The following is a 144179-nucleotide window of genomic DNA, read 5'->3' on the forward strand; positions in this document are numbered from 1 at the left end:
ACCCAACTCTTAGGTTGGATCATCTTCCCTTTTAAATATCCGGGTTCTGACTCAGACTCTTCACTTTTTCAAAAAATCCAACTGCCAGGTTGGACTTTCTTCCAAAATCCAGCCTTCTGGCTGATCCCTTCCAAATTTCAAGTTTCAGGGTTATTCTCTTCAAAATTCCTTCTTTCCCCTTCAGGTTAAGGGATAAACTTGAGTTTCCTGTTCAGGATAAGGGATAATCCTAAAACCATTCATAGAGGCAGCGCAGTCTTCTATAATGGTTCTTCCAAATCCAGTTTAACACTGGTCCTTCATCAAATCCAATTCTCACATTGGTCCTTCCAAACCCAGTCTAACACTGGTCCTCCATCAAAATCTTTCACCAAATCCAATTCTCACATTGGTCCTTCTAAATCCAGTCTAACACTGGTCTTCCATCAAAATCCTTCATCAAATCCAATTCTCACATTGGTCCTTTCAAATCCAGTTTAACAATAGTCTTTCATTAAAAATCCAATTTTCTCACAAATTGGTCCTTCGAAATTCCAGTTTTACACTGGTCCTTCAAAAATTCCAATTGGTCCTTCATCAAAATTCCAATGTTTTCATTGGTCCTTCAAAATTCCAGTTTTACACTGGTCCTTCAAAATTCCAATGTTTATATTAGGTCCTTCAAATTCCAATTGATCCTTCAAAAATTCCAATGTTTATATTGGTCCTTCCAAATTCGAATTTCTCAAATTGGTCCCTCAAATTCCAGTTTTTACACTGGTCCTTCAAAATTCCAATGTTTTCATTGGTCCTTCAAAATTCCAATGTTTTCATTGGTCCTTCAAATTCCAATTGGTCCATCAAATTCCAATGTTTTAATTGGTCCTTCATCAAATTCCAATGTTTTCATTGGTCCTTCCAAATTCCAATTTTTCTCAAGTTGGTCCTTCAAAATTCTAGTTTTACATTGGTCCTTCAAAATTCCAATTGGTCCTTCATCAAATTTCAATGCTTTCATTGGTCCTTGCAAATTCCAATTCCTCAAATTGGTCCTTCAAAATTCCAGTCTTACACTGGTCCTTCAAATTCCAATTGGTCCTTCATCAAATTCCAATGTTTTCATTGGTCCTTCCAAATTCCAATTTTTCTCAAGTTGGTCCTTCAAAATTCTAGTTTTACGCTGGTCCTTTAAATTTCAATTGGTCCTTCATCAAAATTCCAATATTTTCATCGGTCCTTCCAAATTCTCAAGTCAGACTTTCAAAATTCCAATGTATGCATTGGTCCTTCAAAATTCCAAATTTCTCAATTGGTCCTTCAAATTTCAAATTTCTCAATTGGTCCTTCAGAAGATTTGGATCATCTCCGAGATGAAGGAGTTTGTGACGGATCCTTCCAAGGAACGTTCAGATCACCGTCAAGATGAAGGCGACTGCGCTGAACCTCCCGACAAACCTTAAAAGATATTTGATTGCTGCTATCATCGAGAGATTTTTGATCAATGAGCCAATATCACCAGTACAATTCCTGAGAAAAAGGATCGAAGCATCTCCAAGATGAAGGAGCTTGTGACGTACCCTTCCTCGAAAAAAAAAAAGAAAAGTCAGGACATCTCCAAAATAAAGGATGATGTAATAAACTTCTACCCGAAACCCAAGAAAGCTCCATGTCTCAAAAAGAGTGCCAGAAAGATCATTATGGGAAAAACCCCAGGATATCAAACTGCCAAAATTGTCAGAAATCATCTTTTCTTATGCGAAATCCTTTCATCAATGTCTTTTCACTACTCACTTTTATGAAATTAAGAGTATTTCTTCTTTGTTCATATCAAGGAAATGGATAGCTTCCTTGAAGAAACTCAACAGCTTTAAAATTTGAATCTGACTCTGGAATCCGGGGAGTTAACCTCATTTTGGAGGAAATACTCTAGGTGAAAAGAGGGAATATCTTTCGCACATACGTGCACACTTTCAAGCATTTGAATCAACTACAATTTTATCTTATTGGCAAAATTTTTTGGTTATCCAAAAATGAAATAAATGCTCAATGTCCCATCGTGGTTTTTCAAATATCTTCGTCCCATCCAGGATAAGGGTTAAGCCTGTGTCTTTTCAAAATTTCTTATATTTGTCTCCTCTATAAAACTTCTTTTCCACCATGTTAGGATAGTCATCCCAAAGTCCCATCACGATTTTCTCATTTTCTTCTATCCAAATTATTTTCATTTTCGAGGATTTCGTTTCTTCCCAAAACCTTTCAGGATAAGGTGTCAAACCTGAGAATAATGTAGCTCAAAAACAAATTCTTTCACACCCAGTTCAGACTTTCTGACTGGGGCATTTTTTTAGAAAATTTGTCGTGTCTTCTTTGCCGCTAAGTTCGGCTTACAACCGGCTTAGAAGCAAAGAGGGGCATCTGTGAACACCCCAAATTTTCCAAAAATAAAAAAAATCCCTTTTTGCCCCTGGGCTCCATTTTCTGAATAAATTGAGTCAGTTTCGAACTTAAATTCCAGTTATTTCTTGGATTCTCTGGAATCCAAATCTATTTTATGTATCTGACTCTATTTTGGATCTGTATACTGTGCCAAAATCTAAATCTGAGCCTCGTTATCCAAATTTCAAATTGAAATTTACAAAAATGCCAAAAATAATTTCTGAAAGGCTCAAACAGTCCATCAGGTGTCCATTTGGATACATTGCTCTGTACTTCTCGATTCGAGGTTAAAAACTCAAATATTTTCTCAAAACCTGGATCCAAACCTGTTTTCTAAAGAAATTTCCAAAAAAAATCAAACCCAAATTCTTTCTTTTGTAAATATTTTTTGAATTTTACAAAATTAGTTTAAATCCTGTAGTTTTCAGAGTTTTATTTCAAAAACACCAAAAAAGGAAATTACGAAGAAAAGAACAAAAAAAATACATATTTCATCGAGAAAAATGGCTTTAAATACACTCTTTATAGATTAAAACTCCTTTTGAAAAAAATCTTGCAAAAGGACCCCCTCTTTATAAAATCTTAAAAATAAAAGGGACCCAATCTGTGAAGGGCCTAACGGCCTCTCGTCGCGAAGGAGAAACCGCAGAGGCGAAGGGCATGGTGCCTTCCCCCTTTCTCCTCCGTTCATCTCCAACGACCCCCCCCCCCATTCCTGAAGCTTCTTCCCCCTATAAAAAAAGAGGAACGAGGGAAGGGATCGATCATCTGTTTTCACCTCACCATTTTCACGCTTCCTCTTCTCTTCACGCATCTCTTATTTCTTCTTCCCCTGATCTCTTCCCCTCCTCTTCTTCTATCAACAGTAAACTTCCATGGTAGAACGGAGGAGGAGCTCCCTCCTTCAGGATTCCAAGCAAACCAGGTAAGTAAACCCCCCTCCTCTCCCTTTCTTGTTGCTTATCGTATTTGTCCCTGAGTTTCATAAGTTTTCCTTCCTTTTCTTTTATTTTGATTTTCTATAGGAATTTCGTATTATCACCTTTTTCTGTTTCGAATTTTTTTTTCAAATCAAGGTACCAAGGATGGGATCGACCTGCATATAGCAAGATCGACCCCTTCCCCATTACTACAGCAAACGGAATTACACATTCCAATATATTCTTTTCATTTATTCATTTATTCATTTATTTTAATTTTTTTTTCATTTATCTGTTGATCTTAATCTTTATTAGTATTATCGATTTCCTCTTTCTCTGATTGCTCCAATTTTCTAAATTTTTTTTTTCTGCAGCCGTCATAGTGTCAATCTGCATATTGCAAAATCGACTTACACGTATGCTATATCAAAGGGAATAGATACATCCCAACATCCTTTTGTCTCTTCATAATGCACTTTAAATTTCTGTAACAATTTGATATTAGTTCGCTATTTACATCTATGTTTCCTCCATAGCAATTCGCCTGATATTCTCTGAATCCTTGCATTTTCATTTTCTTTTCTCTTCTTTTTTTTAGCATCTCGTTGATATTCCGTTTCAATTTTTTTCATTTCCATTTTGATTTTCCTGTGGATTTTCGACTTCTTATCTACATTTTAATCTCCTGTTTGCATGTGGTCTTCATCTGATCATTGATTTGTGTTCGATCTTATGTTTGGATGATAGTTGGTCATGCCTCTGAAGAATTCTCTTTATATATATGCTCACTGTACTTTGTTTGTTTCAATTACATTTTATTGCGCTGAATTTAAATCATCTACGACATCGTCTCATTCACATTGCATAATGCATCTCTGTTGTTACTTCATAAATAAGTTTTGACATTCATATTTACAGCGTCGGCTCTATGCATAGAATCACATTCGTTTCTCCATTGTAAATACTGCATTACATTCCATCAACATCATTCTCCTTATAGTATTAGTGTTTCATTCATTAGTTGTCTTTTTTGCTTTTTTCTCTTTTTTTTTTCTTTTCTCATCGATTGATGATATATATGAGCTTCTGGTCTGCCGTAGTAGTAGAACCACTGAGAAAGTAGACACAATAGCCAAATTTGCTCAGCTACAACATCAGATTTGTTCTATCGTCTGGAAAACAGGGACCATATGCTGGTTTGATTTGCTACAAGAATCAGTTTGAATGGCAGGAGGCCCATTTGCAGACTAATTTGAGGGTGCCACATATCGTTGATTCATAAATGGATTTGTAGCACCATGATATTCATCTGTTAGGTCATTGCTACATCCATTTCATAAAATCCCATTTCATCCCTTGTGTATCACTAAGCTCCCATGCCATCTGCTTCAAAGTCCAGATCAGAGCTGGAGTAACGTCCAACATATGATCTCGATTCCTCGTGGAGGTGAACCCTGTGTTGAACCAAGCTATGATCTAGCTAAGTGGATTTGCTGGATACAAAAAAAAAAAACCGATTCCCTGTGAGTCTGAGTAGCAAAAATCAATCCATTATTATGAATTTCTAGAATTTGATATTTGGGGCTAATCTGCTAGTTGATTTTAATACATTGAATCTGAAGGATCGATGGAATTGAGGTTTCCATCACTTTGGGGATCTACTGTATCATTAAGGATGTTGTCAATCTTTGCAATATATTACCCACAACGTGGGTGATATCCTTTCACCCTAAGCACCTGCAATACAACATGTCTTGTAAGTTGCTGTAATCCATTATTCCTTTCAAGATCCTCCAATTTCACCTGAGGATCTTTGACAGTTCTCCACAGAGATATTCAACCTGACATGCGGACATTCTATGTGATGGAATGATTCTGGCCATCCTTGGAGTAATCGGAAGAAAGCAAGGTACATCATCAAAGGGGTCTCTCATCCGATCTGCTGAGTCATATTCATGCAAGAGGCGCCTATTAGAATTCTTTGTTTTGTTGAGACATGAGCATTCAGAATCTGGAAGTGCGACCACCAGAGGGCAAAAAGTTGCCTTCTAAAGTTCTGTTTTAACATATTCAATATAATCATCGATAATACTTTGCCTGGGGCTGGACAGAGGTACCATTCATTCATCATGATGGCTATTATGTTTAAAAAGTTGGGTACCTTCTGCAGATGCGTGCCTTCACTCACTCACCATCACAGCTGTATATAGCTATTCACTGATGTATTCACCATCTCACATCCCCTAGCAGCACATGACATTGTATTGTATACACCCCCCCCCCCCCCTTTTTATATATGTTATCTTCATCACTACAATTTCACAGATATATTGGCAACACATACCAACATTTACTGCTTTCCTCACCTTTGCGCCAACATGTATCCCTCAGCAACACAGCAGCACCTGTTGTTCACTAGTTCAGTCTCAAGCACTCCCTCATTCACTACTATCTTCTCACATCCTAACTATATAACCCTACGTGTTGTATACATTCACCTCTACCCCCACATTTCAGCACATCCATTCCATTTATACCATTGTCATCCAGCCCTTTTTCCTTTCCCATTTGCTGTAATCAGCATCTCTTGCCTATGCTATAAACACCATGTCATAACCTTTCAGTACACTGAGCATCCACTACCCTTCCATCTCCTGCAACATATTATCTTCTGCCCACACCTTCACTGCACCTTATCTCCACCTAGATCCATAGTGATCTGAATTTTCTCTGCAAAGGCCACTATTCACTATCCACCACATAGCCAACCATGTTGCTGTTATCATTCTCCAGCACCTCACGCAACCTCTGTGCACATATTCCATCTCATATATTTCTGCATATGCAACCATTCAGCCCACAGTAATATGCAGCTCTTCGCTGTTGTGGTGCCCATGGCATGCACCCATGACTCCACTTTGCCATCGCATTCCATTTCCCATTTGTGAGCTTCCACACTATGCACCTCGACACCTTTCCATTTACATTGGCACTCTCAATCACACAGCCCCTTTCATTTAATCATCTCACTAAGGCTTCTGCAACTACATTTATGTGCTTATCTATAGCACTAATACCACTATCACCTAAGTCCCTGCACTAAAACTACTTCATTGCCACCTCTTGTATGCAAACCCTTCCCTGTTAGGAACGATCATAGTAGCTCATTGTTGTTGTACATTTCATACTTCAGCACCTCTCTCACAGTAACATTTCAACTGCCTCATTGCCTTGACTGACCTCTTCCTGGGCTGAACCCTGTCATCTTTACATTTTCACTTTCTCCATGGTTGCACTTACACACTGTCATCTGGGCACAACCCTTTGTACACTTCCCACTTCATCACATACCTACAACCTCCTTTGCACTCCAATTACACTTCACCTGCAAACAATGTAATTCATACCTCTACACGTCTCCACTACAATATCCATTGGCGGTGTTTACCTTACCACACCTACAGCTATACCCACCTGTATATTGTCCCAACCTCACATCACAGCTACCTAACCCACCGCATAGTACTTATACCTCCACTTCACTCTTACACACTACCACCTCATGTACACCAATGCATCGTCACTGCACATCACATACCACATGTATACCCTAGGCTGTCACTACACTTCCCATTTCCCATATCCACTGCCGAACTCTCATTTGTAGCACATGATCACCATCATGCATTCATTGTTGCAACATCAAGCTGCAATCTGTGTGCTCCCTGTTGTACATATCAACAACACTTCATTCATCCCCTTTGCATAGTGGCCACTAATATACACCATCCATTGGGTATAAATTCCTCTGTTAGCTCAGGTGCATCATTTAAGCGTTACACTAACATTTAAAGGATATATATATGTATTCTAACTAACTTAGTATATCATTCAAAACAAGCTTACTTTAGGTTCATCCTTACATTAGGATATTTAGGATGTTACATGTATATTCTAATACTCATTCCAGTATTAAATTTGTCGTTTACACTGCATTTTTCATTAGTGTAAAATATATGCATGAATATTTCATCAATTGCCTCTTAAGTTCAATATTATATCTTTCTGAATTGGTTTCTATATGTCTCCTTCATCTTGTACTTAGATTTTGCAGGGATTAGATAGAAGATGTTAGTTTCCTTAGTTTAGAAATTTTAAATGTCCAAACCATTTAAAGTTGTTAATGAAAATTTTACTTTCTAGTATTATATTAGATTGTATGAGCATACATATCTTAGAAATTGCTTGTTTTCATATCATTTTCGTCTCTTATTTTGAAAATTCATAAATGGGAACACGAATAGCTCGTGCACCATTCTAATAAAAGGTGATTAAATCCTAAGTTGATGATTTGCATCTATGGCCATAGTCAAGGTGTGAACAAAACTTAGAATTTTCATCTTTTATGGAATAACATTGGATCCACACTGGATCTTTTTTCAAAAATCATCATATTTCTAAATATTTTTCTCCTTTATCAGAGTTTAACTTAAAATTAATTCAAAATATATATCAATGGCCATAGTCAGGATATATTGAGGGTTAATTTCATTTTAAACTCCGTAAAGACACCAAAAATATGTTTTATTCTTCATTCAAATTTAAATACGATTATTATATGATACATTTTATGACCATAGTCAAAGATGTATTGTATTTTCAATCTTATTTCAATTCATTTAAAGAATGAAATACGATTTTCAAATATTCAAATTTTCAAAATTCTTTAATTCATTCATCATTTAGGATAGAATTACATCATTCTTTTTCAAAATCCAAGTAATTTTAAGATAATTGTTCAAATATATTCTCCAATTCTTATTCATAAAATTCAAATTCATCTTCATAATCTCAATTCTATTTTTACTTCAAAAATTCAAAATTCAATATCTCAATTTCAAAGTTCAACTTAACTTTGAAATTTCAAATTCAAAAGTTCAATTTCCAACTCAAATCAAATTTCAGAGTTCAATTCAACTTTGAAATTCCAAATTCATTTCCATTTTCAGGATTCGATTTTTAAATTCAATTCAATATTCAAAATCAAATTTTAAAGTTCGAATTCAACTTTGAAATTTCCAGATTCATCTCCTGATTTCAAATTTCAAGTTTGAAAATCAAGTTTCATTCTCTATCCTTCTTCCCAAATTTTGAAAATTGATCTAGGATTTCTCAAATCCCATTTCAAGTTCTATCTGGGTTCCCAAAAACCAAATCCCATCTATATTTTTAAAGCCTAGACCCATCTTTGATTTCCAAATTTCCAGATCCATCTTCAAATCTCATCTAGATTTCCGAAATCCAGATCCATCCTCTAATTCCATTTAGGATTCCAGACTTCGGATCCAACTCCATCTTGGATTCCAGACTTTGGATCCAACTCCATTCAGGATTCCAGATTCTGGATTCAACTCCATCTTGGATTCCAGACTTCGGATCCAATTCCATTTAGGATTCCAGATTCCAGATTCAACTCCATCTTGGATTCCAGACTTCGGATCCAATGCTATTTAGGATTCCAGATTTTGGATTCAAATCCAGATCTAAAATCCAATTCTGTTTTCAAATTCCACCTAGACCCAAGATACATTCTGATTTCAAAATCTAGAAATTCCACTCTATTTTCAAATTCCATCTTCATTCTCAATTCTAGATCCATTTTTGAAGTCCATATTTGGCTTTCAACTCTTATTTTCTAAACTCCCTTCTTTAAATTCAGGTTCATCTCAATCTTTGATTATTTCAAAACTCAAGATCTATTCTAAATCTTAAGTTAGAAAATCTAACTTCTCCAAGTCCGTCTTTAACTTTCAAAAATCATTTCTTCATCATATTCTTCATAATTTCAAAATCACTTGAATAAAATTTCCAAAATTCTTCTCAAAAGAGCATACATCTTTTGCATTTACATAAGCATGATTCTTTGTGCATCCTTAGACTTAGAATAAAATCTTAGACAATATTTAGGCAAAGCAAAAGGCATAAGTTTGATCCTTGGTTCGATTACCCCTGTAAAGGCGCCAGGAACGGTCGAACCTCGTATCGACGAGCGAATCCCGTCTCCCAATTTTCCCGCGAATATTTCAAAACGGAGGCAAGTAAATCTTTTAAATCCTTTCAAAATTTAGGTCAAGTGAGACCTTCGCAAAAGAGTTCCTCTCTCTCTTCTTTTTCTTTTCTTTTCTCTTCTCTCTTCTTTTCTGTCTTTTATTTCCCCTTTAAAAAGATAAAATAGAGGTTAGAAAAAAAAGGAGAAGGAAGAGAAGGAATACAAGAGGAAAAATTTTGCGATGATCACATCTGGTAGCCTTGATGACTCCAAGTCTACAAATAGTTTTGTTGTCTTTTTGGGTTTGAATTTGGTTTCTTGGTCTTTTCGCAAGCAGTAGACGATCGCTCGATCCAACACTGAAGTTGAATACAAGTCGCTCGCTTGTGTTGCATTTAATCTTCTTTGTCTCTTCTCACTGAGCTTGGCTTCGCATCTATTTCTCCACCCATTCTTTGGTGTGATAATATTATATCCTTATATCTTGCAGCAAATCTAGTTTTTCATGCTCGTACCAAACATGTTGAAATTGATTTTCATTCTGTTTAGGATCATGTGCAAAAGGGTTATCTTTAAGTTCAATTTATTACCTCTTCTGACCAGCTGGCTGACGGTTTCACTAAACATATTCTATTTTTAAGGTTTTTTTTTATTCGTGACATGCTCAACATCGTTGACCCCACGTTGAGATCAGTGGCATGATAAGGATAAAGCATACACGTCTTTATTAGAGACCAAAAATGTAAAGGTGTTCAGGATAACTCAAATACAGCTACAAGGAATCTGGCTCAATCAAGAGTCTCATGAGACCAGTTTACCATTTTTGATATAATTATAAAAAATGATAACTCATAGGTGTTCTAGAATAATGTATTGCAAACCTTGTAAAACTCAAATTTTGTTATACTGTAAAACCCTGTTATGATTATAAATAAAGTGCTCAGGCTCTCGATGGACTAGAGAGTCAAGAATTTGAGCTTTTCATCCTCTTTAAAGTTCTTTCAAGAACAACTAATCTTTGATTGTTTTAGAGTGCCCATCACAAGGAAGGTGCCACACTTATGGAATTGAATCCCCAAAAATGATTTCCAAATTTGATAGTTGGGGTCCCAGCCCACCTACTAAATTTTGGTAGATAAAGAGAAGATCTGCATGCCCACATGGTGGACAATCATATTGGCATATGCGGGCCAGAAACGACCTATTTTTTTACACTTTCTATCTCGCACGGAGAGAGATGATAATATATTTAAGATTAATACAAAAATCATGCATTTATGTGGCTTTGATTGGTTTACATTCCATATTTATGATGTTTCAGTAATAAAGAAGCTATGGTATGAATCTTGTGAAATTCAGAGTTAAAATGAAGAAGTTATGGCTGTTTTACAGATTTGGAGCAAATCCCAAGGCAAATTGGATCTTGATCCAGTCCAAAACACATTAATTGGATCTTAGATCCAATTCTAATGTGTTCAGCAAATGCATCAATCCAAATCCACTTTGATAATTTCCATAAACCCCCTCTCAAATGGCACCAACTTGCAATTTTAATTTTCAAGTAGTTTAGGTAGCTTTTTGAATATTATAAAATTAGAGGATTTAATTTGTTAAATCATCAATTAGCCTATAAATATCTAAAAGAGCGGGGTTGAACCCTATCTTCACCATTTTTTACACAAGAGCTTCTCCTTCTTCACCTCCTCTTCTCCTTCCATGCAAACCCTAGAGAATTTCTTCTTTTTCTCCCTTTTTCTACCTTTCTTTTCTAATTTCTCAAGGATCTAAGCATGAAGATCCAATCCATAATGATTGTGTAGAGCTTCAAGAGGTGTAGATCGCTCTCTTCTCAACCAAGGCTAATCCAAATTCGCCGGATTGGAAAATCCGGTCAATTCATTCCCTTCTTTACCCCTGGACATGCATTTGCATGTTTTTTTTTCTCTTTTGCAATTTTTATTGTTTGATCTTATTGATTCTTGTTTTATATCATTAGATTAGAATTTTAATTCTGTAAATTTTAGTTTATGCACTGTTTTTGTTCTTTCTTCAATTGCATTTTCATTTTATTTAAAAAAGAAAATAGATCTCAATTGATTTTTGTTGGAATTGGCACAAATCCATTCTAATCCCTCAATTGAATCTCAAAAATAGTTTAGATTTAATTTTTGTAATTTAATTCTTGTTTTGTATTTTGATTTTTGTAGTTAGTTGATTTAGAATTTATATTTCATTCCATGAATTTTGAATTATCCATTCTTTGATCTAATTCAATAAATCAAAGTGTGAAAATCGGAATTCTCGAATTCTATTTTTTCTAATTTTCTATTCTATATTGATTTTAGCATAAATCAAGTTTCTGAAATTCAAATTGAGATCCATAATATGGATCTGTTTCATGTCTGAATCTAGCTTCTCTCTGCAAAAATTCAGCAAGATCGGATTCCAATTGATGGCCTAGCACAAATTTTTTCGATGACCTATCTAGAAATCTCATAATTTTTGTTCTGTAGTTTTTTTTGATTTTTTTGCCTTTTTTTTAATTATCTGAAGCTTCCAGAATCCAAATCAAGATTTGTAAAATGGATTGGATTCTTGAATGAGTCTAGTTTCTTTTATGATTTTTTTTAGTTTTAATCTGTTTTGCTATACTTTCAATGCCAAATACATTAAACTGTCAGATAGTTGACAGTAATTTCTTATTTTTTTTAGTTGTTGTTCATCGATTAATAACTGAAGTTTCGCAAAGAATTTTTTAATTTTGTAAATTGGATTCTCTTCCTATATATGTTTAGATCATATCTGAAATTTTTTAAAAGGATCTGAATCTAATTGACATTTATTTTTGACAAATTACAGAGACTTGTCTTAATAAAAAAATTTATAATAACCAATAGTAGAACTATAATTTCTTGTGCTAAGCCCAATTAGTGTAGATTTTGTATTTTCGTGTCTTTGTTTAGTGTTTTTGTAGGAGGGTTCCATTTTTTGATTCTATAGTGCTGAAGAGAAGTGAATTTGGATTTCAAGTGAAGAGGCTAAAGGCAAAAAAACTCTATTTTTATATTTTTTAGCATTTTCTTTTTCTAGTTAATTAGGGCCTTTTTGGCCACATTAAAGATTTGCAATTAGTTTTATTTTCAGTCGTCAGGTTATAATAAGCACTTTAATATTTCATTATTGAACATTGTAATTAGTTTTAAATTTTTTTTAAGGCAATAAATAATTTGAATTAAGTGGAATACGAAGTTTATCAACCCATTCCTCGAGTTTGACCTAGTTCTCACTACTTGTGAGAGTTGGATTTTTATTATTTGGTGACCAACGTTCATAAATACTTTTCATAAAAATATCCTTTTAAAAATACATTGCTAAAGTGCACACCAAATTTTTGGGGCTATTGTCGGTGAACGACGATTGAAAAACAAGTATTCACTTTTTTGCCTCTTTATTTGTTCATGCTTAACTAGGATTGTTAGTTTTTAATTTTTGTAAAATAATTAGGATTGTTAGTTTAATTCATTGCACTTTTAATTAGGATTATTAGTTTGTTTTTGCAATTTGGATTTGATTGACGTTGCTTGCAATCCATAGTGTCAAGTTTACTTTTCTTGCATACCCACCTAAATAGGAAACCCTTTTTTTAGGTGACGTGTGCATGATTGGTACCTTGCACTTAGTTAAATTTTTTAAAATTTAATTGTGTGTTTGTTTGTATTTATTCACTTTTTGCTTTTTAGTTTTGCAAATAACTGCTTGTTTCATGGTTTGCGTGGTTTGATCACGTGTGCACGCTAGGTTTAGGTAGAAAACCCATTTAGGTTGGTTGCCTACAACGGTCTCAATCCAGGTGTATGCATGAAAGTAGGTCTAAAGATCCCAAACTTGTACTGCCAATAGAGGACCCCGAGTTTGTAATCAAACAAGCCCATCAATCTAGCCAGATGCCAATAGAGGACCCCTTAGAGAGCATTTCATTCCAAACATTTACACTTGCCTCCTGCATCATGAGACCTGATGTAGGAGCAAATAATTTTGAAATAAAGGCCAATATTATTTAAATGCTACCATTCTTCTATGGTCTAAATAATGAAGACCCATATCGTCACCTCGACGAATTTCTTAAGATCTGTTTTACTGTGTGGACCCACAATTTTGGAGATGACGCTATGAGGTTAACTCTTTTTCTATTCTTCCTAAAGGATAAAGCTAAACACTGGCTTAAATCCTTAGATAGTTAGAATTACCAGTTGGGAACAAATACAAAAAGAATTTTTGAAAAAGTATTTTTCCATAGGTAAAATAAACCAGTTTCGAAAAGCAATAACCAGTTTCATTCAAATACAGGGAGAAAAATTTCACAAAACTTGGGATAGGTTGAAAGACCTACTCAAGAAGTGTTTCCACCACCAAGTTTTAAAATGACAACTCATGCAATATTTTTATGATGCTCTTACTAAGAAAAATCATCAAATGGTGGATGTTGCGTGCGGGGCACATTCATGCTAAAAAATAAAGATAAAGCATGGTCACTTTTCGAAACATTAAGTGACAATTCTATGCACCATGCTTCATCTTCTTGATTTGATTGGACCACCTCTGATCTTAGTGGTCCTAAAAAGGGAGGAATATTTGAAGTTGGGTCCAGTCAAAACTTGCATATCAAAGTGGACCAATTAGCTAGAAAATTAGATCAATTGCTAGCCAACCTGACTTCAAATAAAGTGAGTCAAGTGTTTGAGCTATGTTATAGCCCTACACACTATGCTTCTGATTGTCCTGCAGCACCACTCTATCTTGAATTTGTTCAGGAAAACGTGAATGTTACCTAAGGTTTCGCCAATCCTACATATGACCCATATACACCCACTTATAACCATGGTTGGCGAAGCCACCCCAACTTCTCATAGAGAAATCCACAACAATTAGGTGTGGATGATGACATTATTGAAAATTCAAAGACGGGCTACCACAGGGTGAGTCTGAGACCAGTTGGGGGTAACGTGGTTGAAAGGGAAAAAGATAAAATAATCTATCTAAGACCTCCAGATTGAGCATGACCATTTGTCCATTGATCTCATGGACGATGGAGGGAAACCAAAGATTCATCTGGCAGAAGATGTAAAACTTAGTGCTTGGTGGGAGGCAACCCACACTAGTGTTGTAAATTAGTAGTTTTGTTGTTTTACTGCTTTATTATTTTATTTCCTTTTGCTTTTGTATCGTGAGTATTAATAATAGGTCATGCATACACACCATGATGAGTACATGTATAGGACAACCTGGAGCTTCACACTACAAGGCATCATATCAAAAGAGCTCTAGCATTTTTTTGGGTCATATCTTTTCCTTTTTTTGCTTCCCTATGTCTTTTTGTGCATTCATGAATTCATATAGTTTCATTCAAGCATGGAAGAGTGTCAATGAGGATAGTGACATTCAAGCATAGGGGAAGGTATGATCTACCTAAATTTTTTTGTCCATGTTTATAATTTTTTGAAAAACTCATAAAATTGGGCATTTTAAAGCAAAAGTTTAACAATATATGATGGTTTTTGCATATCTTTGACATTTTGTGATCAATTTTAAGCTCCATGTGGAAATTTTTCCAAAATCAATTTAGATGAAAATGTTACTTATGTGGCATCTTAAGAGAATATTTGTTTATAATTGTGAAAATCTATTATGATTTACATGAATACAAATGCATTGAATTTTTCGAAAACAAGCAAATGTTAACAAAGAAAGAAAAGAAAGAGCATACAAATAGTATTGTGATACTTCTAGTTGTAGTGCATTTAAAAGCAAGGCTCAGACACAAGTTGAAGTGCTTGCACTAACGTGATTGAATTCCTAATCATTGAGCCCATATACGAGTTGAAGTGTTTGTACTCAAGAGAATAGGGCAGCTGAAATATCAAAACTTTCTATACAATTATCACATGAGGCCTCTTGGATTCAAGTAATTAAGACAGAGGAGTGTTCTGCACCTGGTGCCCTAAAGCCATCTAGTTTGGGAGCCATCAACCCAAAGCTTGCTATAAGGATCCATTAGAAAGCCCGGTTAGTAGAGACATTGCTAAAAAATAGCGAGAAAACTATATATAACTGTGAAAATTCAAAATGTAGTGACCTGAGTGATTAAGTCTGAGGGACACTCTATATCTAGTGCTTTAAGATCATCTGGTCTAGGAGTCACTGGCCTAAAGCTCGTTACATGGGTCACGAAATCTAAAAATTGACATAGTGCTCACTTGAAAAATAAAAATAAAATAAAATAACTTAAAGAAAAGAAAAACTTTGCTTGAAAAATCTTTACAAAATAGTAAAAAAGTGTTTATATAATGATAAATAGAGGATAACATGAGTAAGCAAATTTTTCTAAAAATGAAGTATAAATAATCTAGAAATATAAAAAGATAGAAAGAAATTTTTCTAAATGTGGAGGCATGAATGATTTAATAAATGAAAATAATGTGAATACCTGAAATATATTTATTAAAAATAGCTTTTACTTGCCTGATAATTTTAGAAAAGCATAAAATTATGCATGACAGAGATGTTTGTGGGTGTCATCACTGAAACCCTCATGAGACTTCACTTGTCTACTGAGGCAACCTAGGGGTTTAAAGGGTTTGTTGCGAGTTAAGCATTTTTATTTTAGTTTTTAAAAAAAAATTAAAATAAAGCTTTTATTTTTTATATAGTCTGGAGTAGTGTTTGCTCGAGGACTAGCAAATAGTAAGCTTAGGAAAATTTGATAATGCATTCATGATTAATACAAACATCATGCATTTATGTATCTTTTATTGGTTTATATTCTATGTTTATAATGTTTCAGAAATAAAGAAGCTATGGTTCGAATCTTGTGGAATTCAGAGTTAAAACGAGGAAGTTATGGCTGTTTTACAGTCTTGGAGTGAATCCCAAGGTAATTTGGATCTTGATCCAGTCCAAAACACATGAATTGGATCTTGGATCCAATGCTAATGTGTTTAGCAAATGCATCAATCCAAATCCACTTTTAAAATTTCTAAAAAAAACCCTCTTAAATGGCACCAACTTGCAATTTTAATTTTTAAGTAGTTTAGGTAGCTTTTTGAATATTGTAAAATTAGAGGATTTAATTTGTTAAATCATCAATTAGTCTATAAATATCTAAAAGAGAGGGGCTGAACCCTATCTTCACTATTTTTTACACAAGCGCTTCTCCTTCTTCACCTCCTTTTCTCCTTCTATGCAAACCTTCTAGAATTTCTTCTTTTTCTCTCTTTCTCTACCTTCCTTTTCTAATTTCTCATGGACCTGAGCATGGAGATCCAATCTAGAGTGATTGTGTAGAGCTTCATAAGGTGTAGAACACTCTCTTCTCAACCAAGGCTAGTCCAAATTCGTCGAATCGGAAAATCTGGTGAGTTCATTAACTTCTTCACCCCTTGACATGCATTTGCATGTTTCTTTTTTTTTCTCTTTTGTAATTTCTATTGTTTGATCTTATTGATTCTTGTTTTAGATAATTAAATTAGAATTTTAATTCTGTAATTTTCAGTTTATGCATTGTTTTGTTATTTTTTCAATTGCATTTTCATTTCATTTCAAAAAGGAAATAGTTCTCAATTGATTTTTGTTGGAATTGACACAACCCTCAATTGAATCTCAAAAATAGTTTAGATTTAATTTTTATAATTTGATTCTTGTTTTGTATTTTGATTTCTGTAGTTAGTTGATTTAGAATTTAGATTTCATTCCATGAATTTTGAATTATCCATTCTTTGATCAAATTCAATAAATCAAAGTGTGAAAATCAGAATTCTAGAATCACAACATAAAGAAAACACTTGACATGACTATGAACAAATAAATATCTCAAAGCACTCATTGTACTTACACTCATTTAAAGTAAAGAAGTACTTATGTACCTCAAATCATTAATTAAGATAAAGACAAAACCACAATCCAACGTTCAATGTACTATTGTAAGAAATGGACTTTTTACATAAAATATGTATTACCTAAAAATTTACAACGACTAGTGTACCCTATATTTTACTTTTATAGAAAAAGACTTTTTCAAATTTCTCTAAAGATGTTTTTGAAATGACATATCATTTCACATCTCAAGAAGGCTACGATTTCAAAATATAATGACTACTTTTTTAAAGCTATATAAACACACTCAACTAAACTATTCAAACATGGAATGAAATGGACATGTGAGCTTACAACGAGAAAAAATCCTATTCGATATTTAAAAAGAGAGCCTTGAAAAAGAAAGAGAAAAAGAAAAGAAAGAAAAGAGAAAAAGTCTAGTCCAGCTCTTTGACAAAGAGTATCCGCTGAGTGACAAACAGAACATTTTGAGAATCCTTCATTCGTGCATTCATATCATTCTGAAGGTTCTATAGGAAGTATTGTAACTCTGTTATTCACTGTTTTCCTTCTTTGTTGAAAGAAGTAGATCTCTGTGAAAGAGGGTGTTGTCCTTCTCTGTTGAGAGAAGAAGACCTCTGTGGAAGAGGGTGTGCCCCTTCTCTGTTGAGAGAAGAAGACCTCTGAGGAAGAGGGTGTTGTACTATTTATCCGGTGACTCGGATGTTATAGTGGAAAGCTCAAGTGGTTTGCTTGGGGACTGGATGTAGGTCTGGGTATTGACCGAACCAGTATAAATTCTGTGTTTTATGTGTTGTGCCTTATTGCCTGATTATTTTATTTTATCGATCTTTATCGAATTTCACTATTCACCCCCCCTCTAGTGGAATTTCATTTGGTATCAGAGCAAGTTTGCTGGTTACGACATAACAAGTCTTCCAGCACAAATGGCATCTACCTCTTATGCTCGTGATATTGAAGGTCAACACGCATCTCGTCCTCCTTTCTTCAATGGCTCCAACTATGGATACTGGAAGTGCAGAATGGCTATATTTCTCAAATCCATAGATTTTGCTGTATGAAAAATTGTTGAGCATCCATACACATCTTCATCTGCAGACTATAACTTATGGTCTGATGAAGAAAAGAAAATGGCAAACCTAAATGCAAAGGCTATGAATGCCTTATATTGTGCCATTGATCAGAACGAATTCAATAGAATATCTATATGTGAATCTGCATATGATATTTGACATTTTTTGGAGGTTATTCATGAAGGAACCAACAAAGTAAAAGAAGCCAAAATCTCATCTCTTGTCAGAAAATATGAGTTGTTCAAAATGAACAAAGATGAACCCATCACAGAGATGTTTACCAGATTCACCAACATCACCAACGATCTGAAATCTCTGGGTGTAACATATTCCCAGACAGAAAAGGTGAAGAAAATCTTGAGATCTCTCACAACTGATTGGGAGAAAAAGACTACAGCTATTGAAGAAGCTCAAGATTTATCTAAGCTTACTTTGGACGACTTAATAGGCAATCTTATGGCCTATGAAGTCCACATAAAAGAAAGAAGGGAAGAAGAACAACCAATAAAGAAAACTCTAGCTTTCCCAGCTCTATCTGAGAATGAAGACTCAGATAAAGAATCTGAAATTGCACTACTAACCAGAAAATTCCAGCGCTTCATGAGAAGGAACCGACTTCCAAACAAGCACAAGGAAAGAAAAGATCCTAAGGAAGATCCCATGTGCTATCAGTGTAATAAGCCAGGTCACTTGAGGCGTGACTGTCCCCTTCTCAAAAGAAAGTCCAAGACCGAGGAACCAAAGAAGAGGTTCTTCAAGAAAAAGGCTCTGCATGCTCAATGGGATGACTCAGAACTATCCACCAGTGAAGAGTCAAGTGATGATGAAGCCGAAACTGCAAACATGTGCTTCATGGCAAACGAAAGCTCTGTAAGTGAAATTTCTGATTTTTCCTTTGAAGAACTTCTAGATGCTTTTCAAGAACTATTTGAAGAATCTAGAAAATTAAGCTTCAAAAATAAAACTTTAAAATCTAAAAATTTAGAGCTTTCCCAAAAAAATGAAAAACTCAGTAGTGAAAACTCTGAGTTGAAAAAGAAAAATCTTCTTATTACTTCTGAAATCTTATCTACTAGCTTCAAGACTAAAAATCTGCAAGTAGAAATTTCAGAATTAAAAAGTAAAACTGAAAACCTTATGAAAACGGTTTTCAAGTTTATTAAAGGAAAAGAGAACTTGGATAAACTCCTATCTTCTCAAAAAGTCTCCTTCTACAAGAATGGTATTGACTACTCTCATTTCAATAAGCCTTCTTGTATAAATCAAAAGATCACTTTTGTGAAAAGTTCGTCTGAACCAAATAAAGAGTATTATAAAATTAATTTTTTAACTCCTCTAAGGTTGTAGACAAACCCAAATCCAAATGGATATGGGTTCCAAGGTCTAACAAAAAGGGACCCGATTGGGTACCAAAAAGAAATTTTACTTGATGATTTGCAGGCTTCAAATAAGAACAGATGGATTCTAGACAGTGGATGTTCAAAACACATGACTGGACATTCAGACCTCTTTGCTGTTCTTCATAAAAAGGAAGGAGGAACCGTCACCTTTGGAGATAACAACAAAGGTTTGATAATAGGTATTGGTAATATTGGAAATATAGATAAACCTCTTATCAAAGACGTTCTCCTGGTTAAAGGCTTAAAACATAACCTTCTAAGTATTAGTCAAATGTGTGATACAGGTTATAATGTTAGCTTTAATCATAATGCTTGTCTTATAGCAGACACCAACGAAAATATTATCTTAAAAGGTATAAGAAAAAATAATATATATGAACTATACCTAGAAAACATCACAGAACATTGCCTCATAGCTAATAATGACTCTCAACATCTATGGTACATGAGAATGGGTCATGTCAATTCTAAATACATGTCTAAATTAGCTAAAGATAAGTTAGTACATGGGTTACCCAAAATATCTTTTAAAAAGGATTATTTTTGTGATGCATGTCAATTGGGAAAACTATCCAAATCATCTTTCAAATCAAAAAATATCATTTCAAGCAAAAGACCTTTAGAGCTTCTCCACCTGGATCTTTTTGGTCCTTCTAGGGTAGCTAGTCATAATCACAATAAATACGTTTTTGTCATTGTAGATGACTACTCAAGATTTACTTGGGTGATATTTTTGAAAAACAAAAGTGATACGTTTTGTCAATTTGAAATTTTATGTAAAAAATTACAAAATGAAAAATCTTGTTCTATTGTTAAAATCTGTAGTGACCATGGAGGAGAATTTGAAAATGAATTTTTTGAAAATTTTTGTAACTTGCATGGTATTTCTCATAACTTTGCCTTTCCTAGAGCTGCACCTCAAAATGGTGTAGTAGAAAGAAAGAATAGAACCCTTCAGGAATCTGCTAGAACTATGCTCCAACACAATAATCTTGCTAAATCTTTTTGGGCAGAAGCTGTTAATACTGCATGCTACATAACAAATAGAGTTCTCATTAGACCCTTATTAAATAAAACTCCCTATGAACTGTTCTATGACAGAACTCCAAGAATAGACTATTTCAAAGTCTTTGGTTGTAAATGCTTTATCCTAAACACAAAAGACAGCCTAGATAAATTTGATGCTAAATCTATTGAAGGCATATTTTTAGGATATTCAAGTCATAGTAAAGCATACAGGGTTTTCAATAGGTGTTCTAAGTCTATTGAAGAATCTATGCATGTTAGTTTCTGTGAATCTATTGATCAATCTGTTCATAAGCAAACTAACGATGATGATGTTGAAAGTACAGATTTATTTTTAGATAACACAGCTAAGTCTAATGAAGATGATCATCAAAGAACATTTGTCGATATCAAAGATCATCCTCAAAAGCAGATTTTGGGAGAACTGACAAAGGGGGTTCAGACTAGAGCTCAGCTAGAACGGATTGCAAATATGGCATTCATTTCTCAACTTGAACCAAAGAAGATTGATGAAGCCATCATCGATGAGTTCTGGATGCTAGCCATGACTGAAGAACTGAATCAATTCCAAAGGAATGAAGTTTGGGATCTTGTACCAAGACCAAAGGATCATCCAATCATTGGGACAAGATGGATCTTCAGAAACAAGCTAGATGAAACAGGTAATGTTATAAGAAATAAGGCAAGACTAGTAGCTCAAGGATACAACCAGGAGGAAGGTATTGATTTCGATGAAACATTTGCTCCTGTTGCTAGACTTGAATCTATTAGAATGTTTTTAGCATATGCAAGCTATATGGATTTCAAATTATATCAAATGGATGTTAAAAGTGCTTTTCTAAATGGTTTTATAAATGAAGAAGTTTATGTAAAACAACCTCCAGGATTTGAAAATAAACAATATCCAGATCATGTTTTCAAACTCAAACGTGCTTTGTATGGTCTAAAACAAGCACCTCGTGCTTGGTATGATAGACTTAAAACCTTTTTGTTAAAAACTGGCTTTTCTGTAGGCAAAACAAACTCTACATTATTTGTAAAAATAGTGAATAATCATACCCTAATTGTTCAAATATATGTAGACGATATCATCTTTGGATCTTCTAACAGCACTCTTTGTGAAGAATTTTCTAAGTCCATGCAGAAAGAATTTGAAATGAGTATGATGGGAGAACTCACCTACTTTCTTGGACTGCATATTAAGCAAACCAAGGATGGAGTTTTCATCAATCAATCTAAGTATGCTCGTGAACTTCTGAAGAGCTTCAACATGAACTCAACTGCTTCAAAAACAACTCCTATGAGCACTACTACTGTTTTGGACAAAGATGAAGATGGTAAGGCTGTTGATACAAAGGTATACCGAAGTATGATAGGATCACTTCTCTATTTAACTGCTAGCCATCCAGATATCATGTTCAGTGTTTGCTTGTGTGCTAGATTTCAGTCAAATCCAAAAGAATCACATCTTAAGACTGTAAAAAGAATAATGAGATATTTAAAAGACACAGTTGATTTTGGATTATTCTATTCAAAATCCTCTACATTTGATTTAATCTCATACAGCGATGCTGACTTTGCTGGAAGTAAATCTGACAGAAAAAGCACAAGTGGAACATGTCATATGCTAGGGCACTCACTTGTATCATGGTTCAGTAAGAAACAAAACTGTGTATCCTTATCAACTACTGAAGTCGAATACATTGCTGCTAGCCTAGCCTGTACACAAGTTATCTGGATGAAACAAACCTTAAAAGATTTTGGTTTAAATTTTGAAAATACAACTATTTTCTGTGATAATACTAGTGCGATAAACTTATCTAAGAATCCTATTTTACACTCACGAACTAAGCACATTCAAATAAGACACCACTTCTTAAGAGAACAAGTCTTAAACAATATAATTAAACTGAAATTCATACCCACAAATCAACAGTTAGAAGACATTTTCACTAAACCATTGAAACATGAAGACTTTACACGAATTAGAAGAGAACTAGAAATATGCAAACTAAGTGACTTATAAATTAATCACACTTATTATAATACTTCTTAAAATCTTATTTTAAAAGTTTTTTTCTTCTTATCGATTTTTGTTAGTCAAACTAGATTTCCATATTCATGTACACTTTAAAAATCTTATAAGACACATTCTTTATGTCTTTCAACTTGTCAAGTACACATCCATTATGACTTCTTGTCCTATCTCCCTTCACTCATATCCATAAAAACTAATTATATTAAAAGCTATCATAACATGGTTCACATCACTCATCTCATAACTCCTTTATTATTTTTTGTCCTTTTGTGAAAACTTCTCTTACGAATAATTGATTCACCTTCAACATGAAAACATATTAGTTTATGAGAACTCTTGCTTTTCAAATTATTAGTTAAAATCGAATGTTTATTTTGGTTCTTTTACCTTTCTCTAAAAGATCTAGTTGCTATGTTCTCACGTAAATTTTTACTATATCATTTAATATATCATAGATTACGTACACTCTATTATATCTCACGTAAAATTTTACTATATCATCTGTTATATCATAGCCTAAAGAACTATCTATTATCATCTCTTCATGCTTTACTTCTTTTACAAAAAGTATTTGTACTCCACCCATTAGTACGTTTTGTATCACCTTCTTTTTTATCTCTCTCTCTATATATATATATTATACGAAGCTCCTTTTCATCTGTGACCATCACTCTCTCTTTTTATATCTCTCTCCAATAGAGACTCATTAAAACCTTGTCTTTTATTTTTATTCTCTTAAGTACCTTTAGTACTTTCTCTCTCTTATACAAATTGATTCTCCATTCTTGTCAAACCGAGTTTGTGACTCCTTTACTAGTTTAAAACTTAACTCTATTCTCTATGAACTTCCTCAAATCGAGTTTCTTTAAAAATATGTTTATCAAATAAACAATAATTCATGTCAATCATAACTTTATGTCTTTTATCAATCATGATTTTTTTATTACTTCTTATCCTACTCGAAAATCCATATATGTCATCTCACTTTTCTCTATGACTACTCTCACTCCTTCCACGCATATCCATAAAAATATTTCTTATATAAGCAATTATTACTCTTCACTCATGAATATCTTTTTGTCTCATCATCTCTCTCACCACTATTCATAGTCAAAGTATGTCCCTCTCATATTTACGTATACTCATAAAAATCACAAATGTGAAGACACATTAATCATGACACATTTTTTTTAAGGCATTCTTTTCTTTCCAAAATGTCATATCTTTCAAACCACATATTCGTATCACCCTTCTTTATGTCTATTCATTCTTTTTTACACATATCAAAATATATATACTTATTAAATAACAAATTATTGTCTCTCACTCACTCATCTTTGTTTGTCTTATTCCAAAATCACTCTTCACGAATTTGGAATGCTTCCACATCAAGTAATATCATGTAGAAGAAGTTGTTTGTTTTATTAGGTCATTATTTTCTTCACTCTCTTCAATATGACACTCCATACTCAATTCATGACATTTCTCACTACTCGATAAACTCTCCCATAGTATATTTGTTCAAATCTATGTCCTTCTTAACTTACATACCAATATGATACACTATCTTCCACCATTGATTTGATTTGTCATTCACAAGACCCTTAACTTATAACTCACGAATTTCCTTATTTAAACTACCATCCAAAAATCCTTCACTTCCATTGTCATTCAATTATTGTCACAATTATTTTCTCTCTTCTATTTAATCGATTGGTTCATTCCTCACCAATACCACTCCTAGCTCACTATCTTCATACATACTTTCAAACTCGTTCCTCCTCTCTCAATTCCCTTTTGCAATGGCTTCCTCTTCAAACTCTGCAATCACTGCCGCAGATCTTAGGTATCCAGATCTTTTTCACTTCTACAACTCCCTTTGTTCTCGACCCATTCATAAAGGAAAATTAGTTCACTATGAAGACTTCATGCTATTTGACCTAGACAGCTATCTCCCTGAACTCAAACATTGTAAACACCCCAAATTTTTACTCACCTCCCCAACATTTCCACCAAGCATCAACATCCAGCCTCTGAAATCGCTGGAGGGCAAAATGGTCATTTTCTGAGCCCAGACCTTGCAAAAGTCCAAATTTCATCTGAAACTCTCAAATTTTCTCTATTTTTATCTCAGATGTTCAAGATTTTACTCCTGACAGGAGACAGACATCTCCAAGTCTTGGTTCAAGATTATATTGCATAAGACATCTCATTGCATATCATTGCATGAGCATTTCAAATCACTGCACTGCACAGCATGTCATTTCGAGGTCCAGAATTCTCGATTTCAAAATCTTCAATCCAGATTAGAATTTTAACTCTTTTCAAAATTGATTTCAAAACCCTGGGTCTTCAAAATTATCAATTTTTCCCTTTTTACCCCCAGGACTCTGAATTTCAAAATATTTCCTCAGGAAAACGATCTGGATAGTTTTCAATATGGATTTCAGTCACTTCACCTCAGATTTTGCCCTTTTTGACAATTTCAAATATCTTTCTTTTACAAAATCGCCCTACAAGGGCCAACTCTTTCCAAAATTCCTGTTTTGCCCATTAGTCCAGATTTTATGAAAATTCCAAAAAGAAGTTGTTGTTTTATCCTTATTTCAATAAAGAAGCAATGTGGGACCCACACTGAGGTGGTGTCACACAAGCTTTCCTTTTGAAAAATTTGAATTTTGAAAAACCCAAAAATATAGGAGCCTTGTCCCCTGGATTGGTGCCACTTGTCCTTTCTCTCTCCTCCCATTTACATGCCATGTGTCAGCATAGGGTTCACCTAGAGTTGGTGCCACATGTCACCTTCCCTCTTCTGCCATGTGTCAGTGTGGGGATACCTTCAGAAGCTGCCACATGTCATCCCATTTATCTGCCATGTGTCACCCTATCCATCCTGCGCCATGTGTCATTTCAAAGACTACCAGGAGATGCCAAGTGTCATAGGTTGTCTTGTCTAGAAAAAGTGGAGCTTGTCTCCTCTGAGGTGGCGCCACTTGAAGTGTGTCTCCTGCAGAGGACACGTGTCAACCTCTCCCTCCTTCTAGAAAAGTAGCCTGACACATGTCTCTTCTTACTTTTCTCAAAAAAGTAGGAGACATGTGTCACTCCTAAATTCCTACAAAAAAGGTAGGCTTGTCTCCTCTGAGGTGGCGTCATCTGGAGTGTCTCCTGCAGAGGACACGTGGCAAGCTCTCATTTCCTCAGAAAAGGCAAGTGCCATGTGTCATTTCCTGCTTTCTTCAGAAAAACTAGAATTCAAAAGTTTAAAACTCCTCATAGGTGGTGCAAATCCTGAACTTCTACCTTTTTCATCTTGTCTGAGATGGCGCCACATGGCTTGGCCCACCTTCTCTCCCCTCTGCCACGTGTCATTCTCTGCTTCTTTCAGAAAAAGTAGAGGATACATGTCTTCTCCCTACCTCTTTCAGAAAAGTAGGAGACACGTGTCACTTCTGGCTTTCTTCAGAAAAAGCAAACCATTCAAAATTCAAACAAGGCACTAGGTGGCAAAAATCCTGAGCTTTGATTTTTCCAGATGGCCTATGAGAGCGCCACATGTCCCTTCCCTCTTTTTCCTCCCTCTTGCCACATGGCATTGTAGGAGCCACCCTGAGGTGGCGCCACATGTCCACCCTCCATTCCTCCAGGGCCAACCTCCATTTGAATTTCAAACTTCCCCCTGAGGTGGCGCCATCTGAAGAACCTCCTCCAGCAGGCTGACACTTGGAACCATCCTGGACTGCCACATGTCCAGATCTCCTTTCACCAGAAAAAGCAAAATTCAAATTCCTCTGAGGTGGCGCCTTCTGAGCCCACTGCTCTGTCCTTCTGACATGTGTCAAACACCTTTTTAGGTGGCACCATTCCAGGGCTCCACTTGGCTCCATTTTTATTTTTTATTTTATTTTTAATAAAGGTAGCCCACCATGAGGTGGCGCCACCTGAAGACTCCCTACAAAAAGTGAATTTGAAATTCAAACTCCAAGAGAGCACCCTCTGAGGTGGCGCCTTCTGGGAGTTCCCTGCAAAGAGAATCAAGCAAACTTTTGAAAAATTCCAAATTCCCCCTGCTGAGGTGTCTCACCCACAAAATTTCCATTTTTTTTATTTTTCTCAAAAATTAAAACACCTTTTGAGGTGGCGCCACCTGAGGGCTCCCTGCAGAAGACAAATTCGAATTTCAAACCCCTCAGATGACACCCCCTGAGATGGCGCCACATGGAGGGCTCAGATCCAGCCTGTTTGAATTTCAAAAAATTTTCAGAAAATCTATAAAAACAAGGCTCCATGTCCAGCATGGGAGATTTTTTTTTTTAGCTCTGGTGAACTTGGAAAATCCGACCTAGCCTTCCTAGAATCAGATTTTGAACTGTGGAAATCGTGCCCCCTTTGGCGCATTGAAGAAGGTGGAGTAGAGCTCGTGCTGTGGCCAATTCAATTCCAACAGAGGTCGATTTTTGTGAACCATCTGAAGCCCGGAGCGAAGAACGAAGGAAGCTCGTGATAGCTGCCCATTTCAAGAGCTCCTACGCTGCGTAACGAAACAAGGTTCACTTCTTTTCCCATTGATTGGATTCCATAATTCGAATCGGGAGTCGTTTGAAGAAAGAGCTCATCCGAGGGATCATGGATTGAGCTATTCTCATAAAACGACATACATAAAAATGTTTCATTATGCTTCCTTGATGATTTTTAACATTCATATAGTTAGCTAGGTTTAATTTGCATTTTATTTCATTCATTTAGTACATTTCATGAATTAATTAGGATTAATTTAGCCTTTATTTCAATTCTGCTTATTTTCAGTAGGTCTCTGTTTTTGTCAGTCAGTCCACACGTCATTTTATGCATTTGTTTTTTATTAAAAATCCCAAAAAAATCACGGAATGCGCCCTTAGGTGTCCCTGAAATTTTGCCAAAAATTCGGAGGTATTTGAATTTGTTTACTGTGGTAAACATTCAAAATGGAAAGTCGGGTTTTGTTACCCGGGATACCTTTTGAAAATCATTTTCCGAATTGTAAAATCGAGATATCCCTCATGGGAGATCCGATTTTCGATCCGAAAGATGTTTTGAACTCGGGAGAATGTCTAGTTTTTAATATGATTTGATAAGATTTTTTTGATTTTTTTAATGTCTGACAAAAATCCGAGATGTCGGTACACGTGTCAGAGCCTAATTTGGGCCTCTAAGATCTGGGATCGACTTAGGGCTATGGTTTCTCTTTGTGTGTTGCTACAAATCCGAAACTGTAAAAAGTGAAAGTGGTGTTCGTGATGTCCTATATTTGAATCTGAAAGCCTATAATTTTTAGAACAGTGTTGACCCCTGCTTCGGATTTTTCTTGTCAGCCCCCTGTTTTGCTACATTTGTCTGTTCTGTTAGTTTAGGCAGGAATAGTTATATTTTTATCGGTGTTTATGTTGATCAAATGCTGAAGTCATAAACATGAAAGTTGTTCATGTAGGTGTCGTGCATATCCCTGATTAATTTCATAAATTTCCATGGCCGTTTTGTATTTTTTTAGCATTTTACATCAGAATAGTGTGATTTTTACCTCTGTCTGAACTAAATCCCTGTTATTGAACTCACCATGGCTCAAATCCTGAGGCTATAAAAACCAAAAATGTTTCATTTCGGGTCTTGTAGCAGTCTGCAAAATATCAAAAGTTTCCATGGTGTAAATCTTGCATTATCATATTAGGCATTGCATTTGGTTCGGATCCATAGGCAAAATCCACCATTTTAGGACTTTCTTTGAATTTTGACATTTAAATCATATCATTTCATGATTTTTAGCATTCTAGACTGTTTATCAGAGTAAGTAGATGCTTTATACCGAATTTGGTGCAATTTGGAATCCATTTGAGGTTCGGATTATCCACAATACCAAAACAGGGTCCCGCAGGACCCAGATCCAAGTGAAAAACAAGCGAAATTCGTTATTTTGGCTAAATTTTAAAATGTTAAATTCTGATTTTACAGTCCTAATGTGTTTAGAAGCATGTCATACTGCATTTCATCATCATTGAATTCAATTTGAATTTCGAAATCCCAATTTTACTAAGTTTTCCTTCAAAAAACCCTGATTTTAAAGGTGTAACTTTAATTTTAGGGGTATTTTGGTTATTTTAACCTCAATTCCGAATTTCAAACTGTTTTCTACTGAATTTCTTGCATTTTCATCATTTCAAATATCAAGGAAGCATGAGAATAAGGTTTATATCCAATTAAATCCAATAATTTCATAATATTATTGGAAAATCTTGGGAAAACCCACATATTTGAGCTAACCCAATTTCAAGCTTGGCAGGGACATTCCAAAGAAGGAGCTGAAGTCTGCAAATTTCTTTTATTTCCTTTATTTAGTGATGTAATAATGTAAATTTTGGAATAAGAGATTTAATTTCCTGCTTAGACTAGGATGCATATCATGTAGTTTGAATATATGCAATATCATGTCTCTATGATTCATACATCTCATTTCAAAAGCACTATGGATGTTCACGAATGGCACGTGCACCAACTCTTAGGGAGTTGATGGACTCGGTGGGATCCATATTTACGACCCTAGTCGGAATATGGACGAGACCCAGATCCATCATCTTTCTACTAGTCACATTGAGCCTACACTCTTAGGCTATCTTAAAATGCACATCATATTTCCAAAGTTTTCAAAATCATGTGCATCAAATCAACTAAATTCTGAACATATTCATGGCCACAGTCAGGATATGTGAAGGATTTATCTTGACTTAATGCATATTTTTCCAACAAATCTCTTAGAAAATCTTTTCAAAGTGCATTCATTCACTTATGTCATTTGCATCATGAAATCATTGATTTTCTCAAGATTTTCTCAAGAAAACTTCATTCTCAAGAAATCGATTTCTCAAGAAATTCTAAGGATTTTTCAAAATTGGTTTTCCAAAGACAAGTTTTTCCACAGTTTTCCCAGGAAAATGATATTTTCTTAAGAGATTCAAAAGAGTTTTCCAATCTTTCTTCAAGATCCAAAATCGATTTCCGAGTATTTCAAAAAGGTAAAATTCCCAGGATTTCGATTCCCCAAGTTTTGAATTTCCTTCTCCAATGAGCTTTCCTATGAATTTCCATCATTTTCCTAAGAAAACTCTCAAAGTCCAAGTTTTCCTAAGAAGTGCTTCCCTTTTCAAAAAGTCCATCTTTTCTCAAGAATCACTTCCATTTTCCCAAGATTTTCAACTATTTCTGAAGTTTCCACATCTTTATAAGCTTTCTCATGTTTTCAAAAACCCCTTTTTTATCTGAGTTTCCTGAGAAATTGACCTTTTTCCTGAGAGATTCTTTCCAACTCCAAATGTTTTTCTAAGCATACATCATGTTTTCCAACTGGCATTTTCCAAAATCTCATAGCACATGCCTGAATTCTCTGTGCATTTAGGATAGAACATAACTTCGATAATTTAACCAAGTCAAGCATAGTTTTGGTCCTTGGTTCGATTACCCCTGTTAAAGGCGGCAGGAACGGTCGAACCTCGTACCGACAGGTCGAGCCCCATCCCATGGATTTTCCCGCAATTTTCAAAAACGGAGGTGAGTATTTCAAAACAATTTCCAAAATCCGGTCAAAGTTTGAATCGCGAAAGCGTTTCTCTCTTTTTCTCTTCCGCAAGGAAGGGAAGGCGGGGGAAAAATTTCGCGATGAAAACAGGTTTGGCGACCGTGATGGGACCTGTCCTTGTCTGACCTAAATTATGCTTGACTTAGTTTAATTATCAAAATTATGTTCACTAAATGTCAGCTCTTTACTTTCAATATCATGTGAGCCTAGGAGCCTAGATTCTGACCTAGCTGACATTGACTGCATATAGCTTAGGCATGGTTTGATAGGACCAGATTGAGGAGAAATTTTCATGGTCACATAGACTTAGGTCTAAATACAACTCTCCTCAATTTAGGATCTGAATGCAAACAATGTATGCTTCTTCAAAGTTTTCAAAATCTATCTCTCTAGGACTTAGAGCCCTCTATTTCTTGCATGTGATCATTTTTTCAAAACCTCAATTACCTATCATTACCCGGTCTTCACGTTGCTGGGCTCTCTTCCAGAACCATAGTTCGGGACAGAGCCTCACAACTGGGCCAACTATTTGGGTTAACACCCCCCTACCACGTACCGCGGGCCACAGTCCGAAGTATATCGGTAGGCGCTCAAGGATGTTGGAAAACCTTACCCTAGAACCGGAGTTGAATCTCTATGCCACGTACCTCGGATTTCGGTTCGAGTATATCGGCATAACTGCATTGGACAAAGATGATCTGAACCTAGAGTTAGGATTAAGGTCCTACAACTATTTTCAAAGTGATGCATCTAGAGTCAGCCTTTTAGGGAGTGCTGAATGTGCATAAATGTTTGTGCAGGATGTGATTGTATGTATGATTTTCTCAATTCTTTATATTTCCCGATGTTTTTCAACTCATTAGGTCTTTTTCCAAATATCCTTATTTTCCACAAGGTCTTTTTCTCAAACCCTGGATGATTTTCTCAAATATCCCATTTCTTTCAAAACTCAAGGTGATTTTCCATTCTCTCGTTCTACTGGATCTCGGATTTCCAGCCTTATTCCAATCCTGCCTGCAAAATTTTGAAATTTCAAATTTTGCTTCAAAATCTTTTCCATATCTCCCAGTATATCTTCCAAATTTTATCCAAATTTTTGACATGTCCTTCCAATTCCATCATTTGTTTTTCCCTCAAGAGTGTTGGTTTCAAAATTCTTTTTTTCCATCATGCTCAACATCCCATGTGGTTCTGCAGAGGGCATTGGCATAGTTGTGTGATCTTGACGAGATCAAAGACCGCGCTACTTCAGCACATTAGTTACAGACAGTGAGTGAGAAATGGATTCCATAAAGTCTGTCAAAGAGGGAGCTCAGACCATCAAGGAGGAGATTGATCCCGCCATATATCGGTTGTTCAAAAGAATGATGATTGAGATATTATCCGAGCAAGCTGCAGCCAATTTCGGAAAAGTTCCTGTTAAAGAAGGGGCATCGATCACCATCCCTATGAGCATCATTGGAGACCACAACAGGGCAACCGGTTCTAAACCCAGCAACAACAAAAACAGAGGTAGTCAAAGCAGCAAGTTAGAAGAGTCTAAAGATTTGAAAGGAAAGTATTCTAGAATCCAGAATAGACCTTTTCAATCCAGCCCTCAGCAAAAGGAAAAAAATCAAGGAAAACCAAAGCGCGGAAACTGGAGCGGCGATCGAGATTTCACTCCTATAGACAAGCCACTCGACGAAGTCCTTGAATACATGTTGATTAAGGGATTAGTGAAGCTCCCAAAGGCCACAAGTCCTCCCACCATCATGGGAAGGTTCAAGAATCAGTTTTGCAAGTTCCATCGGGCAGTAGGGCATGACACTGATCATTGTTTTGTCCTCAAAAATATTATACAAGACTGTATTGATAAGAACCTGTTTGTTGAAGGCAGAGAAGAAGAACATCCAGTAGCCCTAACCAAGAAAGAAGTCAAAGAAGTCAGCATTCAACAGAAATCCAACAATCCGAAGAAGATAAAGCGTGATGGTTGGAGTTATGATCGCGAGTTTACTCCTTTAGGTGAGCCAATCGAAGAAATTCTTGGATATCTGCTCGCGAAGGATATGATCAAACTTCCAAGGATTGTGGATCCTCCCGTCACCATGGGGAAATGGAAAGATTGTTTCTGCAAGTTCCATCGGGCAATGGGGCACGATACTGAACGTTGCTTCGTTCTAAAAAATATTGTACAGGACTACATCGATAAAGAGCTTTTGGTGCCGGAAGAAAGGGTGGGACGAGTTGCAGTCTTGACCAAGCCTCTCCCAGATCACTCTGAAGAATGACAATGCCAATGCCAATGCCTTCTCATTTTGTCAGGACGATATAGTCCTAGTGGTTTTCCTTTTTCAAGTCGTCATCCTTTTTAAGGCATCAATAAAATCATCAACTTTTCTCATTTAATTATGACATTCTTCTTTTGGTTGTTCTGCTTTGTTATTATTCTCTCTCCCCCATTACACTGGGGCATCTTTTTGAAAATTTGTTTTCAAGCATTCTATATGCAGGCAGGATAAACAAATTCCTCATCTCATGCACTTGTGCATTCATATGCATCAACTCATATTCATTTGCATTCAATTGCATTAATAACAATCTGGTCGGTATTGGGATTTCAACAAATAGTCCCATCACAATTCCTAATGATCCAAAGATCATCGCCAATACTGAACCAAAACCCAGCACTCGAACTGGTATTATTTCAAAATCCAGTATTCAAGCTGGCACATTTTCAACCTCTTGGAAAACCGAGTTCCGACTCGGGTTTTTATTCAAATCATTTTTCTTTGTTGATCCGGGTTCCGACTCGTGATCTCTCTACTTTATTCGAACCTTGACTCGAACTCTTCATTTTCCTTTGTTGATCCGAGTTCCGACTCGTGATCTCTCTACTTTATTCGAGCCTTGACTCGAACTCTTCATTTTCCTTTGTTGATCCGGGTTCCGACTCGTGATCTCTCTACTTTACTCGAGCCTTGACTCGAACTCTTCATTTTCCTTTGTTGATCCGGGTTCCGACTCGTGATCTCTCTACTTTACTCGAGCCTTGACTCGAACTCTTCATTTTCCTTTGTTGATCCGGGTTCCGACTCGTGATCTCTCTACTTTACTCGAGCCTTGACTCGAACAAATCATTTTCCTTTGTTGATCCGGGTTCCGACTCGTGATCTCTCTACTTTATTCGAGCCTTGACTCGAACAAATCATTTTCCTTTGTTGATTCGGGTTCCGACTCGAGATCTCTTCGAGCTTGTCATTCTCTTTTGTTGATCCGGGTTCCGACTCGTGATCTCATTACCTTACTCGAACCCTGAATCGAGTTCTTCATTTTCTTTTGTTGATCCGGGTTCCGACTCGAGATCTCCTTATCTTACCCAAGATCTAACTCAAGTCCTTCATTTTCCTTTGTTGATCCGGGTTCCGACTCGTGATCTCATTATCTTATTTGAGCTCTGATTCGTGCCTTCCATTTTCCTCTGTTGATTCGGGTTCCGACTCGTGATCTCTATATTTTATTCGAGCTCTGACTCGAACTCATCATTCTCTTTTATTGATCCAAGTCATTTCAATCATCAGGGTCTGTCAATTGCTCAAATTTGATATTTTGCTCTCTAAATTTCAATTTAAATCCTCAAATCAGGCAATTCTCCAATTTAGACCTCTGATTTCCAATTTCAATTACCAATTTCCAATTCTCGACCTGCGGGTCAACCAATTTCCAATTTCCGACCTTCGGGTCAATCAATTTCCAAATTTCGACCTCTGGTCAAATCGATTCTCAATTTCGACCTTCGGGTCACACAATTTCGACCTTTAGGTCACTCAATTCTCAATTTCGACCTTCAGGTCACACAATTTCGACCTTTCGGTCAACCAATTCTCAATTTCGACCTTTGTGGTCAAATCAATACTCAATTTCGACCATCAGGTCATCCAATTTCGACCTTCGAGTCATTCAATTTTCAGCAACCAATTTTCCAATTTTCAATTTCGACCTTCGGGTCAATCAATCTCAAATCCAATTTCAATCATTTTCTCTTGCGAGAGACCCTTTTAGGGAGAGTTCGAGGGAGCTCGTTCTTTTCGCATGCTATCCAATTTGTTCACTTAGCCCCTTTCAGGGAGAGTTTGAAGGGACTCGCGTCTTTGTGAACCGTTTGCAAAACAATTTCCAATTTCACACAAGGAACCCTTTTGATAAGGGAGAGGCTCGACGGAGACTCGCTTTTCTTGTGACCCCCCAATTTCATACTAGGCCATTTTTCGTCATGAAAGACCCTCTTTGCAGGGAGAGTGTGATGGACTTGTTCCTTTCATGACCCAATTTTCAGACCTCACTATTATCGGCCCCCTTTCCATAAGAGAAGCCTAATATTAGGGAGCTTTGACGAAAGCCCAATTTCTCTTCGAAAGTTCGTTTTGCAAACACCTCCTCTTTAGGGAAGAGAGAAGTATTTCCCATTTCCCATTCAGGTAAGGGCTAAGCCTGAGTCTCTCTTTTTGGGGAAAAAGAGAGGAGAATTTTCGTCACGGATGCGTTGAGCCGGATTTCAAATACTCACTTTCACTAAGGATTTCAAGAAAATTTTGTCAATTTGTCAAATTATTTGCTGATTTCAGAATCTTTATTGCACTAGTCAGTTTACCCTCAGCATCACTTCCAAAAGAGCGAAGCTTTTGCGAAAAGGAATTCAAAATTCAAATTCTTTCTATTGGCCAACCAAAAGGATGAAGGATAAATCCTCGATATGGCCAGAAAAGAAGATTCAAGGTTATTGAAAAGCCGTAGATGATCGATATTGATCGCAGCCAATGGCACATCGTTAAAGGCTATTCTTGTAAGGACGAGACAGTGGAAATATCCTAAGTGCTAAAAAAGAGAGAATTCACCCAAACCCTGTCTCCTCAAAATCACCTAAGCTGCAATTAAATATCCGCAAAAGGGAGCTCTCACCTGTCGTCAAGATGAAGGCGAATTAGGCGAGTAGACCCCCGGGGCCAAAGAAGATTCGAAACATCTCCAAGATGACGGAGTTTGTGACGGATCCTTCCAGGGAAAGTCCAAAGCACTGTCGAGATGAAGGCAAATGCGATGAACCTCTCGACAATCCCTAAAAGATATTTAATTTCAGCTATCATCCAAAGATCTCCAAACCCATCGTCCAAGAAGGATCGAAACATCTCCAAGATGAAGGAGTTTGTGACGTACCCTTCCAAAAGAGAGCAAGAGAGGAAAAAGAAAGAGAGAAAAAAAAAAGTCAAAATATCTCCAAAATGAAGGAGAGTGTAGCAAAAACCCAGAGAGCCAAAAGAGTGCAGAAAGATTATCAAGAGAGAAGCTCTCAGGATATCAAGCTGCCAGATTTATCAAGAATCCTCTTTAATCTTGTGAAATTCTATTATCAATACTCTTTCATCAATTGCTTTCATAACATCAAATTTTCTTTCCTACTCATATCAAGGAAATTGATAACTTCCTTGAAGAAGGTCAATTGTAAACAATTTGGGTTTTCAAGTCTCGATTCTACAAAGTGAACCTTGTGTGGAGGTAATGCTTTAGGTAGAAAAGAAGGAATATCTTTGCAACAATGTGCAACATTTTCAAAAATTTTGAACCAACAGCAGAATTTCCAACATTTTGACAATATTTTCTAGCTATCCTGACGTGAAGTGAGAGCTCGATATCCGTCTTCGATGCATCCTGACACCAATTTTAAATCCCTCCTAAGGACTTGATTCCTTCCCTTCTTTGAGAGCATGAACTCTCAGATTTGCACACTTCCCTGTGTCCCCACTGTCCCACCATAGACAGTCCCATTTCGGTTCGAGGTCGAACCACCAATCATTTCCCGCAAAAGGCAATTTCAAAAGCTGATTTTAGTCTCAGCAATGAGACGCCCAAAACCAATCCCTTTTCAAGCTTTAGGGACCCCATTTTCCTTCCTTTTGCAAAAACCCTATTGGATTTATTGTGCAAAATCCAAAAGTTCCATCATGGTCTCTTCATTCGAGGATTCCATTCATTTTCCACCCGATCAGGATAAGGGTACAAACCTGAGCCTCATCCAAAGAGGTATTTCATTTTCCGCCCGATCAGGATAAGGGTACAAACCTGAGCCTCGATCAAAGAGGTATTTCATTTTCCACCCGATCAGGATAAGGGTACAAACCTGAGCCTCGATCAAAGAGGTATTTCATTTTTCACCCGATCAGGATAAGGGTACAAACCTGAGCCTCCGTCGATGAGGTATTTCATTTTCCGCCCGATCAGGATAAGGGTACAAACCTGAGCCTCCTTTGATGAGGTATTCCATTTCAACGCCCGATCAGGATAAGGGTACAAACCTGAGCCTCCGTCGATGAGGTATTTCATTTTCCGCCCGATCAGGATAAGGGTACAAACCCGAGCCTCGATCAAAGAGGTATTCCATTTTCCGCCCGATCAGGATAAGGGTACAAACCTGAGCCTCAATCAAAGAGGTATTTCATCTTCCGCCCGATCAGGTTAAGGGTACAAACCTGAGTCTCATTTCGATGAGATATTTCATTCCCCAATCAGGTCAAGGGTTCAAACCTGAGCTTCGTTCCCTACGAGGTATTTTATCCCATCCAGGTCAAGGGCATAAACCTGAACTTTGCTCTCACAGAGCAAATCTTTCCTCTTCATTCTCCGTTTCATATCTACCATCTTCCTCGGGCTAATTTCTTCACACTCAGTCAGATCCTTCTAACTGAGGCATTTTTTTATGTATAGCCCAAATTTGGTGTGTTTTTCTTTGCCACTAAGCTCGGCCATGAGCCGGCTTAGTAGCAAAGAGGGGCATCTGTAAACACCCCAAATTTTTACTCACCTCCCCAACATTTCCACCAAGCATCAACATCCAGCCTCTGAAATCACTGGAGGGCAAAATGGTCATTTTCTGAGCCCGGACCTTGCAAAAGTCCAAATTTCATCTGAAACTCTCAAATTTTCTCTATTTTTATCTCAGATGTTCAAGATTTTACTCCTGACAGGAGACAGACATCTCCAAGTCTTGGTTCAAGATTATATTGCATAAGACATGTCATTGCATATCATTGCATGAGCATTTCAAATCACTGCACTGCACAGCATGTCATTTCGAGGTCCAGAACTCTCGATTTCAAAATCTTCAATCCAGATTAGAATTTTAACTCTTTTCAAAATTGATTTCAAAACCCTGGGTCTTCAAAATTATCAATTTTTCCCTTTTTACCCCCAGGACTCTGAATTTCAAAATATTTCCTCAGGAAAACGATCTGGATAGTTTTCAATATGGATTTCAGTCACTTCACCTCAGATTTTGCCCTTTTTGACAATTTCAAATATCTTTCTTTTACAAAATCGCCCTACAAGGGCCAACTCTTTCCAAAATTCCTGTTTTGCCCATTAGTCCAGATTTTATGAAAATTCCAAAAAGAAGTTGTTGTTTTATCCTTATTTCAATAAAGAAGCAATGTGGGACCCACACTGAGGTGGTGTCACACAAGCTTTCCTTTTGAAAAATTTGAATTTTGAAAAACCCAAAAATATAGGAGCCTTGTCTCCTGGATTGGTGCCACTTGTCCTTTCTCTCTCCTCCCATTTACATGCCATGTGTCAGCATAGGGTTCACCTAGAGTTGGTGCCACATGTCACCTTCCCTCTTCTGCCACGTGTCAGTGTGGGGCTACCTTCAGAAGCCGCCACATGTCATCCCATTTATCTGCCATGTGTCACCCTATCCATCCTGCGCCATGTGTCATTTCAAAGACTACCAGGAGATGCCAAGTGTCATAGGTTGTCTTGTCTACAAAAAGTGGAGCTTGTCTCCTCTGAGGTGGCGCCACTTGAAGTGTGTCTCCTGCAGAGGACACGTGTCAACCTCTCCCTCCTTCTAGAAAAGTAGCCTGACACATGTCTCTTCCTACTTTTCTCAAAAAAGTAGGAGACATGTGTCACTCCTAAATTCCTACAAAAAAGGTAGGCTTGTCTCCTCTGAGGTGGCGCCATCTGGAGTGTCTCCTGCAGAGGACACGTGGCAAGCTCTCATTTCCTCAGAAAAGGCAAGTGCCATGTGTCATTTCCTGCTTTCTTCAGAAAAACTAGAATTCAAAAGTTTAAAACTCCTCATAGGTGGCGCAAATCCTGAACTTCTACCTTTTTCATCTTGTCTGAGATGGCGCCACATGGCTTGGCCCACCTTCTCTCCCCTCTGCCATGTGTCATTCTCTGCTTCTTTCAGAAAAAGTAGAGGACACATGTCTTCTCCCTACCTCTTTCAGAAAAGTAGGAGACACGTGTCACTTCTGGCTTTCTTCAGAAAAAGCAAACCATTCAAAATTCAAACAAGGCACTAGGTGGCAAAAATCCTGAGCTTTGATTTTTCCAGATGGCCTATGAGAGCGCCACATGTCCCTTCCCTCTTTTTCCTCCCTCTTGCCACATGGCATTGTAGGAGCCACCCTGAGGTGGCGCCACATGTCTACCCTCCATTCCTCCAGGGCCAACCTCCATTTGAATTTCAAACTTCCCCCTGAGGTGGCGCCATCTGAAGAACCTCCTCCAGCAGGCTGACACTTGGAACCATCCTGGACTGCCACATGTCCAGATCTCCTTTCACCAGAAAAAGCAAAATTCAAATTCCTCTGAGGTGGCGCCTTCTGAGCCCACTGCTCTGTCCTTCTGACATGTGTCAAACACCTTTTTAGGTGGCACCATTCCAGGGCTCCACTTGGCTCCATTTTTATTTTTTATTTTATTTTTAATAAAGGTAGCCCACCATGAGGTGGCGCCACCTGAAGACTCCCTACAAAAAGTGAATTTGAAATTCAAACTCCAAGAGAGCACCCTCTGAGGTGGCGCCTTCTGGGAGTTCCCTGCAAAGAGAATCAAGCAAACTTTTGAAAAATTCCAAATTCCCCCTGCTGAGGTGTCTCACCCACAAAATTTCCATTTTTTTTATTTTTCTCAAAAATTAAAACACCTTTTGAGGTGGCGCCACCTGAGGGCTCCCTGCAGAAGACAAATTCGAATTTCAAACCCCTCATATGACACCCCCTGAGATGGCGCCACATGGAGGGCTCAGATCCAGCCTGTTTGAATTTCAAAAAAATTTCAGAAAATCTATAAAAACAAGGCTCCATGTCCAGCATGGGAGATTTTTTTTTTTAGCTCTGGTGAACTTGGAAAATCCGACCTAGCCTTCCTAGAATCAGATTTTGAACTGTGGAAATCGTGCCCCCTTTGGCGCATTGAAGAAGGTGGAGTAGAGCTCGTGCTGTGGCCAATTCAATTCCAACAGAGGTCGATTTTTGTGAACCATCTGAAGCCCGGAGCGAAGAACGAAGGAAGCTCGTGATAGCTGCCCATTTCAAGAGCTCCTACGCTGCGTAACGAAACAAGGTGCACTTCTTTTCCCATTGATTGGATTCCATAATTCGAATCGGGAGTCGTTTGAAGAAAGAGCTCATCCGAGGGATGGATTGAGCTATTCTCATAAAACGACATACATAAAAATGTTTTATTATGCTTCCTTGATGATTTTTAACATTCATATAGTTAGATAGGTTTAATTTGCATTTTATTTCATTTATTTAGTACATTTCATGAATTAATTAGGATTAATTTAGCCTTTATTTCAATTCTGCTTATTTTCAGTAGGTCTCTGTTTTTGTCAGTCAGTCCACACGTCATTTCATGCATTTGTTTTCTATTACAAATCCCAAAAAAATGACCGAATGCGCCCTTAGGTGTCCCTGAAATTTTGCCAAAAATTCGGAGGTATTTGAATTTGTTTACTGCGGTAAACATTCAAAATGGCAAGTCGGGTTTTGTTACCCGGGATACCTTTTGAAAATCATTTTCCGACTTGTAAAATCTAGATATCCCTCATGGGAGATCCAATTTTCGATCCGAAAGATGTTTTGAACTCGGGAGAATGTCTAGTTTTTAATATGATTTGATAAGATTTTTCTGATTTTTCTTAATGTCTGACAAAAATCCGAGATGTCGGTACACGTGTCAGAGCCTAATTTGGGCCTCTGAGATCTGGGATCGACTTAGGGCTATGGTTTCTCTTTGTGTGTTGCTCCAAATCCAAAACTGTAAAAAATGAAAGTGGTGTCCGAGATGTCCTCTATTTGAATCTGAAAGCCTATAATTTTTAGAACAGCGTTGACCCCTGCTTCGAATTTTTCTTGTCAGCCCCCTGTTTTGCTACATTTGTCTGTTCTGTTAGTTTAGGCAGGAATAGTTATATTTTTATCGGTGTTTATGTTGATCCAATGCCGAAGTCATAAACATGAAAGTTGTTCATGTAGGTGTCGTGCATATCTCTGATTAATTTCATAAATTTCCATGGCCGTTTTGTATTTGTTTAGCATTTTACATCAGAATAGTGTGATTTTTACCTCTGTCTAAACTAAATCCCTGTTATTGAACTCACCATGGCTCAAATTACGAGGATATAAAAACCAAAAATGTTCCATTTTGGGTCTTTTAGCAGTCTGCAAAATATCAAAAGTTTCCATGGTGTAAATCTTGCATTATCATATTAGGCATTGCATTTGGTTCGGATCCATAGGCAAAATCCACCATTTTAGGACTTTCTTTGAATTTTGACATTTAAATCATATCATTTCATGATTTTTAGCATTCTAGACTGTTTATCAGAGTAAGTAGATGCTTCATACCAAATTTGGTGCAATTTGGAATCCATTTGAGGTTCGAATTATCCACAATACCAAAACAGGGTCCCGCAGGACCCAGATCCAAGTGAAAAACAAGCGAAATTCGTTATTTTGGCTAAATTTCAAAATGTCAAATTCTGATTTACAGTCCTAATGTGTTTAGAAGCATGTCATACTGCATTTCATCATCATTGAATTCAATTTGAATTTCGAAATCCCAATTTTACTAAGTTTTCCTTCAAAAAACCCTGATTTTAAAGGTGTAACTTTAATTTTAGGGGTATTTTGGTTATTTTAACCTCAATTCCGAATTTCAAACTGTTTTCTACTGAATTTCTTGCATTTTCATTATTTCAAATATCAAGGAAGCATGAGAATAGGGTTTATATCCAATTAAATCCAATAATTTCATAATATTATTGGAAAATCTTGGAAAAACCCACATATTTGAGCTAACCCAATTTCAAGCTTGGCAGGGACATTCCAAAGAAGGAGCTGAAGTCTGCAAATTTCTTTTATTTCCTTTATTTAGTGATGTAATAATGTAAATTTTGGAATAAGAGATTTAATTTCCTGCTTAGACTAGGATGCATATCATGTAGTTTGAATATATGCAATATCATGTCTCTATGATTCATACATCTCATTTCAAAAGCACTATGGATGTTCACGAATGGCACGTGCACCAACTCTTAGGGAGTTGATGGACTCGGTGGGATCCATATTTACGACCCTAGTCGGAATATGGACGAGACCCAGATCCATCATCTTTCTACTAGTCACATTGAGCCTACACTCTTAGGCTATCTTAAAATGCACATCATATTTCCAAAGTTTTCAAAATCATGTGCATCAAATCAACTAAATTCTGAACATATTCATGGCCACAGTCAGGATATGTGAAGGATTTATCTTGACTTAATGCATATTTTTCCAACAAATCTCTTAGAAAATCTTTTCAAAGTGCATTCATTCACTTATGTCATTTGCATCATGAAATCATTGATTTTCTCAAGATTTTCTCAAGAAAACTTCATTCTCAAGAAATCGATTTCTCAAGAAATTCTAAGGATTTTTCAAAATTGGTTTTCCAAAGACAAGTTTTTCCACAGTTTTCCCAGGAAAATGATATTTTCTTAAGAGATTCAAAAGAGTTTTCCAATCTTTCTTCAAGATCCAAAATCGATTTCCGAGTATTTCAAAAAGGTAAAATTCCCAGGATTTCGATTCCCCAAGTTTTGAATTTCCTTCTCCAATGAGCTTTCCTATGAATTTCCATCATTTTCCTAAGAAAACTCTCAAAGTCCAAGTTTTCCTAAGAAGTGCTTCCCTTTTCAAAAAGTCCATCTTTTCTCAAGAATCACTTCCATTTTCCCAAGATTTTCAACTATTTCTGAAGTTTCCACATCTTTATAAGCTTTCTCATGTTTTCAAAAACCCCTTTTTTATCTGAGTTTCCTGAGAAATTGACCTTTTTCCTGAGAGATTCTTTCCAACTCCAAATGTTTTTCTAAGCATACATCATGTTTTCCAACTGGCATTTTCCAAAATTTCATAGCACATGCCTGAATTCTCTGTGCATTTAGGATAGAACATAACTTCGATAATTTAACCAAGTCAAGCATAGTTTTGGTCCTTGGTTCGATTACCCCTGTTAAAGGCGGCAGGAACGGTCGAACCTCGTACCGACAGGTCGAGCCCCATCCCATGGATTTTCCCGCAATTTTCAAAAACGGAGGCGAGTATTTCAAAACAATTTCCAAAATCCGGTCAAAGTTTGAATCGCGAAAGCGTTTCTCTCTTTTTCTCTTCCGCAAGGAAGGGAAGGCGGGGGAAAAATTTCGCGACGAAAACAAACATCTACTAGGATCTTCATCCCAAGCTGCCTACTATCCTGAACTAGTTCGACTATTCTATACAAATTTTTCTTCTGATCATGAACGAACCACCATCACCACCAAAGTACGCGGACATCTGATGTTCTTTCATGCCTCCTCATTAGGTCGTATTCTAAACCTACCTTTCACCACCACCGACCTCAACAACATAGTACCAATCGAACGATCGGTACTTCAAAAAATTCTCCTCTGCACCAACTGCCACCAACTTCCCTGGCACATGAGGAATCTCCAACCTCATGCTCAATTACTTGCCCAGATTCTTCTCCACAACATCTATCCCAAGCTTCCCCGCAAGGGATTAGTTCCACGAAAAAACTCTCTCCTTATCTACGCAATTTTCTCATCAACTCCGATAAACTGGTCCTCCATTCTTTTCGACCTTTTTATTCGTTATCAAAAATTCAAGCCTCTTCTTTTTGGGTGTTTTATAACTCCCATCCTAAAATACTTCAAAGTACCCCTTCACAACGAAGTTATCCTCCATCCCTCTCAGGTCCTCGATGCTACTACCTTCAATCTAAGGTCCCTGCACATGCCCGGCTCTGATGAAGAAGATCCAACATCCACCTTCAATTACTTCCCTGCTCTGATGGATGTCCAGCGTTCTCAGGATCGTATTCTTCGTCGTCAAGCCTCGTTGCAGCAAACCCTACAGACCCTCCAGTCGGATCAAGTCAACCGAACACATCAACCTACTCCACCTTCGGGATAAACTTATTTTTTTGACTGTAATATTTATTATTGGTCTGTAATAACTCTCTTACTCTGATCCCTTCCTTTTTGTATATGACAAAGGGGGAGAAAACCTGTCTCCATTATTGGAGAAATACTCTCTTTAAACATTTTTTAATATTTTATCATATTATTATTTCTATGCATAATATCTTTTTGACAGGGGGAGCATATTTTGTCATCATCAAAAAGGGGGAGAATGTTGAGAAACTCTGTTTTGATGTCACATAATATGATACACTGTCGTATTTGATTTTATATGATATGATAATATGTCCTCTTGAAAAATGTTATATTATGACTGAATATGTTTTGCCATAAATCTAACGAGTATTTGATGCAAGGATATCTCACCCAAAAAGGATGGAGACTTCCTGTTCAAGTACAACTAGTGCAATCATACTCCTTGAAGAAAAAGCTTGATGAGCCATGCATTCCTAAAGATCAACTGAAGAGATCGGCTACCTCAAGATGAAGATTTTTTTCTTCTTTAGAGTCATATGTAACAGAACCTTCAGGAACATGCATATTGCATATTACATACTCATTTATAAAAACTATATCATAAAAGTATACGATAGTTTCAAAAAGCTCCTTTTTGAAAACTAATAATTGTACCTTCTTACAACCCTTTATGAAAAAGGTATTTTGACATGATTTCAAAATGTAATAATTGCACCTTACATCATATACAAGACAACATGAAAAGAAATGTAGGAAAAAGATAAAACATGAAATCGGCTACATAAAGAAAAACAAATATAATATGTTTTTGAAAAGACTCTAGTTACCTTCTTTAAAGAAATGATTTCAAATATGGGTAAAAGGCAAAACATGAAAATCGGCTACATAAAGAAAAACAAATATAATATGTTTTTGAAAAGACTCTAGTTACCTTCTTTAAAGAAATGATTTCAAATATGGGTAAAAGACAAAACATGAAAATCGGCTACACAAAGAAAACAAATATAATAAAGTTTTTGAAAAGACTCTAGTTACCTTTTTGCAAATCCATAGAATGTCGACTTACTTGAAGTCATCATTCTCTTTGTATAGCATTAAAATACCTCCTGTAAGAAATCCTTGTTAAAATATCCTTCTCAAGAATGTCGACTTTCTTGTAGTCCTCATTCTCTCTGAAGACTTTGAAAACCACAACATAAAGAAAACACTTGACATGACTATGAACAAATAAATATCTCAAAGCACTCATTGTACTTACACTCATTTAAAGTAAAGAAGTACTTATGTACCTCAAATCATTAATTAAGATAAAGACAAAACCACAATCCAACGTTCAATGTACTATTGTAAGAAATGGACTTTTTACATAAAATATGTATTACCTAAAAATTTACAACGACTAGTGTACCCTATATTTTACTTTTATAGAAAAAGACTTTTTCGAATTTCTCTAAAGATGTTTTTGAAATGACATATCATTTCACATCTCAAGAAGGCTACGATTTCAAAATATAACGACTACTTTTTTAAAGCTATATAAACACACTCAAATAAACTATTCAAACATGGAATGAAATGGATATGTGAGCTTACAACGAGAAAAATTCCTATTCGATATTTAAAAAGAGAGCCTTGAAAAAGAAAGAGAAAAAGAAAAGAAAGAAAAGAGAAAAAGTCTAGTCCAGCTCTTTGACAAAGAGTATCCTCTGAGTGACAAACAGAACATTTTGAGAATCCTTCATTCGTGCATTCATATCATTCTGAAGGTTCTATAGGAAGTATTGTAACTCTGTTATTCACTGTTTTCCTTCTTTGTTGAAAGAAGTAGATCTCTGTGAAAGAGGGTGTTGTCCTTCTCTGTTGAGAGAAGAAGACCTATGTGGAAGAGGGTGTGCCCCTTCTCTGTTGAGAGAAGAAGACCTCTGAGGAAGAGGGTGTTGTACTATTTATCCGGTGACTCGGATGTTATAGTGGAAAGCTCAAGTGGTTTGCTTGGGGACTGGATGTAGGTCTGGGTATTGACCGAAGCAGTATAAATTTTGTGTTTTATGTGTTGTGCCTTATTGCCTGATTATTTTATTTTATCAATCTTTATCGAATTTCACTATTCACCCCCCTCTAGTGGAATTTCAATTTGTGCCATCATCAATCTATATATGGCAGTTCTGATCAATATCTTACTTTCATTCCGTTTTTGCATTTGAGTTCTTGTTTTATTAGATCTCTCGTTTCTCCCTTTTGTTCATTGTAGTTACTTTTATTAACCTTTCATTTTCACTTTCTTCTTATTAAAATCGTGTTTTCATCGGCATCACATATGTTCCTCTGATTATCCATTGCATTTATACAATGTTAGATCATCCGCCATTCACCTTTCAATCGCATTTCTTCTGATCGCCTCTTCACCTCTCCACGATCGAGTCTCTCTCTTTTTAGTTTTCCTTGCTTCTTCCCCTGGTGCTTTCCCTCTTCTTCTTCAATGGAAGAGGATTTCCACGGTAGGAAAAGAGGGAGCTCCCTCTTTCAGAATCCAAGCAAGCCACGGTAAAGATTTCCTTTCCCTTCTGATTCAAATTCCCTTTTGATTTTCTTGCTTTGTCCCTATTAATGCACACCCTGTAAATCTGATTTGCATATAGCAAATCAGACTACACTGTGCAACAACAATGGAACGTATGTGTTCCAACACTTTTTTTTTTCTTTTTCTTTCCCTTCTTTATAATTTAACTCTAGATTTTCTTGTTTTGAGCATTTGTCATATTGTCTCACGCTAAATCCAGTGATCCTCCATCATTTGCTCTTGTTTATAATGTAATACATCCTTTGATGACAGATGTTAGCATCTGTTTTTGTTTTTCATTATTTTGATTACACTTAGTTTCTAGCTTTACAATCTTATGTTCTTCCTTTTTTTTTCATAAAGGTAAGCCAAATGTGGTATCTCGTTTGAACAATCTGCTTTCTTACTTCATGAGCTCTCATTTACCGCTCTCTGTTATGCTCTTTATTTTTCTGTAAATTGCAATTTGAAATTATCAATTCATCTTAGCAATTTATATTTTCAGAGATCACATTTCGGAAAATCATGATTTAAAGTGCCAATATGTCTTAGTGATTTGCTTTTCCTAAGATTACGTTTTGCCATTTGTAATTTGAAGATGCTATTTATCCTGGCAACCTTTATCCTCTGAAATTATGTTTTTGCAACTAGCGATTGGGCGATGTCATCCATTTTGGTGATTTCATATTGCTGTAATTCATGATTTGAACATGCTATCTCTGAACTTTATCGTTCCTCCTTCCTCATATCTTCATCTTGATATGTATTTTCACCGTATTTTTTTTCCATCTAAACCAGATTCTCGTACCTGTTGGGTCGGTCCTGTAAGGGTTATCTAGCATCACTAGTTCCAGACATTTCTTTTATCATTAGTTCTCATTTGATCTTATAATACATCGATTGCTCCATTGCATCTCATGTTCTTATCACTTTTATTAGTTACTTTTATGCATCCAGTATCCCAGCATCCCATTAGCAACGTGAAAGCGAACCTCAACCATCGTACATCTCTTCTGGAACTTCAAGAGTTCTATGTGTTTTTGTTCCAAGGGGAAGATCAGTAAATAGCATTAAATTTAGTAATTAGATGTACAACAACCCTCTATTTTACTTAGAAAGGTTGATCATTTGTCTCAGTCTTCTAGGGCCAGTTATATTTATCTTTTGTGTGTCATGTTGTTATTGATCTTGCTGAATTGGGTTTGTCTATCATTGATCACACCCGAGAGGAATTTGTTTACTTATCAGCTCAGAAATCTTCTACTAACTTATTCTACTAGCATGGGTTTTAGAATCCACAGATTCAAGCCACAAATGGCTGGAATCCAAGTTAGTGATCAGATGGTCTTGATTCCAATGTTTGTCTTGTTTGAGCTTCAAGAGATCACTGATCAACTTGACTACACTTCAAAGTTATCTGTAATAGCTCAATCAGATTGCTCGTATAGATTTTGTATTTGCCCCTATATTAGTCTCCAGCATATTGTTCTCCCTTTTTAGAATCAAATTTGTAAATTTGCTAACTTAGCTTTATGTTATGTACCATCAAACAATTGCATCTAGGCACGTAGTCGAGCGTGCATATACATCCTATATCAGGTTCAATGTAGTTGATCACTGTATGATTAACATCATTAAGTTCAATAATGTAGCTGCATGATCACCTATTTTCTGATGCCTTTACATACATATGTATGCTCCTGTGCGTGACAGGGCTAGCTGTGAGTTTGAGTATTCATTCAGTACTTTTGGGTAAAAAGAGAGAGAGAGAGAGAAATAGTGCTGTAATTTCTTAGTCCCTGCCTTTGGAGGCCAAATATCAATGTTGTTGAACCTGCTAGGGGACATCGTAGAACATCATGGAAACTTTCTGTTATCAAAATTTTGCATTCCAAACTTTAGAAAAAATTTCAGAAAATCTTTGTTACAATCTGTCTTGCATTCACTTACCTACAACTATTGCACCTACCCAACTCACACCTGCTACAGCAGTACCCTGCACCTATTTGCGCTCGCAAAAACCCTTCCAGCCTCAACACCTTATTCTTGTTGTATATCACCATCCCTTCATTTCCCTCTGTGCACTCTTATCTGTCGCATTCACTCACACTCCCTATTGCACATTTCCCCTGCACTATACACCTCCAGTGTCAGCTGCCCATCTTTATCGGCTAACCCTGCTTCAAAAGGGTTTTGATACAAAGAGTATGCCCTTGTCTAAAGCCACCGATCCAGTAGTACATGGGAATCCCCAAATTTATGAACACTAGAAGCCATTTCATCAAGTAGCCAGATGGTCTTGCAGAGTGCATTGAGATAGCTAATCTTAAAGGGGATTTTGAGAGCTAACTTAACAAGTTTGATCCTAGCTTTTGTGGTTTTGCTATAGTAGAAAACCTGTTTGAAGCTTATTCTGCATATCTCTCCAGTGGAAAGGCTACAAATGCATCAGTAATGCCAAGAGAATAGATGATTGGTGATTGCCAAGATTTGTTGGAAAAAAAGCATCATCCAGAAGGGTCTAACCTAGGTCTGTTAAAGAAATTCATTTTCTTTAAGCATTATGGTTATGTTCCAGATCATCAAACATTGTATTATCCATTATATCTTCATACAAGCGCAACACCTTGTTATGAAGAGTTACAACATATCCTCTCCCTCACTGATCACTTGCACTGGCTGCATTATGCTATTTCACCATCACTCACCTGCACACATATTCGTTGTATCATCCCTTCACAGCCACCCCTGCATTTTCATTTATTCTTATGCATTTGTTTCACACCTGTATGCATTTCCTGCACCGGACTCATGCTACTACTGTCATCTAACACAGTCATACCTTCCTGCCACCACACATTCTCACAGCCCCAACCCACTTACAGTTTCCTTCATTTGCTGCCCATCATTGGCAGCATCTAGAATAATACTTCCCCACTAGATTTCCACATCACCATTAAACATTTTGTTCACCACATAATAGCAAGGCCATCACCTGCAGCTGCACATCACTTCAGCATCTCATTATAGTCTTTACATAGCGCATGCCACCACCTTCGTTCCATGTCATTTTCACTGCACTGATTGTTGCATTCAGCATCTTCACAATTGCATTTCATTTCCAACCTGCACTTCATCCAACACCCCCCCCCCCCCCCCCTTGTATATATATTTCTCCCCATTAGCATACACATATACAAGTGCATTTCCCTCATTGGCATAAGCATATGCCTCTGTATAGACACTGCCTTCATCTACATACGCATATACACATGTACATGCATATGCATATATGTTTGCATATAGATTCCCTCATTAGCTTAGAAACATCATTCTAATGTACAGTTTATCATTTGCATGGCATCTTCATTGGTGTAAAATACATACATGAGCATTTCATTAGTTGCATCCTAGGTTCAATATGAGATTTTTCAAACTCCTATATGCATCTGTCATCTTTTGCTAACTCTATTTTGCAAGAAAGATGTAAATTGTTGAATTTCTTTTTCTAGATTAGGATTTTGAATTCCAATGCAATTTCAAGGATGTAATAGCTAGATATTAATGACAACTTTATATTTCTAGTTTTTAAATTAGAATGTATGAGCATGTAAATATCATGAATTATTTGCTTTCATATCATTCTTCTTTTATTTCAAAAATCCCACAATGGTGAAACACGAATGGCACGTGCACCATTCTAATAAAAGGTAATTATGAGCAAATGATTCACATTGATGGCCATAGTCAAAATGTGAATAATGCTTAGGATTTTTATCTTGTATGGAATAACATTGGATCCACACTGGATCTCTTTTAAAAAATCATCATATTTCCTAAATTTATCTTCATTTATTAGAGTTTGACTTATAAATTAACTTAAAATATATATCGATGGCCATAGTCAGGATATATTGAAAATTAATTTCATTTCAAACCCTATAAAGGCACCAAAATATATTTTATTCTTTATCTAAATTTAAATATTGATTATTTTATAATACATTTGTGACCATAGTCATGAATGTATTATATCTTCATTCTTATTTTAATTCTCCTAAAGAATGAAATATGCTTTTCAAATTCAATTTTAAAATTGTTTTAGACTCATTCATCATTTAGGACAGAATTGCATTTTATTTTTAAAATTATTTCAAGTTATCTTCAAATTCCAAGTGATTTTGAGATAGATTTCCAAAATATATCTCTCATTTTCTCAAATCATTCTTCAATTCTTATTTATAAATTCAAATTCATCTTCCTATTCTCAACTCTATCTTATTTCAAAATTCAAACTTCAGACATTCCAATTTCAAATTCCAATTCAACTTTGAAATTTCAAGTTCATCTCTAAATTCAAAATCAATTTCCAACTCCAAACCAATTTTAAAATTCAATTCAAACTTTGAAATTCCAAATTCACCCCGAGTTGAAAGATTCAATTTCAAAATCAATTCAATATTCCAAATCAAGTTTCAAAGTTCAATTCAGCTTTGAAATCCTAGATCCATCTTCTGATTTAAAATTTAAGTTTAAAATCAGGTTTATTTGAAATTCCAAAATCTTCAAGTTCTATCTAAGATTGAGTCTTGATTCTCAATCTAATTCATTTATCTAAAATCAAGGTTTTGAGATTGATTCTGAATCTCAAAAATTTGGTTTCTCTAAATTCAAGGCAAGATTTCAGGACTAATTCAGGATTTCTCAAATCCGATTCCATCTTCCTTTCCTTCCCAAATTCAAAATCGCTTTAGGATTTTTCAAATCCACTTCCAAAATCAAATTCAATCTAGATTCCCAAATCCAACTCCATTATTTTCATCTGGATTTCTCAAATCCAACTACCTTTTCAAATTCTATTTGGATTTCTTAAATCCAAATCTATCTTCAAATCTCATCTGGATCTCTGAAGTCCAACTCTATTTTCAAATCCCATTTTGGATTTCCAAGATCCATTTTCAAGTTTCATCTGGATTTTTTCAAATCCAATTCCATCTTCAAACCCCATCTTGGTTTTTCAGATCTAATTCCATTTTCAGATTCCATCTAGATTTCTCAAATTCAATTCTATTTTCTAATTTCATTTAGATTTCTCAAATCCAATTCCATCTCCAAATCTCACTTTGATCTTAAATTCCAAATTCAAATCCAACCTTATTTTCAAAATTCACTTTTCAAATCTATTTTCCAAGTCTAAATTTAACTTCCAAATTCAATTCCTGTTTTAGGTTCTAAATTCAAAACTCAAAATCAGAATTCCTTTTCAAAATCGGTTTTCTTTTGAAAATCAATTCAAAATTCAAAGCTCATTTTAACTTTGAAACTTCATTTTTACTTCAAATTCTATCTCAGTTTCAATTCTCCTTTTCTCTTCCTTTCTTCAATTCAAGATCTATTTTTCAAATCTCTTATTATTCCAAGACTTAGAAGAACTTCAAGTCTCTTCTTCCAGATCTATTTCAAGTTCTAAGTTAGAGTCAAAATCTAACTTTTCCAAATCAACTTTCAAAACCATTTCTTCAAAATATTTCTAAACTTATTTCAAAATCACTTAGATAATCCCAAAAGTTCTAAAATCTTTCCTCTCAAAAGCATACATTTTTGCATCTGCATTGCACAAGCATGATTCTTTGTGCATCCTTAGACTTAGAATAAATTCTTAGACAATATTTAGGCAAAGCAAAAGGCATAAGTTCGACCCTTGGTTCAATTACCCCTGGTAAAGGCGCCAGTAACGGTTGGACCTCGTACCGACGAGTGAATCCCGTCTCTCCATTTTTCCTGCAAATTGTTAAAAAATGGAGGTGAGTAATTTCAAAATATTTTCAAAATTAAGGTCAAGTGAGACCTTTGCAAAAGAGTTCCTCTCTTCTTTCTATTCTTTTCTCTTCTCTCTTCTTTTCTATCTTTGATTTCTCTTCAAAAAGGGAAAAGATGCTAGAAAGAAAAAGAGAAGGAAGAGAAGGAAAAGAGGAAATTTTTTTGCAATGATCACAGGAGTGGCGACCGTGATAGGACTCGTCTTCGTCTGGTCGGATCGATGCCTTTTGCTTTGTTTTGATATTGTCTAAGTATTTATTCTTAAAATGTCGGCTTCATTTCTATGCAAACCTTAGGAGCCTAGACTCTATCCTAGCTTACATAATGCATATGAAATTTAAGTATGGTTTGATAGGACCATATTGAGGAGATCTATTCATGCTTACTTAGACTTAGGTCTGAAATACAACTCTCATCAATTCTAGGGATTGAATGCAAACAATGTATGCAAGTATATGCTTCTTTATTATTAAATTTTATCTCTTTAGGACTCTGCATTTGAGTCATCTGATTTCTTGCATGTTGAACATGTTTTCAAAAACATCCCTACCTATATTGTCCCGGTCTTCACGTTGCTGGGTTGTCTCACTGAACCATAGTTTGGGAGAGAGCCTCACAACTAGACCACTTATTTGGGTTAACACCCCTCTACCACGTACTTAAGGGCCATAGTCTGAAGTATACAAATAGGCGCTCAAGGATGTTGGGAAGCCATTACCTTAGAACCGGAGAAATATTTTTATGCCACGTACTTTGAGCTTCAGCTTAAGTATATCGGTGTATCTTGATCGGAATCAGATGATCTAAATCTTAGAGTTAGGATTAAGGTCCTACAAGCCATTTTAAATATTGTATTTAGAGTCAGCTTTAGGGAGTGTTGTTTGTGCATCCTTATTTATACAACTGTGATTCTATGATGTTTATTTATTTCTTATATTACCTTATATTTTCTAAAAACCTTGGGTATCTTATTCAAAATTTCTCCTTTACTTTCTTAAAACCTAGGTTGTGTATTTCGCTTTCTTTATTTCTTTAGAATAATTTTTGAAACCCTGGACATTCTTTTAGATTTTTCTTGTATTTCTCAAAATCTAGGTATATATTTCTCTTTCCATATTTCTTCAGAATTATTTTCTAAAAAACCTAGATATATGTTTTAAAGTCTTTTTCTATATTTCAAAAAGTCCAGGTGTATTTTTCTTTTTCTGATTTCTTCAATTCTTTTTTATTCTGCCTGCAATTTTTCAAAATTTTGAATCTTTACCATCTATTTTTCAAAGTTTTTTTCTATCTTTTCAATGTATATTCTGATTCTACTCCAAAAATTCTTTTGCCTTTTAAAATCTCTTTTTCAAGGAAATATCCTTTTCCAAAAATAACATTTTTCCTTCATATTCCAATTGTTTATTCCTCCCCATGGAGTAACAACACAATTGCCGCAAATTCTGTGATGACTCAATCCTTAGTAATGAGATATCATTTTCAAAATTATTAACCTAATTCCTTCTCTTTCTCTCAAAAATTCTTCAGTCTAAACGATCCCTTTATTCTGCAAAAAGCATTGGCATTTCATCATGGTTCAGACAAGGACTAGAAAGGAAACTGTTCCACAGCAGAGTGACAGTAAATCAGAGGAAATGAATTCCTCCAGATCACCCAGGGAGTAGAGCCGAGAAGTAGAAAGCGATGTTGACCCAGTCATATATGACCTATTTCAGAAAATGATGACAAAAATGGTGTCAAACCAAGCTGAGGCCAGCTTAAAGGAAACACCCTCTAAGAACAAGCTCAAGAAAGGGTCTGTGAAAAAGCAAGTCAGAATCGACAGAAAGAAGGTTCAGCAAAATAGTACTTCTAAGGATGTAGAGTCAGTAAAAGAAGAGTTAGAAGAAGAACAATTTGTATTCAATCAAAACCCTCCGCAGCCATTTATGAAAATAACAGGAGAACCAGAGTCAGCAAACAGACCTAGGTATGGGATTCCAGTAGAGGATCAAATGCGTGAACAAGTGAGAGAAGTAACCCACGCAGTCAAAGATATACAAGCCAAAAAGCAAAGGCAAACAAATCTATACTGGCGAGGACTTCTACGATGGCCTTGAAGGGGATGATAATCTGAAGAATCTTCCTCGAAAATTCATCAAGTTTGACAAAACTGGCAATCCCAAGGCTCACCTAGCCACCTTCTATGCAGAGTGCAGCCGTTTCAGGAAAGATAACCGAGCCTTGTTCATCTGCTTTCCCCGTAGTCTAGAAGGTACATCAGCCAGATGGTATATGGACCACATCAATCTTATCAAACTACGAGAATTCGATAAGGTGGTAAACTTGTTCATTGAACGCTTCTTGTTCAACACTGAGGCCTTGCCTACTCTCGATCATTTGTACAACCTGAATCAAAATGAGAATGAAAAGGCTGGAGAATTCATCCACAGATGGAGAAGCACCTGTAACAAGATGAAAATCCCCATTCCAGAAGAGCATGCGCTTTAAATAATTCTCAACAATTTCTCTCAACCCCTGAAAGGTCTCATATCCACCTCTCCAGTGAAGTCTTTCATCAAATTGATTGAACGAGCCAAATGGCTCAAAATGGGGTTGGAAAATGGAATATATGAGAGTCACACTCTCAAAGAGTCATCAAGGCACCGAAAAGAAGGCATCCGTCACCTTCTCCATGAATGCTGCTAGAAATAACAGTGAAGGCAAAAAGGGGACATTCACAAGCAAAATGACAAGTCTTACCAATCGAGCTCTCATCATAAATCAAAAACTCAAGAAAAATTGAAGCATGATAACTGGAGCTTTACTCACGATTTTACTCCCCTGGACCAGCCGCGCAAAGAAATCCTTGAGTACATGCTGGCCAAAGAAATGATTAAGTTTCCCAAAGTCACTGATTCTACTGTTGTCAGAGGAAGATTTAAGGATCAATTCTGCAAGTTTCATTGGGCGTTCGGGCATGATACCGAGCACTGCTTCGTTCTCAAGAATATCATTCAAGACTACATTAATAAAGATCTTCTGGTAGAGGACAAGCAAGAGAACAAACCAGTCGGCCCACCAACACCTTGAGAGCAACAATGCCAATGTTTTCTCGCTTTCTTCTTTTTTCTCCTTTCCTTGTAAGGACATAGTAGTCCTAAGTTTTCCCTGCTGAATTGGTCATCCTCTTGTAAATGCTTCAGTCATCAATGAAATCATCAATTTTCCTTATATTTGGGTGTCACTTTCGTGCAATATATCTCTTGCAAATAATTTTTGAAAAACTTTTTGCTTGCCTTTCTTCTTTTGCAAAATTCTTTTTGTATATTTTCCCGAATCCACCAAGGATGCTCATTTCCATTTCTGATTTTTCTTCTTTTTTCGGTATGTTCCCTCCCCGTTATATTGGGCCATTTTTTTTTTACAACTCATTTTTCATAAAACCTATTTGCAGGCAGGATCAAATAAACTCTTTTTCCTCAATTTTTATCATTTTTCATTAATCTTTTGTCAATCTTTATCCTTCTTTATTAATTTTATCAATTTTTCATCAATTTTTTCAATTTTTGTCAATCTTTATTCTATTCTTTTTCCCTTTTAGGTTAAGGGATAAACCTGAACCTCGACCTTTGAGGTATCTCCTTATTCCCCTTCAGGTTAAAAGATAAACTTGAACCTCATCCTTCGAGGTATTCTTTTTCCCTTTTAGGTTAAGGGATAAACCTGAACCTCATCCTTTGAGGTATTCTTTTTTCCTTTCAGGTTAAGGGATAAACCTGAACCTTGTCCTTCGAGGTATTCTTTTCCCTTTCAGGTTAAGGGATAAACTTGAACCTCATCCTTCGAGGTATTTTTTTCCCTTTCAGGTTAAGGGATAAACCTGAACTTCATCCTTCGAGGTATTCTTTTTCCTTTCAGGTTAAGGGATAAACATGAACCTTGTCCTTCGAGGTATCTCCTTCATTTTCCCTCTCAGGTTAAGGGACAAACCTGAACCTCAGCTTTCGAGGTATTTTCTTCTTTTTCTGCTCAGGTTAAGGGATAAACCTGAACCTTGGCCTTCGAGGCATTTCCATCTTTCCTTTCAAGTTAAGGGATAAACCTGAACCTCATCCTTTGAGGTATTCTTTTTTCTCCTTCAGGTTAAGGGATAAACCTGAACCTTGTCCTTCGAGGTATTCCTTTTCCCTTTCAGGTTAAGGGATAAACCTGAACCTCGGCCTTCAAGGTATTTTCTTCATCCCCGTTCAGGATAAGGGGTTAATCCTGAAAATCAAACCACATACAGCTAACTATGTTTGTCCATCTAAATCATAAATCAAGAATCTTTCATCAAGAATTTCTCTTCCAAGTTCAAACCTCATGTTATCTCTCTTCAAAATTCTTTCGTCCTCCCTCTTCAGGTTAAGGGATAAACCTGAACCTCATCCCCCGAGGTAGTTCCCTTTCAGGTTAAGGGATAAACCTGAACCTCATCCCACGAGGTCCTTCTTCCTTCAAGATAAGGGATAATTCTGAAGTCTTTCATCGTCTTTCGAGTGTCATCAATTTTCTAACAATTTTATCAATTTTCACCAAACCTTTGTCAATTCTATATCAATTTTTATTCCTCATCGATTTTTATCAATTTTTATTGATTCTTTATCAATTTTTATTCTTTGTCAATTTTTATCAATTTTATTGATTCCTTATCAACTTTTTATCAATTTTTATTTTTTGTCAATTTTTATCAATTTTATTGATTTTTCATCAACTTTTTATCAATTTTGTCAATTTTTATTCACCCCCTTTAGGTTAAGGGATAAACCTGAACCTCATTCTCCGAGATATTTCTCTTTCAGGTTAAGGGGTAAACCTAAATCATTTTCCATAATTTCCTTAATCCTCATCAATTTCTATTCAACTTTCTCTTTGGGATAAGAGATAATCCTGAAACCATCATAAATAATTCAAATTTTAGACCATCTTGGGTCAAGAATTTTGAATGAATCTCTCATCTTTGTCGTGATCGTCGGAGTCAATTTATAACTTTTGTCAATCCCTGCAAAGTCCAACTTCCGGGTTGGAATTATTTCCTTCCCATCTGAGTTTCGACTCAGTTTTTGCTTTTCATTTTCTTTTCTTTTCAAGATCTGGGTTCCGACTCGGGTCTCATTTTTTTATCTTCTACTTTTGAAGTTCCGAGTTCTGACTCGAACTTCCTTTCAGATCCGATGCTCGTATTGGACCGATCGTTACTTTGAAAATTTGAGTACTAAACTCGAGTTTTCCCTTCTTATTTTCTTTTTAAAGATCTGGGTTTCGACTCGAGACTCATTTTTTTATCTTTTACTTTTGAAGTTCCGAGTTCTGACTCGGACTTCCTTTCGGATCTGATGCTCCTGTTGGACCGATCGTTACTTTGAAAATTCGAGTACTAAACTTGGGTTTTCCCTTCTTATTTTCTTTTTAAAGATCCGGGTTCCAACTTGGGTCTCATTTTTTATCTTTTATTTTTGAAGTTTCGAGTTCTTACTCGAACTTCCTTTCAGATCCGATGCTCGTGATAGACCGATCATTATTTTGAAAATTTGATTACTAAACTCGGGTTTTCCATTCTTATTTTCTTTTTTAAAGATTCGGGTTCTGACTCGGGTCTCATTTTATCTTCTATTTTTGGAGTTTCAAGTTTCGACTCAGATTTCCTTTCGGATCCGCTGCTTATGTTGGACCGATCATTTGAAAATTCGAGTATTTAACTCGGGTTTTCCCTTCTTATTTTCTTTTTAAAGATCTGGGTTCCGACTCGGGTCTCATTTTATCTTCTATTTTTGGAGTTTCAAGTTCCGACTCGGACTTGCTTTCGAATTTGATGCTCGTGTTGGATCGATCGTTACTTTGAAAATTTGAGTACTAAACTCGTGCTTTCCATTCATATTTTCTTTTTTAGAGATTCGGATTCTGAATCGGGTCTCATTTTATCTTCTATTTTTGGAGTTTCAAGTTCTGACTCGGACTTCCTTTTGGATCCGATGCACGTGTTGGACCGATCGTTACTTTGAAAATTCAAGTGCTAAACTCGGGTTTTCCGTTTTTATTTTCTTTTTAAAGATCCGGGTTTCGACTCGGGTCTCATTTTTATCTTCTATTTTTGGAGTTTCGAGTTCCGACTCGGACTTCCTTTCAGATCCGATGCTCGTGTTAGACTGATCGTTACTTTGAAAATTCGAGTGCTAAACTCGGGTTTTCCCTTTTTATTTCCTTTTTAAAGATCTGGGTTCCGACTCGGGTCTCATTTTATCTTCTATTTTTGGAGTTTTGAGTTTCAACTCAGACTTCTTTTTGGATCTGATGCTTGTGTTGGAACGATCGTTACTTTGAAAATTCAAGTGCAAAACTCGGGTTTTCCTTTTTTATTTTATTCTTAAAGATCCGGGTTCCGACTCGGGTCTCATTTTATCTTCTATTTTTGAAGTTTTGAGTTCCGACTCAGACTTCCTTTCGGATCCGATGCTCGTGTTGGACCGATCATTACTTTGAAAATTCGAGTGCTAAACTTAGGTTTTCCCTTTTTATTTTTATTTTTAAAGATCAAGGTTCTGACTCGGGTCTCATTTTTACCTTCTATTTTTGGAGTTTCGAGTTCCGACTCGGGTTTCCTTTTGGATCCAATGTTTGTATTGGACCAATCGTTGCGTTGAAAATTCGAGTTTTCAAACTCAGATTTTCCTTTTATCTTTTATTTTGAAGATCTGGGTTCCGACTCGGGTTTTACTCTTTTATTTTTCCATTTTTGAAGTTTCGAGTTTCGACTCGGGCTTCCTTTTGGATCCAATGTTTGTATTGGACCAATCGTTGCGTTGAAAATTCAAGTTTTCAAACTTGAATTTTTTGTTTATCTTTTATTTTGAAGATTCGGGTTCTCACTCGGGTTTTCTCCTTTTTCTTCTATTTTTGAAGTTTTGAGTTTCGACTCGGACTTCCTTTTGGATCCAATGCTCGTATTGGACCAATGGTTGTGTTGAAATTCGAGTTTTCAAACTTGGATTTTCCTTTTATCTTTTATTTTGAAGATCCGGGTTCCGACTCAGGTTTTCCCCTTTTATTTTTCTATTTTTGAAGTTTTGAGTTCCGACTCGGACTTCCTTTTGGATCCAATGCTCGTATTGGACCAATCGTTCCGTTTAAATTTTGAGTTTTCAAACACGGATTTTCCTTTTATCTTTTATTTTAAAGATCCAGGTTCTGACTCAGGTTTTCCCCTTTTATTCTTCTATTTTTGAAGTTTCGAGTTCCGACTCGGGCTTCCTTTTGGATCCAATGCTCGTATTGGACCAATCTTTGCGTTGAAAATTTGAGTTTTCAAACTCGGATTTTCCTTTTATCTTTTATTTTGAAGATCCGGGTTCCGACTCAGGTTTTCCCCTTTTTCTTCTATTTTTCAAGTTTCGAGTTTCGACTCGGGCTTCCTTTTTGGATCCAATGCTCATATTTGACCAATCGTTGCATTGAAAATTCAAATTTTCAAACTCGAATTTTCCTTTTATCTTTTATTTTGAAGGTCCGGGTTCCAACTCGGCTTTTCCCTTTTTATTCTTCTATTTTTGAAGTTTCGAGTTTCAACTCGGGTTTCCTTTTGGATCCAATGCTCGTATTGCACCAATCGTTGCATTGAAAATTGGAGTTTTCAAACTCGGATTTTCCTTTTATTTTTTATTTTAAAGATCTGGGTTTCATCTCAGTTTTTTCCCTTTTGTTCTTCTACTTTTGAAGTTTCGAGTTCTGACTCAGGCTTCCTTTTGGATCTAATGCTCGTATTGGACCAATCGTTGCGTTGAAAATTTGAGTTTTCAAACTTGAATTTTCCTTTTATCTTTTATTTTAAAGATCCGGGTTCTGACTCAGGTTTTTATTCTCTTTCAGGTTAAGGGATAAACTTGAACCTCGTCCTTCGAGATATTTCTTTTCCCCTTCAGGATAAGGGATAATCCTGAAATCCCAGCAATCATTCCTGCTTCGATTTCCGAATATCTTTCAGAATGTTGGTCTCCTTTCAAAATTCAAAGTCCCAATTAGAAAACACTGGCAGCATTTTCCAAAAGTCGAGTGCTCGTACTGGTGCATTTTCCAAAAAACCAGTGCTCATACTGGTACATTTTCCAAAAAATCCAATGCTCGTACTGATATACTTTCAAAAATTCAGTGCTCGTACTAGTACACTTTTCAAAAATCTAGTGCTCGTACTGGTACATTTTCAAAATCTGGCGCTTATGCTGGTACATTTTCTAAATCCAGTTTAACATTGGCCGAACCTCCCAAATTCTGCTTTCGAGCTAGTCGAACCTCCTAAATCCAGTTTACACTGGTCGAACTTCCAAAATCCTGCTTTCGAGATGGTCGAACCTCCTAAATCCAGTTTTATACTAGTCAAACCTTCCAAAATCCTGCTTTCGAGCTGGTCGAACCTCCCAAATCCTGCTTTCGAGCTGGTCGAAGCTCGTAAATCCAGTTTACACTGGTCGAACTTCCAAAATCCTGCTTTCGAGCTGGTCGAACCTCCTAAATCCAGTTTTACACTGGCTGAACCTCCCAAATCCTGCTTTCGAGTTGGTCAAACCTCTTAAATCCAGTCTCACACTAGTCGAACCTCCCAAATTCTGCTTTCGAGCTGGTTGAACCTTCTAAATCTAGTTTTACACTGGTCGAATCTCCCAAATCCTGCTTTTGAGCTGGTCAAACCTCCTAAATCCAGTCTCACACTAGTAGAACCTCCCAAATCCTGCTTTTGAGTTGGTCGAACCTTCTAAATCTAGTTTTACATTGGTCAAACCTCCCAAATCCTGCTTTCGAGCTGGTCGAACCACCTAAATCCAGTTTACACTGGTCGAACTTCCAAAATTCTGCTTTCGAGCTGGTCGAACCTCCTAAATCCAGTTTTACACTGGTCGAACCTCCCAAATCCTGCTTTCGAGCTGGTCGAACCTCCTAAATTTAGTCTCATACTGGTCGAACCTCCCAAATTCTGCTTTCGAGCTGGCCGAACCTCCTAAATTCTATTTTACACTGGTCGAACCTCCCAAATCCTGCTTTCGAGCTGGTCGAACCTCCTAAATCTAGTCTCACACTGGTCAAACCTCCCAAATCCTACTTTCAAGCTGGTCGAACCTCCTAAATCGAGGTCACACTGGTTGAGCCTCCTAAATCCAGTTTTTATGTTGGTCGAACTTCCTATCTAAGGTTCCAGTGTTCGCTGGTCAGGCTTGCAAAATCCAGTTTCTCTTACGTGTCGAGATTTCCAAAATCAAAGTTTCAACCCAAGGTCCTATCAAAATCTATATTGAGTGATTATTTCACAAAGGATTCTCGAAAACTTTGCCAATTTGATTAAAAACATTTGTTGATTCCAATATTTTACTGCACAAAAGAATTATCTCAAATTACCTCTAGTATTCTTTCCAAAAAGGTGAAGCTTTTTGCGAAAAGGGTAAAATTCAAATCTTTTTCCCTATTGATCGACCAAAAGGATGTACGAAATATCCTTGGTATGATTAGCGAAAAAAATATTCAATGATGTTGAAAAGCCAGAAGTGAATCGATATTGATCATAGCTATGGCACATGTTTAAAGACGACTTTCTGGCAATCAGGCAGTAGAAATATCCTAAGCTATAAAAAGAATTCACTCAATCCATATCTCCTCATTCATTTAAGCTGCAATTAAATATCTGCAAAAGAGATCTCTCAATCATCGTCAAGTTGAAGACTGGTGGATGAGTTAAACCCTTGGGGCCAAAGAAGATTTGGATCATCTCCGAGATAAAGGAGTTTATGACGGATCCTTCCAGAGAAAGTTCAGATCAACGCCAAGTTGAAGAAGAATGTGATGAACCTCCCGTCATACCCTAAAAGATATTTGATTTCTGCTATCATCAATAAATTTTTGACCAATGAGCCAACATCATCAGTATAATTCCTGAGACAAAGAAGGATCGAAGCATCTCCAAGTTGAAGGAGTTTGTGACATACCCTTCCCAGAAAAAAAGAAAAGAAAAGTCAGGTCATCTCCAAAATGAAGGATGATGTAATAAACTCCTCGCCAAAATTCCAAGAAAGCTCAATGTCTCAAAAAGAGTGCAAAAAGATCATCATGGGAAAACTCCCAAGTATCAAACTGCCAAAATTGCCAGAAATCATCTTTTCTTATGCAAAATTCTTTTATCAATATCTTTTCACTACTTGTTTTTATGAAATTAAGAATATTTCTTTTCTTTTTCATATCAAGAAAATGGATAACTTCCTTGAAGAAACTCAACAAGATAAAAAATTTGAATCTGACTCTAGAATCCGGGAAGTTAACCTCATTTTGGAGGAAATACTCTAGGTAAAAGAGAGAATATCTTTTGCACATACATGCATACATTCTCAAGCATTTGAATCAACTACAATTTCATCTTATTAGCAAAATTTTCTAGTTATTCAAAAAAAGAAATAAATATTCAATATCTATTTTGATGCAACCTAGCGTTGTATACATTTTCAAAAAAGAGTTGCCTCACTCCTCGAGGTATCACCCTCTCAGGTTAAGGGTCAAACATGAACTTTCTGCGAAAGGTCATCTGTTTTAAAAGCTGATTTAGTATCAGCAATGAGACGCTCAAGATCATCCCTTATCAAAGCTTTAGGGAACCCCTTTTCTTCCTTTCGCAAACCCCTTTCGGATTTGTCTGTCCAAACTCTCAAAGTCCCATCATGGTTTCTTCGTTCGAAGATTCCGTATGGTCATCTCTTCCAGGTTAAGGGTTAAGCCTGAACCTCGCTCCTCGAGGTACCACCCGCTCAGGTTAAGGGTCAAACCTGAACTTTCTGCGAAAGGTCAATTATTTTAAAAGCTGATTTAGTCTCAGCAATGAGACACCCAAGATCATCCCTTTTCAAAGCTTTAGGGAACCCCCTTTCTTCCTTTCGCAAACCCCTTTCGGATTTGTCGTCCAAATTTTGAAGGTCCCATCATGGTTTTTTCATTCTAGGATTTCGTATGGTCGTCCCTTTCAGGTTAAGGGTTAAGCCTAAACCTCATTTTTTCATGAGGTATCGTCTCTTTCAGGTTAAGGGTTAGGTATAAACCTCATTTTGTCATGAGGTATCATCCGTTCAGGTTAGGGTTAAACCTGAATCTTGTTTTGACAAGGTAGTTCTCCCAGTTCCATCATGTTTTTTCCTCATCGTGGAATCCATGTCCTTCATATCCATCCAAGGAAGAATCATACTTGAGCTTCATTTCATGAGGCATTCTTTTAAAAAATGTCCCATCAAGGTCTTTATGCATTCCTTTCCCAGTCAGGTAAGGGTAAAACCTGAAATTCATCTTGAGATATCTTCGTCCTATCCATGTTAAGGGCTAAACCTGAGCCATTCCAAAAAGCTTATCTGTGTCTCAGCCATGAGACCTGATCAAAATTCCTATCTTCGTCATTTTAGGATCTTCATCCCAAAGTCCCATCACGATTTACTCATTTTCTGTTATCCAGTTATATTATTTTTGAGGATTTCGTCTCATCGAAGCCATTCAAGATAAGGTGTTAAGCCTGAGAATAATGTTTTCAAAGCAATTCTTCCACACCCAGTTTAGGTTTTTTGACTGAGGCATTTTTCAAAATTTGGAGTGTTTTTTTTGCCACTAAGCTCGGCTTTCAACCAGCTTAGTAGCAAAGAGGGGCATCTGTGAACACCCAAATTTTTCAAAATTTTGTAAAAATTTCCCTTGGTCCCCATTTCCTAAATAATTGAGTCAGTTTTGATTAAAATTTTACTTATTTCTTGGATTCACTGGAATCCAAATCTATTTTCTATATCTGACTCAATTTCGGATTCGGATTCAGTATCAAAATCTAATTCTAAGCCTTGTTATCCAATTTTCAAATCAAAATTATAAAAATATCAAAAATAATTTTTGAATGGATCAGACAGTTTATCCGGTATCCATTTGGATCCATTGTTCTATATTCCTCAATTTGAGATCCAAAACTCAAATATTTTCTCAAAACTTCGGATCCAAACTCATTTTCTAAAGAAATTCTCGAAGATTAACCCTGAATTCTCAGAAACCCCCTCTTTTGTAAATATTTTTAAATTTTACAAAAATAATTTAAAATCCCTTATTTTTTCCATAGTTTTAGAGTTTTTATTTCAAAAACACCAAAAAATATAGAAAACATGAAGAAAAGAAAAAAAAATAAAAATACAAAAAGAAAATACAAAAAAATAGTTTAGAAACCCCTTTCTTGAAAGTATTGTTTTGATAAAAACCTCTTTTGAGAAAACCTTTTGAAAGGAGCCCCTTTTTCAAAAAAATTCAAAAACCTTGTGGACGTCGCTTGTAAAACTCCTAATGGCTTTCTGTTATAAAACAGAGCCGTGGGGGTCCCCTATCGATCATCCATTCTCACCCCCCGCATGTTCTCCATGGCACCCCTCTGATCGCCTCCACCCCTCCATTTTCATGCTTTCTTCCTTTATCTCCTCCTCTTTCCCCTTCTCCTTTTTCTTCTCCTTCCTATTTTCCTTCTCCCTTCTCCCCTTCTGACCGATTGAAGAGGCTTCCATCACAGTAGTCGAAGCCCTCCCCTGCTTCGATTAACAATACGGTAAGCATTCCTCTGCTTTGTTTTTCTTTGATTTTCTTTTAGTTCTTCCTATTTTGCCCCCCCCCCCCCCATTAACGCACCATAGATAGTATTCAGTTGACTATAGCAATCCTAATACCTTCTTGTGCTGCAGTAATGGAATTTCATATTCCAACATATTTTCAGTTTTTTTGGGTATTTTGCTGTTTGAAACAGCTTAGATTTTGATTTCCGATTCTATGTTTTGCTTTCCTATTAGTCGTAATTATCTATATACATTTGAATCCTTACTTTGATAGTGTTGTGTTCGTTGTTTTTTTTGGTTTGTTTGTTTTTTTTTTCTTTATTTTTTTATTTCTACTGTATTTTGCTTTGATAACACCCAACAACATCTCATTCTGTGCCATCATCAATCTACATATGGTAGTTCTGATCAGTATCTTACTTTCATTCTATTTTTGAATTTGAGTTCTTGTTTTATTAGATCTCCCGTTTCTTCGTTTTGTTCATTGTAGTTACTTTTATTAACCTTTTATTCTCACTATCTTCTTATTAAAATCGTGTTTTCATCGGCATCACATATGTTCCTCTCATCATCCATTGCATTTATACAATGTTAGATCATCTGTCATTCACCTCTCCATTGCATTTCTTCTTATTGCCTCTTCACCTCTCCACGATTGAGTCTCTCTCTCTTAGTTTTCCTTGCTTCTTCCCCTGGTGCTTTCCCTCTTCTTCTTCGTCGGAAGAGGATTTCCACGATAGGAAAAGAGGGCATAATCCAAGCAAGCCACGGTAAAGATTTTTTTTCCCTCTAATTCGGATTCCCTTTTGATTTTCTTGCTTTGTTCCTATTAATGCAAACCCTATAAATCCGATTTGCATATAGCAAATCGGACTACACAGTGCAACAACAATGGAACGTATGTGTTCCAACACTCTTTTTCTTCTTTTTTCTTTCCCTTCTTTATAATTTAACTCTAGATTTTCCTGTTTTGAGCATTTGTCATACTGTCTCACGCTAAATCTAGTAATCTTCCATCATTTGCTCTTGTTTATAACGTATTCCATCCTTTGATGACAGATGTTAGCATCTGTTTTTTTTTTTCATTATTTTGTTTACACTTAGTTTATAGCTTTACAATCTTATGTTCTTCCTTTTTTTTTGTAAAGGTAAGCCAAATGTGGTATCTCGGTTGAACAATCTGCTTTCTTATTTCATGAGCTCTCATTTACCGCTATCTGTTATGCTCTTTATTTTTCTGTAAATTGCAATTTGAAATTATCAATTCGCCTTAGCAATTTATATTTCCTGAGATAACATTTCGGTAAATCGTGATTTAAAGTGAAATTCGTCTTAGAGATTTGTTTTTTCTGAGATTACGTTTTGCCATTTGTAATTTGAAGATGCTATTTATCCTGGAAACCATGTTTCAGCAACTGGTGATTGGGTGATGTCATCCATTTTGGTGATTTCATATTGCTGCAATTCACGATTTGAACATGCTATCTTTGAACTTTATCGTTCCTCCCCCCTCATCCCTATCAGATCTTCATCTTGCTCTGTATTTTCACCACATTTTTTTTTTATCTAAACCAGATTCTCGTACTTGTTGGGTTGGTCCTGTAAGTGTTATCTAGCATCACTAGTTCTAGACATTTCCTGCATCATTAGTTCTCATTTGATCTTATAATACATCGATTGCTCCATTGCATCTCACGTTCTTATCACTTTCATTAGTTACTTTTATGCATCCAGTATCCCTGCATCCCATCAGCAGCGTGAAAGCTAACCTCAACCATCGTACATGTCTTTTGGAACTTCAAGAGTTCTATGTGTTGTTGTTCCAAGGGGAAGATCAGTAAATAGTGTTAAATTTAGTAATTAGATGTACAGTAACCCTCTATTTTACTTAGAAAGGTTGATCATCTGTCTCGGTCTTCTGGGGCCAGTTATATTCATCTTTTGTGTGTCATGTTGTAATTGAGCTTGCTGAATTGGGTTTGTCTATCATTGATCATACACCAGAGAAATTTGTTTACTTATCAGCTCAGAAATCTTCTGCTAACTTATTCTACTAGCATGGGTTTTAGAATCCATAGATTCAAGCCACATATGGCTGGAATCCAAGTTAGTGATCAGATGGTCTTGATTCCAACGTCTATCTTGTTTGAGCTTCAAGAGATCAATGATCAACTTGACTACACTTCAAAGTTATCTGTAATAGCTCAATCAGATGGCTCATCTGGATTTTGTATTTGCCCCTATATTACTCTCTAGGATCCTCGAGTTCCAGTTTCAAGTGGCCTCCAAATAAGGTAACACATTCATCTACATTATACTAGAACTGCCTTCAGCATATTGTTCTCCCTTTTTAGCATCAAATTTGTGAATTTGCTAACTTAGCTTTATGTTATGTACCATCAAGCAATTGCATCTAGGCACGTAGTCGAGCGTGCATATACATCCTATATCAGGTTCAATGTAGTTGATCACTGTATGATTAACATCATTAAGTTCAATAATGCAGCTGCAGGATCACCTATTTTTTGATGCCTTTACATACATATATATGCTCCTATGCGTGACAGGGCTAGCTGTGAGTTTGAGTATTCAGTCAGTACTTTTGGGTAAAAAGAGAGAGAGAGAGAAATAGTGTTGTAATTTCTTAGTCCCTGCCTTTAGAGGCCAAATATCAATGCTGCTGAACCTGCTAGGAGACATCGTAGAACATCATGGAAACTTTCTGTTATCAAAATTTTGCATTCCAAACTTTAGAAATTTTTTTAGAAAATCTTTGTTACAATGTCTTGCATTCACTTACCTACAGCTGTTGCACCTACCCAACTCACACCTGCTACAGCAGTACCCTGCACCTATTTGCGCTCACAAAAACCCTTCCAGCCTCAGCACCTTATTTCTGTTGTATATCACCATCCCTTAATTTCCCCCAGTGCACTATAATCTGTCACATTCACTCACACTCCCTATTGCACATTTCCTCTGCACTAGACACCTCCTGTGTCAGCTGCCCATCTTTATCAGCTAATCCTGCTTCAAAAGGGTTTTGGTACAAAGGGTATGCCCTTGTCTAAAGCCACTGATCCAGGAGTACATGGGAATCCCCAAATTTATGAACATTAGAAGTCATTTCATCAAGTAGCCAGATGGTCTTACAGAGTGCATTGAGATAGCTAATCTTAAAGGGGATTTTGAGATCTAACTTAACAAGTTTGATCCTAGCTATTATGGTTTTTCTATAGCAGAAAACCTGTTTGGAGCTCATTATGTATATCTCTCCAGTGGAAAGGCTACAAATGCATCAGTAATGCCAAGAGAATAGATGATTGGTGATTGCCAAGATTTGCTAGATAAGAAGCATCATCCAGAAGGGTCTAACCTAGGCCTGTTAAAGAAATTTATTTTCTTTGAGCATTATGGTTACGTTCTAGATCATCAAACATTGTATTAACCATTATATCTTCATACAGGTGCAACACCCTGTTATGAAGAGTCACAACATATCCTCTCGCTCACTGATCACTTGCACCGGCTGCATTATGCTATTTCACCATCACTCACCTGCACACATATTCGTTGTATCATCCCTTCACAACCCCCCCTGCATTTTTATTTATTCTTATGCATTTGTTTCACACCTATATGCATTTTTTGCACTAGACTCATGCTACTACTGTCACCTAACACAGTCATACCTTACATGTCACCATACATTCTCATAGCCCCATCCCACTTACAGTTTCCTTCATTTGCTACCCATCATTGGCAACATCTAGAATAATATTTCCCACTAGATTTCCACATCACCATTACACATTTTCACCAGCTCCATAACAGTAGCCAGCTGCATGTTCACCGCATAATAACAAGGCCATCACCTGCAGTTGCACATCACTTCAGCATCGCTGCATTCAGCATCTTCACAATTGCATTTCATTTCCAACATGCACATCATCCAACAACCCCCCCCCCCCCCCCCCCCCCCGCTTATATGTATTTCCCTCCATTAGCATACACATATACAAGTGAATTTCTCTCATTGGCATAAGCATATGCCTTTGTATAGACATTGCCTTCATCAACATATGCATATACACGTGTACATGCATATGCATATATGTTTGCATATAGATTCTCTCATTAGCTTAGAAACATCATTCGAATGTACAATTTATCATTTGCATGGCATCTTCATTGGTGTAAAATACATACATGAACATTTCATTAGTTGCATCCTAGGTTCAATATGAGATTTTTCAAACTCCTATATGCATCTGTCATCTTTTGCTAACTCTATTTTGCAGAAAAGATTTAAATTGTTGAATTTTATTTTCTAGATTAGGAATTTGAATTCCAATGCAATTTCAAGGATGTAATAGCTAGATATTAATAATAACTTTACATTTCCAGTTTTTAGATTAGAATGTATGAGCATGTAAATATCATGAATTGTCTGCTTTCATATCATTCTTCTTTTATTTCAAAAATCCCATAATGGTGAAACACGAATGGCACGTGCACCATTCTAATAAAAGGTAATTAATCCTAAGCAAATTATTCACATTGATGGCCATAGTCAAAATGTGAACAATCCTTAGGATTTTTATATTTTATGGAATAACATTAGATCCACACTAGATCTCTTTTAAAAAATCATCATATTTCTTAAATTTCTCTTCCTTTATCAGAGTTTGACTTGTGAATTAACTTAAAATATATATCAATGGCCATAGTCAGGATATATTGAAAGTTAATTTCATTTCAAACCCTATAAAGGCACCAAAATGTATTTTATTCTTTATCTATATTTAAATATAGATTATTTTATAATACATTTGTGACCATAGTCATGAATGTATTATATTTTTATTCTTATTTCAATTTTCCTAAAGAATGAAATATGCTTTTCAAATTCAATTTTCAAATTCTTTAAACTCATTCATCATTTAGGACAGAATTGTATTTTATTTTTAAAATTATTTCAAGTTATCTTCAAATTCCAAGTGATTTTGAGATAGATTTCCAAAATATATCTCTCATTTTCTCAAATCAATCTTCAATTCTTATTTATAAATTCAAATTCATCTTCCTATTCTCAACTCTATCTTATTTCAAAATTCAAACTTCAGACATCCCAATTTCAAAGTCCAATTCAACTTTGAAATTTCAAGTTCATCTCTAAATTCAAAATCAATTTCCAACTCCAAACCAATTTTAAAGTTCAATTCAAACTTTGAAATTCCAAATTCACCCCTAGTTCAAAGATTCAATTTTAAAATCAATTCAATATTCTAAATCAAGTTTCAAAGTTCAATTCAACTTTGAAATCCCAGATTCATCTTCTGATTTCAAAATTTAAGTTTAAAATCAGGTTTATTTGAAATTCCAAAATCTTCAAGTTCTATCTAAGATTGAGTCTTGTTTCTCAATCCAATTCATTTATCTAAAATCAAGGTTTTGAGATTGATTATTAATCTCAAAAATTTGGTTTTTCTAAATTCAAGGCAAGATTTCAGGATTAATTCCAGATTTCTCATATCTAATTCCATCTTCCTTTCCTTTCCAAATTCAAAATCGATTTAGGATTTATCAAATCCACTTCCAAAATCAAATTCAATCTAGATTCCCAAATCCAACTCCATTGTTTTCATCTGGATTTCTCAAATCTAACTACCTTTTCAAATTCTATTTGGATTTCTTAAATCCAAATCCATCTTCAAATTCCATCTGGATCTCTGAAGTCCAACTCTATTTTCAAATCCCATTTTGGATTTCCAAGATCCATTTTTAAGTTCCATCTGGATTTCTCAAATCCAATTCCATCTTTAAATCCCATCTGGATTTTTTTGATCCAATTCCATTTTCAGATTCCATCTGAATTTCTCAAATTCAATTATATTTTCTAATTCCATTTAGATTTCTCAAATCCAATTCCATCTCCAAATCTCACCTTGATCTTCAATTCCAAATTTAAATCCCTACTCTATTTTCGAAATTCACTTTTCAAATCTATTTTCCAAGTCTAAATTTAACTTCCAAATTCAATTCTTGTTTCAGGTTATGAATTCAAAACTCAAAATTAGAATTCCTTTTCAAAATCGATTTTCTTTTGAAAATCAATTCAGAATTCAAAGTTCATTTTAACTTTGAAACTACATTTTTACTTCAAATTCTATCTCAGTTCCAATTCTCCTTTTCTCTTTCTTTCTTCAATTCAAGATCTATTTTTCAAATCTCTGATTATTCCAAGACTTAGAACTTCAAGTCTGTTCTTCCAGATCTATTTCAAGTTCTAAGTTAGAGTCAGAATCTAACTTTTCCAAATCAACTTTCAAAACCATTTCTTTAAAATATTTCCAAACTTATTTCAAAATTACTTAGATAATCTCAAAAGTTCTAAAATCTTTCCTCTCAAAGGCATACATTTTTGCATCTGCATTGCACAAGCATGATTCTTTGTGCATCCTTAGACTTAGAATAAATTCTTAAACAATATTTAGGCAAAGCAAAAGGCATAATTTCGACCCTTGGTTCAATTACCCCTAGTAAAGGCATCAGGAACGGTTGAACCTCGTACCAACGAGTGAATCCTGTCTCTCCATTTTTTCCGTAAATTTTCAAAAAATGAAGGCGAGTAATTTCAAAATATTTTTAAAAGTAGGGTCAAGTGAGACCTTTGCAAAAGAGTTCCTCTCTTCTTTCTTTTCTTTTCTTTTCTATTTTTTATTCTCCTTAAAAAAGGGAAAAGATGCTAGAAAGGAAAAGAGAAGGAAGAGAAGGAAAAGAGAATTTTTTTTTGCAATGATCACAAATGTCAAAGTCTTTGGCGTATGAGCATCCAAGCCAATGAGGGGTGGGTGCATCACCTTCCTGTGATGAGCACACAAGCAATCGAGGGTCATAAAGCAAGCTACATGTATGAATGAGCACCACAAACTTTAGAGTGAGCATTCAGTTCTTAAGAGATATCGAACGAAGGGCATATTATTTTTTGGCACCTACGAGGCCCGTAGAGCATATAATGTGCTCCACGGGGAACCCCCCATCATGATAGAGAAGGCCTTTCATCCCCTTAACCGAAGTCAGTTGCTAGTATGCCATAGTGAGACTTCCTAACTAAGAGGAATCATCGTTGCTCAACATACACTCGTCAAGCCCCTTGCAAGGGTGATAGGTTGGGCAATAAGGCAAGCGATAAGAGCGGACCCCATGCATGCCTGAGATGCCTAAGTGACAAATTCACATACTCATGAGCACTTTCGTGTTGTTTGATGTGTTACTCACAAGATATAGGGTTTGCCCACTGGACCATATGATGATGCACCAATGCAAGTCAAGAATAAGGTCCCTTATATAGGTGTTATGCGCACTGACCCCTGCAAGTAGGGAGAACCCTAAAACCACTTGGAAACGCAACACCTTTTTCCCTGATGGTGCTCCTAAATGCAGACTTCGTATATCGCCAAAATGACCACACCATGGTCTTCCTCATATATGAACGTGTTAATGAGATTTCGATCTTGGCTCGACAATTCTCAATGTGCATGGAGATACACGGCCCCAGGTACCAACACAAAATCCCCATATGAAGTTGCTCTTTTCTGTGTTCTGACTTCACAAACATATTTTTCACATATGGTTATGGAAGAGAATACTCGACTGTGGCACATGAAATTCGCATGAAAGTCCTCTGTTTGCGAACATGAAGTTGAGACGATTCATTGGTGGCGTAATACCCTCAAAGCATGGCACGTAGCTGTAGGTGGTCGGAGAGACCCTCATGGCATGGAGCATGGAGTTGAGCAAATTAACTTAAGATTTGAGATGTACATTAATGCTTGACTATTGTTGTTTATGAGCATGTTATGTTACCTCATGCCACCACCACATGTCATAGCCTAGGCATGAGCTTTCTACTTATCAAACGTATGTGTCACCAAAGGCTTCATCCCAATGCACACACATGTACGCCACTTTTGGCCGGTGATGAATGAAGTTCATCACAAGCTGCTTCTTTTGCAGCCCTCTCTCGTTAGGAAAATGGTGTTTATGGGGGAGAAGAGGAAAGAAGATTATATCAACACAATAGGTTGGCTAATATGGCATTGCATATTCAAAGCAAAAGTGTATGATGGCTACCCAACATCAAATGCTTAAAGAAAACCCAAAGAAAAGGTTTAATTTGGTTTGCTGGATCATCCAATTACCTAGCAATCCCCTCACCCGCGTGTTTTGTCTTTTTCTTATGATCGATGTGTTTCATTAATCGAACCACTAGATTCATGTTATAGTTGACATGTTAGCTAAAAGTAAAGGTCTCTGTGACGTGCCCCGATGTACCTTAATACTAGAATGACCTTTCAAGTGCATAGCAAAAATCAAGCTAAATGTCACTCGTCAAGCATGCGGGTGCAATAGCACAAGCACGCACGCACGCACACAATCACATTAAAAGAGTGAGGAGGCAAGTTAGCATAGAAGAAGGAAAAAAAATAGAGACTTCTATTAGCAAGTTAACGAGTATAAAGGGACCCCAAAATTACCTTGTACCTGAGGGTTCTTAGGCCAAAGGCCATTACATGCACAACAAGAAAAAAAAAGAGGTAACTACATCAAACAACAAAAGCAAAAGCTTGGCTATCCAGAACACTCTCTCCTGCCTAAATTGGAACTGTCTTCAGTGACAATTGTGAGTGGTACTCCTCCATAAGTTTATGGTGCTTCCACATACTGACTACTTTCTACAAAGCAACTTCACTCTCTAGTAGGTCTTTCCACTGCACCAGGTACTTCTTCACCTCGTCAAGATAATTGTTGGAGTAGTTGAGGATGACTTTTGGTTCTCTACCTGGGATGCTAGTTATTGAAGGCATGCACAGTGAAGTCAGAGTATGCTAAGATGTGCTCCAAAGTGAATCTCATTCATCTTCATGGAACGACTTCATATTGGACACATGAAAGACTGGATGCACCTGAAAGTCTGCTGGCAAATCCAACTTGTAAGCCGAGTTTCCAACGCACCTCATGATGATGAAGGGGTCATCATATTTGCGAATAAGGTCTCGGTGGTGACCCCAAAAGATAGCATTGCACTCGAGGTAGACCTTCACCAACACCTTATCTCCAATGCTGAATTTTGCAGATCGACGCTTCTCATCCGCCCATTTTTCATATATTTCGCAACCTTGTTCAGATATACCTTCGCCAACTATGCTTGGTCCTGCCAGTTTCTGACAAACTGGTATGTGTATGGCGCTTTTCCATGTCCATGTGCATCAAGATAGTGAGAAGTCTGTAGTTTCTACCCCATCGCAACTTCAAATAGACTATGGTCGGATGACTCACTCTTCTGAAGATTATAGCAGAATTGGGTGACATCAAGCAAGTCCACCTAATCTCTTTAGTTAACACTCACAAAGTGTCAAAGATACTCCTCCAGTATGCCAATAATTTGCTTTGTTTGCTTATTAGTTTGGATATGAATGTTGGTGCTAAAATACAAATTTATCCCCTACAATCAAAATACCTCATGCCAGAACTTTCCAGTGAAGGGAGCATTTCGATCATTGATAATGCTCTCTAGGATTCTCCAATATTTTACTACATTCTACATGAACAACTTTGCAGTGTTGGCAATAGAACAGGTGGCAGAGGCAAGCACGAAAATAGCATACTTTGAGAACATATCCACAACTACAAGATTTGAGTTGCAACCCTGTGCCTTTGGCACACTAACAATAAAGTCTATGGTGATGTACTCGCATAGACAATTTGGCTTAGGCAATGGCTCCAACAATTCTTCTGGTCTTTGGTTTACAGCTTTGTTCTGTTGGCAAATAAAGAAGGTCTGCACATAAGCATCTATGTTGTCCTGTATTTGCAGCCAATAATATGCATGCTCCAACAATACCAAAGTTCTCTGTTGCCCTGGGTGACGATCCCAGCGTGTGTCATGGAATTCATGCATAAAGTGCATTTGTAGAGTTCTCCACTGTGGGATATACAGACAATCCCTAGTGGTGTAGAGCAGATCATCTTCAAACCAGAATCTTTGGGTCATTCCTTCCTTTGCCAACGTGATAATTTGTTCAGCCATCAGATCATTCTTCAATCCTTCTCTAACCTGCTCGAGAAGATCACTTGTGAGTTGACTAATGGTATATTCCTCTTCGTGGAATGTTGCGAGTTTCGCCTTTAACTTAGGGTATCTGCAATGACATTGGTTTTGCCACACTTATACTTAAGGACAATGTCAACTTCCGTAAGGAATTCCTACCAACGAGCTTTCTTTAAATTCAATTTGTTCTGAGTCTAGAACTAACTTGTCACTGCATTGTCAGTACGCACAATGAACTATGACCCTAGAAGATGGTGTCTCTACACACAGAAGCAATACATGAGCATGATAGCCAACATTTCTTGCTCATGCACAGTGTAGCATCACTTGACATCCTTCAACTTGTGGTTCTTAAAGGCAATGAGATATCCTTCTTGCAATAACACCCCTCCAATCGTGAAGTCAGACACATCAATCTACACTTTGAACAACTTATGGCAGTCAGACAACTTCAGCATAGGCTCCTCAATCAACATGCACTTTAGCTTCTTAAAAGATTCTTGACAAGAATCAAACTACACCCATGGCCTATCCTTCTTTATCAAATCACTGAGTGGGGTAGCGATCAAAAAATATACCTGAATGTAAAATCGATAATAATTGGCAAGCCCCAAGAAAGAATACAATTCTGGGACTTTGGCAAGTGGCGCTCATTCTTAAATTGTCCTGACCTTCTGGTGATCCATCCTAAGCATGCCTCCTCCCACAATGTGTCCAAGAAAATGCACTTCCTTATGGCCAAATAGACACTTTTCCTGCTTCACGTACAACTCATTATCCTTTAGTCTGCAACACAATATGAAGGTATTGAACATGCTCCTCTATAGAATTGTTGTACACTACTATGTTGTTTAGGTAAACCATGATGAACTTGTCAAAGTGTAGGTAAAATATCTTATTCATCAATGCAGAGAAGGATGTAGGCATGTTCGTCAAGCTGAATGGCATAACAAGAAACTCGAACACCCCATACCATGGCTCATAGGTGGTCTTGGCTTCATCCCCTTCGGCAATTTTAACTTGCCAATATCTTGATCACATATCCAACTTTGAGAAAACATGAGCTTTACCCAACTGATCAAACAAGTCCACGATTAAAGAAAATGGATACTTGTTCTTCACAGTCAATTTATTTTATGCTTGGTAATCCACACACAAGTGCTTTGACCCATCATGCTTTGCCTAGAATAGCATAGGCACTCCAAAGGGTGCTTTGGACGGTCGAATGATCCCAACTTTCAGCAAGCCATATAACTATTTTTGCAACTCTTCTAGCTCGACAGTTGACATGTGGTACGGTGCCATAGCAGGTGGTCGATTGATCCCGACTTTCAGCAAGCCATATAACTATTTTTGCAACTCTTCTAGCTCGACACTTGACATGTGGTACGGTGCCAGAGCAGGTGGTCGTGCACCTGACACTAGTTCAATCTCATGATCTACCTCTCTCCCCGAAGGTAGCTTCCTCAACAACTCGACGGGCATAACATCACCGAACATCTTCAATACTAGCACTAAGGCCATTAGGATGTCAGCAACCCTTTCCTCTTCATCAATCTCATGGGTCGTAATGAGGAAGGTCTCATCCCCTTTCTTGATACCCTTCTTCAACTAGAGCATAGACAACAAGCGCTCATAAGGCTTCACCATAAGCAGTGCGACAATTATGCAAGCCTACTTCTCATCCTCAAAACTGATAACATTCAGATGAGGCATCGATACAACCTTGTTGCTTTGAAGGAACATCATACTTATGGTGACCCTGAAATCATCCATTGATGCTATAAAAAATGGGTCCCTTCTAGACTAGCTCAAGATTCTCACTGATGCACGCAGACAACCCCATAAATAGGCATGGCTTCGGAGTTGACTACCTTCATCTAACTCTCTTTCTTTTTCCATTGTAGCCCCAATAGCTTTGCCTCTTCAAGAGAAATGAAGTTGTGTATAGCGACCTTGCCAACCAATGCCTTGGTGAGTCACCCATTCAAAATGACTTTCAAGTACATCAGCTATTTGCTCATGGTTGGTTCGATAGCAAGTGTCACTTTTACCGCATTCATCTGCATACCCCCAATAGTCAATTGCTTTGTGGTAGCATGCTCGGCTTCAACTTGGACAATGTTCGCAGCTCTAGGCCCACTGTTATCTTTGTTCCCTAGACCACGATTCTTGTTCGAATAATGCTTTGCCTAGTGATCACCGTAGCAGATGTAACAATCCTAACAGTGATAATTTCACCCTCGATAGTTATTATTTCTTTGCTGGTTATTATGTTGTCCCTTCTATTGCCCATGATTCTGCTGATTATTACATTGTTGGTTTCCATTACGAGCATTGTTCTCTCGCTTATTCTATTATTGTTATATTCTCAAATTATTTTTTTGGGGATGTCGTATTGCGCCTATCAATCTCAGCGAGCTTCTCAGCAACAGTAAGAGTTTGAGGGTCTTGTCGTTTGAGCTCCATAGATGTTCATCCCTATAGTTCATGCATAAAGTGGAACTAGTCTACATCACCCATGTTTTCAATGTCTAGCATTAGTGAGGTGAATGCTTTGACATACTCATGAATTGATCCAGTTTGCTTCAGGGCCAACATTTTATTGCGGGCAATTCTATTATCATTCTTGGGCAAAAAGAAGTCATGCAGTTCCTTCTTAAGGTCTGCCCACAAATTTACAACAAGACGTCCACACTCAACATCGCCTTTGTGGCACCTCCACCAAAGCATAGTGTCATCCGTAAGGTACATCATTGCAGTGCGCATTGAATCTGCACCTTTCATCATACCCCCAGCCTCAAGGTATTGATCCATCAAGTAAATAAAGTTCTTGAGATCTCTCGAGTTTTGTGTGCCTTTGTACTTTGCAGGCTCAGACAACTTAATATGCGGCCTCACATGTGTCGTTGTACTAGCAGGGGTATTCCTCAACTGTCGCTCCAACTGGTCATTCTTCTTTAAGACAATATTCAATTTAGTAGTCAAGATATTGAATCTTTTCAACACATCAGTGAACTTGATCTTAAGACTCTCAATGGAGTCTTCATTATCTAGAGGCAAGATCTTTCATAAAATCTTCCACTCCCTCTAATGCAGTCTTGATCGGTTGATAAGGCACCCCGAAAGCAAAATTAGTATCATTAACCAACATTTTCACATTGGTCACAGTCTCTGTCAACTCGACGAATTATTACACAGTCATCAGCCATGAACTCATCTTAGGGAGGAACTTGACTACCCAAACAAATATCTTTATGCTTCTTTAGAGACATCTCAACAAAGAATATCGAATCTTTGTCCTAAACTTCAACAAAGCTCTAATACCAACTTGTCACGATCTAAAAGCAAAGGCCTTGTATCGTAACTCGATGTACCTCAACATCGGAATGACCTTTAAAATGTACAAAAAAATTGAGCTAAATATCACTCGTCAAACACGTGCATACACCGCACAGTCAATGAAGATAGAAGAAGGCAAGAAAGTAGAGACTTATATTAGCAAATTAATGACTACAAATAAACTTGTATCCTAAGATTCTTAAGCTAAAAGCCATTACATGTTCTTCAAGAAAACAAAAAAAATAATTACATCAATAAAAAAAATGCACAAAATAATCACACGTGGCGTGAAAATAAAGTGTAAATACACTTACGATCAAGTGGCGTGTAACGTTGAAATGCAGCTGTGGGAACAACGGACCTTCTCTCTCTCTCTCTCGAGTTAAGACGCTGAGGCCTTGGAAACTCTTTTAGCTCTCGTGGAACATTGAGGGAAACAAGTTAATGTGAAGGTGATTGATGTCCGTCACCGTCAGTCACACATCAAATTGAGGGGCTGATACATGTGTGCACTATTGCCCACCATATGGTGGGCCCCATCCCCCTACTCGAGTGATTTGTTGAAAACTGGTAAAAAGCAGAGGATCCCGTGCAAAGCTAGAGGCCACTTTGCCTTTTCTACCAGAAGAATCTTCTCACTTGCTTGTCTTAATTTGGATGGAGTCAGAAAAAAAAAACAAATAGAGAACCTCCCCTCGGATCAGTGGCGTCAACTCTCCGGCATATACGCAAGCTCATTTCATAATCTTTCTTCTTCTTCTTTTTTTTTACAAGATCTCTACCATGGTCAAGATCGGGAGCGAGTAGTTTTTTTGGTAATTTCTCATCTTCATGCAAGAACCACACAAAGCCAGCCAGGAAGCCCTTTCCATAATTAATACTCCTTCGAGAGTCAAACTTTCTTCTAAAAAAAGGCCATGCGGCTTATGGTGGTTAAAGGCAAAGTCACGAGAAAGAAGTCACCCACTCAAGCTAGGCCGTGGCAATGGACAAGAAAGGCCCTTGCCGATTAGGGGTGGGAATTACAAGCTTTCACCACACTAGGGAACCAATGGACAGAAAATAGAGGGGTAAGAGGGCGACACTAACCAATCAAATAAAACAACGACGATCAAAATAATATGACAAAAATACAGCTTAATTATAATTTCCAGTATATATCTTTGTACCTTCGTTGGATGGCTCGGGATGTCATGATATCTTTTTCCCTAAGAGAGCAAATCATATAATATCATATAAAGTTGAAAGGTGGAAAGTTAGTACTTTATTTTCTTTTATAAAACCGCAAGATGAGATTGACAACTGTGAGAATTACAGCGATATAAAGTGAAAACCATATACGAAGGAAAGATAATAATATCCATACAACTAGAAAGTTTTTTATATTAGGGTAATTAGTCATTTACTTCCTTGAAAGCAATTTTTAATTTGCAATCATAAACATAACAAACAAAATATGAGAGAAAGTGAGGGATGGGGCATGGTGGAGCTGATCAAATAATGCAATTATCAAGTGATATGTGTTTCTTTCTCCCCCGTCCTTAAGGCCTCTTATTGTTCCTAAAAGTATATATATATTTTTTATGAAGTTTATTGGCCGACGCCCAAGTCTTTATGAAACCCACCAGTAAAAGGCACCCACACACCCAATTAAAATCAAAGCTTTTATGTTCATATCATATATATGTCTTGAACATAGCTTTCAAAATGGTTTAGGTGCAGTGTGGTGTTTTATTGAGTAAAAAATGCATCGAGTATAGAAACGTACAGTGTGCATTGGCTTGATCGGTGATGTGCAGTAATAGTATGGCACATAGTAGGTAACAATATCATTGTTAGTACATCGCTTTATGGCGGCACAGACATGAAGTGTCATTTGATTAAGTAGTGCCAACAAATCAAAAGATGTTGCCTTTGAAGAGTTAGTTAAGGACATCTTAGCTTGCACGATATTCCATGCATAACGATTGGATGCATGAAGGTGCATGTGGGTTAGGACTAATTTCTCTAGGGATCATCTTTGGTGATTCCAATCGAGTATAGTAACTCGGGGCTAGACAAGTGAATGCCTAGGCACCAAGGAATGAGTCTGAGTGGTGCTTTTTGCTATGGTGTCCAATCATCAATTGATCTTCGGACGAAAGGCCGTAAGCACCACAACAAAACAGTGGATTAGCGACGACCACATTCCATCGCTATTCCGTCGTTAATCCATCGTTAACCGGCTTAGCGACGGATTAGCGACGACGAGGCGACGGTATGCTTACGTCATGAATTTTTCGACGCTAACTGGCGACGGAATAAATTTGTCGTCAGGTCCGTCGCTAATTGCGACGAAATAACGAGCGATGTATTCTGTCGCCAATCTGTCAGTACTAAACGGCGACCTCGGCTTGGCGACGAATTTACGTCTGTCGCTAGATTTATATGCATAGCGACGGATGTTTCCATCGCTAATCCGTCGCAAACACGAAAAAAATCAGAAAAATTTAATTGAAAATTAAATACCGAGAACGATACAATTTATATTTCCTGTACAATTTATATTTCTTGTAAATAAAAAACAAACTACACAAAAAAATCCATATAATAGGAATCTACAACAATTAATCGTTCCACCTTAAAATTAAGAAGTTTAATTATTTACAATTCAACAATTACAATTAGGAAACAAAAAAAAATAGAACTTCTTCAACACAGTTCTCTAATCATCGCCAAGATTTTGTGTGTCTTCTTGTTCATTGCCTTTATCTGTCCCTTCAGCTCCGCTACGCTGATTATCGCTAGCAGCCTACACAAGAAAAGAATAGTCAGTAATGATAAACAAAATATAATGAAATAAATTACACACTATATATGATTCTATCATGTGCTCATATGTGTTCTAAGGCAATAAAAAAACTTTATATGTGATTCTATCATGCTCGTATGTGCTCTAAGGCAGGCAAAAAACTCTATATGTGATTCTATCATGAATTATATGTGTTTTAAGGCATTAAAATTTTTTTATATGCGATTATATCATGCTCAGATGAGTCCTAAGGCAGCTAGAAAAACTCTATATGTGATTCTACCATGCTCATATGTGCTTTAAGGCAGGCAAAAAGCTATATATGTGATTTGATCATGCTCGTATGTGTGCTAAGGCAGTCAAAAAATTGAATATGTGATTATAGCATGCTCATATGTGTTCTAAGGCAGACAGAAAAACTCTATATGTGATTCTATCATGCTCATATGTGCTGTAAGGCAGGTAAAGCAAAAAACTTTATATGTGATTCTATCATGAATGATATATGTTCTAAGGCAGTAAAAAAACTCTATATGTGATTTTGGCATGCTCATATGTGTTTTAAGGTAGTCAAAAAACTAAATATGTGATTATAACATGCTCATATGTGTTCTCAGGCAGTCAAAAAACTGAATATGTGATTAAAGCATGCTCATATGTGTTCTAAGGCAGTAAAAAAACTTTATATGTGATTCTATCATGCTCATATGTGCTCTAAGGCAGGCAAAAAACTTTATATGTGATTATAGCATGCTCATATGTGCTCTAAGGCAGGCAAAAAACTCTATATGTGATTCTATCATGCTCATATGTGCTCTAAGGCAGGCAAAAAAGTTATATATGTGATTCGATTATGCTCATATGTGTTCTAAGGCAGACAAAAAACTGAATATGTGATTATACCTGAGAGGGACCTGCAATCGAAGATCCCCTGTTCAGCACAAGATTGTTGATCTCATCTCGGAGAAAGGGGGCGACGGTGTCATGGAAGTAGTCATTCAGTGTGTCCTTAATGATCTGGCGTACATCATCACCGGAAAGAATATGCTGCTGCTTGGAGCTTATGTTGGCAGAAGAAGTCTCTGAGTCGTAACTGAAAGAAGCAATTACTGGTGAAGTGTTCATATTACTCTCAAACCCGAACACGCGACCTTTTTTGGGTTCACCTGCTGCAGTCACCCATGCTGCAAGATCAAATGATAGATGTTGAGTAGCGTCATCGCCATATCGCTCTACCATCTATTGCTCATATGCCTCCTACAAAATAATGTTTAAAGTATGCATTAATAATTAATGATAACATTATGATAACTTGAATATTGCAATGATTATTAATAGAATAAATACATACCGTTGTCGTTCTCGCCTTCTCTGATACGAAGACAACCGTGGTCTTCCGTTTATGTGTTTCAACAAACACATCTCTATATGGTACAATGCCTCCTTTTTCTGCTTCCTGCAAAGTTAAAGGATAAAAGATTTAATTCACAAGTTTTCAACAATACTTATAAAATTAATATTATATATTGATGAGTTACCATTTTCTTCAAGTGGCTCCCAAATGCCTTAAATTCATTTGTGTGTAGATGGGCTTTGGGCATTTTTGCTTGATTTTGTGTAGCCTTTGCAGAGCGATTTTGAAATGCATCTCCCGCCCACTTATCGCACATTTCATCCCAATAATTTCTCCTGATAGTAATAGGGTCATGGCCCTTCCACTGTAGTGGATCATCTATTACGCCAGATGCTTTTTTTGCTGCAGTCTTCATATTGTGCAGCATGTCTGCAAATCGATTGACAGTCACCTTCTGCCACACCTTCCTTGCATCATTTGATTCCACCGTAGTTGCGAAGCGATTCAAAGCCTATAAATATTTTCAAAAAATTAGTAGATATTACTTAAAAAAATTAAATATGAAACACATTAACTATAAGGAACAACTGTATACCGTAAATGAGGACCATAATCTGTCTAACACCTCCTTTGGGTACTCTTTCCATTGAGCAACCGGTCCTGGTAGATGTTGAAGAAGTAAATTCCTAATCTTCCGTACTACTTCTTGTGGCTCAAACCTCGTGCTGCATATGAATTGGTACACAGTAAATATCAATATAAAATATTTATAAGATATGCAATAATTGAAAACAAAATACTTACAGTCGATTATCGATATACACTATTCGAATGAGTCTTCTTGTGCCAGACTGAGAAGACCTTGCTTCCTGTGCTGGCTCATAACTTGTGTGATCAACTGGTGTAGGTGAGTCGTGTACAGGCGAAACATCATCTGTAAAAAAATACGTTAAAATTTCTCAGAATGCGCATTTGAACTAATCAAGCATCCAATTAATTAAATGATATACCTATCACAGGAGCCCGTGAAGATGAAGGTTGGGCGTGGCTACTTCTGGATGAGCGACCATTGTAACCTCCACAAACCATATTCTAACAAATAACATATGTCATACAATACATTCAAATAATTCACATCAAGTATTACAATACATTCAAGTCATTCGCATTAAGTATTACAATAATTCAAATCATTCGCATCAAGTATTGCAATACATTCAAATGATTCGCAACAAGTATTATAATACATTCAAATCATTCATATCAGGTACTGCAATACATTCAAGTCATTCACATCAATCATTGCAATGCATTCAAATCATTCGCATCAAGTATTACAATGCATTCAAATAATTCAAATCATTCACATCAAGTATTGCAATAATTCAAATCATTTGTTGCATAAATTACAATACATTCAAATAATTCAAATCATTCACATCAAGTATTGCAATGCATTCGAATCATTCGTATCAAGTATTACAATACATTCAAATAATTCAAATCATTCACATCAAGTATTACAATGCATTCAAATAATTCATATCAAGTATTACAATACATTCAAATAAAAAATTTAATCATTCACATCAAGTATTGCAATACAACTCATTTATTCGCATCAAGTATTACAATACATTAAAATAATTCAAATCATTCACATCAAGTATTGCAATGCATTTGAATCATTCGTATCAAGTATTACAATACATTCAAATAATTCAAATTATTTACATCAAGTATTGCAATACAACTCATTCATTCGCATCAAGTATTACAATACATTCAAATAATTCAAATCATTCACATAAAGTATTATAATGCATTCGAATAATTCGTATCAAGTATTATGATACATTCAAATAAAATTTTTAATCATTCACATCAAGTATTGCAATACAACTCATTCATTCGCATCAAGTATTACAATACATTCAAATAATTCAAATAATTCACATCAAGTATTGCAATGCATTTAAATAGAGGTTTGTATTACAAGATTTTGCTCACTAGCTTGAGAATTCTTCCTCGTCACTTGTTTGACTTTTTTGTTCTTCTTGTTCTTCTTCTTCTTCTTCATTGTTTACCCATCCACTTGGTACATCATTTGGATCACATTCCTCTATGAATGTTTCATCGGCCAATGGAGATATGACATGCATATCATGCACAACATCGTGACCATAAACGAAGTCATAGACATCATCTGATTGATAGTAATCACTGTCTTCAGCTAACTCATCTTCCTGTAACTAATCATACTCAGGGTATAGTTTGGACTTCACCTTGCAAACTGCCCACCATTCATTTCTATCTGACTTTTTTATACTCAAATATGAAGTATAATAAACTTGTTGAGCTTGCGAGGCTAATATGAATGGTTCATATGTTCCAAACCTGGATTTATGATTCACCTTCACAATGCCTGAAGCTTTGTCGAGTCTTGTTGCAGTTGGATCAAACCAATGACACTTGAATAAAGTTACCCTGTTATTTATGCCTAAGTAAGTCAACTCCATTATTTTCTCTATAACACCGTAGTAATCATGTTCATTTTCACCGTAGTTGTTACCCTTGACACACACGCCACTATTCATCGTTGATTTGTTTATACCAAAATCTTTTGTATGGAATCGATAACCATTTACGATGTACTCGTTGTAGCATTGCACAACTTTGGTCGGACCATTTTCTAAATCACATATTCCTTGATCTTTAACATCACCATAGCGGACCTACGCACAGACATAAACAATGATTGTGATCACGATCAATTAAGTAACTTAGTGTTGTTTATAAGTACAAAATTTATGTTAGCTTCTTTACCAACTGTTTCAACCACTCCACAAACTTAGTTTCACGTTCTTTTTGTACTTCTGCATCAGTGAGATGTGAAACTTCTCTTTACAACTCCAGATCAAATCGTCTGCAAACCACAAATACTTATATTACCGAGTCATGTATCCACATATAGAACATAAAAGGATTTATAATTGTGTTGCGTCTACATATACTTACTCGATGTATGGGTCGATCACTGAGCAATTAAAAAGAATATAGATGTGTGTTGCGTTTTGCTCTCGATCTGTCAAGAGCCTTGATCGACAAATACCAAATGCATGCCCAAGTGGTTGAAATATCGACAGCTTGTCAGCTACAGTTACTTGTTCTCCATCATCGTTACGGGGTAGACATATGTAACGTGTTGGAATATGAGGTTCGAAGTACATAGATGAGAAATTTAAAATCTCTTCTAAAGTGTACGCCTCACAAATAGAGCCTTCTACTCTTGCTTTATTACGAACCTTGTTTTTGAGGTTGAACATGCATCTGGCAAAAATATACATTTCAAATTTTAAATATCTGTCATTAAAGAGACAAATATAAAAAAATATATACCTTTCAAATGGGTACATCCATCGATATTGCACAGGGCCACCAACCCTTAGTTCATATGGCAAATGTATGATCAAATGTTCCATAACATCGAAAAATGCTGGCGGAAATATCTTTTCTAGCAGACAAACAGTGGTGATGACAGAGTCCTCGAGATTCTTTACATCTGATACTACGACCTCCGATGCACATAATGTTCTAAAAAATCTGCTCAACTCAGACAATACCCCCCATATAGATTTGTCTAACATATCATGGAATGCTAGGGGTATCAATCGTTGCATAAAGATATGACAATCATGGCTTTTCAACCCATATAATTGTCCATCGTCAATCTTCATAGCCCGAGCAATGTTAGAGACATATCCATCTGGAAATCTCAATTGTCTCAACCATTGACATACATGTTTTATTTGATCAGGTCCGAGCACGTACTTTATCTTTGGTTTCAGTACTTTGCCATTATACTCTTTGAGTTCTAATTCTGGTCTTTTACATATTAATTTTAAATCCATACGGACCTTCAAATTATCCATCGTTTTTCCTTTAACATTTATTACTGTATTGAACACATTATCAAACACATTTTTCTCCATATGCATCACATCCAAATTATGTTGTATCAATAGGGTCGGCCAATACGGTAGTTCCCAAAAAATAGATTTTTTCGTCCAATTGTGATTATTCCCAAATCCATGGAAGGGTGTAGAACTGCGGGCATCTGTTAATACATCTGGAAAGTATCGCAATCCTCTTAGAATCTCTATGCCAGACAATCTTGAGGATGGACCTTCTGTTTCAGTTGTGCCTACTTTAAACATATTCTTTTGTCGTCGGAACGGATGGTCGCTGGGTAGAAATCGACGATGACACTCAAACCAGCAAGGCTTCCTTCCATGCCTCAATCTAAAAGCTTTGGAATCCTCCATGCAGTACGGACATGCCAACCTCCCATGTGTGCTCCAACCAGATAACATACCATATGCAGAGAAGTCACTGATTGTCACCATATGCAGGGAAGTCACTGATTGTCTATAGAACAACGACTTTCATGTTGAAATTTTGTTTTTTTTGGGCATCATACGTGGTAACACCATCATCCCACAGTACTTTTAGTTCATCAATCAATGACCTTAAATATATATCAAGATTTTGGCCAGGTGAGGTCGGACCAGGGATCAACAGAGACAAGAAAAGATTTAGATGTTTCATACACAAGCTTGGTGGAAGGTTGTATGAAGTTATAAATACTGGCCAACATGAGTATGGAGTTGATCTACCCCCAAATGGATTAAATCCATCTGTACATAGACCGAGTCTAACATTTCGCACTTCCATTGCGAAGTTATGATGAGTACGATCAAAGTGCTTCCAAGCTTTAGCGTCAACAGGATGCGTGATCTTGTTTTCATTGTGTCGAACTTTATTTGCATGCCATCTCATGTGTTTAGCTGTCCTTGAAGACATATACAATTGTTGCAATCTATGAGTGATAGGAAAGTAGCAGAGCGACTTATATGAAACTTCTTTTGATCTCGTGCTACCATTGCCTCTTGTCTTTGGCTTAAACCGAGGATGCCCACATGACGGGCATGATATGTTGTTTTCCTGCTCCTTGAAATACAACAAACAGTGATTTGGACAAACATCAATCTTTTGTAACTCATACCTAGAGCGTTGACCATAACTTTCGCACGATAGAAATTTTGTGGCAATTTCTCATCTTTGGGCAACATACTCTTCACAATCATGCACAAACGGTCAAAACATGATTGACTCAAATTATACTCAGACTTCAAATTCATTAGTTGGAGAACTGCAGACACGATAGTGTGACTCTCGCAACCATTCCAAAGTGGCTCATCAGCATCTCTAAGTAAATCATAAAATCTACTAGCTGCATCGTTTGGTGATTCTTCATCTACGACAGTTCTTACATCACTAGAACTCATAACAGAACTCAGTTTTGTTCCTGCGGCATCAAATATCAAATCTGTATATGGATTATCGTGCACCACATTCACCCATGCATCAAAATCGTTTCTAAATTCTTCTCCATGAAACATGCAGTTCTGATAATCACTCACAAAACCCTTCTTGTATAGGTGATGTCTAACGCTATGAGGTTCTACAAATCGATTATTCTTACAAATCTTGCAGAGACACCTAATCTGACCTGTGGGATCCACTATACTGACACTTGACATTGCAAATTTAATAAAACTTTCAACATCATCCATATATTCATGCGATAACTCATTATCTACTATCCTACGGTACATCTATTCATGGTTTGCAGACATTTTCTTATGATGTTACGAATAATAGCCTAACGAATTAAAAGAGAACAATCAGAATGATACGATGAAGAAAATATCAAATTTATCATGCAATATATGATGTCATACAATAACAAGAATTTTGATACATGCATTAATAACTTAATATTTTCATGTGCAAACTATTAATGACACGATACAATCATTTAAAGCATGCTTTCATTATACAATTTCACATGGAAGTCATAATCAAATTGAAAGTAACTACATACAAGCATAGATATAATTACATCAAACATTGCAATACATCGTAATCATTCATATCAAACAAATGACAAACATGTACCTGCAGCAAACACACTTCAATATCTCACTAACTACTACCATGCCTAGCATGGACTCTGTACTCCAAAAATAAGAACACTTCCATATTCATACATTAAAATCATGCTCAATATGATCTCCGAACTCCAACAAAGCAACCCTAAATATCAACAACTAAGTGAGTGTGTGAACAATAAAGTATTACATCTAATAAATTAAATAACATGTGATACACTTGCATCACTTACTCACCACGGGTATTTATCCGATTTGCATTGTTTTTGTCACTTACTTACCACAGGTGGCTGAGCACGAGCTGGTTCCATTGAAAAATCTGCACAAAAAAATGTTGTTTTAAAATGAAGTCACAAAAAAAAAACTGTTCTGGCAAGGGGTCGACTCCCCTGCTGTTCCGGCAGGGAGTCGAACCCCTTACAGAACATAGGGAGTTAACCCCCTTACAAAACATAGGGGGTTAACTGACCCCCTGTTCGGGCAGGGGGTCGACCCCCAGCCTTTCTGCCAGTGAGTCGACCCCCTGCCGGAACAGCCGGGGGTCGCCTGCCTGCCTGAGCAGACAGAGGGTCGACCCCCTGCCGGAACAGGCAGGGGGTTAACCCCCTGCCTGTTTCGGCAAGGGGTTAAGCCCCTGTCGGAAAGGCAGGAGGTTAAGCCCCTGCCGGGGTCGACCCCTAGCCTGTTCCGGCAGGGGGTTAACCCCCCCTGTGTTTCCTGCAGGGGGTCGACCCCCTGCCGGAAAACGCGGGGGGGGGGGGGGGAGTGTCGTTTACCTGTCTCCGGGCGGTGGGGCCTGCGGATGGTGGGATCGGCGAACGATGGGAGTGGGACCGACGAACGGCGGGAGCAGCGAAAGAAGAAAAGGAAAAGCTGTCTGGGATTAGGGTTATTCGAAAATTAGCGACGGCTTAGCGACAGATTAATTCCATCGCTAAGCCAACGTAAATCAAATTTACGAAACGAGCGACAGACTATATTCTGTCGCCAAGTTCGTCGCTAATTAGCGACGGAACAACTTTTGTCGCAAACGTCGTTGCCAAATGGTGCGGCCGTAACGACAAAACAATATGTCGTAAAAGCCGTCGCTAATTAGCGACGGACTATATTCCGTCGCTATTTTCGTAAGCTTCGTTCATTATAGCGACAGATGTTTTTTGCTCTTTAATTCGTCACTAAAGTTCGTTGCTAATAACGTATTTTCTTGTAGTGAAGGTCATATTCTTTTAATGGTAAAGTTTTATTGTAACATGCGCATACGGTCGCAATACGTTTCATGACATGCAAGGCTAAGATAATTTTATATCTTTTTCGAAAGTGATAGTTTGTATGGGATAACTATGTTTTAAGTGACATAAATTTGATAGAATACATGTTTGAAGATGCGCTTCATCAACTTTTGTTAGGCAGCTACACACTAAGTGGTGCACAGGACCAATAAAAATAATTTAGCACATGAAAAAATATTAATGTGTAGCTTTTGACCGTTAAGCTAGTCAGATCAAACAATTTGACGCGTTGCGAACCATTTTATACTTGTTACAAAGAGGCCCAAGTACCACGTGAGCCTATGTATATATCATTATAAACACCAAGATTTTTATACTATTTACGAAATTGTAGAGACACTTACCAAATATGTACCAACTGCCCCCACTTCAAAGTATAACTAATAGCGGGACAATGAGCAAATTGCATGTAAAAGAAATAAAAAGCGCTCCACCTCCAATCAGTGTTTATGTGAGACATTGGAATTCAGACCAGGTGCAATGTGATTGCTGCACCGGATAACCCACCATTCACTGCTAGACCCCACAGCTGACAGGCTGTTTCTCAAAAAATGGGTGGTAATCAGGTGCAGTAGCATGCTAAAAGTGTGCAATCACATTGCACCTGAACCTCCCTGGAACATATTGAGAGTAAAGCAGACCCCACTCCCGTGGAGTTGGCTCCCCCATGGTCAGAGAGAGGGGTTAAAAAAGGCGGAGCAGTTTGTACGCTAGCAAGATAAAAATGGATGACTGAGAGTAGTTGAGGGGGAGGGATACCCAAAGTATCTCCGATTCCAGCGGTGTCCAGCTATGCGTTTCTTATTTGGCAGCAAGAAATTATAATTAGCGTCCAAACTTGAACCACGCAGACAAGGGAGTATCAAGTTCCCGCAGTGTGCAGGTATATTTCCCAATTGGGAGACGACGGTATAGCGTCGAACTTAACACCCCCCCCCCCCCCCCCTCTCTCTGTATATATTAATATATGTATGCAATGTTGCATGGTATGCTATGCATGTGTATTCTGTATACACCATAAGGCTCATGCCCTAAAGGAGGGGAGCAGAAACTAGAGAGAGCCAGGGAGGGAAAACTCAACTTCCAGAAAAGAAGAGAATAAACCCTTGTTTCCCATGATGGTGATGGTTGTTGAAGCGACGCTCGTATCTTTGCTTCTCACCGTGATCTTAGGAGTTGCAATAGTTCGGTTCCTCGACAACAAGAGGAGAAAGAAAACCCAAAGATTGCCTCCTGGTACGAATGGGTGGCCATTTCTTGGAGAAACACTGGCATATCTGAAACCCCATTTGGCTACCTCAATGGGCGAGTTCATGGAGCAACATATATCGAGGTAACAATTGCGTTGAGAGAGAGAGAGGCAAAGTTTCTTTTTTCTTTGATATCGGTTAAAACTTGTCTGTTTGTATCCTCTATACGTGTGTAGGTATGGAAAGATTTACAGATCGAATTTGTTCGGAGAACCGACGATCGTCTCGGCAGATGCTGAATTTAATCGATACATATTGCAGAACGAGGGCAGGCTTTTCGAGTGTAGCTACCCCAAGAGCATAGCGGACATATTGGGCAGATGGTCGATGTTGGCATTGGTGGGAGACATGCACAGAGATATGAGGATGATCGCCGTCAATTTCATGAATAGCGCAAGGTTAAGAAGGCAGTTTTTGCGGGAGATGGAGAGACACACCTTGATAGTCTTGAGTTCGTGGAAAGAGGATCACTCCTTCTCTGCTCACGAAGAAGCTAAAAGGGTACGAACCGAAACAGAGCATATCGTTCATTTCAATTTCTTTTGTTAGAGCGAGACTGAAGAAATCGTCAAAACCATGCATGTGTTCATTCAACAGTTTACTTTCAATCTGATGGCAAGGCAAATATTGAGCATGGATCCCGGGAGGGATGAAACCGAGATGTTGAAAAGGGAATACATCACTTTTATGAAAGGCGTTGTGTCAGCTCCTCTCAACCTTCCTGGAACGGCATACAGAAGAGCGCTAAAGGTATAAAAATTAACTTGTCATTTCTTTTCTACACCAAGTAACTCAAGGAATTAACTTGCGAAAGTTTTCCTCCCCTACAGTCTAGATCGAACATACTTCGAATTCTGGAGCGCGAAATGGATGAGAGAATGGAGAGGATGAAGGGCTCGAGCCATGGGATGGAAGATGAGGACCTGCTCGGCTGGGTCTTGGGGCAATCCAGTCTCTCGTCCGAACAAATCCTTGACCTGATATTGAGTTTGCTCTTCGCCGGCCACGAGACGTCGTCCATAGCAATTGCTCTGGCCATTTACTTCTTGGAGGGATGTCCGGAAGCAATGCAACAATTACGGGTCAGTTGGGTTGGGTGTTCCTCTTATAAACTTTCTTGCATTGAAGTAGTAGGAAAACAGATTTTAGCGGCAACCTATATTGTCATCCATCTATGCACTAATCATAGAGCACTCCACTGGTCATAGACTTCGCTCCATTTGAGCCTCTCTCTTTTTTTTTTTATGTTTTCTTGGAACAAACCGGATTATTCGTCAGTTTCTTGTTGGTTTTGTTTGTGTCGCGTCGTGACGGCATAACCTTTGCCTTGTCCAACCTCATCATGCAGATGCGACCTCTCGCAATTCATGATTCCGCGAAAAAACAAGCGGTAAAAGTCTCATTTTTGCTGAAGGGGGCTTACTGCTACTTAGTCAGACAAACTACATACCGTCCACCGATTCATGTCTTTTTCTGTATATTATCATATCACAGTGGTGAACTTGGTACTGTTTCTCCTTCAGAGACCCCTTTAACCTCATACGAAGATATATGCCTCTGTACCAACTGATTTACTTTGTAGAGCAGACAGAGAGTGTGTTTTTCATTGCGGTCTGGTTTTATTTTTCCCGTTATCGTTGCAAATATGCCTTGCAATTTTATCGTCTACCTACTGTTGGTATCCTCATTCGAATATGACAATATATGTTTTTGTTTCGTGTCAGAAAGAACTAAACAAAACACAACTTGCAGGAGGAACATCTTGAGATTCATAGGCTAAAGAAACTGGGGGCTGAACCACAACTCAACTGGGAAGACTATAAGCGCATGGAATTCACACATTGTGTAAGTAACCCCTTCTCTCTCTCTCTCTCTCTCTCTCTCTCTCTCTCTCTCTCTCTATATATATATATATATATATATATATATATATATATATATATATATATATATATATATGTCTCTATGTATGTGTGTGTCAGTGATATCTTAAAAACTAGCTTTGCAATTTATTGAGAGCAATTCTTGGTAGGTTATCAATGAGACTCTTAGACTCGGAAACGTCGTTAGGTTTGTGCACAGGAAAGCTCTCCAAGACGTTCGATTTAAAGGTAAGCACAAGGTGCAAATATGTTCAGTAAGACTTTGTAGATTTCGGTACTATATATGTGATGATGAAAGTGGGTTACTATGGTGATTTCGGTTTTGAAGGGTTCGACGTACCATCGGGGTGGAAAGTTCTTCCGGTCTTCGCAGCGGTGCACTTGGACCCTTCCATTTATGACAACCCGCGACAGTTCAATCCATGGAGATGGCAGGTCGGCGAGGTGAGGATTCAGAGTATCAGTTCTCACCTTCCCATTAATCACGAAACGCCGCTATCTACTTTATCGTTTCAAATTGACACTCCACTGTACTTGGCACCAAAAATTTCAACCTACAATCTACTCCCCCCGAAAAAAAAAAAAAAGGAAAGAAAAGAAAAGAAAAAGGAAAATCATGTTAGCGAGCAAAAGTTACGTTGCTACTCCAGCTCGTGAGGAGGTGCATCAATGTTAGCGAGAAAATCATGTTTACTCTTTGCCTTTTATAAGAAACCGCCAATGTTTTAGCTTTTTCCCCCAAATTTTTATCTGCAGTTAATAAATGGTCTATAATGCATCAAAATTTTTGCAATTAAAAAATTCAGGTTTCTACATTGAGATCAATTGATCGGAACTGTGATTCCAAATAAGCGAACCATATCGAACACGAGTCAGATTGATTACGTAAAGTTCAGAGCTGTGTTGCTAGAGAGTATGATACAATGGAGAGCAGCTAATATTCTCTCCCCATTTTTTCCCTTCAAACTTTGGCTTCTGCAATTTCTGCTGCTTTTTTATTCATTGTGCTTTTATTATACCTTTTGGTCTTGTGAACCGCAGGGTGGGGCGAGCAGTAGTGGTAGCGCAAAGACGATGATGAACTTGATGGCATTCGGAGGTGGTCCAAGGCTGTGTGCAGGAATGGAGCTAGCGAAGCTGGAGATGGCAGTCTTCATCCATCACCTGGTGCTCAACTACAAGTGGGAGTTGGCCCAACAAGACCATGCTTTGGCCTTTCCTTTTGTGGAATTCCCTAAAGGCCTACCAATCAAAGTCCGAAAAATAACATAGATAATACAATTATCAAAAAGGAAACTGTTGTGCCTACTAAGCAAAGTCTGAAAAATTACATAGATAATAAAATTATCAAAAGGGAAACGGTTGTTCCTAGATCTCTTCCTCATATTTTTTTTCCATGAATGACATAGGGAAATGAAATCCTACAAAATGGGCACGGTTCTAAATGAAACATACTAATGGATTTTCAGTGTTATTGTGAATTTTTAGATGTGATCTAAATGTTTGATTTTATAGGAACCACTTCTTAGAACATTTGATTCCTATGCATGAATAGGTTTTTATAAAGTTTAAAAATCAGACCTACAATTTTCATAATTTTTTTAGGCTCCAAATACAATTTTGTTCATTCAAAATGCATGATCCAGGTGTTGATTTCTAATGAATCAATTATGCTGAACACATCTATGTGGTTGGAATTTAGTAAGAAAAACACCGAAAATTCATTTGCATGTTTCATTTAGCACCATTCCCATTTTGTAGATTTTCAGACGTACTTACGATTGTCTCTTGCCCTCATTAATGCAAGAGATTTGAGTCATGAGAATGAAATCCTGACAACCATGCGTCTAGTGGCCAAGCCCCATCCACCGTCACTGTGCCAAACCCCTTAGGGCTCTCTCTCTCTTTGATGATTGATTAAGAAGTTGGATGGTGACTTTGCAACCACTTTTGTATGGCAGAGCAAGATAAACAGGTGGTAGCTTGGTTTTTTCCAAGTGAAGATAAAGATATCATTTCTGGTCTTGGATGAACTTCATGTGCAGATCTACGATGGGGGGCCTAAAACTCTTCTTACAGGACCACCACCTATCTTTTTTCTACCCTACGGATAAACAACAACAAAATTAGAGTCTTTCTCATAGGGATGCAAACGGTTAGGATTTTAAAGGAGTCAAATAGGATCCGATCGGGGACAGCTAAAATTTGTAAAAGCCCCTTCCTGAATCCAACCTGTTTGCAACTCTACTTTCTCATCCTCTCTCTTCTGTGGAAAGTATGCCCACCTTCTTGAGGCTCCGTTCTTCTCCTTCGGCAATTTCCTCTTTTCCCTTGTTCCACCTGTCACGTATGGTCGGATCGATGTTGACCTGAAACTGGATCCAGATTTGAAAGATAGGCTGGAGCTATTCAAGATCTGGATCCGACAGATCTTATTATAATCTAATGTAGTTGACAGCAGTTGCCGTCATATATATTGTATATATGATGTTTTTTCAGATCATGTGGCTTAAAGGAGTTGTGCATGAGCAAATCAGTTTTATTCATCCCCTATGTCATCCCTATCTTCATACCTCTCCTTGGGATTTCATTGATGCAAGTTATTTTTATCAAATCTGACTCCATAAATGTGATCTACATCATTCATTTAATGAAGATAAGCATTTAAATTGCCCAAATCCAACTTATGTTCAGGATTTTTCGGCTATTAAAAAATCAACGACTGACAAAACACAAATTTTTGTGATTTATAAAATCATATTTTTCATAAAAAAACAAAAAATCCATGGAAAAATTCTTATTAAAGCAACCATGCTAGATCTATTTATAAGGTCAGATTTGATCAAAATAACTTGCATTATAAGATTTAAGAGGGGTATGCAGATGGGTGATGAGTGGAGCTGAACTAGTGCATGAGCCCCACTCTCCCATATCCCACTTCTCTCAAGTGATATTTTCAGTGGGGAAACAATCGGTTATATACAATATGACCGTAACTGCCCTCAATTCCATTTGCCCAAATCGCTCATTTTAGTGAATATGCCCCATTATTGTTACTAGAAAACAACCTGTCCTTACGGACAGGTCACATTGGCAATATAAGAGTTAATCTAAAAAAGCGGAAAAATCAAGTTGTTTGGCTTTTTGTGGTGATAAAATATTAAATTCGGTTATTATGAATGACATAAAGTGCTTACTTTTATTCATTTTGTGATCATCGTTAGTTATTGCTTAACTCCGATAGCATGGATTAGACTTCAACATGAAATGGTTGAATAGGTTGGATATGGATCTGATCATTTGGGTCTTATAGATCAGCTCAATCATACATGGCGATTTTGACCTTATAGATCAGCTCAATCATATGTTAGTTCTGGTTCTAACATTGATTTAACCTCACTTTTTTCTCTCTCTTTTTTATTTATATGGAGAAACCACCCCTAGGATCAGAGACCTAGCCATGTTGGTTCTGTCTGCCATACTTTACAATGGTTGTCCTCAGGGGCGTAGCTAGGATTCATGTGGGGGGGGGGGACATATGGGTGTAGCAAAGAAAAAAATTTGTGTGATAGTTGGGGGTTCGGGGGAAGCGCCCCCGGAAAAAAATTTTTGAGATAAAATAAAAAATGGCTACAATTATTAATAAAAATCTATTTCATATGGACAAATCAAACTATCTGCTGCAGTCTTTCTCAACCTCAACGGAATGTTCTTAAACATTATCTAATGGCAATATATAACACTGGTGCGATAGTTTGAAGTTCATAACAATGCATAAATTTTATTTATGATAAAATAAATCAAAATACAAAACTACCAACTAAAATGGACCCCAACGGTTACCCGCAACATAAAAAAGCATAACAAGTTTTTTCATAGTAGGAATGGTTGGAGTAGGACTTGGAGTTTCGTTGACTTCTCCATCTAAAGAGTTGTCTAACTTCGAAAAAAATGATAACAAGTTTTTTCTTTTCTTAGTGCTCAAAGATTGTCCTCTTTCCATTTCAAATTCTACAAATAAATAAGATACTACGTGAGCAATTAGTAAGTGTATGCCATTTTATGACATTTAAGAAAATTTTCATGCAACAATTATAAGTGTTAGGCATGCAGAAACATAAAAGCTTTTCTACCTTTTTTTTGAATTATTCTTGAGAAAGAAATCATGCTTGCTTTACAAATTTATAGAAAAAAGTGATAGCATTTGGCTGCACTTAAAAACTTGGAAGAGTATGCTAGTTTGAATTCTATTCATCTCTTTCTCTCTCATGTCAGTAACAAATTATAAGATTTTGATTCATTGCATGGAAAATGTTCGCATTGATCAAATAAACACTTTTGTAACAAGTACAATAAATGAATGACAATGGTAATGTCAATGAAATATCACAGCTAGGATATTTGTCACATAAAGCACTAGTTTAAGAGGGAAAAAAACTATAATTTTAAACTACAAATCAAACCAAAACTAGATGGACAAATTCACATCAATAATGAAAAGCCAATCAATTACTAGAAAGACTAGGGTTAGAGGTGGACCATTAAGATATTGTAATGTCCAGAAAAAAATATTCAAGATTATTTATTTTAGAGAATTAGTATATCTTCCTGTTCAAAGAAATCAAGAAAGCACCACTTGAACAGAAAAATGGCAGTGGGTAGTTTACAAAATCAAAATGTAATATTGTGGTCGTTAAATCAAAGATATTAGACAATAAATTTCTAGAAAAACAACCAGTTTTTACTTCATACACTAAAAAATCTCACAATGCACAATATATAGTGTGGCATATAACAACCTTGTAATTGATTAGTGGCTGACAATTATTACTAAGCTCTCTCTCTCTCTCTCTCTCTCTCTCTCTCTCTCTCTCTCTCTCTCTCTTTCTCTCTCTCTCTCTCTCTCTCTCTCTCATGTCAGTAACAAATCATAAGACATTTGCAGAATCAAAAGTTTATGTTGCCCAATACACACCCCTAACTTGCCATGACCTATGGCACACCATGTAACCACGTCTCTCAAAGGCATTTAAACAAACACTTTGAGTCTCTACCGGGTGGTGTAGCAGAGAGAAGCGTGGTGTATTAGGGCAGGGCAGGGCCTGTGGGGGTGATGGCGTCGATGAGGGAGATTAGAAGAGAGAGAGAGAGTACCTGGGGGGTGAGGTTCCACCGAGGTCGAGCAGGGCCTCCAACGAAGGGGGCTCAGGTCCTGCATTACACAGAGGAGCTATGCATTTCTTAAAAAAGAACCCCCCATTGAAAACCCTACCGGGTTTCAAATCCGGGTCGGGTCCGACCCAGCTTCCGAGGCAGGACTGGGCTCTGCCTTTCGCTATCCTAGCTGCTCAAGTGAGTCACCATGCTCTTGCTTGCGCAAGGGGTGATGCCCATAGGAATTGAACCTAGACCACCTGCCTAGCGGCTTAGGTCCCATCCCACTATGCCAAACCCCTTTAGGGCCACTTTTTCCTAAATGAAAATAATAAAAATAAAAGAAATGACTGATCTAACCTGAATGGCATTGATTTTTCTTTTAACTGGCCTTATTACATCAAGTTGGATCAATAAGGATCCAAATCCCAAATTGGTTGATGTTTGAATCCAATCTTAAGTCCAGATGAACCATTATCTTGAAGGGGCTTAGGTTTGGATTCACCTAGATGTCCCGTTCTTTCGCAAACATAGCCTGATGACATCCCTATGAAACCTGAGAGTATGTCGAAAAACTTTTCTTGGTTTTAAAACATGATGAAGTATATACAATTGTGGTTAAATCTGGGTTGATTCATTGTTCGATGAAAATTGGCAAGGCCAACTACCAATTCAAAAAAACTCCAGCCAAATCTGGAAGTTTAAAAAAAAAACTCACCAAAGATCTACTTTTGATAGATCATAACCAGATTTGACTTAGATCTTAGTCAAGTTTGGTGCTCCATATTGTGGATGAACTTTTATAAAAGTCAATTCTGGGGATGACACAATTTAGAAGTTAATCTGCAAGATAAAGAAGTAGTTTGAAAACTGAATCTTGAAAGAACTTTTAAACATTAATGGTGTCTTTGGCGCATTAGATAAAAAGGCCATCTAAAGCACTGTTATTTGTAATAAAGAACCAAATTACCCTCAACTTTATAAAATGGATTGGGTTTGGGTCGGGTATAGGTTAAACTCACCTAGGCCAACCTAAACTTAACTCAATGTAGCTCGGGTTTGGGTTAGTGTTAACATTGCAAAATTTTACTTTTGCAAGTCAAACTGACCTTTGAAAAAGATTTTGAAAATAACTCGCCCCCATTTTAAAATGCAGGATAATTTCAAAGAATAGGACTCGCCTGTCAGTATGAGGTTCAACCATTCCTGGCACCATAACCAGAGGTAATCGAACCAAGGATCAATCATGTACTTTGCTCAACTTGTCTAAATTGATGTTCTATTCCTAAATGCACAAAGAATCAGACATGTGCTATGACTTTTTGAAAATGCAGATTTGAAAGCATAATGTTTGCTATAAATTTTGGAAAATACTTAAGAAAGAAATACTTTGAAAATTGTGAACCATGTTGAGAGAACATTCACTATAAGAAAAACCCTGATTAGCGACGGACATTTGCAATGGATTTTTTTCATCGCAAATTAGTGACTAAATTAGTGAGAGAACATTATCTGTCGCCAATCTTTGAAATATTTTTGAAATTAGCGACGGAACAAAGTCTGTCGCAAATCCATCGCTAATTACCGACAAATTGGCAACAAAAAATTTTCGTCACAAAAACTATAGCAACTTAGCGACGGAATTAGCGTGGAAAATATTTTGTCACCAATCTGTCGATAATTAGCGACAGATTTGTAGCGGAATATTTCCCTCGTTAATTTTGTCACTAATTTTTTATTAAAGCTACCAAATTAGGGCGCTAAATTCTCTCTCCCTCTGTCTCTCTCTCGTTACGCTTAGAGCGCTTCGCCTCCCTCCTCCCCAGGTCGACTCCGTCGTCGTCTGCATCATCTCCAACGACGATGACGGTGATGACCCCTCCTCGCTCGTCGGGTTCTCTTTGCAAACTTTCCTGTTTGTAAAGGTATACCTGTGTTCCTCCGGGTTCTCTTTGCACACTTTCCTGTTTGTAAAGGTATATCTGTGTATGCATAAGTTTTTTTTAATCTGTTTTTCTTTTTTCTCTTTGGTTAATGGTTATTCATGTATTGATTATTGGGTTTTAGAGGCTTGATTGCTTGCATGATGTTTCTCATATTATGATTTATACTGAAATTTCAAACTACTGAAATTTCAATAGATCTGTGTTTTAGAGGCTTGATTGCTTGCATGATGTTTCTCATGTTATGATTTATACTGCAAATATGCCTACAACTTGAGATATCCCACATTCATTTCCAAATCAAAAGTGATTGAACCAGAAATTTTAAGGTTTTTCTGGTGTTTGGATTTTGATATTTAGGATTCGTTGCAGGGGTCAAGAAATTTGACTTTTGATGCTTAGAAGGGGTGACAACCAATATACGGAAAGACATGGAATTTGGAGTTGTATTTTTGACATGACCATCTCCTCTCCTTATCATTGGTATTTTATTGGCCTCATCTCTGGAACTTTTTTTTCCTTTTCCCCTTGAATCTTTTTCCCTACATATATGAGGGGGTCGATGCTTCGGATTTATTGCAGGAGTTTGTATTTTCTGCAAACAACCCGAGACAAAGAAACACAACTTGAAGGCGTGTTTGTAAGATGTTTTTAAGTGGCATAGTTCGTCCTCTTGTCATCGTTATCTTATTCTCCCATCTTTCCCATATTTGGACTATATTATTTGGATTATTTTGGACCATCTTATTGGGATTGCTTGGTAGTGCAAGCATTGGCTATCAACTTATAAACTTTCTCTGTTACTGTTTGAATGGTAAATGTGTGGTCATTGGGGTTGTTGTGGCTTCGTAAACAAGCTGCTAGGTAATGGTTTTGTGGCTCGTGGTTGGTAGGTTGAAATTTTTGTTGATTATCTCGTTCTGAAATTGGCAACTGTAGAGAATCTGAGTCTCCTTATTGAATACTTTGGGCATGACATTTTATTTGATTTCTATATATCAGATGTGATGTGCAGCAAGGTGCTGGGGGCGTGGAACCAAAGAGTGGTGAAGATCTCCTCACTCCAATTTTGCTACTGCATTGCAGCCATTGTTTTCCTCTTTTTGCTTCCTGATTTTGGTGTTTTTTGTTGACAGTTCATGTGTTTTATCACATGTAGTCGGTGGGCTCTGCTTCAATTGTCCTGGTACTTGGGGTGTACGACCATATGGTGCCTGCGTCATGAGTTTTGAATTTTCCTTATTTTTGTGAGGTTGATTGTTTTCTTTTTTGTGGAAGTTATTATGTTTTAGTCCTCTTCATTCATATGTTTCAATGTAGGGGGATTTCAGATATTATTGATGTGTCTAGATGATGTTGGGTGGATCATGGTTGCACCAAGAGTAAAGATTTTGAATTTGTCTAGTTGCTTTTTATGTTGGACTTGTTTGTGTGGACATGTGGGTAATTCAGTTCCTTGGTTGTTTGGTCATGAAAATAACTCTATATTTCATCACACTGCCTAGTTTATTGTTTTCCATTTTTTCCTTAGCTTTTCTTCCTAATCTTTTATAAAGTTTGGCTTTTTTGCAAAACATCAATTGTTTCTGATTGTCTATCATGTTTTTTCAGGATTTCACATGTTGCTATCTGAAGCCAGATAGAATATCTATCAATTTGGTTTCCATCACAATATCCCAACACCCTCACAAGTTTTTGGCACTAATCTCCTGATGATGTACACCTTAATATCCAACACTTTATCCAACTTATCATCATGCTGAACATGAGGTCCAATATGTCATCATTTGTTCTACTGAGCCTTCTAGATCAGCTTCACCATCAATCAACATACTTTATCTTCATATTAAAACTTGCAACCCCCATATTTTTTCCCTACTTCTGGAAATTACATTACTTTAATGAGACATTTAATGGTTTTTTACTCACCCATGTAGAAACCTCATTAGTGCCCAAAAGAATACACTCAATCACATAAAATCCATGGAAGATTTTATTTTTATGAATGTGAAAATATGGTTAGTCTTACAGAATTTTATGAAAATACTAGCCTACCAACCTAAACACACACAAATAGTATATTACAAGAATTTTAACTTCATTTTCAGCCAGAGAAGACTGCAATAATTTTTCCCATGCATTTCAAGGATGATTCAGATGTGATCTTTGCAACAACCTTTTTTCAGGTATCCTCAGTCTAACCATGAAAATTAAATACTAAATTATTACTAAGACAAATAAGCTTATTTCTCATTGAGTTGTCTTACAGAAACTAATTGACATAAGATGCTCCTCAACTTCAAAGAGAGCACCCCTTTGCACATGGTCACTAATCCCTCCTTCAGAGCTAAGAGGAGAGCATATCCAAGATTTGATCACAAATGGTGGCTTTGTATCATTTGGCATAGCACTTAAAATGCATATTCCTTGTTAAGAGTATTATTATATCTTTATGGAAAAACAAACTGAACAAGTTTGCATAAACTTTTGAATAGTGAATTCCATTTACATTCTTAAGTATGAAATTCAATTGCATACAAAAATATTGTCGCATCATATTGGAGCAAAACTGTTTGGAGCTTGTTGAACTTCTGTGCTTATGTGAAGCATCATATAAAGGTTAGTATTTTTCTCCATAAGCATAAAATGATGCATCAATGAAAGTTAAGGGACATATTCGTATTTGATAAGTTGAGCAACTATCGTTTCTGCAGCACTTGAAAGGTTTCATTCATAGACAAATGAATAGACGTTTACATTGTATGGTGAAGGTGATGGGCTAATTTCAATCTTATTATCATTGTAGCCTTATAGCAGCTCATGAGGTTCTATGTCACCACCTGTATGCTCACTGCTACACTCCCTCTGCACTCTGTTATATATGTTTTCCCGGCACTTGTAGCACTCCCAGCACATCACTATTCCTTGCATTTTCACATTGTTTCATCTATTGCCCTTGAGAAAGGCACATGAGGCGCATGCCTTGGCTTAAGGCGTGCCTCAAGGCGTATGAGTGTGCATGCCTTGGCTTGAGGCGCGCCTCAAGGCGTATGAGGCGCACGCCTCAGGGATCTTTTTTTATTTTTTTTAATTTTGTGACGAATTAGTGATAGCTATTATCCGTCGCTAATATTCAGCGATGATATGGTTTGCAACATATTGTATTCTATTGCAAATCCGTCGCTAACTTGCCGACCAAAAGTTAGCGACAGAATTTATCCGGATATACTTCGTCACAAATTTGTCGCTAATTAGTGACAGATTTGTGACAAAAATAATTCATTGCAAATCCGTCACTAATTAGCGACAGATTGGCGACAAATAAATTTTATCAAAATTTAGCGACTAAGATCATGCGATGGACGCTATCCGTCGCTATTCTATCGCTAAACACGTTAGCAATAGAATTGGCGATGAATAGCGTCTGTCGCTACTTGACATTTTTCTTGTAGTGATTTCTGAAGAAATCTTGATGTGTTGTGAAAATCGATTTCTGAAAAAATTCAAATAACTTTGAGAAAATTGATTTTTCTGAGATGAATTTGGAAAATATATCAAAAGGGATGGGTGTGTGGCCCTATGAAAATCCTTTCATGATGCAATCTAACTTAGATGAATGAATGCAATTTTGAAGAAAATATTATTTAAAGAACTTTTGAGAAAATTGTTTGAAAAAAATTTTATGTGCCTTATAGAATTTTAATAAAATAGATTTTCCTCATATTCCTGACTATGGCCATAGATATAGATTGAATCTAATCTGTTTAATTCTAAAAGAGGAAAATATTTAGAAAACTTTAAAATATGCAATGGTTTTTTAAAATAGCCTAAGAGTGTAGGCTGATGGTGGCTTAAAAGAAGATAAATCTGAATTTTGTTCGTATTCTATGTCCATAAATACGAACTCAATCGAGTTTATCAACTCCTTAGAAGCTAGTGCACGTGCCATTCATGTAGACCATGGTGAGTTTGAATATGCATGAATCATCATCCATCACACGAATCATATTATAAAAGAATAAACTATATGCAATGCATCCTAAGCTAAGCAGAAAAAGTAAATTCTTATTTCAAATTTATATTTAATTTACATCACTAGTTGAATTTAAATAAAAAAAATAAAAAGAAATACAATCTTGAATATCCTTTCAAAACTAAAAAGCTTGTCAGTGAAAATATGTTGGTTTTTCTGGATTTATCTAGTAATATCTAGAAATTACTAGATTTATCCAGATATAAGCCTTTTCCCATGTTTTTCTGAGATAAAAATAATAAAATATGATATAAAATTAAAGAAATAATAAAAATAAACAACTTTGAAATTCAGATTTTAGAGAAAAATGATGAAAATACCCCTGAAAACAAGACTATGGCCTTGAAATCAGGATTTTCAGAAAAGATTTTTGTAAAAAATTGGATTTAGGACTCAAATGGATTCAAATAAACACCAAATCGGGTGTGAAGCACCCTAACATGGTAATAAACATGATAAAACCCTAAAAATATGAAAAACATGCATAAAAATTTGAAATATCACAAAAATAAATAAATTTTAATAGTGTTTTACTCGAATCAAGACTCTGCGGGCACCCTGTTTTCATGATTTAATCAAATAACATATCAAATGAACTAAAAAATTAACAAAAATTGACATAAACACCTATGATAACCCTAAAATTAGATTACATTAAAAACATATATTTTGGCATTATTTTAACATAAAAATTAAATAAAACACTAAAATATACAATTTTGCTTGTGAGCACGTACCTGTCACAATGTCAGACCTAAATCAGAAATCAAATCACCATAGAAATTCATAAAATTTTACAGAGAGGTATTAAACAGAAAAACAGAGATTTCCCTATTTACAGATCAGAAAAATCATCTCCGATTAGGGGGATATCGTTCCGGCAATATATGATCAATTATAACAAATATATAACGAGTTGAAATACATGCATCCGGTTTTAGGCACAGGGAAATATAGCAAACTACATTAAAAAATTATAAAATTTTAGCAGTAAATAGCAGACATATAGAGTAAGATTTTCTCTTTTACGAATCATCGATCGAATCTTCGGTTAAGGAGATATGATCGACACAAGTTGACCTAGGGTTTAAACAAGGTATAACAAGCTCTGAGAAACTGAATATACTTTATGATAGAGGAAAAATAGAGATAGATGCATAAAAATATTAACAAAATACAGTAAATACTAGACATCAATACAAAACCATAAAAACTTATGGATCATCAATCAGATCTCGAATGAGGCAGATATTGCCTCTGCAACTTATCCCTGAATCCCCATAGCGATTTCATGATTTAAAAAATAATGTTTGGTTCTCTATTTTTTTTATAGCGTTACAGAACCCAAAATAATCCAATTTTTTTACAAGAAATCACTGACAAATCCGTGAACCAACCCTAAAAAAATCATATTTTGTTTATGAAAACTTAAACATGAAATAACATGATTTTTGTATGCCTAGGATTAAAACATATGGATATTCGATACAACATTAAAAATCCTAATCTAAATATGAAAAGTAATGAAAAAATATGTAAATAACACAACGAAATTAGATTTGAGGCTTGAATAACTAAAATAAATATTAGAACAATAAGAAAATAAAAAAAATTAGGAAATACACAGTTGGATTTGATTTAGCCTTTGAAAAGAGGGATTTGACCCATTAAACGGGTGAAACTCATCTTTTATATGGCTTAAATATAAAAAATGATATTTCTAACGATTTCAATGGATTGAAATCATAAAAAACGTCCATACACAGCCTTAGATCTCTTTCTTGAATCGTTTTTATGATTCTTGAACGGAAGAGAAGCTTGAATCTCATAATCAATGGGCGACAATGATAAAATCCAGGGAAATAAGCATAAAACTTTAATGAAAATAATGAAATAAAATATAGAAGACCCACCTTGGAGGTTTTTGCAACAATGGAGGAGGGAGATCTGCTGGAGAAGAGAGAGAGAAAGCAAGAAAGGGAGAGAAAAGCCTAGGGGTCGACACCCCCCTTTTGCCCCTTTTTATAGTTTTTTTTGAAAAACCTAATTTAGAAAGAATTTTAGGTTAATCAAAACTTTCCTAAAATGACTACATGGGAGGGGCGATTTTGGTGAAGACTCTTAACCTAAACCAACTTTATCTAATTATCCTAATTAACCTAATGAAGTTCTAGATGACTTAGGAGACCCCACATGTGGCGCCACTTGGCTTTTCAAAACCCTAATTTTTAAAACTTTAAAATCAAGGTTAAAATCTAAAGTAAAAAAATGTAACTTTTAAAATCAAGTTCGGACTCTTCTAAGCTCCTAACCTAACTAGGACACTAACTAACCCTAAGCTAACCCTAACTCTTTTAGATGTGGTGCCACCCAGAGTGGGCCCCACTTGATTTTTCAAAATTGATTTTAAAATTTGAAAATACAAGTTTTCAAAAAGGGGTTTAGAATGAGGTTGGTTTTAAAATTGGAGGTTTTGAGTCCATCAGAGTTCTAAATGGATCAGGACTCCTCCAGATGTGGCGCCAACTGAGTGGGCCCCACACCAGGTTTTTGAAAAAGTTGGAATACATATTAGAAATGGTTTCAAAACAAAATTAAAATTACCGAATGAAAATCAGAGGTTTTGAAAATAGAGTCCTAAGCGAACTGAAACTCTAGACCAGAGTCCTAAACCAACTGAAACTCTAAAATTTAGATTTTTGAAAGGCGAATAAAGAATTTTTTATCAAAACTGGTGAAAATAAGTTGGAAAATGCAGTCAGGGTTAAAATCCTAACTCAGCCGAAACTCTAAAATAGAGTCCTGAATCAACTGGAACTCTGTAAAATGGACTAATTTTTGAAAAACAAGCAGAGAAAATGAAAATGAAGATAAAAACAATAATCAGAATAGAGTCCTGATCGGATTAGGACTCTGAGATAGAGACCTGATCGGGTTGAAACTCTAGATTCGTTAACCATGTTGAGAGAACATTTCTGAATAAAAGAAAATTGATTTTTGAAGAAATCTTGATGTGTTGTGAAAATCAATTTCTGAGAAAATTCAAATAACTTTGAGAAAATTAATTTTTCTAAGATGAATTTGGAAAATATATCAAAAGGGATGGGCGTGTGGCCCTATGAAAATCCTTTCATGATGCAATTTAACTTAGATGAATGAATGCAATTTTGAAGAAAAAGTTTTTTGAAGAACTTTTGAGAAAATTCTTTGAAAAAGGAAGTTTATGTGCCTTATAGAATTTCAATAAAATAGATTTTCCTCATATCCTTGACTATGGCCACAAATATGGATTGAATATAATCCGTTTAATTCTAAAATGAGAAAATATTTAGAAAACTTTGAAATATGTAATAGTTTTTTAAAATAGCCTAAGAGTGTAGGTTGATTGTGGCTTAAAAAAAGATGGTAAATCTGGATTTTGTTCATATTCTAACTATGACCATAAATACGAACTCAATCGAGTTTATCAACTCTTTAGAAGCTAGTGCACGTGCCATTCATGCAGACCATGGTGAGTTTGAATATGCATGAATCATCATCCATCACATGAATCATATTATAAAAGAATAAACTATATGCAATGCATCCTAAGCTAAGCAGGAAAAGTAAATTCTTATTTAAATTTTACATTTAATCTATATCACTAGTTGAATTGAAATAAAGAAAATAAAAAAAAATATAGTCTTGAATATCCTTGTAAAACTAGAAAGCTTGTTAGTATGTTGGCTTTTTCTGGATTTACCCAGTAATATTTAGAAATTACTAGATTTATCCGGATATAAGCCTTTTTCCATGTTTCTCTGAGTTAAACATAATAAAATATGATGTAAAATTGAAGAAAAAAAACAACTTTGAAATTCAAATTTTAGAGAAAAATAACAAAAATACCCCCGAAAACAAAACTATGGTCTTTAAATCAGGGTTTTCAGAAAATATTATTGTAAAAATTTGGATTTAGGGCTCAAATAGATTCAAATAAACACCAAATCGGGTGTGAATTACCCTAACATGGTTATAAACATGATCAAACCCTAAAAATATGAAAAACATGCAGAAAAGATCAAAAAATCACAAAAAACTAATTTTTAATATTGTTTTACTCGAATCAAGACTCCCCCCGGGCACCCTGTTTTCATGATTTAATCAAATAACATATCAAATGAACTCAAAAATTAACAAAAATTGACATGGACACCTATGATAACCCTAAAATTAAATTGTATTAAAAAAATATATTTTGACATTATTTTAACATGAAAATTAAATAAAACACTAAAATATGCAATTTTGCCCACGAACACATACCTGTCACAATATCAAACCCGAATCAGGAATCAAATCACCATATAAATTCATAAAATTTTATAGAGAGGTACTAGACAGAAAAATAAAGATTCCCCTTTTTACAGATCAGAAAAATCATCTCCGGTTAGGGAGATATCGTTCCGGCAATATATGATCAATTATATCGAATATATAACAAGTTGAAATACATGCATCCGATTTTAGGCATGGGGAAATATAGCAAACTATTTTAAAAAATTATAAAGTTTTAGCAGTGAATAGAAGACATATAGATTAAAATTTTCCCTTTTACGGATCATCGATCGAATCTTCGGTTAGAGAGATATGATCGACACAAGTCGACCTAGGGTTTAAACAAGGTATAACAAGCTTTGAGAAACCAATTATAATTTATGACAGAGGAAAAATAGCAGACAAATACATCAAAATATTAAAAACTTACACTAAATATTAGACATCAAGATGAAGACACTAAAACTTACAGATCATCGATCAGATCTCGAATGAGGGAGATATTGCCTCTGCAAGTTAGCACCGAATCTCCATAGAGATTTCATGGTTTAAAAAATAAGGTTCGGTTCTATATTTTTTTGACAGGGTTTCAAAACCCAAAATAATCCATTTTTTTTACAAAAAACCACTGACAAACCCGTCAACCAACCCTAAAATAATCGTATTTTTTTGACGAAAACTTAAACATGATTTCTGCATGCCCAGGATTGAAACACATGGATATTCGATAAAACATTAAAAACCCTAATCTAAATATGAAAAATAATGAAAAAAATATGTAAATAACATAACGAAATTGGATTTGAGGCTTGAATAAGTAAAATAAATATTAATATGATAAGAAAATAAAAAAAATTCAAGGAATACACGGTTGGATTTGATTTAGCCTTTGAAAAGAGGGATTCAACCCATTAAATGGGAGAATCTCATCTTTTATATGGCTTAAAAATAAAAAATGATATTTCTAATGATTTCAACAGATTGAAATCATGAAAAACATCCATACACAACCTTAGATCACTTTCTTGAATCGTTTTTATGATTCTTGAACGGAAGAGAAGCTTGAATCTCATAATAATGGGCGACAATGATGAAATCCGGGGAAATAAGCATAAAACTTTAATGAAAATAATGAAATAAAATATAGAAGACCCACCTTGGAGGTTGTCGCCACAATGGAGGAGGGAGATCTACTGGAGAAGAGAGAGAGAAAGCAAGAAAGGGAGAGAAAAGCCTAGGGGTCGACACCCCCCTTTTGCCCCGTTTTATAGTTTTTTTTTTAAAAACCTAATTTAGAAAGAATTTTAGGTTAATCAAAGCTTTCCTAAAATGACTACATGGGAGGGGCGATTTTGGTGAAAACTCAACCTAAACTAACTCTAGCTAACTATCCTAATTAACCTAATGAAGTTCTAGATGACTTAGGAGACCCCACATGTGGCGCCACTTGGCTTTTTCAAAACCCTAATTTTTAAAACTTTAAAATCAAGGTTAAAATCTAAAGTAAAAAAATATAACTTTTAAAATCAAGTTCGGACTCTTCTAAGCTCCTAACCTAACAAGGACACTGACTAACCCTATGCTAACCCTAACTCTTTCAGATGTGGTGCCACCCAGAGTGGGCCCTACTTGATTTTTCAAAAATGATTTTAAAATTTGAAAATACAGGTTTTCAAAAAGGGGTTTAGAATGAGGTTGGATTTGAAATTGGAGGTTTTGAGTCCATCAAAGTTCTGAATGGATCAGAACTCCTCCAGATGTGGCGCCAACTGAGTGGGCCCCACACCAGGTTTTTGAAAAAGTTGGAATACATATTAGAAATGGTTTTAAAACAGAATTAAAATCACCGAATGAAAATCAGAGGTTTTGAAAATAGAGTCCTAAGCGAACTGAAACTCTAGACCAGAGTCTTAAACCAACTGAAACTTTAAAATTTAGGTTTTTGAAAGCCGAATTAAGTAGTTTTTGAAAGATTTTATCAAAACTGGTGAAAATAAGTTGGAAAATGCAGCCAAGGTTAAAATCCTAACTCAACCGAAACTCTGAAATAGAGTCCTGAATCAACTAGAACTCTGTAAAATGGACTAATTTTTGGAAAACAAGCAGAGAAAATGAAAATGGAGATAAAAACAATAATCATGATAGAGTCCTGATCGGATTAGGACTCTGAGACAGATTCCTGATCGGACTGAAACTCTAAATTTTTTGACATTTTTGGAAAACAGATGAAAGAATCTTAAAAAACCAGTGAAAATAGCAATAAAAAGTGAAATCAGAATAGAGTTCTGATCCAACTGGGACTCTAGGGATAGAGTCCTAAATTGACTAAAACTCTTAGAATTTTTAACAAACAAAAAAGTTTTAAAAGCTTTTCGTAAAATAGGTGAGAATAAGATGAAAAACTGAAATCAGAATTAGATTCCTGATCCAACTGGGACTCTGGGACAGAGTCCTAATTTGACTAAAACTCTTAAAATTGTATGTCTTCTAAAAAACAAGTGAGAGGATTTTAGAAAACAGGTGAGAATAAAATAGAAATTGAAGTCAGGTTCAGAGTCCTGATCTAATTAGTACTCTGAAGAAAAGTCCTAATTCGACTAAAATCTGAGATTTTTTTATTTTCCAGGAAGTAAATGATGTGATTTTTAAAGGACTTTTGAAAACAAGTAGGAATGAAATAAGAAAATGAAATCAGGATAGAGTCCTAATTCGATTAGGACTCTGGGACAGAGTCCTGAAATTTTGAAACTCTGTGATAAAATTATAATAATTTTGAAATTTGGGTTCTGACAAAATAAATAAAGAGATTTTAAAAGATTCTCTCAAAATTGAAGTCAGGGTCAGAGTCTTGATCCAACTGGGACTCTTTGGATAGAGTCCTGATTTAACTAAAACTATGAGTTTTTGACTTCTTTCGAAAGATTTTAGAAGATTTTCTCAAAAATAGGTGAAAACAACAACGAAAGATAGATGCCTAATCCGACTAAAACTCTAAAGAAGAGTCCTAATCCGACTGAAACTCTGAAATTTTGGGCCAAAACAAAATATTTTGAAAGGTTTTCTAAAAAACAAGTAGAAATAGCAGTAAAATGTAAAGTCTTGATCCGACAGGGACTCTGAAAAAAAGTCTTGATCCGATTGGGCTCTAAGATTTTGTCCAAAATGACAGAAATGGACAAGGGGTAAGACTACCTCGGATTTAAAACTAAAATAGAATTTTGAAAAAGGTTTAAAAAGTAAAAAGATAGAGTGTTGATCCGACTAGGACTCTAAAAATTTGAGAAATTTGAGAAATGAAGGAATCCAGAAGCGACACCACCTAGATGAGTCTCATCTGAGAACTGAGATCTGTTAAAATTGAGTAAAAAAATGAATCCAGATCATTTTCTAAGGAAAATATTTTGAAATATAAGATCCTGGGGGTTGGCAAATGACAAAATATCGATTCAAAACCCAGGTTTTGAAATTGATTTTGAAAAAAAAGTTTTTAAAACTCGAATCTGGATTTAATATTTTGACAAACAGGAGTGCTAGATCTCAATAATGAAATGACATACAATGATGCGAGATGATACAAAATGATATGCAATGAGATACAAAAGGCAAACCCTGGATGAGGGATTTGAAATCGTGGACCCCTGGCAGAGATAAATATTTGAACTTTTCTTTTCGAAGGTAAGAACTGATGATTGAAATCGAGCCAAAATAAATATTAAGTCTTGATTGCAAGATGAAGTGTTGAAATTTGATTAAAAATTTGGGCGCTGAATAGACTTGGCTCAAATGTCGACGAGCTGGTTCCTTGAAGGCTTTAGAGAGTGGGTCCCAGTGGCAGGAGGCAGGAGGCAGGTGTTTGTAAATAAGGGTGAAAATTTGGGGTGTTTACAATCAGGTATAGGTTAAACTCACCCAGCACAACCTGAACCCAACTCGAGGTAGGTCGAGTCTGGTCATGGGTCAGGCCAACCGGATCCTACCCCCAACCTGATAGTCAGTTATGATAGTATTGCTAAACTATCAATCTTGTTGAAACCTGAGTTGGCTAGTACAAAAACCAGTACAACAAATATCAAAATTGTAAGATCCTGCAGGTCTCCCTGACCAATTTATAATTAGATATTCGCCTTCCCCCAACCCCAACCCCAACCCCTCAATTATAGACATGGTTCATATGCCACAATAAACATATACATATGAAAGGATCAATACATCGATCTCTCTTATATACAAAAACCAACAAAAAATAATATTTCAACTCTATTTTGGCCACCCTTGGTAGTACTTTCCAACCACATATGAATGTTCCTATAAAAATCAAATTTTGGCCAACCTTGGAACATTCCAACTCTAATTTGGGCAATGGCAGGACCTCGATACATTTGTACATTGTTATTCTTCTGAACTCTGGTCATCACAGAAAGAGTAACTACAACTAAACTCTGCTACAGCTACAACGAAACAATTGTTACTGATCTTGCAATGCAACTGGTGAGTTGCAACACTCTATCCAATAGGCCATCATAATCAAGATAAATGTATGATGGCATATCCTCAATTCGATATACATCCTCCAACAAAAAATACTTCCCCAACTGAGCACAAGTCGACTTCAAAACATTTTGTGTGTTCAGAATCATAATCAATTCTCAGCATCAAGCCAACCTCTCTCTCTCACATACACACACACATATTACAATGAAATCCATGTATGATGCATTCTTTGCCAGCCATTGTGCATCCATAACCACAAAAGCAATGCAGTAAAGCAAGTCGAATGCCCATTCATCCTCTGAAAACATACAGCAGGAATATGTCCAAGTGAGTAGGATATTTGCCACCTTTCCAATTTCTGATAGCATGCTATATCAGGCGTCTGTAATGGAAACAAAAATTAATGCTAAAATGAGCTTGACGAGTGTCCTGATGGCATTTACATGAATACTGAATTGATCAATGTCCTTGGCTTTGCTGCAAACATGTGAAAAAGTTAAGACCATATTAAAATTCTGCTAATGGTCATTCTATTTGGCAGTGAAACAAAAGCATATATATAGAGGTTATCTACATGTAGCTTGCAATCATACATATTAATGCAAATCCACTATTATAGTAAAGTTTACAGGAATTTTCCTCTTCTCTATTGACTTATATAAACTTCAATTTATGATCAATTTAGTCCAGAAACAGAAATAACTAATAAATTGAAATATATGTTAGTAGATGTATCTTCACTAGGATCAAAACCTGCCTATAGGGAATGAACATAAAATCAACCTTTAGGAATTCAATAGCAAAATATCTTGCAGACCAGAGATAAGTCAATCATCACTCAGGAATAAGTTGGTTTATGAATACATGTGACAAATCCAATAAGGAGTAATAAAATTAAAAGAACACTTAAAAACCCTCAAAGGAGAAAAAGGATAAGGCACACATATTCATGCAAGATGAAAACTAGAAAAGCAGAAAGAAAATGCTTCAATACAAATGCAATCCTAAAAATTTAAATTCTTCAATACAAATGCAATCCTATAAATAGTTTTCCCTCCTTTTTTTAAGCTGGGGACTAACATTGGTCGACATGCCAATGGCGGAGTTAAAAAATTTTTATTTTATTTTATAGCATACAAATGCTTCAATGCTGCAAGATGGGTATGGAGTAAATTCACTAATGAGAAGCAAATACAAACTGTCTACTATAAAAAAAGGACTATCGATCATGACAGACAAAAAAGGTTCTGACATTAATCTATATCAAATACATATATCTAATATAACCAGATAAAAAATATGATGAGAAGTGCAAGACAAATAGAGCTTCTATGACATTTCTTCGACTTTGGTGTTTTTTCACTCGTCATCTCTACCCTCTCTATATATAGACTGTTTACTTTTCCTTCCAACAACTTCACTCTTGACTTAAGAGATTCTAATATATGCATATGTTGGTTCTCCGTGTCAAAAGTAGTGGATGAAATATGACTACTACTTTCTCGAGTATCATCCACTGGCTCAGTAAACTTGCATTTTGTGTGGTACCCATTTTCGCACCATAGTCCACACCCATAAAATTGTACACCTTAGTGTGGTCCCTTTTTGTCATATTCAAACATGATTGTGCACCACAACAGCAAAAAGCTACTCCTTTCTATTTCATTTTGCTTCAAATACTATATGGTACCTGCAATGTTTATAAGAAACCGTTTAACAAGATATGACAAAATTAACAAGATAGCTCCGTAATCAGTTCATCAATAAGCTAAGCAAGATAGCTCTATAAAAATTATTACACTTTCATAAAAAAATAAACCATAAGACAGTCAAAGCAAGAAAGACAACTCAAGCAATTCCCTTGAGACTAAATAGGTTTTTGTGTACTCATGAGAATTTAGCATAATGGGTAGAAGAATTTGATGGACTAGCATACCATTTTTGTCAAGATAAACAATATATGTTTTGCCACAATGAGACTTGTTTGCTATGAAGCAATTTTTTATTTGCTTAAATGCTTTTAATTAGACATGGATCAGTAATTAAGCACAATATCTTGAGACTAAATACACTAATCATTCTTTGTGTCCAGTAGGATCAGACCTAGACCTGGAGTTAGGCACAAGAACAGTACTAACGGATGTTAAATAAATAAAAAATTGGCCACTTTTGGTTTCACAGACTCAGGCCTGGTTCAACCGTATCAGGCCTATTAGGCTTGATTCACATTGAATCAGCTTAGATACAAAATTTTTCTTTCTACTTTTTTTAATTTAAAAAATATATATTTAGATAGATTCAAAACAATTAGCTTCAAATCCACACAGACAAATTCAAGCTTTTTTTGAAAAATCGATTGGATTAAAAAACTGATTATTAACATATCAACAAGGACAAAAACAAAAAAGTACCAAAGAATTAAAAAACAAAGCTACCAAAAGAGCACACATTATTCAATAAAAATAAAAATAAAAAAACATGCACGGTGACCAGAGTGCAATCTCTCTGAAACAGAACGATGGTTCAACAACAGAAGTAACAGTTAGTATAGAAGTGACAGTTAGTATATAGATCATTCCATTCATATTCCGATTTTTAGGAAAATAATGCTACAACACAGAAATGATATCTAAAAAGAAAAACATAGACATAGATCAAAACCCCTAAACAAAGAAAAACCTGGATCAAAACGAAACATCTTCACCTAAGAAAAAACCCAAACAAAATAAAGAAAAACCTAGATCAAAATGAAACATCTTCACCTAAAAAAAAAACAAAACAAAATAAAGAAAAACCCTAACCATCGAGAGAGAGAAAGAGTATGAAGCTCACACTGCCGTCGATGGTGAAGTGTCGAGGAGGCGACGATGGTGTTCACACAGGAAAGACGATGGTGGGGCTGCGGTTGATGGTGTTAACAAAAGCAATGTGTGACATATGGATAATTAACAGGAAAGAGCTTGGACATCAATGTCTAAACTCGGCATTACCGCTCTACGAAAAAATTGCCATCCCGCTCCTTTTTATGGGGAGGAGTTTTTTTCTCCTTCCTGAAATCTCATTCCTGAATCACTTTTATAGATGGGAAGGAATTCCAAACTCTTTCCCATCTAGAAAACATGGGGCTCACGTCCTGAAAGACCTTCCTGAGTCCAAGATGGGGCGCCAAACGTGACCATAGTATAGTTTCAAAGATCTGGTTCATGAATGAGACTTTGTAATGCGGAGTCCCTTGAAAACGAGGTAAACCTATTGAATTCCAAGTAAAAGAATGGGCCAGGTTAGACCCATTTGATCCAAAGTCAAGTATAATGGTTATCGTATTCCAACATAGATCCGAATAAACCTAAATATATTTGTTGTGGACCTAATCTAAATTTGTATATAATCTATCCATTATGAAAATGTGTACCATATCTTGTTCTGGATCTAATTTTGCATCTCACCATAAAGTATTGAAGTGTAATATTGGATCCATTGAAAATGAGTAAGCATATTGAGTTTCAAGTAAAAAAAATGGGAAATATTAGACCTGATTCTAACACAAGCCCAAATTCAGTTGGTTCGGACCAGTCATGTCTTTCCATGCAGTCCCAAGCACCCATTGCAATTGGTGGTTATCCAGAATAGGCTTACTATAAAACAAATTCAACAAAATAGGCAAGTCTAAGACCTTTTTCCACTTAAAGGCACCCACCAAATTGCAATGGAATATAATGATTAACCACAAACACGGACTTCCATATTTAAAAAAAGAAGAAGAAATAAACTCACTTACTCATGTGTGCAATCTTTGATTTTTCTGCCATAGTGGACAATGGGAACAGTCAAGTTGACCATGAGAGAGAGAGAGGCGTTTAGGGAAGTTTTGGTATTAGAGGCTAAAAAGAGGCAGCGAGAGACGGTTCAATTTTAGAGAGAGGAAAGAAAAGCAGTTAGAGGCTTTTTGATGAGAGAGAGAGTTGCAATATGAACCGATTTAAATTAATTTGTTAAAAAAATACACAAGTGCTTTTGCAATTGTTACCCTTGCTTCTGCTTTTATAATATTTAGGATGACGAAAGTTTTGTACTCTGTAAGCCCATACAACTATGAAACTTAATTTGGCGTTCAAGAAGTTGGTCTGGGTCCTTTAATGAAATTTAACCCCAAAACGTGATTTGTTTTAGGAACCCAAAAACGCGATCTCATGAGCATGTTCATGTTTCATGTGAAATCATGTTGTACCTTATGCGTGGTGAGCAGATCTAGTGATGGAGGCTGATGCAGGAGTGGAATGATGCATATCTGTGTCCACTTCATTTATTGGATCATTAGAGTTCATATTATTTAGTTTAGATATTTTTAGTGTTTGGGTTATTTTGTAATGGATCTTGGATCTAATATTTAGATTTGATTAGAATAGGATAATTAAGATGAGTTTTATCGTTTTAAGAATCAGCCAATTTAGGTTAGTTTATTTGGATTAAAATTTGGAAGACCTCGTCTATAAAAGGATGAGCGCCCTATGTAAAATACACAGTTGATGGTTGAAGTTGACATAAGAATCACAATTACTTTCTTGTTAAGTTTCAATTATTTCAGTAAGTTCCCGTTATTTCCTTGAATTTCTCGTATTTTCATGCTTTTCTAGATTCTCAAGCGTAAGAGTAGCCTAGTGTGAGTTTTATCGTAAATTGAGTCTTCTTGATTTACATCAATTGGTATCAAGAGCTAAAATCCTTATCTTGTTTACGATGCTGGATAGTGATCATGTAATAAACTGCCTCACAAAATCAAGGGCAACCCTTGATGAAGCGATGATCCTTATTATGCAACATTTTTTCGATATTCCATGCCCGCGAAGATATTGATGCACATGTTCAAATCTGAAGCTGCTAGCAGGTATTCTCGTGAAGCTGCTAGAATATGATAAGATGAGAAAGATGCTCGAACAAATACAACAAAATTGTGCTACATGAAAATGAATGTTTACCAAAGACAAGCAACCCTCAAATTAGTAAAGGAAGGGAAGGAAGTCACGTGAAACACGGTCGATGATGGAAAGTTCTCGGATGGTAGCACACGAAGAGGGTGAGAGGGTGTTTTTTCCCTCTTCCCCTTCTCTTTCTCTTCAGTCATAAGCGCGACAGCATCACACCACCAACGAGCTTGCATCGGATTGGCGCCATCGACGAGAACCAGTCCCTGAGGCAGGAAGCCCCGTCGGTGGGGGTGCATCGTGCCCTACCCAAGTGGGTGGGACTTCACCCAAGCTCATCGTCGTCCCTCCCTATAATGCCTCAGATTTCTAAAACAACACTTTGTCTAAATTATATGGTTTTTTTTTTACTTTGCAGCAAAATTTAGAAAAGACTTTAGCAGCAAAAATAGATGATAGTTAGTCGTCGGTTTTAGATGATGTCGGGCAAGTCATAGGTATGTGGTCAGTTGTATCCATGCAATTTTTTCATCTTTTGCATTTCAATATTTTTGATCTTTTTGAAAATGGTTTTAAAATAAAACTCACCTCCGTTTTTAAAATATGCGAGAAAATTAGGAGATGGGGCTCGCTCGTCGGTATAAGGTTCAATCATTTCTGGCACATTTACTAGGGGTCAATAAATCAAGGATCGAATTTATGTCTTTACTTTGCTCAAATTTGCCTAAGAAATTATTCTAAGTCCTAAAATGCACAAAGAATCATGTTTGTGCTATGATATTTGAAAAAGGTTAATTTTGAAAATATGGTGCATGTTTTGGACAATTGCTTTGATTTAAAAATGCTTTGAAAATATTTCAAAATTGAACTTCCAAGTGATTTTGAAATTGATTTGAAAATATACTTTGGAAAATTGTTTGAAAATATCTTGAAATTGACTTGAAATGATTTTGAAAATTGATTTTTGGAATTACTTGAAAAATTATCTTAAAAATCATTGAAATTGATTCAAAATATCTTTAAAAATCATTTGGAAAATATTTTGAAATGATTTCAACATTAATTCAAAATTACTTTGAAAATATTTGGAAATTGAATTGAAATGATTTTGAAATTAATTTGAAATCATTTTAAAAATATTTATAAAATATCTTGAAAATGGTTTGAAATTATTTTCGAAAATCACTTTGAAATTGCTTTGAAAATATTTTGAAAATGAATTGAAAATTACTTGGAAAATATTTTGAAAATGATTTAAAATAAAATTGAAATTTATTTCAAAAAATGAATAAAATATTCTTGAAATTTATTTTGAAGTTGGATTGAAAATCAACTTTAAAAAATAATTTTGAAATAAATTTAAAAATAATTTTTGAAATTAACTTGAAATTGATTTGAAAAAAAATCTTTTGAAATTAATCTTGAAAATAGTTTTGAAAATACTTTGGATTTGAAAATGGTTTTTAAAATAACTTTGAATTTGAAAAGTTTTGAAGAAATTTTATTGAGAATTATACGAAATTTTATGTTAAAAGAGAATTTTGTGCCTTTATAGAATTTAAACAAGATTAATTTTTCATATATCCATGACTATGACCATAAATATACTTTGAATTAATCTTTATTTGAATTTTAATAAAGAAAGAAAATAAATAAATTTTGAAATATGATGATTTTTTAAGGTGACCTAAGAGTGTAGGTCAATTTTGCCTTAAAAAAGAATAATAAATCTAAGTATTATTCATATTCTGACTATGGCCACAAATCCAAACTTTACTAGGTTTATTAAGCCTTATTAAGGTGGTGCACGTCATTCATGTTTCACCATAGTGAATTCAAGAAAAATAAAAAAATGAAACATTCAAGTATGAGATTCGAAATCAAAACTATATGTTCCTAAAGCAAGCATAAAGTAAATTTTTTATTAATTATCCAATTACAATATTTACATTGATACAGTAATTGATAAAATAAAAATCAAAATCCCTTGGCTGAAGAGGAGGAGGAAGGAGGGCTTCTTCCCAAATTGGCGCCAACTCTAAGAGAGCCAAGGATCATATATTCGACCCCCCTTAGGGGGTCTATTTATAGCAAAAATGGAGGGCATTTTGGGCATGAAGGTGGTTAGGATAAGGCTGATGTGAAGGGGCCTCTAGAAGGCTCCTCCACATGTCACTCATTGAGCACACAAGGGGGGGTTGACCCCCCCATGTGGGCATTTTATGATTTTTCAAATGGGCAAAGTGGGGTTTTTAAGAAAAACTTGACACATAAGAATGCACAAGGGAGATCGAAGCGAGTATGTGAGAAAAATACCCTAACTTTTTTTATTGATTGATGTTGTGATTTTGCAGACAAAATCCTTTTTAAGGAGGGTAGGATGTAAGACCCGTGAATTTTTTGAGAAATTTTAGTGCATGATGTTATTTCAGAAATACTTATATAGATCTATATATGTATATATATGTATATACATATATATAGATACGAATCCCTAGAATAAATACATAGATTCATATTAATCAAGAATTATTTCAAAAATCTAAACCTAATGTATTTTAAGATATTCTGGACAAGAGAAGTGGTTTTTAAGAAAATGCTTGAGTTTTTCAAAAATTTAGAAAGATACTTTCAAAACCCAAGTGTAATTTCACAAAAAATGATGAAATGATTAAAATAATAAAGCTTAGTGGAGCCCTGGAGGGGCACTATTGAAAGGTTTTTAAAAGAATTCAAAAGAAAAAAACCTATAGGGGCGATTTTAGGCTAGAGGGGTGTGATCGTTGCAAAAAAAAAATCTTCTTTTTAGAAAGAAAACTCTCGCAAGGACCACTTGACCTTTTGAAAAAGATTTTTTTGAAAATAACTCGCCTCCATTTTTTAAAATGCGAAAAAACTGGGAGACGAGAATCGCTCGTCGGTACAAGGTTCAACAGTTTTTGGCACCTTTACCAAGGGTAATTGAACCAAGGATCGAATTTATGTCTTTACTTTGTTCAAATTTGCCTAAGAAATATTCTAAGTCATAAATGCATAGAGAATCATGCTTGTGATATAAATTTTCAGAAAATGTTAATTTTGAAAATATGGTGCATGCTTTGAAAAATTGTTTTGATTTGAAGATGCTTGGAAAATATTTCAAAATTGAACTTCCAAGTGATTTCAAAATTGATTTGACAATACACTTTGAAAAATATTTTGAAAATATCTTGAGATTGACTTGAAATGATTTTGAAATGGAAAATTGAATTTGGAATTGAAATTGATTTAAATTAAATCTGAATTTAAAATTGAAATTGGGATTGAAGTTGAAATTGAAATTAAAAACATTTTGAAACTGAAATTGAATATGAATTGAAATTGAAGTTGAATTTGAAATCATTTTGAAATTGAATATGAATTGAAATTGAAATTGAAATTGAAGTTGAAGTTGAATTCAACACTGCTTGAAAATTGAAATTGAAATTGGATTTATTTTGAAAGTAAAATTAAAATTGAATGTTTGGAATTGAAATTAAAATTATTTTAAAAATTACATGGAAAATATTTAAAAAATGGTTGAAAATAAACTAGAAAATTATTTAAAAATGATTTTGAAATAAATTTGAAAATGATTTAAAAGTAAATTGGAATAAACTTGGAAATGTTTTGAAAATAAATTGAAATAATCTTGAGAAATATTTCAAAAAACACTTGGAAAATGAAAAATGTTTTGAAAAATCAAAATTTTGAAAAATAAAATGATGCAATTCTATCCTAAATGATGAATGCATTATTTTATAAAAGTTTTGAAGAAATTTTATTGAAAATTATTCAAATTTTCATTTTAAAAGAGAGTTTTGTGCCCTTATAGAATTTAAATAATATTAATTTTTTATATATTCATGACTATAACAACAAATATACTTTGAATTAATCTTTATTTGAATTCTAATAAAGGAAGAAAATGAATGAATTTTGAAATATGATGATTTTTTAAAATGACCTAAGAGTGTAGGTCAAAAATTTTCTTAATAAAGAATAATAATTCTAAGTATTATTCATATTCTGACTATGGCTACAAATATGAACTTTACTTAGTTTCATTATTCTCTATTAAAGTGGTGCACGTGCTATTCGTGTTTCAACATGGTGTAATTGAAATAAAAATAAAAATAAAACAAATTAATCATGAAAAATTAAAATTAAACTATATACTCATTCATTCCTAAACTAAGCATAAAATAAAATTTTCATTAATTGTTCAATTACAACCCTTGGATTAATACAGTAATTGATAAAATAGAAAAATAAAAAAAAATCCTATGAAATTAGCAAACTTGTTAGAAATAAATATATGCTTTTATGATTTTTTCTTAAATTATTAGAAATTTGAGGAAAAGAACCAAAAATTAACCTTTTATGCCCAAAAAATAAAGAAAAATTAAACAAAATAAATGCAAATGATGCATGACTTTATAAAAACATTTGAAAAAATGTTTTGGAGTTCAAATTTTTGAAATTGAGTTTTGAAATATATAAATTCACTTTAAAATTTGAATTTAAATGAATTTAACTTTGAAATTGAAGATTTTATAAAGCATACATTGAAAATTAAGGCAAATGAACTCCAAAACCTGGTAAAATGAAGCTAAGGCATTCTACGTTGATGAAACACATTTTCAATTTATGAAATATATAAATTATGTTTGAAAATTGCATTTTAAAATATTAAAATGCCCAATTTAACTCCATTTTAACAAAAAAAGATTTTTATAAAATCATATTTGAAAAATATAATGAATGAAGGGTCAAATGACCATAAAAATTTATGAAAATTGATATAGAAACTCCTAACAACTTTAGGAACACTATAGAATTAAAAAATGAAAGAAAATATTGAAAGAAAACATGAATTAGAGTTTTATGTAATTAAAATAGGAATTTGCAAAATCAAGATTTACAAGAGAACTTGTCAGAGCATTTATGGTGAGTGAAGATCTAAAACAACTCAAATCATGCGTAAAATGAATCCATGGATTCATAACACATCAAAAAAATATCTCATTTTTATAGAAATTCAAAATTATTTTTGAAATTTGAGATATGAATGAAACATCAGAGCATTAATTTTAGAAGGGAGAGTGGATTTTAGCAGACAAGCTTCTATAACTTGGGTATTTCAGAGACTAAACTGACTCAATTTCTCCAAAATTAGTGCGAGAAGTTGCTCAATACAATAAAAAAAAAACTCCAATTTATAGAAATGTAAAATCAATTTTGCTTTGGAAATGGTGACTTTGAGAAGTCACTGTTCCATCTCAAGGAATGAACTTGTTACAGAACTTGAAATTCTGTAACTAGTCCTAGTTTTTGACAGAATTGAAATAACAAATGAGCATGAAAGTTTATAAAAATTGATTGTGATAAACTAGATACAAAATGAAATCTTTTTTTACAGATTTTGAAAATGATTTTTTATTAGGAAGAGCTAATATAAACAAGATGAGATAAGATCTAAATAATGCATAATAATATAAGATAGGGTTCTGTTTTTTTATCCAAATGAAATATGAAATGTCTATAGAAATGGCTAAAAATTTGCAAGGTAAACTAGACATGAAGAGGAAGAAAATCCAATTTACAGATCTTAAAAATGATCTCCCATTAGAGATATCTAGTCTAAGAAAGTTGGCTCAAAACTTGTGCAAAGCCTGACAAAGAAAAACGATAAGTTTTTTATTTTTTATTCAAATGGAATATGAAATGGCAATAAAAATTTATTAAAATTGTCATGCATAAACTAGACATTCTAAAGAAGAAACTCCTTTTTACATATCTGGAAAATGATCCCCCAGTAAGGAGATATGATTGCAATAAATCGATCTTGAGTCTGATCATTGCCTGGGATTGCAAACAGATAGGGTCTCAGTTTTAAATATAAATTAAATAGAAATCGACCATAAAAATTGCTCAAACTTTGCAGGGATGAACTAGACATTCAGATGAAGAAAATCCAATTTATATATTTAGAAAATAATCTTTCATTAAGGAGATATGACTCGAACAAAATGGATTAAAATCTGAGTCATTAAAATGACACAGAGTGATAGGGTTGTAGTTTTTGATCAAAAATAGGTATTAAATGACCATTAAAATTTATAAACAATTATAGATGAAAACTATATTCAATCGTGAAGACACTATTTTTTACGTATTGTAGAGATCATTTCCAGTTAGGGCGAAATCACTCTGGCAAGTTGGGCCTAATTCAGGGACAATCCGAATGGTGCAGAATACCAGGTCCTGAATCCTGATTTTTTAAGTGAGCCAAACAACCTCAAAATGAAATGAATTTTTATGGAGATCCCGAAAACACATGAAGGAAGATGCAGTAAAAAAGTTAGATTAAAATGACATTTAATTATATGCGAATTGATGAATCTAAAAATAAACCAGAATTAAAAATGTCATCTAAACATGATTGAATAGAATAGAACCTCATTAATGAATTGATCAAATAATCAAGAATGAAATCTATCATTTCAGATCATGGATGATGATAATGAAAATGATGTAAAAACAGAATTAAAACATCTAAAAACAAAATTTAAAGCATTGGAGCATAAATTGAAATTGATTTGGCCAATTGAAAGCGAGATTTGATCTATTGAAGATCAATTCTCAGCAATTCTAATGGCTAGAATGAAATTGTAAGAATCAAATAACAAATTGAATGGATCAAAAGCATAAAATCAAAGCTAATACCGAAATAAAATAGATCTACATTGTCACTTTAAAAAAATGAAATAAGAAGAAGAAATCTAACTATGCAAATCAAAAATCATAAAAAAGAAGAAAAGAAAGGAGAAAAAAAATCAAAAAGCGGGAAAAAGGAGACTTACCTTCGACTAAAGAGGGAGGAAGGAGAGAGAGAGCTCCAAGATGTGGCACCAATCCCAAGGAGAGGGGAGAGAGAGAGAACTCCAACTTTCAAGGGAGTTATCTAATTTTTCCAAGTTATCAAAATCGCCCCCCTTAGGGGGCTATTAATAATGAAAATAGGGGCATTTTGGGTGTGCCCAAAATGCAAATTGGTTAGGCTTAGGGCTGATGTGGCAAGGGTCTAGAAAGCTTTTACCACATGTCACCATTTGAGCACACATGGTTGGGGGGGGGGTGCATGTGGGTATTTTTTATTTTTTTCAAATAGGTAAAATGGGTAATTTGCTAAAAAGTGGACATATGGCATCCTTTTCAAGGATGTGCACATGTGGGTTTTTAAAAACAAAAAAAAAGTTAAAAACAAGTGAAAAACAAAGTGTTTAAGCTAAAGAGAAGGTTTAAAATGAAAATCATTTTTAAAATTAAAAAAATGCCAAGTGGGACTCCCTTTAGAAGCAGACATTTTTTCTTTTTGATTTAGAAAGGCTTAATAAAAGAAAAGTTTTAAAAGTGAAAATGAAAGAGAATTTTTATTTTTTTATTTTATTTTAATGGATCTTGATTGGATCTAAGATCCATTTTGATTTTTTTTTCTTAAAAATCTAAATCGAGTTATAAATTGGATCTAGACTAATTTTCAAAAGATTTTGTAAAAATGATAAATTTGGATCTGAAATTCAAGAATTGATTTTGAAAATTGAATAAAGATTGGATTTTAAATTTGGATTTGGATCTAGTTTGATATTTAAAAATCCAAATTAAGGTAAAATGGATCTAGTTTTGAAATATCAATTTATGAAATAAGGAAAATACTGAATTTATTTTGGAATAAGAGGATTAGTTTTGAAATTGAATTTTGAAAAGGATCTGGATCCAAAGTTTTGAATAAAAATTGGATCTAGATCTTGATTAGAAGTGAAGGAAATTGGTTTGAAATGGTTATCAAACCCCTGAATATGGATTTATAGAATGAATTGAATTGAAAAATCGAGGCTTATGATGAAATTTAGATTTGGATCTTGGATTCAAATATTAAATCAAGTCTGGAAATGGAATTGGATCTGTATTAGAATCCAAGAAGTGAAATTGGATCTCAGATGTTAGATGAATCTGAGTTCGAATTCAGAAATTGATTTAATTATCCTTCTGAATGGATCAGAAGGTGGATCTAGATGGAAATTGATCTGAAATGATTAATTGGATCTCAGATATCTAATGAGATATTCTGGGTTCAAAAGGATAAATTGGACTCTGGAGATGGATTATAGAATGAATTAGATGAAAAATCCAAGTTCAAGATGAAAAATGGACATTATATCCAATATTGGATCTAGTATTTGATTTGAAATATGGATTTGATCTCAGATATTGATAAAATATAAGATAAAGAAATTGATTCGAGTTCGAATTGGAACTTGTCCCAGTTTGCAAAATTGATAGAAATGATGTTCTAAAGATTTTTTTTTTTGTTTTTGCCCTGCAGGGGTAAAAAACATGGTACTGAACTGGTTTGATCTCACTTGAACTGGACAGAATTGGAATAAATTGAATTGAAAGTTATTTATACTAAGGTGAACTAAATCCGATGCTAGAACACTAGCTCAACCGACTGATGGTAGCTCAATTTGGACTGAATTGAGCTTAAACGAGCTAAAATGAAGGTTCGAGAATGCATAAAGTGGTTTTGAACTAGAACAGGACCATTCAAACTCCTAACGAACTCAAATTAGACTCATAGAAATAGGATATACTGGGTTTAACTAACTCGAGAATAGTTTGGCTAAAATTCAAGCTAGAAATGAGCTCATTTCACCCAAAATGAACTAAATTTAGGTGAAATGCACTGATACTGCTCATCGTGACCACAGTGGAGCTAGAAATAACCAATATTCTAACTTATCTGAACTCAAGATGAGTTTGACTAAGTCCGACTGATGAACGGTCTAAGGGTGACTCGGGGGTAAAATAGTAATTTTATTATTAAAATGGGGGCAGACTGACCTCTAGATTGGGGGAAACCTAGGGGTGAGACTCTACATCACCCTGCAGGGAGTTGGTATATGTTGGAGGAGATGTCTAGAAAGGACCTAAAAAATTTTGTGTGTTTACAGATGCCCCTCTTTTCTGCTCAACTGGTTGAAAGCTGAGCATAGTAGTAAAGAAAAACACACCAAATTTCAAAAATGCCCCAGTTAAGAAAATCTGATTGGTAGGAAAAAATTGATTTATGAAGAATAATCCTCATGAAGTGAGGTTGCACGAGGTGAGAAAAAAAATGAGATCTTCAAAGCTTTGGAAAGAGAGATTGATAAAGGAGAAGTAATCTTTTGAAATGATCTTTTGCAGAAAATTCAGGTTTGGCTCTTAACCTGGATGAGACAAAAAATACCTCACGAAATGAGGCTCAGGTTTGACCCTCACCTGAACGGGGATGAAAATATGTCATGAAATAAGGCTCAGGTTTGACCCTTACTTGAATGGGGACGAAAATAGCTCATGAAATGAGGTTCAAGTTTGACCCTTACCTGAATGGGGACGAAAATACCTCATGAAATGAGGCTCAGGTTTGACCCTTACCTGAATGGGGATGAAAATACCTTATGAAATGAGGTTTATGCTTGACCCTTACCTGAACGGAGACAAAAATACCTCATAAAATGAGGTTCAGGTTTGACCCTTACCTGAATGGAGATGAAAATACCTCATGAAATGAGGCTCACGTTTGACCCTTACCTGAATAAGGAAGAAAATACCTCATGAAATGAGGCTCAGGTTTGACCCTTACCTGAATGAGGACAAAAATACCTCATTAAATGAGGTTCAGGTTTGACCCTTACCGGAACGGGGATGAAAATACAGAATCCTCGAATGAAGAAATCATGATGGGACTTTTGAATTTTGCACAAAGAGTCCGAAAGGGGTTTTCCAAAGGCCAGAAAAATGAGGTCCCTAAAGCTTTGGAAAAGGGATTAAAGAAAATGGGGCGTCTCATGACTGAGACTAAAATGAGCATTTAAAATGACCTTCTGCGGAAAACCAGGTTCGACCTAGAATATGAAAATAACTGCCTATGGTAGGACAGTGGGAAGAGTAGGGAAATGTGTGGATCTGAGAGCCTAGGCTGTTAGATAAAAAAGAAGAAAAGAATCTTGAAAACTCAGGTTTATCAAGTTCTAATGAGGGATGAAGCAACTCTTTCAACCATGTGAGAGAGGGATGAAGCAACTCTTTCAACCATGTGAGAGAGGGAAGCAATGCTAGGATATATCAAAAGAAAATCAAGTTCTTATTTCATGTCAGGATAGCCAAGAAATTTTGCCAATAATATAAAACTATTGATGATCCAAATTTTAAAAAGGTGCACGTATGTGCAAAAGATATTCCCTCTTTTACCTTGTGTATTTCCTCCAACGAGGTTAACTCTATTGATTCAAGGGTCAAGTTCGAATTTTGTTGTTGTTGGGCTTCTTCAAGGAAGCTATCCATTTTCTTGATATGAAAAGAGGAATTATTCTTAGCTTCATAAAAGTAAATGATGAAAATATATTAATGAAAGAATTTCGCATAAGTAAAGATGATTTCTGGCAATTTGGCAGTTTGATATCTGGAGTTTACCCATCATGACCTTTTTACACTCTTTTTGAGACATAGAAATTGAGATCTCTTGGGGTTTGAGTGAAAGTTCATCACATCATCCTTCATCTCGGAGATGTTCTGATTTTCCCTAGAAGAACATGTCACATCCTCCTTCAACTCGGAGATGATTGAAGCCTTCTTTGTCCCCAGAGATTAGATTGATGATATTGTCTCTTTGATTGGAAATCTTTTGATGATCACATAAATCAAATATCTTTTAAGGTTTGGAGGGAGGTTTATCGCATCAGCCTTCATCTTGGACGATGATCTAAACTTTCCCTGAAAGGATCCGTCATATTCTCCTTCAACTTGGAGATGATCTGAATCTTCTTGGTCCCCAGGGGTCTAAGTCACCTATCGATCTTCATCTTGACGATAGTTGAGAGATCCCTTTTGCAGATAATCAACTATGCTTGCATTATTGAAAAATTAATTGCCTTATTGCCAAAAGAATTGTCTTTAAAAATGCGACATAGATATGATCAATATTAATTCATTTCTGGCTTTTCAACATCATTGAATATTCTTTTGTGGTCATATCAGGGATTTTTCCTTCATCCTTTTGGTTGACCAACAGGAAAAAAAAATTGAATTTTGCTCTTTTTCGCAAAAAGTTTCACCCTTTTGGAAGAAATACTAGAGGTAATTTGAGGTGATGCTTTTGTGCAATGAAATTTTGAAATCAACAAATAGCTTTGGTAGCAAATTGACAAAATATCCTGGAATCCTTTGTGAAAGAATTATTTGACTTTAAATTGCTGGAATCCTTAGTAGGGATTTTGAAGGAAGGTTAGATCAACTTGAAAGTTGGATTTTGAAGAAAAATTCAACTCAAAAGTTGGATTGGAAAGAGTGTCCAAGTCGGAACTCGGATCTTGCAAGGAAAACCAGACCAACTTGGAAGTTGGATATTTTAAAGAAAGTCTGAGTCAAAACTCGAGTCTTCAAAGGAAAACTAGAAAGTTCAAGTCGGAACTCAAATCTTTAAAGAAAAACTAGAAAGTTCGAGTCAAAACTTGAATATTCATAGGAAAACTAGACCAACTCTTGTACTTGAAAGAAAGTTTGAGTCGAAACTCGAATCTTTAAAGGAAAACTAGACCAACTCGAAAATTGGATTTGAAAAAAAGTTTGAGTCAAAATTCGAATCTCTAAAGAAAAACTAGACCAACTCAAAAGTTGGATTTGAAAGAAGCTTTGATTGCAAAATATTGGCATTGACAAGTTGGATTTGATGAAAGAAAGATTGGATTAGGAGGAATTTAACCTAAATATCGCATCTTTTTGACAAAGAGATTGGTTCAAAAGGTGTTCAGCCTAGGAACCGCAAAGAAATCTGGGTTAGGAGGTGTTCAACCAACATATCTATGTATGGGTCATGATGGGTCCAACCTATAGATTGAAGTTAGGGTCATAAGTGATCCAACCTACAGACCAAATCTTTTCAGAAAAGAGATAGGTTCAAAATGGATTCAACCTAGGAACCATAAAAAAGACTGGAACAGAAGAGGTCCAACCTACAGATAAAAGTTAGTGTCATAAGGGGTCCAACCTACAAACCAAATCTTTTCAGAAAAGAGATAGGTTCAAAATGGATTCAACCTAAGAATCGTAAAGAAGACTGGATCAGGAGGGGTCCAACCTATAGATCGAAGTCAGGGTCATGAATGGTCCAACCTACAGACCGAGTCTTTTCAGAAAAGAGATAAGTTCAAAATGGATTCAACCTAAGAACCGTAAAGAAGACTGGATTAGAAGGGGTCCAACCTACAGATCGAAGTCAGGATCATGAGGGGTCCAACCTAAAGACCGGATCTTTTCAGAAAAGTGATAGGTTTAAAATGGATTCAACCTAAGAACCGTAAAGAAGACTAGATCAAGAGGGGTCCAACCTACAAATCGAAGTCAGGGTCATAAGGGGTACAACCTACAGATCAAATCTTTTAAAAAAAGAGATAGGTTCAAAATGGATTCAACCTAAGAACCGTAAAGAAGACTGGATCAGGAGGGGTCCAACCTATAGATCAAAGTCAGTGTCATGATGGGTCCAACCTACAGACCAAATCTTTTTAGAAAAGAGATAGGTTCAAAATGGATTCAAGCTAAGAACCGTAAAGAAGACCGTATCAGGAGGGGTCCATCCTACAGATCGAAGTCAGGGTCATGAGGGGTCCAACCTACAAACCAAATCTTTTTAGAAAAGGAGGATCAACCTAGGGGCTGATTTCAAAAAAGAGGTTCAACACGATGGTTGATTTTAAAAAATGATCAACACGAGGGTTAAAAAAAATGATCAACACGAGGGTTGATTTTGAAACATGATCAACACAAGGGTTGATTTTGAAAAATGATCAACACGAAGGTTGATTTCAAAAAATGATCAACACGAGGGTTGATTTTGAAAAATGATCAACACGAGGGTTGATTTCTTTAAAAAATAACCAACGCAAGGGTTTAAAAAAATGATAAACATGAGGGTTGATTTTGAAACATGATCAACACGAGGGTTGATTTCAAAAAATGATCAACACGAAGGTTGATTTTGAAAAATGATCAACATGGGGGTTGATTTTGAAAAATGATCAACACGAGGGTTGATTTTAAAAAAATGATCAATGCGAGGATTGATTCTGAAAAATGATCAACACAATGGTTGATTTTGAAGAATGATCAACATGAGGGTTGACTTTGAAAAATGATCAACACGAGGGTTGATTTTGAAAAATTATCAATACGAGGGTTGATTTTGAAAAATGATCAACACGAGGGTTGATTTTTAAAAAAATGATCAATGTGAGGGTTGATTTTGAAGAATGATTAATACGAGGGTTGACTTTTAAAAATGATCAACACGAGGGTTGATTTTTAAAATTGATCAACATGAGGGTTGATTTTGAAAAAAAAATGATCAACACAAGGGTTGATTTTGAAAAATGATCAACCCAAGAGTTGAATTTGGAAAGGACTAGTGAAAAAAAGTTCAACCTAAATGGTCAATTTTTTTTAAATGACTGGTGAAAACCAGTTCTGATAAGAGACGACAGATTGCAAATATGTGGTTGGCGCATGAATGGAGGGTGTGTGCATCTGACATTTAACGCACTTCTTTACAAATCGGTAGTAGTCTTGTTGCATGGTTTTCCAATAATACCGTGCTCGAATGATCTGCTTGACCAGAGTTTGGTAACCAACGTGACCACTGTAAATACCTTCATGTGCTTCTTCGACAATTTTCATGGCTTCATCTTTGTCTAAGCATCTAGCGTACTCAGCACTGAATCTATGGTGATGGAGGACATCAACAAGAATGAAATATCAGACAGACATGTGTTGGATCACTAGTCTTTCCCTTTTTGGCATTTCTGGTGGGAGGTCACCAGTTTTAATAAAATCATTGATGTCTTGATACCAAGGCTTCTTCTTTTGCTCGACCTAATTTATTTGCATGGCTGAAATAAAGGCAGGTTGATCAAGTCTGACAATTTTAAAAGAACGATAACATTAACTATCTTTGAAAGACATGATTGTTATCATTGCAAAATTTTACTTCAGCAAGTCAAACTGACCTTTTAAAAAAGTTTTGAAAATAACTCTCCTCTATTTTAAAATGTGGGAAAATTCTATAGAATGGGACTCACCTATCGGTACGAGGTTCAACTGTTCCTGACACCATAATCAGGGGTAATCAAACCAAGGATCAATCATGTGTTTTGCTTTATTCAATTGTCTAAATCGAAATTTTATTCCTAAATGCATAAAGAATCAGGCATGTGCTATGAATTTTGAAATTTTTTGACTGAAAACATGATGTATGTTTGGAGTATTTTTAGAAATACTTGGAAAAGATGTTTTGAAAATTATTTCAAGAAAAACTTTGAAAATCGTGAGACAACTTGGAGTATTGTATTATGAGAAAATCAAATTTTGAAGAAAGGAAATCCTGATGCTTTTGAGAAAATTGATTTCTAAGGAAAACCTGGGTAGCTTTGAGAAAATCAATTTTTATGAGATGAAATTTTGAAATAGATCAAAAGGATGGGTGTGTGGCCCTATGAACCTTTTTCATGATGCAATCTAAGCCTAGATGATGCATAAATGCAATTTGTGAAAATATTTTTTGAATAATTTGAGAAAATCATTTGTAAAAGGATTTTTGTGCCTTGGTTGAACTTTTGTAGTGGTATTTTTAAAACATTATTTTCAATAAAAGCTTTGAAAAATGGTCAACCAAAAATAATAAAAACCGACTTTTCACTTTCGTGGCCAGTACAGGTCGAATCCTCAGGGAACAAGATACATTCAAATTAAATCTAAAACTTCAATTTATTAATATCAAAGATGTTTACAACTAAATTAAATATTATAATTCTAATTAATTTACAAGCTAAAAATAAAAATCAACTCCTAAGCAGGTTGCTAAGTCTTCTCCGGATCTCCAGGGGTATTTTCATCTTTTTTGCCATACGTGCATTCGCACTTTCATTTTGTATACACTTATTGACTTGAAGTTAACTTACCAACCAAAACAAAAGAAATAAAAAAAATCAGTAGCAATTCAATAATTAATTCTAAAAATTATACTAACACTAATTCTAAACTAAATTACAATTAAAAACAAAAATAACTAAAAATAGAATTTCTAATTAAGTTAACTAATTAAATAAAATCTAACTAAACTATCTAATGTAAGTACACTAACATTATGCAGAAAAGCAATAAAAACTACCGAAAATCAACTAATTAGCTAAATAACCCTTTTGCCCTCAATGTAGTGCAAAATTGGATTCTCACAGGTTTTTGAAAATAGTGAGTTTGAAGGAGAAAACGAAGTCCGAATTTGCTGATTTTTCTTTTGTTCTCTTCCTGACAGATTGGAGAATCTGTCAGATTTTACGTATTTAAAAAACTTATCCGGAAGTTTCAGAGATAAGTGGTTCAAGTTCGTAAAAATTCTAGAAATCGTCTGTTCCAAAATTTTAAAATGCAAAAAACACTAATTTTGCAAAATACTTAAAAATCAAACCAAATCAACTCGAAATGAGCTGATTTTTGGTCTGATGATAGTGAACACACAAAGGATGATAATAGAATAATTTTTTTGGAAAAACTCAGAAAAATTACACATAAAATAACGAGTGCAAGTTGGTGCAAAAATCTAGTTTTTAATTCAATGCACTATTCACTTGTCAAAATCTAATGTTGCACTAACTACTTAATACACTTGCAAAAGCAGTCATGTATAGTCCTAAGACTACTAAATAACAGTAATTGACATTAATTAAACTAAGCAAATACAATTTAAAATAATTACCTATATTATTTTAAAGAAATGTAAGTTACTCTACAATCAACTTCTAAGCTACATGTACTTGCTAAGCTAACTTAATTTAAAATACAACTATGAATTAGACTAAGACCAACTAAATTAATAACATTAACTTAACCTAATGCAATTACTTTAATGTAACTAATCAATTAACTTGAAAAAGAACAAATGGAATCTAAAATTAACTTTAATTTAAAGTTAATCACTAACCAAACCTAACTAAGGTTAGTTGTCCTAACTAAAGCACTATGGTGGCGGGTTTTAGAATTGGTCTTAGACTTAGGCTCACGCCACCCTAGGTGGACCCTACTATGGTTATTTATTAATTAATCACTAAAAATAAAAAGTCAATTGGAATTAATAATTAATAAAACAATTAAAGACATTATTAAAATTAAGCCAAGAATTAAGAAATACACATCACTACACAATTTTTACTTAACTAAATTAAACACAATCAATTACATTGCCTAAGTCTATTCAATTTAATCTACCTAAGAATTAAATAAAGAATCAAGACTTGCCTAAAAATGGAGTTCACGATTTTGCACATCCTACCTAAAGTCAAGACTTGCTAAAAACTTTACCAAGACACCTCATTACCATTTGAGACTTACTAAAATAAAATATGATGAATCAAGGAAAGTAACTAACTTACCTAAGGCCAAAGGAGAGAATCAAAAGATTTGCCTAACATATGCTACACGATTTTAACTAAAACTAGCTATTAAAAATAATCAAGCAAATGAAATATGGAAAATAAAACAAGAGCTTCAAATTAAAAATTTAACCTAAGCCTATCAATAGAAAAAAAATCTGGAAACTACCTAAAGCTAAAAAGACAAGCACTAACTTACCTAAATAAACTACACGGTTTTGAATAAAATCTAATAAAAGTCAACTTTTACTAAAAACAAATTTCCATAAAAATCCCTATGTTATCATACCATAAATGAATATTTACCTAACTCAAACCCAAGACTCAACATGTAATTTATCTAAAGGCTGAACATAGGGGTCAAAGATTACCTAAGCTACCATTCACGAATTTGTAAACTCTAAAAAAAATTCAAATTACTAAGATTTGTGACATACCAAAATTGCTTATGCTAACCTACCAAAAATTGATATTTACTATAACCAGCCCTAAAAGTCAACATCTAATCTTTAACCTAACAATTCACAAAGGAACTTACCTAAACTAATTAAAGAAATCAAATACACTCCCTAAACCACCTACACGATGTTCACAAATTCCACCTTATTCAACATCTACGCATATTACCAATTAATTTCAAATACATCTATGTTAACCCAAGCTATCAACTATACAAACATGCATTAACCTAAGTCTGAATTAGTTGAACCTAACCTAATTCGACTAAATGATAACTAAGGATGACAATTAATATATAAAGAATTGAACTACTCGACTAGCTAAAACGAATTACCTTCAAGATTCAACATAACAACTATATCAAAACTAATAACGTAGCAGCATTATGAAACCTACATACCTCACGTCATCTATTGTTGAACAACTACTAGCACAAAATTAAAATGCATATTATTACTACTATGTAATTAATATTAACCTAACGTAGTTCTTAACACTAACCGATTAACCCTAATCTATCCTAATTAACCCGATTGTTAATACTAATGATCGAATCTAGCTGCAGCTAAATCCCGACCAGACTGTTAAACACTATGGTACAAACATAAATTAACCAATGGAAAACAACAACAAAAATTACAAATGGCTAATATACACGATTCTGCCGATCATGTTAAAAATGAAATTCGATGAGAACTAACTGCAATCGGCCAAATAGAATAGATGCAAAATCATTTTTTGCATATTAAAACTCATAAGTTGGACTGACATGACACTCTAAATTGGCTGACACACAACTGAACACAACACACAAGACTCGATCTATTCTAGAAGAAGGGATGAAGAAGATGCACCTTTTTGGCTTGTTCGACGAAAAAGGGAGAACACGGGTGGTCTTTGGAGTTGAAGATATGCCCATCACGTCTTGGGATGTCTGCAACTTACTTCCAGCTACTGTAATCTAGCAGAAGCCGAGTTGTGGAGAGGGAGCTCGATGTTGGAAGCAAAGAAGAAGGTCCGGTTGAAGAGAGAACACAGTCGGATCCTCGGTGATGGTAGACGGCATGCCGAATCTGAGGGGGAAGCTCTCCTGACAGATCTACGACATCTGCAAAATAAAACACAACAATCACCAAGAAAAACACAATACAAAGTGGAGGAAAGAAAGGAGGATGGAGAAGAGAAAAGGGGTGAGAGAGTGGTAGGGGAGAGAGAAAGGCATAAGGGGAGGCATTTTTCTCCAAGAGCCAAAAACGTGTGATCTGATTTTTCTAAACCTTTTATACCCCCTAAGTTCCAACTAATTCAATAAACTACCTAACTATAAAGTTATTTCTAACTAAACACGTCAACTATTCATTATTTACACTAAACTACCAAAACAAGTTAGAAAGAGGTGATTTTCAGAAAATATCATTGAAAATACTTTAAAATACATGGGTTTGTGCAAAAATAAGGTTTGGATCCAGTCCAAGATCTGAATTTGAGCTTCTGAGTTGGATCTAGATCCGCTCTACATCGAAAATCAATCTGAAACCCTAAAAATATGATATCTTCCTCATTTTAACTCTGATTCGAGCAAAATTCAAACCGAGACCTCTTTGCATCTAAATACATCTATTCATGGGTTCTAAACCATTAAAAACATGTAAAAATGCATGAATATTGAATAAGAATGATTTGTATTTCATGCATCATCCAATACCCCCATGCTTGAATGTTTGTTAGTGTCTTAACAAACTAAACTAAACTAAGCTATTAATTAGAAAATAAACAAATATGCAATAAAAATAATTAAAATGCCTAACTCACTTTCATAGGAAACACAGTTGCATTTAGCACATGCAACAAGCCCTTTAAACCCCTGGGTTACCCTAGTGAATGAGTAAGGTCTCGTGAGGGTTTGCAGAGATGCTACCCACAAACATCAATGTCATGCAAGAAATAAAAATTATTTTTCAAAAATATTAAGCAATTAAGAAATGAGTTTAAGCAAATATTTTTTGTAATTTACATTCTCATAACATATTTAGAATTTTCATGCCTCCATAGTAAAAACTTTTTTCTTTCACTTTTCTAAAATTGGAATTATCTATGAATTTTCTCAGAAAGTCAAGTATTATCATGTTATTATTCCTTTATCATCACTTGTATATTTTCTGCATAGTATTTCATAATTATTCCTAAGCAATGATTTTTTCATTAAGCTCATTCTTTTCTTTTGATTTTCAATTTTCACTTTTCTCTATTTCTTCGGTTGAGCACTATTTCAAATATCCAATTTCGTGACCCATGTAGCAAGCTTTAGGTCAGTGACTCCCATGTCAGACGACCTTAGGGCACCAGATACAGAGTATCCCTCGAACTTAATTGCTCGAGTCACTAGACCTTCTATTTTAATAGTTTACGTATAGTCTTTCTCTTGTCATGTGCAATGTCTCTATCTATTAGGCTTTCTATGAAGTTCATGTAATGAGCCTTCGAGTCGGTGGCTCCCAAGCCAGGTAGCTTTACGGCACCAAGTGTAAAACACCCTTCAGACTCTACTTAGTCGAACCACATAGGCCACAAATATTGACTAGACAAGAAGATGATCTCCTTCGTTATCCTTTTCATCATGAGACTCAAACACTTCAACTTGTGTCTGAGCTCAGCTATTGGGAATCGCGAAGACATCAACAACTAAACATAGCTCTTTTTCTTTTACATTCATATTTCTAAATATTTTTCAATTGCTTAGTTTTTTAAAATATACTATGCATACTTATACTTTAGTGATTTAAAATAATTTTAGCATTCAAATACTATATTTTTTTTGAATTTTACATAAATAATTACTCTTTTTAGATTAGTTCAGGGAAAAAATTTATATGGGGCTTAAAAAATTCTAAATTGTCAAATTATGTCAAAAACATTCATATGTGCTACAAACTTGTTCTTAAAGACCTAATTTTATGAGTTTTTAGCTACCTGACAAAAAAAAAACAGTGTGCATCTAAACCGTCCCCCCATGCTTGAATGACACTGTCCCTAGTGGCATACAAAATATGCAAACATGCAATGTAGATGCACACTAAATAACAATAAAATAAATATGGGAGAAAGGATAGATACCACCTGATATGTGTTGGGCCTCTGAAGTTGATGATTGAGTTGACTTCACACCACCACTATGCATATACGAATGCACAGTTTTTTGCTGATCTGATCAATGGTCTGCTCCTGAAGCCGTACTCTGTGTCTAGTAACTTGGACACATTCATTGAAGCATCAGATGATACAGTATTCATGCATGACAACTCTCAAATCCACGATAAAAAAAATAAGATCAAAACAAATAAATAAAACAAAATTCTATTTCTAATATAAATATACATATGATACACAATGAATAATAAAAAATAAAATAAAAATAAAAACACTGAAACGCAAAGTAACTAAACTATGTCAGACTTACTCTACAAAAACAAATCTAAATCAAAATCAGCAAATTTAGCAAATAATCTATTCTAAGCAATGTCAGAATAATTTAACTAATCTATGAAATAAAAGAATAAAATCTAATCTAAATCACAAAATTCATAAATACAGGAAATCACTACTATGTTCTCTAAGACTCACTTGTCTACTCGCTCTTTAAATCATGAAATTCAGTGAATCCTAGAAAAAACATGTGAATCCTACATTTGTTAAGTATGTTAAATCCTACTAACTAAAACAAATAAAAACAACTAACTAAACACATATTAATAAACTGAAATCTCAGAAATAACAGAATATAATCGTTGTTCCCCGACAACGATGCCAAAATTTGGTTGAACTTTTGCAGTGGTATTTTTAAAATATTATTTTCAATAAAAGCTTTGGAAAATTGTCAACCAAAAATAATAAAAATCGACTCTCCACTTTTGTGGCGAGTACGGGACGAATCCTCAGTGAACGGGATACATTCAAATTAAATATAAACATTAATTTATTAATATCAAAGATGTTTACAACTAAATCAAATATTATAATTCTAATTAAGTTACAAGCTAAAAATAAAAATCAACTCCTAAGCAGGTTGCTAAGTCTTCTCTGGATCGCCAGGGGTATTTTCATCTTTTTGCCATACGTGCATTCACACTTTTATTTTGTATACACTTGTTGACTTGAAGTTAACTTACCAACTTAAACAAAAGAAAGAAAAAAAATCAGTAGCAATTCAATAATTAATTCTAAAAATTATACTAACACTAATTCTAAACTAATTACTAAACTAAATTACAATTAAAAACAAAAATAACTAAAAATACAATTTCTAATTAAGCTAACTAATTAAATCAAATCTAACTAAACTATCTACTGTAAGTACACTAACATTATGCAAAAAAGCAATAAAAACTACCGAAAATCAACTAATTAGCTAAATGGCCATTTTGCCCTCAATATAGTGAAAAATTGGATTCTGACAGGTTTTTGAACACAGTGAGTTTGAAGGGGCAAACGAAGTCCGAATTTATTGATTTTTCTTTTATTCTCTTCCTGACAAATTGAAAAATCTGTCAGACTTTACATATTTATAAAAATCATCCAGAAGCTCCAGAGATAAGCGTTTCAAGTTCATAAAAATTTTGGAAATCGTCTTTCTCGAAATTTAAAAATGCGAAAAACACTGATTTTGCAAAACACTTAAAAATCAGACCAAATCAACTCGAAATGAGCTGATTTTTGGTCTGACGATAGTGAACACACAAAGAAATAGAATAGAATAATAATTTTGGAAAAACTCAAAAAATTGCACATAAAATAATGAGTGCAAGTTGGTGCAAAAATCCGGTTTTTAATTCAATGCACTATTCACTTGTCAAAATCCAATGTTGCACTAACTACTTAATACATTTGCAAAAGCAGTCATGTACAGTCCTAAGACTACTAAATAACAGTAATTGGCATTAATTAAACTATTCAAATAAAATTTAAAATAATTACCTATATTATTTTAAAGAAATGTAAGTTACTCTACAATCAACTTCTAAGCTACATGTACTTGCTAAGCTAACTTAATTTAAAATACAACTATGAATTAAACTAAGACCAACTAATTTAATGACATTAACTTAACCTAATGCAATTACTTTAATGTAACTAATCAATTAACTTGAAAAAGAACAAATGGAATCTAAAATTAACTTTAATTTAAAGTTAATCACTAACCTAAACCTAACTAAGGTTAGTTGTCCTAACTAAAGCATTAAGATGGTGGGTTTTAGAATTGATCTTAGACTTAGGCTCATGCCCCCTAGGTGGACCCTACTATGGTTATTTATTAATTAATCACTAAAAATAAAAAGTCAATTGGAATTAATAATTAATAAAACAATTAAAGACATTATTAAAATTAAGCCAAGAATTAAGAAATAGACATCACTACACGATTTTTACTTAACTAAATTAAACATAATCAATTACATTGCCTAAGTCTATTCAATTTAATCTACCTAAGAATTAAATAAAGAATCAAGACTTGCCTAAAAATGGAGTTCACGATTTTGCACATCCTACCTAAAGTCAAGACTTGCTAAAAACTTTACCAAGACACCTCATTACCATTTGAGACTTACTAAAATAAAATATGATGAATCAAGGAAAGTAACTAACTTACCTAAGGCCAAAGGAGAGAATCAAAAGATTTGCCTAACATATGCTACACGATTTTAACTAAAACTAGCTATTAAAAATAATCAAGCAAATGAAATATGGAAAATAAAACAAGAGCTTCAAATTAAAAATTTAACCTAAGCCTATCAATAGAAAAAAAATCTGGAAACTACCTAAAGCTAAAAAGACAAGCACTAACTTACCTAAATAAACTACACGGTTTTGAATAAAATCTAATAAAAGTCAACTTTTACTAAAAACAAATTTCCATAAAAATCCCTATGTTATCATACCATAAATGAATATTTACCTAACTCAAACCCAAGACTCAACATGTAATTTATCTAAAGGCTGAACATAGGGGTCAAAGATTACCTAAGCTACCATTCACGAATTTGTAAACTCTAAAAAAAATTCAAATTACTAAGATTTGTGACATACCAAAATTGCTTATGCTAACCTACCAAAAATTGATATTTACTATAACCAGCCCTAAAAGTCAACATCTAATCTTTAACCTAACAATTCACAAAGGAACTTACCTAAACTAATTAAAGAAATCAAATACACTCCCTAAACCACCTACACGATGTTCACAAATTCCACCTTATTCAACATCTACGCATATTACCAATTAATTTCAAATACATCTATGTTAACCCAAGCTATCAACTATACAAACATGCATTAACCTAAGTCTGAATTAGTTGAACCTAACCTAATTCGACTAAATGATAACTAAGGATGACAATTAATATATAAAGAATTGAACTACTCGACTAGCTAAAACGAATTACCTTCAAGATTCAACATAACAACTATATCAAAACTAATAACGTAGCAGCATTATGAAACCTACATACCTCACGTCATCTATTGTTGAACAACTACTAGCACAAAATTAAAATGCATATTATTACTACTATGTAATTAATATTAACCTAACGTAGTTCTTAACACTAACCGATTAACCCTAATCTATCCTAATTAACCCGATTGTTAATACTAATGATCGAATCTAGCTGCAGCTAAATCCCGACCAGACTGTTAAACACTATGGTACAAACATAAATTAACCAATGGAAAACAACAACAAAAATTACAAATGGCTAATATACATGATTCAGACGATCATGCTTAAAAATGAAATTTGATGAGAGCTAACTAAAATCAGCCAAATAGAATAGATGCAAAATCAATTTTTGCACATGAAAACTCGTAAGTTGGACTGACACGACACTCTAAATTGGCTGACACACAACTGAACACAACACACAAGACTCGATCTATTCTAGAAGAAGGGATAAAGAAGACACACCTTTTTGGAATTGCATGTCATTTCTTGTCATTTCATGTCATTTCATGGCATTGCATGTCATTCTCGAGATCCAGGACTCTCATTTTTCAAAATCTCAAATTCAAATTCAATTTTAAAACTTTTCTTTCGAAATCAATTTCAAAACCTAGGTTTTAGATCGATATTTGTCATTTGTCAACCCACAGGATCTTATATTTCTTTATTTCAAAATATTTTCCGTAGAAAGCGATCTGGATTCGTTTTGAACTTATTTTTTAACTGATTTTAATTCTTAGATAATACCCATTTAGGTGGTGTCACTTTTGGATCCCTTCTTTCATCCAAGTTTCTCAAATTTCAAAGTTTTAGTTGATTTAGGACTCTGTCTTTTCACCTTTTTAAACTTTTTCAAAATTCTATTTTGGTATTAAATAAGAGGTAGCCTTATCCCTCATCCATTTCTTTCATTTTGGCAAAAATCTTAGAGTTTCAGTCAGACTAGGACTCTATCACAGAGTTTCTGTCGGATTAGGACTCTATCTTTCATTTCCATTTTTACTTGTTTTCAAGAAAATCCTTAAAATCTTTCAAAAGAAACCAAAATCTTAGAGTTTCAGTCAGACTAGGACTCTATCATAAAGTTTCTGTTGTATTAGGACTCTACCTTTCACTTCTATTTTTACCCATTTTCAAGAAAAACTTTCAAAATCTTTTGAAAGAAGTCAAAATTTTAGAGTTTTAGTCGGATTAGGACTTTATTCCAAAGTTTCAATTGGATTAGGACTATAACCCTGACTCCATTTTTGAGAAAATCTTTTAAAAACTTCTTCATTTATCTTTCAAAAAATCAAATTTCAAAATTTCAGGACTTTATTTTAGAGTTTCAAAATTTTAGGACTCTACCTCAGAGTTTTAGTCGGTTCAGAACTCTACTTTGATTTCATTTTTTAAATTTTATTTCACTTGTTTTTTGAAAACATACCCAATTCTCAGAGTTCTAGTTGATTTAGAACTCTGTCTTAGAGTTTTAGTTAATTAGGACTCTAACCTTGATTTCATCTTTTTGTTTATTTTCACTAATCTCTGAGAAAATCCTTTAAAACCTCTCCATTTGTCTTTCAAAAACCTAAATTTCAAAATTTCAAAGTTTTAGGACTTTATCTCAGAGTTTCAGTCGGTTTAGGACTCTAGTCTAGAGTTTTAGTTAGTCTAAGACTCTGTTTAAACCTTCAATTTTCATCTAGTGATTTCTAACCTTGTTTTAAAACCCCTTTTTAATCATCATTTTAAACCTTTTCAAAACCCAAATATGGGGCCCACACACCTGGCGCCACTTTTGAGGGATTTTCAATCCATCTAGGACTCTAGTTGATTTAAAACTTTGGTTTTTATCTTTTGTTTCAAACCCCTTTTGAAAACCTTATTTTTAAACCCTTTATTTTCAAGTTTTAAAATTGTTTTTTGAAAAACCAAATGGGGCCCACAGTAGGTGATGCCATATTTGAGGATATTTAAGTTAGTTTAGGTTTAGTTAGTATTCTAATTAAATTAGAACTTTGAAAAAGTCAAAATTAATTTTTAAATTCCATTTTCATTTTAGTGTTTTAAACCTTGTTTTTAATTTTTAATTAAAGCTTTAAAAACCAAATGTGGTCCCACATAGGTGGCGCCACATTTGAGATTTTTTTAACCCATTAGGAGTCTTAGTTAGGTTTAATTTAGGCCAATTAGGTAGAGTCTTTTAGGGTTAGAACTCCACCAAAAATTGGCCCATTAATTGGATTAATTAAGGAGAGTTTCGGAAAAACCAAACTCTCTAATTAAGATTTGGAAAAAAAGTATAAATAGGGGCTATAGGGGGTCAACCAGGCATGCTTTCTCATCCTCTCTCTCTCTAAAATTAATGTATCTCTCTCTCTCTCCTCCAAGTTCCAGGCCCTCCTCCATTGTTGTCCAAGGTAAGCTCTTCTTTTTTTCTATTTTGTTCTAATTTTTTATTATTTTCACCATTGTCGCCCCCCTATGCATGAGCTTCTTTTCATTTTTTTGTTCAAGCCCCATGCTCCACGATTCAAGATGATGATTCACTGATCATCCATGATTCTTTTTACATTTTTGATCCATTAGATTCATTGGAAATACATTTATTATGTTAAATGCCTCAAAAAGATTGAGATTCGACCTTTCTATAGATTGAATCCCTCTTTTAATGGCTAAATCAAATTTTTAACGGTGATTCCCAATTTTTTTTATTATTTCATCATATCCATGTTTGTTTTACTTATTCAAGCATCAAATCAAAATTTGTTATGTTATTTACAAGTTTTTTTTATGGTTTTTCAAGCCAAAATTAGGGTTATTCACGTGTTTTATAGGTAATATACGTGCCTTGATTTTGGCCATGCGGGAAAAATGTTATTTTATATGCATTTTTCTGTCAATAAAATCTGTTTTTTTTTAGGGTTGAATCATATATGTGTCAGTGACTTTCAACAAAAAATTTGGCTAAAAAAATCAGAAACTAAACTCTTATTCCTACATCGTGAAAACACTATGTGGAATTAAGGATGGTTTGTTGAGATGATATCTCCCTTGTCTGAGATCCGATCGATGATCTGTAAAAAGTAGTAAGTTTGTTAGGATGTCTAGTATGTTCTGTGAAAC

General features: G+C 35.4%; 1 protein-coding gene across 1 annotated transcript; it reads left to right on the forward strand.

Moving 5' to 3' along the window:
• The first annotated feature begins 90431 nt into the window (after positions 1-90431).
• On the forward strand, positions 90432-94086 carry LOC149834921 (cholesterol 22-monohydroxylase CYP90B52-like). Its single transcript, XM_090011605.1, has 8 exons — positions 90432-90915; positions 91009-91333; positions 91430-91582; positions 91663-91914; positions 92585-92677; positions 92865-92943; positions 93044-93159; positions 93757-94086. The coding sequence occupies exons 1-8, from the start codon at positions 90698-90700 to the stop codon at positions 93985-93987; spliced, it is 1467 nt and encodes a 488-aa protein (XP_089867731.1). The 5' UTR covers positions 90432-90697; the 3' UTR covers positions 93988-94086.
• The last annotated feature ends 50093 nt before the right edge of the window (positions 94087-144179 follow it).

The sequence above is a fragment of the Nuphar pumila genome, chromosome 6, assembly GCF_984573655.1.
Source record: "Nuphar pumila chromosome 6, dmNupPumi1.hap1.1, whole genome shotgun sequence".
In the NCBI taxonomy this organism is placed as follows: Eukaryota; Viridiplantae; Streptophyta; class Magnoliopsida; order Nymphaeales; family Nymphaeaceae; genus Nuphar; species Nuphar pumila.

Coding starts and splice junctions, on each gene's coding strand:
- LOC149834921 (XM_090011605.1), top strand. CDS start 90,698: ATGATGGTGATGGTTGTTGAAGCGACGCTCGTATCTTTGCTTCTCACC. Junction 91,915..92,584: donor AAGCAATGCAACAATTACGG/GTCAGTTGGGTT, acceptor CACAACTTGCAG/GAGGAACATCTTGAGATTCA. Junction 93,160..93,756: donor GGAGATGGCAGGTCGGCGAG/GTGAGGATTCAG, acceptor TGTGAACCGCAG/GGTGGGGCGAGCAGTAGTGG.